Here is a 131,500-nt window from a genome sequence, read left to right on the forward strand (position 1 = left end):
TCCATGGTCACTGGAAACCATTTTTATGGACTGCCTTTGAACTGAATTATATTCTAAAAAAATGAATAAAAAAGAAACCACATTTTAATCCACACTGATCATTATATGTATTTCAAATACTCTGCTCTTGTCTAGTTAAATGTATCTTATCACCCCTGTTTTGTACTTGAGTTATGATATGACTTGACACTATCATCAGCCATCAGTGGTACTTAACTAGTGAATTTAATACAAATCTAATGTTATTGTTTCATTTTTCATAGATTTTATGCTGCACAGTTTAATGTTAAAATGGGGAAGTTGATGTGGCCCCGCCCACAAAACAGTGGACTGGAACGTCGCCCTCTCTGATTGGCTGAGAGGGGCCGAGCGACAACACCTGTTTAACTCCTTCATCCAAATTGACACCCGGGACTCTTGAGAAATATAGGCAGCATCCAGGGCAGCTCATGCAGTCACTTCGACACCGACACCGAAGCGCAGCCGCGCGGTTCCCTGCCCAGAGGTGAAGCGTCACGTATCATCCACGCACGTATCGCGCACGCTCCCCACGTACGCTGGCGGATCTTCGCAGGGAAAGGTGCAGGGACGCGATGTTTCTTAAAGTGGCCGTGGTGGTGCTGATTCTCTCGGTACTGGAGCAAGTGGTTGGCTCGGATAATAGCGACAATTACGACACCCCGTCGGAAAAGCTCGTCATCTCCAAAGGACGCCTGTCCCTGCAGAATACAGGTTAGCAATATGGAACAATTGAATGGCTGTAAAAATCTGTCTTCTATCTACTTGACAAATGATATGGAAATCATTTTAACATATTCTGGTGAACAGTTAATATTTTTTTTGTCCTTAGATTTTACTGAGCTAAGGCATGCATTTCATATAAAAAAAAGAACAGAAGATGGTACTGTATGATAGATACAGTGTATCTCACCCAAGAAAAATGCTACAAAAAAATGAAATAATAGGTTAATTATGGGCCTTCTGCCATCTAGTGGAAGTGCATTTTAATGTTTTGCATGTCAAATGTCACTAGTAAGGATGGATGGCATTTATCTGGTCTTGGTAAATACAGCTTTTTTTTTCTTTAAAAAGCAACTAGGAAAAATTTGAAAACGTCATGCATTTCCAAAGTATGGGATGAATAAAGTTTAATCTAATGTAATCCATTAATTTGTCTGCATCAGACTCTTGGTATATGGTAAACGGACACCACTGGGAATAGCTTTGCTCTTAATAAATTTCCATTCCCTCAAACATACTGGTGCATATTAAGGCTTAATTTCCTTGATAGTATTGACAAACTCACAGGCGTGTTTAATAGTGGAATACCCCCTCCCTCTCTCACACTCCTGTAACAGCAGCATGTAACTCAATGCACGCTGCGGCCAAGCTCGTACGATCCAAGCACATTCCCCTGATGCCAAAACAAGCACTGCCGTCAGCGGCTCACTTTTCCTGTGCACTGAAGTTCAACTAGGGCTCGCAAACCAAAGGGCTTGTGTGGTGGTTTTTGCATATAAAAGGCAGAGGAAAAGCAGCTTATCGGCAATTTACCCTTAATGAAGCTTCATTGGGGTCCAACTGGTATAATTTGACAGTATCAAATACAGCAGCATTTGCCTTTCATAACTAATGAGTTATGTGAGTGGCAACCAGTAGCCAATATTCACAAGGTTTGTTATTTAGTTGTTCATATATAGTCAATGCATTGTACACGTTGCCATTCCGGTAAAGCTCGGAGGAAACGCTCACATCTGCAATGCACCATCCCAATACTCAATTTAGGCTTTGCAGTTGGACTGTGCTGTATCTCTTCAGCTCTACTTGCCATTTTTCTCTCATGGGCTATAAACAAACCCACTTGTATTTGTGTAAATATTTGTTTGTGTGATGTAACCTGCAGCTTTGTCTTCTACACACTATTACCTCTTCTAATGTGTTCCTTCTATTCCAGCTGAGATCCAGCACTGTCTTGTGAGCGCTGGAGACGTCGGCTGCGGGGTGTTCGAGTGCTTCGAGAACAACTCCTGCGAGATTCGAGGGCTGCAGGAGATCTGCATGACGTTCTTACATAATGCTGGCAAATTTGACTCTCAGGTATTAGTGGACCATTTGCAATAATTGTAGAACCAGGGGGTAACATTCCTTTACACTGACTCATTGTGCTGGAGTCATCTGGGAAGAGATTTCATTATTCCTGTTGTGCTCATCTTAAAAAAAAGCTTTTTTTAAATGACAAATGATGAAATCTTAACTACACGCTCAAAGAGGCAATAAAGACCTTCTTCAATATGTAGAACTGTTTTATGCATCAGATTGAAGTGCGTTATCTCTTTTTTTTTGGATTGAAATCATGTTTGCCATTTATTTTTGGATGGAAACGGTAGGGTATGAAATGGGTATGGCGTCACACTGTGTCTTATAAGATGAGTACCTGCCCCCTCTATTCTTCCTCCTCTCCCACTAATATTAAGGGCCTGGTACTGAGAAAACTGTCTGGTGGTTGCCACTCCCTGGTTCTAAAATGTGCCAAATTAGGGTTAGGGTTAGTCAATGGCAGCCAATAAGTTAAAATGTTGCATACACACTGCCCAGTCATTCACTAGTCTTACCTTTCCTCCCTCTTGAATGCCGATTGCTGTCAATGGCAGTGAATGAGCATTTTTCAATAGGATTTCCTGCTATTTTTGTAAATAATGGTACTTGTAAAACTGCACAATGTCCATATTTATCTCCCTGAAATGATATAATACATTGGTTAACATTCTCTTTTCCCTGATTGGACACTTTTTTTTTGCCCATCCTATCATCGAATTGCCATTTGAACAGAGGATTGCCATGTCAACACAATGTGGGCCCAGAACTCCTTTTTGTCTTCTAGCTATGAAAAAGGGCTTTGTCCTAACATTGTCTTCCTGTGTGTGTTTTTTATTTTTGCAGGGGAAATCTTTCATCAAGGATGCTCTGAAGTGCATGGCCCACGGGTTTCGACACAAGTTTAGCTGTATCAGTAGGAAATGTGTTTCCATTAAGGAGATGGTGTTCCAGCTCCAGAGAGAATGTTACATAAAACATAATCTTTGCTCAGCTGCTAAGGAGAATGTAGCCGTCATGGTGGAGATGATCCATTTTCAAGATCTTTTCCCTAAAGGGTAAGGAACTGGACACTGTTTTTTCAGCAAAGCTTCTCCTCTTTAGGATATCTTTTAGACATTTAATTATTGTTTTATCAAAGCATTTGACCTTTTATTAGTCCAAATCTTGTATCATTAATCGGGCCTCTCTCTGCTTAGTCCTTATGTGGAGCTGGTGAACATTCTGCTGGGTTGCGGAGAGGAGGTGAAAGAGGCATTAACTCGTAGTGTCCGGCTTCAGTGCGAGCAGAACTGGGGAGCTTTGTGTGACAGCCTCAGCCTCTGCTCTTCACTAACGCCTTCGCCCTCTGCTATTGAACAACGCCGTCCGTCACCCTCTCACCCTCAACCAGAGCACCCTCGCCATCCACGTCATGGTGACAAATCCGGTAAGGCTGGGTTCCACGCCCACCCTCGCGGTCGCAATCAAGGACTGCGTCGCCAGAGTCCTGATACTAGAGCGGTTTTGGAGCTGGAAGACCCCGAGGCTACTGACATTAGGAGGTGAAAATGCAGGAGATTACAACACTGATAAATCCAACACCATTTAATAGCACACTTGGACATTTCGCAGTCAGCAGAAGAGAAAGAAGCCCCTTTTCTGTGTACTTTATTTTTTTCACCTTCTCCAGTCATTCCAGCAGTCCCACACATGGTAAACTTGCAGGGTAATTGTGGCATAGCATGTACTGTTATGTCTGACTTGTTTTTAATGAATAATGGGTATTATTATCATGGTGATTTTTATTTTTAGGACTCTTTTTGGCTCTAATCTAGCATTTCTCTAATCATACTTATTGTAAGATTTGACTATATTTGTATTATTTATTTTCTTTACGCAATGTTGATTTATTAAAATGTAAATAGGACAAAAAATGCTATATTTATATGAGCCTGTATAAATATAGTTCAAATATAGAACAGTGATTTAGGTGGTATACAGTGTTCTGTTGTTTTCCCCCACAATATTGCACCTATCTCACATTGTTCTGTAGATATGTAACATACACCGTCAGTTTCCAAGTGGGAATATGTCTTGTAATTAAAAAGATATACTTGATAGTGAAATACCAATTGTACAGGTTTGAAGTCCAGTTCTGGCACATATGAATTGTAGTTCATTATTATAGTCATGTCGCCAACAAAGAAATTAGGAATTAACATACAACTAAAGAAAGTTACCCCTGACATCAATCCCAACTGCAAATCTTTAGCAGGTTTATAGTGTAGATGGATATGAGTAAGGAATAAGCTACAATCTAGAAACACATTTTTAAAACAGTCACATTATTGAGTGAAGAAAACAGACATTTTGTCACGCTGTCTTACCAGCAAATGTTCCAACATTGTCTCCAATCTTTTCTCTATCTACTCATCATCACATGATTACATCTCACAAATGAACAATCACACAAAGAAAGGGGCTTTAGTATTTTACTCAAAGAACTGGGGAGATTGAATGTTCTGTTTTTATGTTGAGCCTCAAATGTCTTTGCTCTTGCACTTTTCTTTGATTTTTTTATTATATTTTGGAATGCTGAAGGTTTCAGAATGAACCATGTGACCCACCACCACCACAAATGTGCCGCTTTAGGGTATTTAATTTGACCAAGCACCAACTTCTGCATGTTTGCCCATTGTTTGACACAGTCAAATCAGTCCATTTTGTCCTCTGGAGTCACTCGCCAAGGTCAGCACAGATCAGAGGGCCTGTTTGAGCTACAGGCGATAAAGCAAGGACCCAGGAAGTGGGCTATGTCCACACATGGATTGTGTTATTATAAATGTTATATTTACAGAGGCAACGAGAGCATTCCTCTGGGCTTCAGCCAAGAGCCAGCAACTCTAAGAGGCTAGCCTATGTAGGAAGAAGCACAGAGAAAGGTTTATTTTTATGTCTCCCCTCAGGTCATCATCACAAGCTGTTGACCTTTTAAGGCCAGCCACTCTAGCAGTTGAAATTAAGTTCAGAATCATGTCTCAATCACCTCTCAAAAGCACAATGGCAAATTACAATTTACAAGTTTCAATTTCCTTTTGTTTGATGTGAAGAATGGGAAAAATGTCCCCATTCTGTTACAGAAGTTGGAGATCTAAGGAGACATAAGCTATTTTCTATTTGATGTGTAACATGACACGTTTAATGTAGTCGCTTTCATATTTGCAGAACAATAAACTAACCTTGTTACTTTTATCATCACACGAGGACTTTTTGTTTTCTCATGCCGTTCCTAATTCTAATTTGGGGATTAAAGAGGTAAAAGGTCTTGGTGATATTAAAAGGATTGTAACCTGACTTTGTAAAGAAAACTTGGTGTCTAGCTTTGCACAATTTAGTGTAACCCAGTGGAAGCAGTGCAGTTGGATCAGTGGAAACAAAGTCAGGTCAGCGGAAAATGTCTCAGGTGTGCACATGTCAAAAGACACCCGGGTCTCGTCTGACTAGCAGTCACATCTATTGGCGCTGAAATGTGGCCTCTGTTAAAAGTTTTAAAGTGTCAAGTACAGTGCTGGGAATAGCTACCAATGCCTTTATTTAAATTATTGTCAACAGGTAAAAAAAATACATTCACAGTAGTGCAGTTTTTCTCCTCCAAAACTTAAGCCAGACTTTCAAAAATACTATATATTTAAAAAAAAACGGTCAGGCTTGATGTAAAGTCACAAAACATACCGATGACTAATTTCACCTCCATTTTATTACTTAATCTGTAAAAGCATCATGGCATGGAATAATGGTGTAGTAATAGAAAATGACCGCTGGATGGTAACAAATTCAACTCGAATTAAATCTAAAATTATTTGAACAAAGTCAGCGAGTGGTATAGTATATATTTATTACTGGCTATGTTGATCATTGTAAAATAACCATCGTGTCTGCCTTCAGAATGTTTTGGAGTGTCCCCTATCCATTATCCATTTGTACTCTAATTTGATTAAGAAATGCAATTTTAGCTAGTGTAATTCAGTCAAAGGTCACAAGGTCAGTGTTATCCATACATACAGTTCTGAATCCCGCACATGTGCTGACATTAAGTCTCAAATGTGTCTTTATTTTGTCATCTGATATGTCCCTTTGTGTCTTTGCCTTTTCATTGATGACATCAAGCCACATTTCACGTGGATGAAGGGTCAACAATTATAGCCAAAGGCATAATAAAAAGGATTGCTTGTGGAATGGCCGCTTTACCAACAACATGATGATGCTCATTGGACTTGAATTTACTATACTTGCTTCGTTGACGGCAGCTGAGCTCTATCAAAATTGTGCAAAGAAAAGTGTGTTCTGAAATTAGACCTTAGATGACACGTTTTAATTCTTTGTTTGTACACTCATTGGGTCCCAATTAGCTAAATAGTTGTGTCATATGTAAGCTCTTGGAAAATTGGGCAGAAAAAGAAGTTCAAGGTAATGGCATTGAAATTTGGTAAGAACAGCAACCACCAACAACTCCTGCCGGAACTTGTGAAACGAGCTTGCTTTGGTTGAGCAGGTTAAGACTCATCATCTTAGTCCCACTGAAATAATGTATAATGCAGAGTTTCCACTGAATGCAACCTTCTCTCAGATACAAGAATGATGAGCAAGACTGGCAATAAAGCCCAACTATATGTGTTCACATTCATAGAAAAAAATATGGTTACCTTGTTTTAATTCAATTTGACATTGGATAACAAAGTAATGGCCAAACCACTCATTTACATATCCTTTTAGAAAATTCCATGATGTAATTTGCTTTAACAGATGATTCTGCAAAAGATAAAGGGGGCTAGTGCTGATGGATGAAGTGGAGTGAAGACATTTGTGTGTTCAAAATACAAATCGTTCCCTGTGCATTTGAAATGATCTACTTAAGACAACATTTAGCATCGATAAGCATCTTCCTTGGATTATGAACGTGTCCCCCCAACAACTCCTCCCATTGATTTCGATGCATCCTTATTTGGAGGACAACATGTGCCATTCATTGAATATAGGCGGTCTCTACCCCCGGGCTACACAATGAAGATCCAATCAAATGATAGAAGAGGCCGTGATTGGGCGGGACTAAAGTAGAAATCCGGACGCATATTGGCTTCCTGGTCCAACAATGGGCGGGGCTTGTAGTCGGAAGTGTCCACCGACTGGCTCAGCTGTCATCTACATGAAAGGAGAAACCATTTACACCGGCCGTGGGGAAATGCAGAAAAAGGAAAAACGCAGAAATATGGCAACATCAAAACGATAAGGTCATGACGTCCAACTAAAGGTAGTTACAACCGAGAAGCGATCTATTGACTTCCATTCTCAACGCTTCAAATCAGCGGACGATTTTGCGTTTCGTTGGTTTCGATGTGAAAATTTGATGGCTTTGCTGTGTGACATTGAACATACAGGGCACGAAATAGACGAGGTCGTTGAAAGAAGCCAGCTCCATTTCCAACTAGTCATCTCCTCGAAATTTCCACTGAGCTCTCGTCTGTAATGGCGTGGCGTACTTAGGTTGCTTTCGTTTGACATTGCGATCCGCCGAAAACGCTTTAGTAATGCTCGCCAGCTGCTTTGCAAATATGCTAGCGATCTGCTTTTGCTAGCTTAGCGGCTTCGGGAAGGGAACTACCCTACATCGAGAAGCGACGATAGACGTCATCAGCATTTTCCTGTATTTAAATGGCTACGTGTGAGGAGGTCATTGCTTAGAAAGGAAGATTTTGCGGTAGGTGTCCACGATCTTGCCCACCCCGGTGCTGACCGGGGCCGTCACAAATTAACAGTAATGCTGAGGGTGATCTAAAATAGCCTGGTGCGTCTGCATGAAGATAAGGACACATGCAAGGTGGTGGAATCGATGTTAGCTCTGCTGCTAGCTGCACGACGACCTTTGTAGGCGTCAAAGCAGGCGTTTAGCCCCTGACTATGTTGGTTCGTTTGGGTGTTTTGCCTGCTTTCCTACCACCATTATAATGCTGGCAAGACAAGTTTTCCTTTTTGTGTGTGGATGCATTGAAAACAGACATGTTGCCATGCAAGTAATCCCTCCTGATTTCATGTACTTTTCATTACCCTGACCTAATCAAGATGTACACTGAATGCATTTTAACTCATGTCAATCCACCTGTGCCTCTGTTTTTTTCAGGAATAAAAAAAAAAAAGATCGGTGAAAGCCAAAACCTACTGATTATTTACTGGCTGTCCTAAATGGGGGACTACGGGTTTGGTGTTCTGGTGAAGAACAGCAGTGGTAACAAATCAGCTTTTCCTGTAAGAATCCCTCCTCACCTCCAACCCCAGCACCCTCACCACCCTTCCAACCCCCCGAGCCCCCCTTCCTTCGTAAACAACACCTGCTCCACCAATGGGGGCAGTGCTTGGCTCTTCCCCGCAGTAGCCCAACACAGTAACATGCAAGATGAGATTCTGGAATCGGACAAGTCTAAGGCTTTAGACCTCCAAGAAATGCAGGAAAAGTCTCAGGTTCAGGCCCAGCCTCAGGCTATCTCTCCAGGCCAGCAGGAGCCCAGCGCTTCCTTAGGAGAGCTGGAGGGAGTCCTTCCCGAAGACAACATGATAGAAAAAGGTTCTCTAGAGATCAGTGGTGGGAAGGAGAAGCTTAGAATGGAGTCTCCAGTGCTCAGTGGCTTTGACTACCAGGACACCCTAGGAATGGGTACGGCTGGATGCACGCAGTCCCCCCCTTCCTCATTGACAAGCTTCAACAACTGGTCCCCTGCTGTTCCATCTACCCAGTCTCCTGTGGTAGGTGATGACGTCGGGGGCTTCTTCGGCCCAGCTGGCTCCAATGGCAGTGCACCACCATTGCTATTCCCGAGCTTCTCCCACCACGGTCCTGGCTTTGGCGCAGGTGGCAATTTCTCCCCGCAGATTGGACCAGTGTCCCAGCACCACCCACCAACACCTCACCCCCAGCCCTATCACCCTCACGGGCAGGGCATTCCCCAGCAGCACCGGCGCTCCCCGGCAAGCCCTCACCCCCCTCAGCCATCGTTCCCTCCGCACGCTCATCGGACCGGAGGCTTCCCCCAGCTGCCCCACCTCACTCCTGCCCAGAGCAAACACCCTTCACCCTGGGGAAACTACCAGAGCCCTTCCACACCTACTTCAACCACCTGGAGCCCTGGAGGTTATGGAGGCTGGGGGGGCACACATGGAGTTCGGGATTACCGACGTGGTGTAGGTGGAGGAATGACTGGTCTAAACTCCATTTCTCCATTGAAGAAGTCCTTCCCCAATAGTCAGGTAGATCCAAATCTTGAAACTCATTGAAGTTTTCTCTTTCTCAAGTACTGCAAAAACTCCAAAGTCGTCCCCTGTTTGTGGACATCAAACATAGGTCTTTATCAATAGTTCCTTTATAATAATGGTGGAACTTTAACCGCAAGTCGAGAATGAATAAAAGTTTAAAAGTGTTACTGATATCAACTCACTTTATAGACCAATGTAGGGATAACAAAATGGTGGCTGAGCAGTCAGCTAATGCCATGTCACCTTGGGGCATTTACTTTGAATGCAGTAGTTGTAGTTTTCATTTGGGTCAATTGCTATTTTTAGCAGAAAACTTTAAGCAAACACAGTCTGATTAAAATTAAGTTCATAATTAGGGCTGGGCGATTTGATATTCCGCCCATCATCATTGAACTCTTTGAAAGACCATTCAAAATTTGCCGGTTTGCTTCTGTATATGCATTAACACAGGTAATTTTCTTTTCTTTTTCCAATCTCAAAATCGCCCAGCCTTAATTTTAATGTATTTCATGATACCTGCTACCACTTGTAAAATAACAATTTTGGGCTGCTGATGAAACTTGCTGGTCTACAGGTTCCTTCCCAGAAATTTCCTCGGAATAGCTCTGGCTTCAATCACAAGGGCTGGGTGGAGGATGCAGTGAGCCGCAGTGATAGCGTCTACCCTTTTCAGGTGAGAATATAACAATATTTGCATTCATGTAGAACTTCATTTTAGCTTAGTATTTTTTTATTCCAAGTTTTGCACCACAAACCACACCAAAAAGCTACTATATCTGCTTGTTAGCATGAAATGCAACAAAAGAGCCATTCAACAAAGCAGAATCTCTTCCAGTCATATGTCGATTGTCTGTTTTTAACCCCATGGCCTTGATATTGTTCACAATTTCAAATTCTTTAATCTTTTGTTCTACAGTATCAAATTCTTGACCTTTATATGCTTTCAAACTTGCACTGTGAACATCATGCCTTTTTTGAATCGCTATTACAAATTCAAATCTTGTTTTGCATCATTTCTCTCAGAGGAACTGAAAACCTATCCCCTGTAGCGTGTCATTTTACTTGTTGTCATGAGTTTGCCCTCAGTTAGATCATCTCTAGCCAATGGCTGCTGGTGGGGAGCTGTGAAGAATCTTGTAATTGTTTTCTTTCACTCTTTTAGCAGGAGAGAACCCGCTCCTTTGATGGTTTCAACATGCACTCTCTGGAGAACTCCCTGATTGACATTATGAGGGCTGAGCAGGATTCCTTGAAAGGTTGGTTCCCAAACTAACAATAGTAGGGACGAGCTCTGTTGCCGTTGGCTGTAAATAAATACAACCTTATTTGACAGAAGTTATCAAGTTTCTCCGCTTAGCCTCAAGTTTAGTTGATTCACAATAGAGGAAGATGTCACAATATTTATTGAATTTTGTAATTTACTTGCTGTGCCTTTTATGAACAACTGAAGGAGAGGGAATTTCTCGCAAATACTATCTGGGCCACAAAAAAAATCCGTGATGGAAAGTTATTTCAGTTTCTAACGTGTTCTGAGCCTTTGCTGTTTTGTCATTTACTGTAGGACGCTTCAGCTTCCCTCATCAGGGTGGAGACGGGCCTTTGCCTATGAATGGTATGTAAATTACAATGCATAAACCTAAAAGTCCCTTACACTTGCAAAAACACGTAAAGGATTATATGTTGTTTTACATGCAGCGAGAAGCTATGGCAGAAGACGAGGTAAAACTCGCAATGTACTTAAAAATGAAAAGTTAACTTTCTGCGATCAATTCATTTTTTCTTTTAGTTTTCATTTCTGTGTAATTTTTAAAAAGATCTAAATCTGCCCAAATAACTGTATACTTTAGCTTTCCTCACCATTTCAATGATATTTATTCGATATTTTTAATAGGTCATTCCACATTGTTCCCGATGGAGGATGAGCGCTCTTTCGGCGATGATGAGACTACTGACCAGGGGCTTGGTGGACTAGGCTCGGCACACTGTTTCCCACACCTAAATGGGGAGCGTATAGAGCGCTATTCTCGCAAAGTGTTTGTTGGAGGGCTGCCCCCGGACATAGACGAAGGTACTACTCGATAACAATAGTGGTGTACAATTTCACGTACCTGCATGTTCAACTATAATTCCTTGTGTAAGTATACTATTGAACACATTGGCTGGCAATTACAACTAAATGCGTCCTATTCTTTTTAACTAGGACTGATGTAAATTCAATTTAAAAAAGATGGCTTTCAACCTTTTTTTTTAATGAAACATTTTTAAAAACTAGTTTTGCCATTTTTAAAACTGGAATTAAAAAAATAAATACTGAATCTTTGATTATTTGTCTTCCAGATGAAATCACTGCAAGTTTTCGTCGTTTTGGACACTTGTTTGTGGACTGGCCACACAAGGCAGAGAGCAAGTCCTATTTTCCTCCTAAAGGTAAGTGTTTGTTTTCATGTTTGATCTAATTTGGATGCAAAAGCGCTGTGGTCCTCATTGCTTCCATTGTATCGATAGGGTATGCCTTCCTGCTCTTTCAAGATGAGAGCTCTGTTCAGGCTCTAATCGATGCTTGTATTCAAGAAGATGGTAAACTGTACCTGTGTGTCTCCAGCCCCACCATCAAAGACAAGCCTGTGAGTGTTTTCATGCTCTATTAAGCTATTGTAGCCATTTTAGCTGTTAATGACATTTGCATGGGACACGGAACCTCATAGATAAGACTAGATTGCTGAGAGACTTGCTGCTTTTGTGGTTCCATTTGTATTGCATAAAGACGGCAGCCCAGTCAGTTAACAAACAACCCGATTGCAAGAGCTGAAAGCTGTTGATGCATGTCCTCCAAACGTGCTGTGTCATCCTCACAAATCTTTTCTCAATTTTTTTTTTTTTACATTTTTTTATATGCTAGGTCCAAATCAGGCCCTGGAATTTAAATGACAGCGACTTTGTCATGGATGGCTCTCAGCCTTTAGATCCAAGGAAGACCATTTTTGTAGGTGGTGTCCCTCGCCCGCTACGTGCAGGTATATTTGGGTCATGGACCCCCCCCCAGTGACTGTCACTGTCCCCCTCCGCACTAACCTAAGTTGTACTTTGTCCTTCCAGTTGAGCTGGCCATGATCATGGACCGTCTCTATGGTGGAGTCTGCTATGCTGGCATTGACACAGACCCTGAGCTGAAATACCCGAAGGGGGCGGGGCGAGTGGCTTTCTCTAATCAGCAAAGCTACATTGCGGCTATCAGTGCTCGATTTGTTCAACTGCAGCATGGGGAGATTGATAAAAGGGTGAGTCACTATGATGTTTGAATTGGGTCATGTATTTGTTTTCCTTAGGACAACACGCGTAGGTTCCTTTCTACTTTGTGCTAACTTTCCGGCTTGGCAGTTTGCTGTTTACAGTACCCTTTGTTAGTGAAACGTCTTATGTTGAGTTACTATTTGTAAGAAGGATACCATAGAAGTGATGTCAAGCCGATTCATCACCACAAGTCTAACAATTGAGCTGCAAAGGCATTCTAAAGCAAGCTTTTGCTGCGGTGATCTGCTGATTTTATTTGAAAATCTCAAATGCATATCCTTTTATTTTTAGCTCCTATTATAATAACATGCTGTTTTTTTAATTGTTAAATATTTCTCGTCATATTAGTCATTGTGCCATTCATAATCCCATAATGGCAGATAGGTTTTACCACAGGTGGTGTGTTCTGCATAATGAACTAATCGTAACCTGGCAAGTTCAGTTAAATGACAGGCGTTTTCATTTTTTATTTATTTTGTCTAGGTGGAAGTAAAGCCATACGTATTGGATGACCAGCTGTGTGACGAGTGCCAGGGCACTCGCTGCGGGGGGAAGTTTGCTCCTTTCTTCTGCGCTAACGTGACCTGTCTGCAGTATTACTGTGAATACTGTTGGGCGGCCATCCACTCCCGCGCCGGCCGCGAGTTCCACAAGCCCCTGGTGAAGGAAGGTGGCGACCGACCGCGGCATATCTCCTTCCGCTGGAACTAAGGCAAGGGAGATCATTTAGGATTGGGGAGGGTCTGGGAGAAAGGGGTAACTTGGGAAGGGGTATGAGATGACCTATGATATGAAAAAATATAATTGCACTTTTCTTTTAAGTTAAAAAAAAAAACCCTACTTAATTTATATTGGTTTTTTTTTTAAATTGGGCCCTCTGAACATAGTAACTAAGAAGAGAGTAAAATCCCATTTACGTTTTGACTTAGTGTGCATGAACATATGAATGCGTTTTATTTGGATTTCGATGTTTTCCTACTTGACGTAATTTTGTTTGGTGTTAGCTGGCAAAGCTGCTTACTTTTGTTTCAAGACAATTTAATTGAGGTTCATCATAATAATGGAATCAGCATCCTGATGATAGAAGCTGCATTGAAGAGAGCACGTTTTTCTTTGAGGTTTTTTTTGCGTGCAGAATTTGAGAACAACGACCATTTACCAAAGTTTGAGTTGGGTTTGGAAAAAGGAGGAATGTTTTCTTTTAGATGGCAAATCGATTAGTTCGGAAGCTGTTCTCCCCTGCGTTTGTCAGAAGGCGCGCTTGAACGTCCACGTGAGTTCTGGGCTTAAGAGGGGAGGGACACTTTGCGAACGGTAAGGGCAAACCAAAGATTGGCCTAGAACGGATATTGGAGAGCAGACGTCAACGCGGAGGAGTCTGTCAGGAGTTTTGGCTCACTATAAGGCCCAGCCCTCGTGGCTCAGGTATTGGCAGGAGTATTTGCTCGCTTTACAGTATATTGTCAGGGATCTTAGCACTGGAAGCTAACATTCTAATGTAGTTCATACTATGGGAATGCACAGTCCATTCTTCTGAGCTGTCCTCATGGTGTACCACTGCACACTCTACCTTGATTGGAGCTTCTCTCACTAGTGTTGTGGTTGGATATGGTTGTAGCTAGAATTTGCTGTCACAGAGATAAAGATATTATTTTATACATGGCCTGCTGATTTTTGTACAGTGTTTTATAGCTGATTATTTTGTCATGGACATATATACATTTATTATGCACTACTTTTCTAAATATTTTTTTCAATAGTCATTTTAGGCACATTTTTCACAGATGGGAGAACTCCTTTTGCAATACCTCATTTTTTTCACTTGGTGAAAAATAATTTTGTACCTTTGTTACTAAGAGATCTGCAATTATGGTAAACTTAATTTAAGGAAAAAAAGGATATTAATATAATTTTCAATTAGCTTTTATATATTTAAGTGCTGGTAAATTTGAACATTGTCTGGTGTAATGGTGTGATTCTGGAGCTTCAAAATAGGCTGTCATTAGCCAATCGTACATAGATTCTCCTCTGCCCTGATTAACATTATTAGGCATGGCAAGACCTTTCTAAAAGATTTTGATAGTCTTGAAATTATATATATATATTCTGGTATTTCACTCTCTTAGGTGTAGTTGATATGATTATGAGTAAAAATAAATGTTTTGGCTTCGGTCAACCTGTAATCATCCTTCTATCACCTGAGTGGATTTGAATATTTAGATTCTCGTTGGGAGACTGCCTGTAAGTTCTTCTTCTTGGCATGCATACTTATCTACTACGGAAATTACCTGGCTAGTGTCGATGCAGGACCTAATGATGTAATGCACTAGATCTCCATCCTCCCTTTCTTTGCGACTTCTCTTCGAGCTCACCCGCTCTCTTGACATGATGGAGTCTGCCTTCCTCACTCAGACATCATGTTTATGCAATTTACACTATGACAACACTTTTGTAATGTAGAGGACACTCGGTAGGACATAGGTAAGAAGACTTGATCACTTGACCCCTTTTGTGATGTGGCATGCTTTGGGACATAACCTGAATGTGATGTAATGTTGCAAGTTAACTGTGAGCCATTATGTGCAATACTTAATCCTTCTTTCCAGAAACAAGTCTTTGCAGTCAGACGTTGAATCCATAAGTCATGCAGTCACATTATACACCCCACCCCCCCACCTTTTTTTAAATTTTATTTGTTCCCTCATACTGATGAGAAATATATATTAAAAAAAAAGCTAATTTATACGAGTTTATTTTTGAACGTTTAGTTTTGTGCTTACGTACTTATTTTGCTACTACCATGCAACTGTGATTTAAAAACATTGTATATACAAGGTTAAGGTATTACATTTGCTATATTTTCAATTGAAATGTATAACTATAATTTGAATCAGATTTTTGTTATATTTTTGGGGTGATGTGTTAAACTTGATGTCTAGTTTTTCTAATTGCTGTTTTGTGCTCTGCATTTTCAGAAGAAAAAAAGAATATTGAATATGTCTCTTAGTATTACTTGATTGCAAATGTTTAATAGTTTTAATTGTATGCTGGGAAGGTTATATTTATTAACATTTTTTTTACTTCATATAATTTGGATTTTTACTAAGTAATTTCACATTCATCATTTGGATTTTTATTAAGTAATTTCACATTTATACGCAAGTTCAATTTTTTTTCTTTTTTTACCTTTTTTCTTCCTGATTTAACGCTACAATACAGAAATCCTTTTTCATACCTGGTTTGTAGAAGTGACAGAAAAACAAAGATCTAATGTCATATTCATTTGCTGCCAACCTTGTTTGTAACTGTCTGCATACATTCGAAGTATTTGTAATGTGAGATGTTGAACGAATAAAACAGCGTTGAGGAAGAATCAATTGCTGGAGTTTTTCCTCCCAAACTATGTTGACCAGCCAGAAATAGTGGAATGGTCCTGGTAATACTTTGGTTCCATTCACTTGCTCAATAGTTCAAACAAAACAATTGCAAATTTAATAGCATTTTAACACAGGAGTTTAAATTGACTAAGTTTTGTCTTTGTAGCTACTTGATAAGATCAATGATACATCTGTTTTTGTCCATATCTGTCCATTTTCTAGCCAGCTGCTAAACTGCAATCAAACTGAAGCATGGGGGATCTAGTTTCTTTCTCACTTCTGCTTTTTTTTCCAGAACTGTAGTTGTTAATGCCACAGGTCATTGTGTGCAGGATGTCAAAATGAACCTATTTGCATTGCACACATCAGCTTTTGTTCTCTTATGACAAGTGGAATATATTTCAGGTTGACTTAACAATGAAGAAAGGTTGGATTTTTCTGGCACTCATATCAGGTAAGTTTCATTTTTCCTGTTTAGTCAAAAACTTTGTATGATTTTTGTCGCAAAACCGGTTAACGTTAAATTGGTTGTATGATTTTCTTTTTTTCCACATTTATTTTATAGGTTTACTGAGTGAAGACTTTGGAGTGACATTTGAGAATCAATGTGCTTTGGAAGGGGAGACTCTGCATGTAAAATGCCAGTACCACTATCCTCTTTATCAAAAAGTCATTTCAATTCAATGGTTTAAAATTCGAAAAGTCTTTTCCAGTTTCCGGCTCGTACCCGTTTTCAACCTGGGGCACTTTGAAAATGTGGGCGACAGGATGGGGAACTGCAGTTTACGGATCAATAACATAAAACATGCTGATGAAGGAAATTACTACTTTTATTTTAAGACTGCAGTTCACCAAAAGCTGAGCAAAAATGCACTTCATTTGTCAGTAAAAGGTATCAACTCTTGTGTTTATTGGGAACAAACAAATGTATGGCAATTTACTGTAGAGGATTTTTTTCATCATTAATTTAGGATGACATTGAATCTCTTTTAATCATGACCTTTCTGGAGCAGACCTAACTGCTTCTGTGGAGCCAAACACAGTGACGGAGGGGGGAAATGTTACACTGACCTGCAGTAGCGGTTGCGACACAGTAAAGATTCTTTGGTACCGAGATGGAAACCTGGTGGGCCAAAACCATTCGGTCTTCCAGGCTGATAGAAATGATTCCGGGAGGTACCACTGTGCTGTCTTTGGACAAGATGAGATCACATCGGCTTCTGTCACTCTGAATGTTCAATGTGAGTATAATTTTTAATGACTTTTCCAAGGCAAATAGTATAACAACATTTCTTTTGAATTATTTTCATACTGTATTAAGAATATCTTTAGCAACCCACAAAGGACTCAAAGCAGCCAGGTGTAAAGAGAGTTATACTAATGTATGTAAAGTACCATATGAATGTGTATATGGATATTTATAAAATAAATAGGTTATATCTGCATATATTTCTTAACTGAAGAATGCAGGAATTTAGGTTGAGTGATGCAACAGTCATGTGGTCACTAATCCTTCACTACCAGCCCTCAGTTTAGATATATTTGAAGTAAATGAATTGTGTCATAATTCTCTGTCATGATGAATACCCCTTCCCCCTTAAATTTAGATCCTCCAAGCAACATTGAGTTTTCAATGACACCCCCTGAAGACATCAGCAATGGGAGCTCTTTGATTCTCAGCTGCAGCAGTGATGCCAACCCACAAGTTTCACAAAATGGATACAGATTGTATAAGGACAATCAACTGATAAATTCTGGGCCAAATCACATCATCTTTTTTCCTCAGCCTGGCGATAGTGGACAATATCACTGTCAGGCTTCTAACAATATTTCTACGTTGCCGGGGATCCCGTTTGTTAAATCGACTGAGTTCAACCTTAATGTGCAATGTATGTATCCTCAAATATTAACTTTATATAATGTTTACTTTTTCTTCTCACTTCTTTTTTTCATCAAAAAAAGTGAGATTTTCCTAAATGACATTATTGTTAATTATTTCACAGCAGTATGTCACATTTCTGGTTTAACAATAGACCAAGCTTGACTTTTTCTCATTGTCCATCAAACTTCTTGCATTCAACAGATATGCCAAGTGAGGTCAGTAGCGTCGACGTGATGTGCAACAGCACAGCCGACCCCGTCAACCACAGCTACATGTGGTATAAGTGGATCAGCTCCAACTCGCTGCTCTATTTGGGCTCAGGACAGATGCTTTCTCTTCCCTCCATGGAAACGCCCCTCGGTGGAATCTATCTCTGTCAGGCCCGGAGTCAGTATAAAGTTGTTAATTCAACGACAGTCCTACTTTTAATGGAGTCCCAACATTTAGGTTTGTGTTACTTTCTACCTCACTTATCTTATGTGAAACATGTTGAAATGTCCCATCAACGCACACATTTACTCATTTTTGTGTCCTCAGGTCATGTGACTGTTGGATTACTGGGTGGATTTGGAGGCGGTTTGTTTTTAATACTTCTTCTTTTTCTCTGGTGGGTCACTGAAGTAATAGTGGTAGTGCAATGTAATAATAATTTTGACATCTGCGTCTGTAAACAGTTGTGGGTACTTTAAAACTTCCTCCATATGCTTGGAAATATAGTCACATTTTGCACAACATTGAGGGTGGCTATTTCCTAACTAGTGGTGCTGTGAGAGAGGAATTTTCTTTTTCTAATATTTGATATTCTCATCTTCTGCCGTAGGAAGAAACACAGGGAGTCAAGACAAAAAGAGATAAAGGTTTGTATCTTCCATTCACATAAAACCATCATTTTATTCCACTCATCTGGTGAGACTTCACTCTCAACGGCAACCTCTACTAGTTCTACCACAAGAGGCAATCGTTCCCTGGCCAGATGTGAGGCATAAGCCTCTTTAACACAGTCAACCCCCATCACAGCTAAGCCCGTTGTTTGTTTGCACAAAAATCTGCCTATAAGGCATATTGCTGCAACTGTGGGATTTTATGCATCCTTGACCCTGATTATTCTGATGCGTAACATCAGCACGAATGGTTGGTACTAATATTAAGCGTCAGATGGTGAATGTGGGGCCTTTTTACTGCCTAGGAGTGCTCTTTACACACAATACGGACATAGAAAAAGATATAAAATGAAATGTCGTTCTCAAAGGTTGGAGATTGTTAACTTGACAGAAATCTCAAAATATTCAGATTACACTGAGAATATTTCAAGGGATCTGTACATTTAATTTCTGTTTTTTCTTGCACATATCCTAACTAATCAAGTACTGTTTTCTACTCAGCAAGTCAGCTCTGCACCAAATGAAGATCAGCCAAACAGTATATATGCCAATGTCAACATGGTTGTGCCATCTCCTCAAAGTCTGGCACGAAAATACTCACAGGAACAACACGCAAATGTGATGCACTCGTATGGACACGTGAAAACCCGACGCCAATTGTCAAATCCACAGTCACATACTAACCAACAGTCCATTTCCAATGATGATGACGTTACCTACACAGCAGTCACGAGTGAAGTAAAAAAAACTCATTTGGACTTAACAGGACCACAAGTATTAAGGTAGGTTTATGTCAAATTAAGTGGGCCTAAAGTTTTTGTCAAAAATATACATATACTTGCAAAGAATGTGATGTTCATGGTATGTTTTTTCACAAAAACATTTGTGAAATTTGGTTCTTATATGACTTTATATCATAACAGAACAAGTCCTCTTGTTCATATCCAAGTCCTAAAAAAAAGAAAAAACTTAGTATTTTTTTCTTCTATCTATACTGAAGACACTCACTGTCTGTTAAATGAATATTATAATCATGCCTACTTTTTGTTGTTGTCATCCTTAGGTTCAAAGTGGGAGAAACTGCAGATTCAGTAACCTATAGCACCTTGGCAACCTAAATAAATATAAATAAAATAAATACACTTCAAAATATGACCCGCTTTCTGCAATGACGTCTGAATCAAAATTGTAGCGTTTATCATTTTTTGTTACTATTATTAGTAATTGAATAATTTTGCATATTTAGTATAATTTGACGCATGCTCAGTAGAGCTTCAAAACACAATACGACAGGCGAATAGTGTCACTTGTTGATTATTTTAGAATACAGAACAAGGTTTATTTGTGTGCCACTGCGTTTTACACTATAGCTTTTGTGATGTCTTGTAAGAAAGCTAAGAGAGCAATTTCGGCTTGGCGTTGTAACTCAAGTCAAGAAAACAAAGACAAAAGGCATCAGAAAATTAGTCATAAAAATCGCAGGTTTAATAGCGAGAAGAAGAGAGCAGCTGACGTCCAAAATCGAGTCGTACTCAAAGTAAAATTGCCTAAAAGATACAAACTGTCTTTGTCCAAAGATGACAGCAGCCAGGAGACACCTTGTGGAAAATCGTTCACACATCCAAAAGGTAACAGTAAAACTAAAAAGATGATTAGCGATGTCCAAAATATAGCTACATTCGTTCAGTCTGTTTGTCTGTCCGATCCATGGATTTCCCCACATTTAGCCAATATTAATTTATTGCCTGCCATTAACAGATCTACAGATTGGACATCTGGCGCAGTCAATGGCAGCCAATGTCTTTAAAACACTGTGCACAATTATACTTTTATTGGGAATTGCATGACAATTCCACCACATTGTACTGCAATACATATGTCTAGCAACAATAATGAGGTACTTTTCTGTCTTTTAGATGCTGAAAGATCCTACAAACCGGTTGAAGATCCATACATCTTCACCCCAATTTCCCAAAGCAAAACACCCAACCACAAAGACAAGGTACAGTAAGCTATTTTCAGACCATGTTAGTGTCAAATAATGTTTTATGATGACCAGTTCTTTTCCAACACTTGATACATTACCCTAAATGACATTACTGCATGCATTGCAAAGCATGCAGACACTGTGTATAACATGTCAAGTTGGTTGTACAATTACGGGCAAATTACATAATCTGAACATCTGTAATGTACTATAATCATCTTTTTTTTCAATAAGTCATGTTTGATTTGCAACAGCAAGTTCCATGAGCAGGCAAAGGAAGCACTTTTTTATTGTTTGTTCTTTTGTGACAGGCAAGGCAATCTGTTCTCAGGACCATCTCCAAAATGGTGGAGGAGAACCAGCTCATCAGGAAGCGTCTGGTCTCTCTCAAACAGACTGTCTGACGGTACATTTAAAGTTAGTTGTTGAATTTCCCTCCTCACACCATTGTTCCAATACAAGTGTATTAGCTGAAGTTCTTGGAGTAGTTATGCTTGTTACAATTGATTGAATTGGCTCCCTCTTATGGTATGTTAGAGAATTCATCGACAGCAGGCAAACTAAGAATGGGGAAGTTTTTCAGCAGATACTTGGAAATTTGTGAATTTAGATGTATAAAAAGTGAATTCGTAGACTTAAACTTCCATTTGAACTTAACATATTTCAATAAATACTGTGTAATACTCAGACCAGCTTCTAACTTGTTCATTATTTGATTATTTTCTGTTTAGGCTCATTAGAATATGATGAAGTCAATTCCAATAACTATATATTCCAGCTATACAAAGGTTATAAATAGAAATAATAATAATGAGTTTAGTCCAGAAATTCTGGGTTGGTAACTTGGTAAGTTGTAAAGTTTGTATTGCAGAGTTTGCTAAAATATATATTTGAATTTATGATTCTACATTTGTGATATCTCTACATTTTGTTTGTGTCTTGAACACAGCTGATCTTCAGAACATGTAAAATGTATTTGTAATATTACATCAGCTACACTAGGTGCCGCAGCGTCCTTTCTATTCTCCCTTTATTTATGTTCTTCCCACGCTACAGTAATGTAAATTAATTGCTCATATTTTCATTCATTCATTCTTCCACCGATCCACCCTACAACACACCCACCCAACACACATCCATCCTTCCATCCTTTCATCCCTCCATCCCTCCATCTCTCCATCCCTCCATCCATCCCTCCACCCCTCCATCCCTCCATCCCTCCATCCACCCACCCATCCATCCAACGTAGCATCCCTGTGCCCATTTAAACTGGCTTCATTTTCACTAGAGAAAAAGTAATCAAAACACATTTGAAAAGTGGTCCAACAATCTGGAGTCTGATGAAAAGAAAATGGCGATGGGAGTCAGGTTGTGACTTCAAAACATTGGTGATGTAGCTAGTATGTGCTTTTATCTAGTCTTCAAAGCTTGGAACAGGTGTCTCTTCGGCAGATGATCCTTTCCCTTTCTTTCAAAGGTTAGTGCTGTCAATTTCTACACAGTTATGTTCTTTTTGAAGTTAAGAGTACAATCCCATCTGACTATGAACATGTTACACTCTGAATTAGTTGCCAGCTGATCACAGTACACATATAGACAAACAACCTTTAAGTGTCACAGTTGCATATACGGAAAATGTATATAGATTTCGACCGACATACCGAGCGTGTTTTTGTGAAGTGGGTTAGGGATTTTGAAGCAGCGAGCAAGGCATGAGTATTGAAGCCTATCATATTTTTTTTTGTCATTGTGACTGTTACCTTAGTTAAACTTTAGATTGCACTCTGATCCATTGTTGAAAATGTGTACTTCTATGCACAAAAACAGGCACAAAGCCAAATCCACCTCTAGCAGTTTTTGTCTTTTGTATATTTCTTTCAAGTTCTTTTTAAAAGAAGGCCCATGCATGGTTGACAAGACATGACCTATTTAATTCATTAAAAACACCTAAAGGCTGTGGTTTTTGAGATTGTACCAGTAGTACCTACTTTATGCACTTTTTTTCAATGTAACTTTGTAACTTTATTGTCTATTTGAAAACAGCAACAACCTTGGCACTCAAAAACTTTTAAGCTTTTTCCGGGGCCATAGCTGATAAGCTCTGGCTGGTGGCGAGGCCCCGATTTGATTGCCTTTGACCCGTGCTCGTCACGGAATTCTAACACAGTGTTTCTCGAGTTTTTCCCAATTGTGAGTAACATATTTGGAAGTTATTAAATTGTATTTTGACGTACATCTGATTAGTCCTTAGCTGCCACTCACAATTCCATCCCATTCAAAAACGTTTTTGCATTTCTTATTCAATTTAGTAGCATTTTAACTATATCTGTAACCAAATAATTTTCTTAAGTAAAGGTATGTCTGTAATTCAAATCATGTAACTTTGGTATATACAACTCAGTGGGAGCTGAAGCTTTGACCATCATTGAAGTGTCCCTTAGAGACGTTTTTGCACAGTTCAGCCACTCGTTATCCTGACTTGCTCCCACACGGCCTCTATAAAGTTAAGTAGTAGCCCCACCTCCTCTAAGAAATAATAAGTCTGTTCCACACACACTCGCAAGAGATTAAATTCCACAGATGTGCTGACCTCTCTAATTGTAGTTACAGTAAATATGAGCAAGAAGAACAGCATTAAAGCTTTCAACAGAAATCCATCACAGCTTATTTTTATTTAGTCGAGAAATAATCAACGGCTGGCCAGTTGCCTCTTTTGTTTGTTAACATCTGATGACTTTGAATTGGCCAAAGACACATTATATCATGTTTTTTTGTGAAACATATTCATCCATAAAACAGCTTGATAATATCCTTTTTGGCTCTATATTGATTTATTGATAGACAGGAGGGTTAAACAAAGGAGCAGACTTCCAGATGGGACAATTAAAGTGGATTAACATTTTACTCCGCGTAAGCAGTCATGTCCACTTCCTACCCCCAACACACACACACACACACACACACACACACACACACACACACACACACACACACACACACACACACACACACACACACACACCCTGACTCACCTCCTGAGCCCCCATTAATATTCATACCAAGCAGCTATAAACTCAATTGGGATAGATATTTTGACATATTCTGATACAATTCCTGTTAAAGACACCATAATATATTATTAGCATACTTTTAATTAACTTTATTTCACAACACCACATGTATTACAATGTGTAAAATGTACTAATGTACTCATACACTTAAAGATATACTACATATTGCACATATATATGGCTACAGTATCTTTTGTGTTATTTTTAATATTATAGTTATGGAATGTGGGATTAAAGTAGAAAGATAAACACCCAAAGACTCTCTCATAAGTAATTTTGATGACAGACTTTTTGTCTTATCCCCTCCGGGGTTGCCACAGGTATATTATATTTTGTGAACTTTGTGAAGGAATTTTTCTCCTGTGCTTATTCTAATGATCAGAAGTTAGTATTTGAAAACTTTCCTGTTATCTTGGGATTTTGGCTTTTGGCTTATTCTATGATATACATTTTTTTAACAAGTGGCATCACTGTTGGGTGCAATGAGTGTAGATAGCGATGATGAGCATTACCAGTCACAGATCTCTCGACCTTTGATTTTTGTGGTGAATCTACTGGGAGCTTTGAAACGTTTGCTGTAAGATTCGTATGACTTTGTTTTATGCGTCAAGTCTCCCAACAAGACCAAATACACTGGCTAGTTTACAGCTCCATTTACTGTCATGTTGTTGCTGGATGAGTGAATGGGACAGATGGCTGTTTGCTATTGTTTTTTATTGTTTTATTTCCTCAACCACCATGTGGAGACCTTGCAATAGATGCCAAACTTGAAGCTACAGCAGCACGGATGATCACTGCACGTGAAGCATCCAAAAGTAAAGACCTCGAAATTGCACAAAGTGATAATTAGGCCATACGGACATTGAGCAAGACAGCTAGAATGCATTCTAAACTGTTCACCAGTCAGTCATTGGGCATACACAGAGACAGACAACCATCCGCACTCATTACCATGCTGCCGTGACTAAAGAAGTCAAAGAAATCAGCCTCTACACAATTAGTGATGGATCATAAAGCAAGATAAAGTGTACTAATGCCCCAAACAGTCATGCAACAGATATGGATGCTTGTCTAATCTGACTGAGCCACAGAAGATATCCCGAATGACCAGCCCCCCACCCACCCACCCACACACACACATTCTTAATTTCTAATGGAATGATGCGTAGGCTACACTAAATTCACTTTTTTGATCAGACTTAGTGATAATGGTTGCTGTCTTATAAAAATATTCTCTCAGACACATCTTCCTGTTAGCCGGATGTTCTATTTCCACTGAGTGATTCTAAGTAGAATTTTCTCCCCCATTCCTTTCTCAAATGTTCCCACTGCCATCATAATAATTTGAAATATTATTAAAAGGATGAAACATTTAAACATTAAATTTAAATGTACAGAATTAAGAGACACAGTTAAGTAGTTTTTTTGGTGACTATGCTTTCTCTGTAGAGGAAAGAATGCCTTTATATCATTTCAGTCCCTGACTTTGAAAAAGGAAACATTACATGGACCATGATAATAAAAATAGCCAAAACCATTCGGCCATTCAGTACTACGTATAAGACTCTTGCCTCAGAATGCCACAGGCTGAGGTTTAACACTCAAATAAACAGAAAATAATATGCGGTAAAAATGTTTTTGGTTCACTGGTTGCGCTCAAGTGAAATTGTTGCTTGCAGCTTCTCTGTGTATCTCTTTGTACCGAATGGGCCCATCCTGATTTTCCTGAGGGTGTAAGATGCCTCCTGCTGCGCTCTTATTTGACATATATCCTCCCCAAAATAGAACAAATTGTGTTGACTGTCTGCTCTGCTCCTATGGAAGTGAAAAAGCGGCACAAATGCCCAGCTACACAACCATCTTCCTGCAACAATGAATGTTTGAGGTGTTTCTATTCCTGGTCCATCTGGGGACGCTGCTTCCTCCCTTTCCTCGCCTTATCTGGACCCTCCTCGCCTATCATGTCTTTACCTCTCTTCATCCGTATACCTGCCTTGATTCATGGCTTCAAATATCATTTGTCCACAACTGTAGGGAATTTGCAAATCATAAAAAAAAGCTTAAATAGAATTATACCTTTCTGTCCAACAGTCTTTAATACCCCCATAGCATTCCCTACTTTTTACAGCATAGGGATAATTAAAAGTTACCTTTTCCAGTAATATATTAATATTCTAAAAGCCTCATTGCCAGTACACCAGAGAGTATTGATGCTAAAATACACAATTTTATGCTTGACAGAGCTGGAAAGCTACTGGAGATATGCAGATGCTAACCCAATGAATACAAAGTACACCGTTTTTTTTAAAGAAAAATATAGTCTGTTTTGTTTTTTTCTAACAACAACTTAGAATAACCTTACCATGACTTTAAAATTGTATATGTTCTCTCGTTCTCCCGGGCTCGCATGGGTTTTCTCTGGGTTTCCTCCACCGATTGCACGAAAGTCAATTTGTTCTGCTTTTTATAGTTTTACTGGCTTCAGCGTACATTGACTAAAACTCTAGAGATCTAAGAGAATCTCCTAGAAGTCCACATTGTGACCCCTGTGTGACATTTGTATGCACCTCTAGATGCTTCTGTTTTTTTCCTTGGTGCACTGGCTCTCTCCCACACTCCAACAACATCCTCACTTTTGCCCATCTTAATTTACTAGAGCTCAGAACCCTAGATTTAGCCCTGTAGCCTTGGCTCCTTGTCACCTAAACCATCTGAGGGCATAAAAAACATCTGTTAAAGTTCTACTGTATATGCCGCATTTTGTCAGGACCTGTCTGTCTCACATCGTTCTGCTTTCTCGCTCTCTCATTGTCTCTCTGCTGGGGATGTTTGTTCAGCTTCACACAGCTGTGGGATGCTGAGTGCTTCAAGTCTGTTGTTCCACTTTTTATATAAACACAGCAGGACTTCTAAAATGCATCTGCAGATAATGTCATTATTTAGTTTGAAAGTGTGTTGACTGATAAACAATGAGATGTTTGGTAATAATACTGCTTTATTTTAAAAACATAACTTATTCACCACTTTTTTTTGTCTCAATTTAACACCAAAAATAATGTATTTTTGGCACACCAAAAAAACAACATAGATGTTATTCATTGTTAATATTTTTATTTATGAATGAAGATTCATCCTACGCCTATCTCTTTCTAATATATTATACTCTGTGTATTGTATATATACTGAATATTATGCACATCTATGATCAATTCATACACTTCATAACACACATGAATAATGACTCTTTTGCAAAGCTGCATAGAGGGCATCTGTTGATATGCTCTGTCAGCGACTTGAATCAAAGACTCAACAAAGTGGCTTTTTTTTTTTAATTGGGTGCAACTTGTCATGGAAACACTTGCAGGTGTTCCATTGAAAAATGAAAGTATGTCAGGGAGTTGTGCTATTCCTTTTCTGTGAGTTGCTGACATAATCAAGTGAAGGATTTCCAGAAATAGCTTTGAGCAACAATGCATCACATGTCACAAGCTTTGTTTGTCCTCTTTTACAACAATATCACTTTCCAAGTTTGTATATTTAAAATCTCTTCAGTGCTCCAAATATAGGCAGAACTCTTGATGGTTATAATTTAACTGCTTTCCAATTTCATATGTATGCATTCTATCCAGTATTTATTTATACTCATGCCTACAAGGAAGGGAGGGTGGGGCCTATCCTATGTGAGACAAAGTGGAGGAGGTTTATGAATTATTCAAATAATGTATTTTTCTGGCAAGGAATAGAAAAAATATTGAACAAACCAAGACTACACTAGAAATCAGTATATCTAATCAAAATATCAATTTTTCTGTTGCTTTTGTTTAGTGGTGGCTCTAGAGAATGATCCCTGCCAGATCTACCAATCAAAATAGATTGAATGTTTATTGCTATAAATGGCAGCCAATTAGTTAAAATATCATTCAGTCTTGCCCTCTCACACTATAGTTTTTTTTATATCCTACTAGTACATGGATATATATTACTGGTAACACAAACACTGGATGTGTTTCTCTTTTACCTAAATACCATACACCTGACAGTACTTTTACTTGATTGGACATTTTGGATACTTTATCCACCCCTGACTATATGTAAGGTCATCCTTCTTGCTGTTCATTAGCCACCATCATTCCCAATGAGGAATTTGTTACTCTGCAATGTGACTGCATCCTCTCCTCTGTCAGCTATCTCCCATTCTGTTGTCATTTTTCCTCTAAAGTCCCTTTGCCCTCGTTCCCTTGTTTCATTTCCGTTGGTGGGGTCACAGGCGCCGTCCTCTCCACTGGAGCCAGAGTGACGAATGGCGACGCGGCACTGCCAGTGGGCTGCAGTATAAACAGTAAACAGATTGGGTGGAGGAGAAAAGTAGTGTCATAAGCAAAAGCAAAGACCAAACCGCAAAGAGCACTGATGTGGCTAGCTGCAAAAGACATGCACGAAAGGTCCTGGCATCTTATTTCGAATGATATATATTCCATTCGTTGCCGTGTATCACTCTCAGCACCATAAAATCACCCAAGATGCAAAGCAAATTCATGTCTGATGCACTTTGGTTCAAGTCGCTAACATGCTCCCTCTTAATTATGATTATCCTAGGTGTTATGTGAGTTATTAATTATGCATTAGGCTCTGGCTCAATTATGATCTGCCATTTCTGAATAATACATATTTAATTGGGGGTAATACAGATATTGCAAATTGTTTGATTGCATTCGAATCCTCAGAGGATGTGTCTGCAGAGAGTGAGTGATAAGGAAATCATCAAATACATTAGCAAGCTGCTTGCATGGACAGCTGTGCCTGTCTATTGGTGAGGAGCAAGTGACTACATAAGACACTCCATGATGGATGTGACAACAGTCCGTCCTTGCTACTTGTGGGTTATGTTATATTTAAAGAGCATCCTCGCACTTCCCTTTTTCCCACTCCATGCTTCCATTGTTTGATACTTACGTAAGACTTTCTTTTCTCTCTTCCTTGCCCTGTCTCAGTAAATCATTTCCCCAGGGCGGGTCGTTAGAATCGCGCGAAGTCGCCCAACCTGACATCGCGTCTACAAAGTGCCAATCGAGGACGACAGCAGTACTTTAAGTAGCTACCAAGCTCCTCAGGAAGAAAGAAGGAGAACATTTTCTTTGGTGTACACTGTCTTGGTGTACTTTGAGATTTCTTCACTTAGTGGAGCACATATCATGAATCAATTTATAATATCAGAACTGTCAGGCACACAGTCACATATATTTTGATAGAATAGCACTGCTTGCTTTTCATACTTCAATTCCTGACTGGTACCATTCCAGGGCCTGAATATATCAAAGGATACATATTTTTGATCTAAATATACTCTAAATATACAAAGTTACTGATGCACATTAAAATCATAACTCCCATTCAAGGTCAAAACGTGTCCCACTACTGACACTATGTTGTTGATTTTTTACTTTTGAAAAGGGAACATACAAGATATTCCAATAAGTGTAAAATGGGTCTCATTTGTGTGTCATTTTTCATTAGTTTAAATAACCTCACCAGGTTAGATTGTTTAGTGCTCTGTGGAATCCATGAAATGTCCATATTAAAGTCCTGGTGGTATTTTTCCTTGCTATAATGGAAAACAAACTGACATATATAGTAGTAGGGGTTGGCCAGAAAGCAGTGACGACCGAATAAACCTGAACTTACATTATCAATAACGATGAAAAATGTCTTCTGTAAAGAAATGGTGACAGTTGTATGATCAGAGAAGTGTTTCAGTGGGCATCCCTGCTTTATTATTCCGAGTTTTTCCACCCCTCCAGCTTTAGCCTGTCACATTGCTAATGATGGCACTACATCACCGGATGCAAGTGACATAGGAGCGAGTTATTTAAGAGGGAAATTCTAGATGTGAGAAACAGCTGGTCTTGTTAGATTTTGCCCTTTGGACTAAAACGTGCTAGCTTGACGTGTGGAGGTCATTGAATTCCAACAGTACGTATATTTGAACAAATATAGTGTTTAATTAAGATCATTGTGGCGTGTCCACTTAAGCAGAAACTGGAGCACATCTGCCAATGATATATATCTAGATCTATATTTATATATATATGTACATACTATATGGAGGAATGGTGGGCAACTGTCTCATATTTCAGAGGTTGTAGATTTAAACCAATTCTTCCTTTACCGAATTAACATATTCTCCCCTTGGCTGCGTGCTTTTTCTTTGCATCCTCTTGTTTCCGCCCACCTTTCAAATGATAAATTGGCACAGACTATATAGTCCTATTTCCTTCCTATCATATCCTGAATCTCATTTTGGTTATTGTGAAGAGTAAAGTAGGACAAACAAGCTCTGTGAGACAAATGGCTTATTGCAATCCACTTTCTATTACAAAGGTCGTCTTGTTTCAATTTTCAATTTCATGTAAAGCTCATAAACTTGATTATATATGAGGAAATTGGATCATCCAGACATTATTGCAAATTTGCATGAAGCAGCGTATCAATAAGAAGATATTCTGTTTAATCTTTCATGTGATGTCGATGGAACCACACCCTAGAGACTATATAGAATAAGAGATCACAAGCAATTTAAAATCCAGAATTAGAGCAATTTTTTGATATATGCAAGTTATTAAGTCTGTTCCAACACTTCTCCAGATCACTTTTTCATATATGTTGGTAAATTTTGCAAATGATAATAAAAATTACTGTCTACAATATAAACCAACAGAATCAACAAACTGTGTACACACTATTCAATGCATTAATCAACTGAAGTTGACATTATACATTTTTGTGATAATGAGCTATGAGAGTAAAACAAATAATGATAATAATCCCAAAGTGGTGTTTATTTAACTATGAGCAATTTAAGACATAAATGGAATAATTTTGTATTCCACCACATATACAAAAACAAAAGACAAAGTAGAATTAATGTTTTCTTTCCATTTTTCTTAAAATACACACCTGAAAGACATTGTTATGACATTTTAAATAAAACACTTCAAACAGAGTAGCGGATATGACAAAGCTACAAATGGGACATGAATTATATTATTGGTTGAGAGCAAAAGGACACCTCTTGCTTAATTTTTAAAAGAAAGACCAGAATTGTTAAATTGGTGCTCAAATGTTGAATAATGTTTTCACTGACTATTTTCCCACTGTAGATGCTGGTTGCTGACATACTTACTTAATCTATGATCTCTCTTTCTCTCTCTCTCTCTTTCTCTGGCATTGTGGACATGCTGTTGTACGCTGCGTGTGTGACGGTGTGGAAGCGAGCAGTGTCTGGCCGCATTATGGTGCACGCTGCCCAGTCATGGGATTATCTACTCCACGGGTCTCTCGGTACTCTAGTGCTTCCCTGCCACAGCAGCAAAGAGTCTTAATCTCAATCCCCAAATCCCCTCCTCTCATTTAGTTTCATGCAAAGACATGAAGAAAGCGTGTTGCCTGTGACAGTCGGCCTGGAGTCGGTCCACTTGCCCAACACAAGCGGGATCCGAGTAGGGTCAGCGCCTTCAGTCACTCTAACACACACCGAGCGGCATCTTTCTTTGAAGGCAATCAGACTGGCTTTCGCAGGGGATGCTCGGGCCCCTCCGTGGATGAGTCAGTGCTGTGAGCGTGTCGTGAGTCATTTTTTGTTTAGACTAACTGTCTCCAAGTTGTGGCCTCCTGGAAATTGTTTGTGGCATCCCAGCAGGATGGAGAAGGCCTTGCGAAAATCTGCATTGAAAGCGTAGATAATGGGGTTGAGGGAGGAATTGGCCCATCCGAACCACACAAATACATCAAAAGTGGTGGGGCTGATGCAGGGGAAAGCTTTTCCTCCACTCGACTGCTCGCAGAAGGGGACCATGCAGTTCAGCACGAAGAACGGCAGCCAGCAACACACAAACACGCCCATGATCACAGACAGGGTCTTCAGAACTTTGGTTTCCCTCTTGAAGGTCATCTTGAAGGAGTTCTCCGATTCGGCGATGCTGGAACCTCCTCCCATGCTGTCGTGTCGATTCTTGGCGCTCTCGGCCGCCCGCTCCAAAGCAGATATCCTCCTGATCTGCCTCTGTGCGATGCGGTAGATTTGAGTGTAGGTGACCACCATGATGGCGACGGGGATGTAGAAGCTAATGAGCGAGGTGGAGATGGCGTAGGTCCTGTTCAGGCTGGAATCACAATTCTCTGACGTGACGTTTGATCTCAAAAGTGCGGAGGCGGGAGAAGAAAATGAGGTGAAGGACGTCGTTTCGGCCTTATGCCAGTTAAGCTGCACGGGAATGAAGGAAATCAAAAGGGACAGCGTCCACGCCACGCTAATCATCACGAACGCCACTTTGGGGGTCATTTTACGCTCGTAGCGAAAAGGGCTGGAGATGGCCCAGTAGCGGTCCAAGCTGATTACGCACAGATTGAGAATGGAAGCTGTGGAGCACATGATGTCGAAGGCCACCCAGGTGTCACAGAATGAGCCAAACGGCCAAAAACCGGCGATCTCGCTCACCGCCTTCCAAGGCATCACCAAGATGGCCACCAATAGATCCGACACTGCCAGCGAGATGACGAAAAAATTGGTGACTTTAGTGCGCAGGTGGCGGAACTTGGTGACTGCCGCACACACCAACGTGTTGCCCATCAGTGTGGTGAGGATGAGCAGTGAGAGGAAACAGCCAGTCAGGACTCGGCTTGAGGAAGCCTCGTCCTGAAGGCCACTGTCCATAACCGTTGTGTAGTTCATGTCATCCATCCCTGAAAGTCTCGGGAGTGTTCATTTAAGTCATGTTGCGGGGTAACACTTTTTTCATATCCCCTTGTTAACATGTCTTCGGCCTTATCTGCAGCTGAATGTTTTTATCTTCTGGTAAATGATAAAAAAATGCTACTGTCAAGGTTAAGCCACCTGAGCACTGAGATGTGCCCTTTGACTTGGCAAATGAGATTTGACATAGTTTGGGCTTCAGTGCTCAACAGGTTGGAGTAATTCAATTCCGCAGTGTAACTAAACCTGTGTCGTTTCCAAGATCAGCTGTCCGCTTGGTGAGGTCACCAGTAAGCCTGTTTGGGGAACAATATTAGTGACATTAGGGATGTTTCAGTTTGAAAACATTTTTGAATCAAATGACACACAAATGACATTACTCATGATTGGTATATTCCTAGGCCAAATTTAGTTCAAAGAAATAACAAGTTTTACTAAAAAACAGACAATGGTATTTTTTAGGGAAGTACTTTCGTATGTATTACTGCTGAATGTAAAGTATGAGAATCATAGCTGAGTTTATGATTCAAATGAAAAGTTCTTTCTCACATCCTACTGTTACATCGTTTATTCTATCTTAGGGAAGAAAAGTGATTTTCGTCATTTTTAGCCTTGAAAGAGTCAATATCAATTGAATTAATACTGTATGCTTTATTGTGTTTCTATTGATACTTAACATTCATGCTACACTGAATACTATTTTGAATGTGGTCACCTTTAGTTTCATTTGATGACTTTTAAAAGCACCTGACAGCCAACTTTGACACTTTGACGCGTCATTGCAATAATATACAGATACTCATTATCATATGACAATATGATATCATGTCCATTACAGTGCATTGTATGTCCCTCCAAATCCACACCGAATGGATCAAAATCACCAACAACTGTTATTTTATAAATTTCTTCACACCCTCATTCACTCATAAAATAACTATTAAAATAGGACAAAAAGTATCACCTACCATTCTGCTGCCCATGCAGTTCTAATAGTGACAATCACAATCGTCGCTGAAATCAGAGCTGTGACTGTATTCCCCCAATTCTTCCCCAAATAAATAGCGTCAAATCCACGTATTCGGCATCCAGGATCCCGAGCATCCTTTAGTCATGTTGTTCGCCTGTAAATAAGATCCACGCTCGCGTATTGAGGGCTGCTTGCCCCTGCGGCTCCGGCGCGTCTCTGCGGACGAGCGCACTGACATGTGCGCTCTTTCGCACACTTTCCTCCTCACCGGCGCGCTGTAGTCTGTCAACCGTGTCCCACTTAAAGACACGGTCAAGCCCTTCTCATCCCTTGCTTGTCTTGCCTTTCTATGAACTTTTATGCCATTCATTCATTGTGGAAAAAATTGCAATCCTTTTCGTGATTGCGAGTCACGTCTTTCTAACATCAGAAAATAAAGCTTGACTATATTGTGGGGAAGATAACACACCTGGATGTCAGTAGGTTTATTCTAACCTGAGCTTGGCTTGGAACGAGATTGAAATACAAAAATTTAGGAACATTTCTTGTTGATTTCGTATTGTTCTTGGAAGAAAATGTTTATTTATCAGGGACCTTCGACTTAAGCAGGTCTCCCTCCCTTAATGTGGTTTGTATAACTGTGATTAAATGACAAGAATCATTTGATACCAATTGCACCTCTTTTTAAAAAATGAATATGCATTGCTTTCATATATGTATTTATTTATTGACCCAGGTAATACACACCACTGAGAAGTTGAATTATATTAACAACCATGCTATAAAACGGGAATCAGGGCACCAGGCCAGACAAAGAGGGCAGTGCTCCACTGTGGCCATCTAGTGGGCTCAGTGGGTGAGCTGCATTTAGTAAAAAGACCCCCATTGTGACAGGAAAAAACATTAAAAATACCTTCTTCTTTTTTTTTAAACCCAAATACAATATTCTCCATCACCCCTTGACAACATGTTCAAAATGTCACCCCCAGGCTGAAGTCTGTTTTGATGTGTAAATCATGCATCCCTCATCTTAAAAAAAAAAACAGCAATATCTGTCTGTCTGCTGTGGTGGCTTGTTTTATTCACTCCATGCTGGCATTCTTGCATGCAGCGCATAATGGAATTCAGAACAATCGTGACATACCAGCTGTCGCCTTACATCCATGCATGCGGTGACGAGAGCCGGAACGACAGCTTTTAGCCTTTTCCCTCTCAAGCATCCACGTTATAAGCAGTTGGCAAGACTGGCCATGAGGGCATGGGGAGGGATGCAAATAACAAACTAAAATTAGAACAATAGCTCACTCTCTCTTAATTTTTCATTTATCTTTAATTGCCAATACAAATCAAAGATGGCAGCTCATTTGCATTCTATATTCTAATTTTAAACTGGAGAGTGCATGATCATGTTGCGATTTAATATTTACATTCACTAATTTGCACAGCGGCACTCCATTAATATGATCCTGCACTAATGGGAGAGGAACACTAATCTTTTAATAAGGGCCATTTTCTCTTTATACACGCATACACACACACACGTAGTCAAACACAAAGATGCTTCATTCTGTCTCAGACATTCTCTATTTTTTACTCGCTCTTCTAATTTCAGGGGGAGACACCCCAGTGTTCTCAAGCCAGCTTGTGAGTCATGCCTCATTAGTTTCAGACTCTTCTTCACCACATGTGCTTCTGGGTGCCAAAAAAAAGACAACTTTCTCTGAAGGGACCTCAGGTAAACAAATGCTTTTCATGCCATTTTTTCCCCATGAGTGGTTTAAAACATATCTGAGGAATATATTGCCCTAATTTTCTATGAATATTACAACATTGTTCAATAAGAACTGTATGTTAACTTATTGGCTGGCATTCATAGTGATAAAGGTCCAATCATGTTGTGGTGTTTATCATTAAAAGACTTCTGATTCAGTTAATGCAGTTGCATTTGAAATGAGAAGTGAATGGTTGTCAATGGTTGGAAGTTGGAGTTGGCCTAATAAGGTGTCTCGAGATTGTCCAAAATAGATGCCTTGCTCATGAAACTCACTGATAAAACTATTGTATTTTTAAATTGATGCTTTGCTGCACAACTTTTTGAGGTGACCATTGCCATCAAAGGCCTGTTGTGACTTTCAATAAGATTTGTGTCAAGCTTTGCGGGTATTTTTGGCCTTACTTTTAATGAGCAAACTGTAGCAGCTGTCCCTGTACTTTCTCCAATTTTCTCCATGTTTGTTCAATAGGATTTACATCAAAGTACATAGAAAATAGTCCAAAATTTTGTTTTGGTTTTGTTTGGCTTGTCAACATAGTCTGGCAAAATCCAGCCTCTGTTTTTGTGTGTTATTAAGCTAGTTGTGGCCATGTCTTAACCATGGGCCAAAATGTCATTTCTTCTGTTAAATTAGGTATATTAAAAGTAAATCTATGTGTTTATTGGTATGTTTCATTTTAGTGATTTGTTCAAGGATACATTTGTGACTGTGAATCAATACAATACAAAGTATTTCTTGGCATGGAAAAATGAAATTGTATGGTATAGTGATGTATAGAACCAAATTAACATTTTTTTCTTTGTAATCACATTCATACAATACAAAAAATGAATGCCACTCTTTGACTTAGCAAAACATTTTTTTCCACAAATTAGTCATTTCAAGGAGTCTCCTGCTCACTATTTTGCTATAAAAACACAACAAGGTGGACAGCAGTCTTCTAGCTTTTACAAAGATACAGATAAGTCAATAAAAATAGTATTTTAAATACAACAGCTGATATTTAGAGATTTGCATATTAACTATATGAATGTCCTTGAACTCTAGCTCAATAATAATAATAAATATGCTGCCAAATAAATAAGTCAAAATCTAAATCAAATACATTTATCATGTAATATTTCTTATTGCAATAGCCTGTTTTACATCTTTTTTAAAAAAAAGTATTTAATAACTGCATTGCAGTTGTATTTAATTCAAAAGAAAACTACCATGCCCTTGCATTAAGTTTCTTGAGGAAAGTCACGTAGGGTTTGAAAGGTGACAGACTCCCTTTGCCATTCTCCATTTTGCACTTCTCTTTCTAAAAGAAGAAAATAATTTCATGAGTATCATTTGTAGACACAATTAATCCACACAGTTAGTCAGAAGAACAACAGAAACAAAGCAAGCAAGTTTTTTTTAGGTCTCTCTCCAAGGAATTTTAAAAATTACAAGTGTTTCCTAAGGATGTACAATGTAGTGATGAACTGGATGTTATTTAAGGGCTTCAACAGAATATATTTCAAACAAACCTGTGGAACATTTGTCTTCATTTGATCGAGATTTGCTTTGAGCTCAGTGACAATGTGTACACTCTCATTTTTCAGCGACACGGTGTTAAGAAGAAGCCTCAGCTCTCGTTTGAAAACATCCATGCAGAAGAGCTGAAATAGAAGGAGGACAGGAATGAATGGGTAAGCTTTATATTTTATTATTATTATTATTATTTTTATTCTTTTTGACATCACGCACAACTTACCACATTATTATGCATCTCTATGCTTGGTATCTTTACTGTATCTGGCTAAAAGGAGAGAAAAAGTGATACTTAACTCAGAGAACATATACTATTTACTTTATGTACAGTGTTGTTAATACACTCAATTTCTTTAACCTAAACTTAACTTTTTTCCCCAAAATGTAATGCTGGATAATACAAAATAGCTTACAAACAACATCCATTATCTGATTAAGTTTAATCTGTAAACTTCAACCTTGTGAAGTCTTATTATATAAATGCTACCAATTAGTACTCTAGGTGCATGTGGAATGATATACCTGAATTATTAATCCTTGCAAGTTAAAAAAAATGCAATCAAATGTAATTAAACAAACACCCTCTAAAGTCAACAATCCATGATTACTTACAGATGTGAAATTAAGATGTTTGCCTCTGGATAGTTTGGTGAGCATGTCCAGTCTTTCAATCATCTCCACATTCAGGTTAAAGTTGATTTTGTAGCCTGCACAGGAGCAAAAATGCAGAACTAAGGCAAGAGCAAACATGCACCTCATCTTATACTTCCTCAACTCTTGTGTGTGTCCTTCTCTAAATTCTTCCGCCATGTGGTTCGAAGTATCACAAATAAGTGAGGAGACCAGCATCGGCCCATTTTATTTGATTCCTCAAGTTGCCACGGAAAAGGAAGCAAGTGATATCATCTTGTTGAACCTACACAAAATGCAAAACACCTATTAAAATTTTGAATTGCGCCACATTCCTGGACCAATCGTGTTCAACCAGATTCTCTTACATCTGATGAGATCATATCAAGTGAGTTGAGACTAGGGGTTGATTCATAAAAAAGGGGTCTTAAACTGGTCATAGTTGTATCATTTTCAGTATCTTTAAGGTATATCAAGGCCTTACTGGATCGCCCCTCTTAAAATAATCATGTCGGAAACACAGCATGTCGATGTTATCATATGGGGTCAGAAAAACGACTCAGAGTCCAGAAGTTATGAACCATAAGGGACTCTTTGGTTAATGTCCACATACATTAGATATTAGTATGTAAACACAAATTGCTCTTGAAGAGTAATAAATGTAAGATGGATCCCCTTTTGATTTTCCATTCCCTTGCCCACAGGTACTTTATGTATATTTTTTAATGTATATGAAAAACTAAATTAAAATGTATATATTTTTAAAAGCGGTACCAAAACCATCAATTTCATGAAAAAGTACAACTGATTAAAACCAGTCAATCCACTCTAAAATCTTAGTAAATGTAATTCATCTAGAGAAAGAATACTGCATACTAATTAGAATGTATAAATTAAGTATGAAGTCATTTTTTGCGCAACACAGTTGTTACATTTACGTGTTAATGTGGAAACATGGTCAATTTGTCTTAACACTATCAGCAGGCTGGGGGGGGGGGGGGGGGGGTCACGATACTGTTATCGCTTGAAAGAAGGGGAATCTTTGCACGATGTAGTGAGACATTTCCACAACTCTTAAGTCCCCTCATCATTTATGCATGTTACGTCAGTCTCATGTTATTTTGTGGTCATTCTTTTTTATTAGGAAACACACTAGAGTGTCTCAATTTTTTTTATTTAATCAGAAACCAAGAACAAACATAGGTTAAAGTAACACCAGTAAAATGGCTAACACAAGGCTAGATAGGCCTATCTATTTAGACACTGAAATATTATGTATTGTAAGTTGTAACGAAATATACATCTGGTACCTGGTTTTTTGTATTACCACTTGAATAGTATGGAAGAAAATGACTGTCTGCTTCATCATTAATTAAAATGTTCTTATAAATAGATGACAACACCATGATTGAGCTTCTAACTTAGATTTTTGGATGAAAAGTATTAGACGTTATTAGTACTAGTTAGCACCATGACCTCATCACAGGTTACACTGCCCAACTTACATGAGAAAAAAAATGTGTCATCACTTTAGGCATGTAGTGTGTGGGAGGGGTGGCCATAGAGGAAAATGTCAAACAATTTATCATTAATGGGTCATTCATAGAAGAAATGTTTTTTTTTTGGTTGCAAATTTCACACAAGTGGTTGAAACCTCCTTTATCTCTCGAGCGATTGTGTGGCGATAAACAACGAATCTTATATTTCCGTTAAAACACATTGCCAAGGCGGATAAACAATAAGCCAATTAAATATTTCTTATTCTATTTTAGATGTTTGACTTCCTGACATTTGACGTTTATGTCAAAATCAACATTATATACAAGTTTAAATAATAAACAAATGTTTCCTATGATCAACATAGACCCCAGAAGTAGAGTAGTAATATATACGTACTGTATAAAAAGTACTATTGACTCTTTAATATATCTACTACACAGTAATATTCAAACATAGTCCAAAAATATTTATAAAAAGCTTATTGGTTTCTATTTATATCCACATTTATGAGGTAAATACAATTACTTCACAGTTTACACAATATTAACTTAAAAACTTCAATTCACATGGATATTCATTGGAAACTCCTCTTTGTAACACACTATAATCACTTTTATGTTGTTATGCAATTAAAATAAGACATTCCTGTACTTCCTATTTATTAGTCACGTATTCAGCATGAACTCATTGTCAATTGCAAATGTTGACAAAAAACAGTGGAAGAATTGATGCATACAAAACTTATTTTTAGGTTACTGACAACCCCTGCTTGCCCTTTCTTGATGTGACATGTGTTTGGCTTCACTACATGGTTATGACTTCAACAACATTCTTACAAAGTTTCTGAAACAATCCTCTAATTTAAAATGCCTTTTTAGGGCAATATTTTTTGTTTTTAAACCCAAATATTTGCAGAATATTCAGCCCTTCTCTTTCAAAGCCTTCAATGTGACAACCATTCCTCCTGCATCACATAGCTGAAACTCATCCAATGAATCGTCATGCACATGAATGGAACTGTGATATTCATGTACCACATCTGTACCCTCATCCTTTTCCTCATCTTCTTCAAAATCATCGGGATATTCCACTTGTTCTCCAGCATCCTGGCAACACTGTGAAAATACTGTAAAACAGAAGGAGAATTAGTTGCCATGAAGTTTTGTCCAACAATCTTTTCAAAGTGGCAGAAGGCAAAACTTCAAGAGAAAACATTGTGAAATTGATTATTTTGGAAAATTTTAGTGCAAGGATGAAATGTATTTATTGTTAATGGATGCTGCTATAAGGGGATGTCATCTAAATTCTGTAATTATGACTGAACATTACGTCAGGGAACTTCTTTGAAAAGCACAACTTCAAAAAGGGAAGAAGAGGTCAACTTTCTTGTCAGAGACTTTGTGAGACAGTTGTGAGGAAATGATGGTTTCCTCCTGGTTGTTTTCATTTCATTCATCATATTTTTATGACAGCAGACACAACTTTTAAGTATAAAAGACTTGAGATTCACTGCTGATAATTAGCAATCAAAACAAACATAAAGGGAAAAACTATTAATATTCTCCTTATTTTAAATAAAATATAATTATATTAAAAACATTAAGTAGCCTAGTGGGGTTCAATTCCAGGTTCGTCCTCACACTGTGTAGACATGGTAGTCTCCAGGTCCTTGAGGATATATGGATAAATGAACAAATGAGTGAAAAAAATACCTAAAATAATAATTTCTGTAATTCATAAGTCCCTGCACAAATTAATTTTACAAACCACACCTTAAGCTTTACACACGTGTTGTATTGTGCATTACCAAAATACTCTGCAGAGAGTCTTCTTGCTGTTAAAGCTGAATGTTGACTTTGTTCCTCTACAGAAGATACAGAAGACAAACTCCCTTCGTCGTCTTCATCAAAGTCATCTGGGTAAAGGCAACCACTTTGATTCTGCGCCTCCATATGAGCGCCATCTTCCTCCATTAGCGTACTGCCACATCGAATGTGCCATAAGTGCTCTTGCACAAAGGCGTTGTCCACCAAACAGGAAGCACTTGGTCTGTTTGCAGGTTTGGTATTTAACATTGTCTGGATTAAAGACAACACGTTTGGGGAGTAAAGGTCAGGCACTGGATCATATTCTCCTTTGGTGATTTTATAAAAGAGACTAAGGAGATTAGAAGCAGTAAATGGAGGCTGGAGAGCACAGATCTCATAAAGCAGGCAGCCCAAGGCCCAGATGTCACACTCGGAGCTGTAAGGCACATCTTGGCAAAGTTCCGGACTGAGGTAGCAAGGAGTTCCAACACAGGTGGAGGCCAGGTCTGCTGTGCATGTCATCACTCTGGATACCCCGAAATCACCCAACTTCACCATTCCTTGTTTTGTCAGCATCACATTTGAGGTTTTAATGTCCCTGTGAAGTATTTTAGCTTTGTGGATGTACCTCACGGCCAAAGCCACCTGCACAAACCATCCCATGACCGTACTTTCTCCGAAGAAGTCTCTGGGTTGCCTCTCTTTGACTTTGTCGTCTAACGTCCCGCCATCGCAGTAGTCCATCACAATGTAAATAAAGCCGCCATCGGGGCTCACTAAGGCTTCGCTGCAATTCACAATGTGAGGCTGCTTCAGCTTGCCGATGATCTCCGCCTCTTGAAGAACGGCGCTATGCGTCCATGTGTTTCCTAGTTTGATTCTCTTCACCGCATGCAACCTCTCTGATTCAGCATTTCTCATCAAGAAAACTTCTCCAGATGCTCCCCTGCCCAAACACATCATCTTCTCGTACTTCTCCATTATTTCAAAGCAAATGTGGACCGTTGGCTCTCTGACTGCCGCACCATCAAGGGCGTTTGTGTTGCGGTTGCTATGGAGACCAAGCACTTTGAAAACTGAGATTAGGGTTCTTTGTCTTCTGTTCACCAATGTTTATGCCCTCCTGCCATTACTTCATTTTCAATTGTTTAATTACTGTTGTTGTGTTTTTTTTGATCCAGCAGTCAAGTGGCTTGCTTATTATTCATTCATTTTGTGATCCACTTATCATCACAAGGTTTTAAAAGCATTCGATGTGATTTGTCCTATTAGAAGAACCAAAGTTGCATTAAAAAATAACTATTTTTCTACAATTACCGCACATCATTTTGGTATAAAACTACTTAACACAGTAAGGAACAACCCCAACAAACTTCCAAGGCCTGAATCCGATTTACTATATTTTTAAATTCACGCATTGGCTGACATTGACGTCTGTCGCTGTCAATGGTACTGAAACGTCACCATTTGAGTTCAAGTTCAATATTGAATATTTTGTTTGTGCTAACAAAATATTGTCCACTAGATGGCAAAATCTAGTATGTCCCAACTTTTCACAGTAGAAGAAGACTGGAGGCTACAGCGCATGTCTAACTTCACAGAAGCATGAACATACACTCGAGAGTGGTGTTTACATTTTCTCCAATTTGAATTTTTAAATAACCATCATATGAAATGCCACCAAAAGGAAAAGGTGGAAAAGGGTCGAAAGGTTTGTTTTCTCCATTATGGTAAAAATCTGCTTAAATGGTCACAAATCAGGACTTGTATTATGACATTAGCTTACAATTACACCTTTATTTCAGGTGTCTGATGTGCGCTGCTTTAATGTTAATAATGCTGCTATATTGACCTCAAGTATTAAAATATGGACGTATTGTCCACATTTTTTAATTTGTTCAGGAGGTGCATCAGGAAGCGCAGAAGCTGACAAGAAGGAGAAGGCACCGAAAGGAGGCACTGCAGTAAAGGTGGCTAGAGACCCAATTTACTGTTGCTTTTCTCTGTTTTCATTTATCAGCCTAAATAGCCAAAGTACTCACTTGTACATTATGCTCAGGTTCGCCACATCCTATGTGAAAAGCATGGGAAATGCATGGAGGCAATGGAGAAACTGAAGGCTGGAGTACGTTTTAGTGAAGTGGCATCACAATACAGTGAAGACAAAGCAAGACAAGGAGTAAATACACAATTACATTTGCTGAGTTTCTCCTGTAATCATACATTTTGACTCATTTTGAATGTTTTTGACAGGGTGATCTGGGATGGATGACGCGAGGATCCATGGTCGGACCGTTTCAGGAGGCTGCGTTTAACTTAGCTATCTCTTCCATGGATAAGCCTGTTTACACAGACCCTCCTGTTAAGACCAAATTCGGTTACCACATCATTATGGTGGAAGGGAAAAAGTAATAAAATTGAAATATCCCATTTTTACCCCTGTGCTCTATTGTGGAAATTATTGTTTTAAGTTTCACTTTGTTTAAGTGCAAAAAAACCCATCTATTTCATTAAGCATTTGGTGAATTTATTCCGGATAAGAAAATGTAATTACATATTAGTGAAATACACAATTGGGCTGATGATTGTTTTCTTTTTAATTAAGTTCATGTGTTTAAAAATACAGACCTCTTTTGAGTGAATTACTTGAAATAAATTTGAACCATTTTTTAAATTAACTCATTTACATACTGATATAGTTCATAGTTGTTTCAACCATGGTTTAGTGACTTAATTATTCAAACATGGGGAACAAATTTTCTTGCGACAAAATTCTTAGACCAAATGTTAAAAATGTGGTTAAGTTGTTGAACGTCACGTCCTCCAGGCCACTAGATGTCAGCAGCGCCCTCGTCGAACTTGCCGAAACCTCGTTTTGACGTTGCTTAACTCTTGCTAGGTGATTGGCGAGCTAAGATGGCGGCGCCTGAGGAGCCAGAATTATCGCAGGCGCAGACAGAAAAACTCCTCCAATTTCAGGTAAATGCGGTCTAACACACGACTCCTCACACATAAAAATATGTGGAACCACATGATGGCATTCCTAGTCAAGTCAGAACCAGCGTTGATTGGCTGAAGCTTCAGTGTTCGAGCTTTTCCCACACAGTCAACTTCAATACTGGTCAACTTCAGAGCTAATGTTAGCTAGCATTAGCTTGAACGTCTTATGAGTCAAAAGACTTTTAAGGGGAGGAATTGATTTCAATCGCAGATGATTTAGGACGTTTCTATCATAGCCACTGATGTTATTCCCAAGTGTTATTAAGCATGGCATGATCTGTGGTGTGTCTTTTCCTGAACCCTGACTCAGTTGTCACCAAATCGCTGACGAGGAGTTCATGTATGTATCGTTACTTTAAGGTCCGATCTGTCAACTCCAGTTTAAACACGTGTCTTTAAAGTCAATTTAGCGACATTGTGTTCTGCTGATAAAAAGGATCCAACGCAAACCTTTAATCCACCTTCCGATTGGAACCTTTGTACGGAGTACTAGTTTCCTTGATGGAAAACTAGCAGCTTGGTCGTTGGGGAGTTTCCTATGTCAGTCAATGGGTTTGTCATGATAAAATGAAGTTTTTCCTAGTACCTGTTACAGTTAACTCGCTCAAAAATATTTATACTGATCTGACTAATAATACGATTTCCCCTATTCTGCAGGACCTAACTGGCTTGGAATCAATTGACCAATGCCGGCGAACATTAGAGCAGCATAACTGGAACATTGAGGTAAAAAGTCATCAAAATATTTTGCATACTCTAAGAACAAAGTGTAGTCTTTGTGGGATTCAGCTTGTTCTTCCAGGATTTGTGATGGATTTTCCCATTTGCATCTCAGTCTGCAGTCCAAGACAGACTCAACGAGCAGGAAGGAGTGCCCAGTGTTTTCAACCCGCCACCGCCAAGACCGTTACAGGTCAACACAGCAGACCACAGAGTATATAGTTATATTGTCTCCAGACCACAACCCAGGGTAGGCCTGCTGCCGTGTGTTGTACAACTGACGCTTTTAATTGCTTGCTTAAACATTTTTTTTACTTTAAGTGTGTGTCCAAACATTGATTATTTTTATTTTATATTTCAGGGCTTGCTTGGATGGAGTTATTACTTGATCTTGCTACCTTTCAGATTTACATATTACACACTTCTGGACATATTCAGGTGAGTACAATGAATTATACACCTACATATGGAAGGATAGTTCTACAGATGGACACAATTTATTTTTCTAGGTTTGCCCTGCGATTCGTGAGGCCGGACCCCCGTGGTCGTGTTACGGACCCAGTTGGGGATGTCGTTTCTTTTATTCATAGTTTTGAGGAACAGTATGGACGCTCACATCCTGTTTTTTATCAGGGAACATACAGCCAGGTGAGTTGAGAATGGAGGTTGTGGGAGTTAGTCAAGAAAAAGAAAAAAAATGATATCAGAATCACTCATTGATGACAAAAGATATCATATGCAATTTTACTGCTAGTGGCTATCAGTCATCCCAGTCTAAATGGATAGGATCACGTCATCAATGATGGCCAATGAGGGAAACATTTGACATGCTTTTTTATCCATGTTAACAGGCATTAAATGATGCTAAACGAGAGCTCCGCTACCTCTTAGTCTACCTTCATGGAGACGATCATCAAGACACCGATGAATTTTGTCGGTAGGTTTATTTAATTTTGATTGTTGTTTTACTTTCCTTCATGACCCACCAAGCTTATAATGCTATAGGGGGACACTCAGATCATTTAACATTGCTTGTCTGTCTCTTCCTGTAGCTCCACATTGTGTACAGAAGAGATAGTAGCCTTTGTCAACACCCGAATGCTGTTCTGGGCCTGCTCGACAAGCAAGCCAGAGGGCTACAGAGGTAAGCGCTGCACTGGTATATGTGTAAAAAACACAACAAACCTGCTGTTTAACAACATTAAAATTATAATTTTTTTTCTTGTCCCTTTCAGTGTCTCAAGCGTTGCGGGAAAACACGTACCCATTCCTGGCCATGATTATGTTAAAGGACCGCAAGATGACGGTCGTCGGCCGCCTCGAGGGTCTCATTCAGCCTGAGGACTTTGTCAATCAGCTCACCTTCATCATGGAGGCCAATCAAACATATTTGATGTCTGAGCGCCTTGAACGGTACTTACGATACCCCTCGATTTTTAAAGCTGAAAAGATCTGATGTTCAAGTGCATGCCTTTGCTCAAATGAAGGACTATGACTTGCATTGTCTCTCATTATCTGCTGCGATACCTGTTAGTTTTCCTTTAGTATCATAACTAAACAACTAGTCAAAGTAATAGTTAAAAAGCCCATCCAAACAAGGAAAAAAAAGTACAACTCATGATAAAGAAAACATGGTACTTGACTTTGAACTCGCTGAATCTTTACAGTGAGGAGAGAAGCCAGACCCAAGAGCTCAGACAGCAGCAAGATGAGGCGTACCAGGCGTCCCTGCGCGCCGACCAGGAGAAAGACCGAAAGAAGCGGGAGGAGGAGGAGCAACGCAGGCAAGAGGAGGAAAAAGTCCGACAGTGCGCGCTCGCCGAGGAGAGGAGACGAAGGGTGAGCACCATGACTCGCCGCAAACAGATCGTGTCTAATGGAAACGTGAGCGTATAATGCTCTGATTTCGCCACCAGACGCTAGAAGAGGAAAAGGAGAGAAAGTCCGAATGTCTCCCGCCAGAGCCGCCCGCGGACGATCCGGAAAGCGTCAAAATCGTCTTCAAGTTGCCCAATGACACGCGCGTGGAACGACGATTCCTCTTCGGGCAGTCTCTAACAGCAAGTCCACACATTGAGATGTTAAAGCTGATTACCATGAGCTTAGAAAATCAGTTGTTTTTTTCCCTCTTCCCCCTGACAGGTCATCTATGATTTCCTGTTCTCGTTGAAAGAAAGCCCGGAGAAGTTTCAAATCGTCACCAACTTCCCTCGCCGGGTACTGCCCTGTCTTCCATGCGAAGAGCATCCCTACCCTCCCACGTTGAAAGAGGCCGGACTAAGCCGCTCCGAGGTCCTTTTTGTCCAGGATCTAACGGACGATTAAACAAAACAAAAATAACAGCAAAAACAAAACTGAGACCTCATGGCTCCAATGCTCATCCCATACCTGCCCACCCTTTTCCCAGTTTTTGTTAAATGGCCACTGTGGGATCATCAAGTTGAAACCTGGGACAAGGTCAAGTTTCCCGTTCAGCGGCCATTGCCCACCTGTGTTTACGGGGTTCCCAATAGCCTGGAAAGTCTTGAATTTTATTATTATATAATATAGAGTTCTTCCTCGAGCCCTTTTCACCTGCAGGTCTCAACTTGTCCGTCAGCTGCCCGTTTGTCGCCCATAGCCACGACTGTAGTCGTCGTCTTGCAACAAGTAGCTGAGCCTCTTGACATGTGACCAAAATTTCCTTAGAGCATCTATCTATTAATCCCTCGGATACAAGGATTGTTTTTTTTTCTTCTTGGTTTTGCCTTGGTTTTGTTTTTGTAATATTTAGACTTGTTTGGCAGATTGGGCATTCTTTCCATTGCCACCATGCAAGGACTCACTCCGATGAAGGCAGATTTCTTTTGTAGATTTAAACTACGGGAACCCCGTTTTACATGGCATACACAAATTAGGTGCTTATCCATCCCCAAATTATCTGTGTCATCTGATGACCGGGTGCACTTGGACAGTAAAAAGCAGGCTGAAGTTCATGTTTCACGAGAGGCCAACTTTTTTTTTTCTTTCCATTTGGCATGCTCTGCTTGTCTGCTGTCACTCATCGTTTTGCTTGTAATATTCAAAAAAGCTCTTGTAAAGTTGTCATTTCCCCAACCATAAATTAAAACAAAAACAATTTAACCATGGTTTATTGAACATTCTTGTACTGTTAAAAAAACTCTTCAATGCTTAAATATGTGCACCCCTACTTATGTGCAACATGCGTAAAAATTAACCCAATTTAGTTTGAGTTTTCCTTCAGTCTATCTATTGAAAGCCATTATTTTTTATGACTGAACATGTAAAATATTTAAGTAGCTTGCTTCATAATAATGATCATTACTTCAGATTTTTTTTCCATACATCTAGAAGCTTCTTGATCAAAAGAGCCAAAAATATGATCTATATTCTGATCCATGTTTTGCATCAAAGCATTAAATAATGTGGTTACATCACAGTTTAAAATGAGACTAGCATATTGGTATAGATAATACATTTATTAGTGAACAACCTTCTCCAATCAGCCACAACAATTAAAAAAAAATATGATTGCACTACTTGGTAAAGCATAACTAGCAACTTTCATTTAAAAAAAGTACAAATCTTAAAAAGTTCAAACAGTATACAGATGCATATAATACACATACTAGTTCATGTTAAATGCTACAAACAATGATTCCAATGGAATGGGAATTAAAACAAGAACCATTTTCTCTATGTAATATATATATTTATATATGTGTGGAAACATATATATTTATATATGTGTGGAAACATATATATATATGCATATATATCTATATATAGATATACATATATATACATATATATACATGCGCATATATATCTATATATAGATATACATATATATATACATATATATACATATACATAGATATACATATATATATATCTATATATATATATATCTATATATATATATATATATCTATATATATATATATCTATATATATATATCTATATATATATATCTATATATATATATATATATATATATATATATATATATATATATATATATATATATATATATATATATATATATATATATATAGATATATATATATAGATATATATATATATAGATATATATATATATATAGATATATATATATATATAGATATATATATATATAGATATATATATATATAGATATATATATATATAGATATATATATATATATAGATATATATATATATAGATATATATATATATAGATAGATATATAGATAGATATATATATAGATATATATATATATATATATATATATATATATATATATATATATATATATATATATATATATATATATATATATATATATATATATATATATATATATATACCTATATACATATATATACACATGCATATATTAGTTTCCTTCCTCCTATCCCCCACAATACAAACATGGAAAAATGAGGTAACTGTAAATGTGCAAGTACCAAAGCAAAATATATCCGCCTAACACAACACGTGCCCGTGGCTCTGTTGGTGGGTGGGCTGAGGATCCCTTAAACAACTAGGGAGGGCAAGAACAGTAAACCACAATCCCACCACAGCAAAAAAAGAATCATTGGTAAACCATAAACGGCATCTACAAAGCAATCCATCATCACAAATTCAAAACAATTTGTAGCTGCTTATTGGAACACTTTTTTGCACCAGACAAGCTGTGAAATTATTGAAAGTTAACAGAAAGACTACAAGACTCTATTCTGTGTTGTCTTTTATCATAACTGCTTCAGTGGGAGATTGTTCCCCCAGCCCCTTCTAAATTAGTGGGGATAGCTGGATTATGTCAATTCAATAAGCGCTAATATCAACATGAAGTACATGTGAACAATACATTTTAAGATATTGATACACTGAGAGCAAGTGCCAGTGGCACATACAGTACTACACTGGAATATGTATGACAACACTTTTTTTTAAACCCTTAAAACTATAATTATGATTTCCACGGGGGTATTAGTATAACATGCTTTAAGAATACATGAGATCCATGACAAACTATTGCATTCACGCGAGTGAGTTTTTTTTTTTTTGTAGCTAAAGCAGAACATCTAGCACCTTGTCACTATGGCTTTTTGATAAAACTACAGTAGTCTCAGAGCAAGTTCTTTTCAGTCATTAGGGCAATAACAGTAACACAACGTATGTAAGTAATTGATAGACCAAGAGCATTTTTTCCCATAAACAAAACAAAGCGCAATAAAATCTTGTAGTCATTCAGTTCTATTAGAAATATGTGCAGTACAATGCATGGCAGTAATCAGCTGAGCGTTAAAATCCAATCCTTCCAGAAGCCAATTTAGAACTGGATGACAAGCATGCATATTGTGCACCGATAAATGCTTTCCCACCAGATGTGAAGCTTTCTACGCGTTAGCTCTTGTCATTATTCTTTTTTTTTCTTTTCTTTGTTAATCATGCAAAACACCTTCTGGAGTGATTAGGTAGGACTTTGCGCACATTGAGAAGTTGGACCACAGCAAATTGTCAAAGTGGTTGAGAAATGACTTATGTTGCCTCTTTTTCAGATTTTTAATTTTTTTTTTTTAAACATGCCTTGTTTTTAAATGTACTATTTCAGATACAAGAGGATATTATAATTGCTTACATTAGTAAATCATTTGCGGTCAGAAGAAAATGACCTAAACATAAATTCCGATACTATATGAGTTTCATGGCATCATCCTTCCCATTTGACAAACTCTTCTTGTCTTGAATCCTCATATACCGAGTGGCCCTGAGTTTTTTTTTTTTTTAAACATACAATATAGCCTGCAAATAGATATGTACACGTAGATTAATTCTCCAAGCTGTGGGTAGAACTCATTAAATGGCTTCTTTTTTTTCTCTCTCTCTTTTGAAAATGGCACACACATGTCAAAGACTCACATTCACTTAAGACACTGAAGTAAAGAAAAAGGCAAGATCCCTTTACACGTAAAAAGCAACGCTTACAACTGCCTTGTTAGTGCTTACTAATTTTTTTTTGTCCGTGTCAACACAAGCAGGAAAAAGTAGAAGTCCAACAGCGTTCCTACACTACTGAACACATTCCGTCACATTTGCGGTGCAAGACGGACGGCGTGCTGCGCAGTGCGACCAGTGACTTCTACGACATTCTTCTGTCTTCAAATCTAAAAGCATTCACGCGCAAGTTATACATACAATTGTTCTATTTTTTCTTTTTTTAATTTTTTTTTTAACCTTATACACCACCATTAAGCGGATGACCACATTACCGTAATATAAAGACAAACATTTGTTAGTGCTCCAAAACGCTTTTCCTTCAATTCTTTTTCTTTAAAGATTACGAAGCAATAAATAAACCTTTTAGAAATGGTGAAAATGAGACAGTATTTATCAGGATTATTAATAGGTTTGTGCTTGTCAAGATCGTAAGAAGGCAGGTCTAACGTGTGGAAAAAAGAAGGCTATATTTATATATTGGATTTGGCTCACAAAAAAACAAACAAACAAAACAAACGGTACGGGAAGAGTAAACAAGTCCATTCAAAAGTCGCCCCTATGCACGTATTGCTATCTGCGCAGGACGACGTCGTCTTCTCCCGTAAGCAAGCCGTTTTTTTACAATTTTTTTCCCTCTTAACTTAATTCACCACCGCTGACGGGGATACACGTCGAACTTTCGTTCATTCGTACCCTAACGATCAAAACGGATGCAACGCCCCGCCCCCCCTTGTCGCCGTCAGCGGCCAAGGTTGAATCATTTTGGTGGTTACGCTTAAGTTTTAAATATTGCTAGTCGGAATCAACAGTTCATGCAAATCCGAGCATGCCGCCCTGTATCCAGTGGTTACACAATACATTGGCTCTGTGAACAGGATCAACGCGCGCTTTTGTGCAGTTATGCGAGCTGTTCCAGGGTGCCGTGGCGGATTGGCGTCGCTCGTCTGTGGAAATGATCGAGTATTGCAGAAACGGATACGTGGACGAGTCTATTTAGCCAAACACTAACATGCATCTATGGCGCTTCAGTGCGCCATTGTGTCCAGCTTTTTTAGGTTCCTGACCTGGTGAACGCCGCCGACCCTGTGTAAACAAAAGCAGCAAATAATGCGCACGGAAGGGGGAAACTCTTTGGAATACGCCACCAGGGAGCAGAGAGAGAGGCCAGAAATAAACGCGGCCGCTGATTCCGGCACTCCGGTCAATCCGCAGCAGGGTTTGCTGTTTTTTTGTTTTGTTTTTTGTTCACAAGACTCGGGATAAATGAAGTACAGCAGAGGTGTGACGGGCTCTGGGAACCGCTTATTATTTAGGAAGTGGGTTGTTAGCTGTAGTTAGTTAGTGGCGGGTGTCCACATCTTAAGGACTAACTTTTTTTTTTCTCTTCCAACTCGAGCGAGCTCTCACTCCGCTTCTCGGTGAACGTCCGATGCGTCGGCTCGGCAGATTGGGCAAGTGCGGTTGGTCTGTGGGTTGAGGGAAAAGAGGGTCAAGCGCGAACCCCATGTGTGTTGATATGCAAAGGATTCGAGGGGACTTACCTTTAACCATTTATCTACGCATTTGGCGTGGAATTCGTGGTTGCAGGGTAACACCCGAAGTAGCTGCCTACACTCAAAGTCGCTAAAGCACACAACACACCTGAGGAAAGAAATAACAAGTAGGGTTATCCACACACTTGAATTTTTTTATATTTTTAACACAATGCTATTGTTCAAAACTAGCGATCGCCAGTTGTTTCCTCCTCCATTAAAAATACACATCCCACGTTAAGCAGAATACGTCTTAAATTCACTCTTTGGCTGATCATCTTTCTTATAAAGGTTGACCAATACATTAGTCAGCCAGTACTGCATACAGCCCAATGTAATAAATAAGTTAACGGTTATGTTCACTGTTTGGGCGATGATCAGTGGGAATAATGATTTTGCACCATCTAGTGCAGCAGAATATTACACATTGAATACAAAGTACAATGATGGTAGAAAAGAAGGCTTACAGCGTTTGCTCCGATAGATGATTTTCTGAGCTGAACCTATAAGATGGAAGTTGCTCAATATCGGCCTTGGTGAGCCCACGTGGTTTTGCTTCTCCCAGTCTCTCCGCCAAATTCAATAAAGCCTGTGGGAGAAAAACAAACAAAAAAAGAGGATTAACTCAACCTACATATTGTGAAAAATTTACTTGTAACGGCCAATGGTTACATTTCTAGAGTTACTGTATATGTATTCATAGAAATATATACATATGCATGCATACATATATTTTGTCATTTGCCATGTGCTTTTCCAGTGTATTGTTTCTTAGCCAAAACTGCATTGACTAGTGCTGTCATGCTCTAAACGAACCTCATAGTTTTCCATTTCCACATCATCCACATCAAGGTCAAGACTGATGGCTGGGCCCACTGATGTCGGAGGCACAGGAAGCATTGAACTGGACAAACAAAGAGAGAAAGACAATGAATTGCAATCCTGGTAAGAGCATTCGCCACTGACACAAGTATTGTATTTTTTGAGAGAAAAAAAAACAAAATCAAAACGGCCACACTGCAGTATAAATTACATTTTGGGGGGTTTACAAAGTACTGTAATCCAAGTTAAAATGCTAAATCGGGCTTCTGTTAACACAACAGATGAAGAGTTAAGATAAGTAAATTAGTTTGCCATTCTCTTCATCTAACTCCAATGAATAAAGATAACAAAGAAAAGTCACAGTCATAGCCAGATTAAGAAAAAAAGTGTAACTTTTGGTCCATACAGTAGGGGTGAAAATTCATCGGTGCACATCTAAGTAAGTGAGCATCCCCCACACTGTGTACTTACAGGAAGTACGGGAGAAAGCCTGGGTAGTAGGATGGAGGAGGTGGGGGAGGAGGGAGAGGCTGCTGTAGCCGGTATCTCTGCCCACTTGCTCGTCGGGGCAGCATGTGGGGATATGGCTGGAGGGAAAAACCCAGTACGGAGATTCATGTGAAACGTCTGAAATGTTTTGAGATGAAAATATATTTGCTCTTTCCTACCACTCCGAAAGGAAGCTCCTGATGCAGAGGCTCTTGAGGAAGATACTGTATGGGCAGAGAAGGAGGCAGCGCTGGTGGGTGATGTGATGGAGGGTAGGTGAAGCTTCCTAATGGGTGCTGGTCCCCTCTTAGATCAACTTCATTTTCTACCCTCTGTAGAGGCTAAGAAAAAAAAACAAGAGTTTCAAAAAAGACCACTATTTGTGTTTGTGCTGGTTTGGAAGTGCCAACAATTACTCACCATGCGTGGGTGCTGAGGCTGTAAAGGGACAAACTGGCTCAGAGGAGTAAGGTGCGGCGGCTGGTGGGGTGGTACAGATGGGGTAGGGTGCAATACAAAATGTTCGCTGGATATCAGGGGCGGGAAGGCTTGGTAAGACACCGGCAGATGCTGCATGGTACATGCCTGAATGAGCTGACAAGAGACAAAAAGCACAGGAAGAGAGCCACTTTATGCAATATTCTTTTTCATTTTCACCTGGTTGGGGGGGGGGGGGCATATTAAAGCATGCTTTAGGTAAGAATAGAGGATTTCATTGGGTAAACAGTCCCAGTTGGAACAAAAACCTTCACCCACTGCAGCCCTTTGTAGAATAGTTTGTACACCCGTGCGTTAAGCTAACAGTTCACAATACTTCACATTGCACTCGAGTTAAAAGCACGTGATAAACAAATGCGACGTGAGATATTACATAAAACCAAAGTGCTGGCAGTGTTGCCACAACACCAGGCATGTTCGGGCCACATCAAACACAGGGAAAAAAAATAGTCAACTCTGTTGTTCGTAACTCACACAGACATACACGCACACACTGTAGCTTTAACTGCACGCTTTTTTGTTGTTGTTGCACAGGCTATATGAACGCCACTGACATTTGGGCTTTTCCCACTTTCAAACTCACAGGAGGAGGAAGGCAGCAGAGCAGAGAGAGCTGTCCGCTGAACATTACCGAGCATGCTGGGAGCTGCTGAGTGTTGCACGCTGGTAAAGGCTGCCCAGTGTGGATGGGAAATCCATGTGTCGTCACCGTCGTGACAGTGTATGATATTGGAACAGATCCCTGGGGCATCTGAAATTAGAAAGAAGCAAGCACAATGGTAAATATTTGCCCCACATTACAAACAAACTCGACTTTATAAAATATGTTGTTCAACTCCTATTAAATAAAACATATGTATTTGTTTTTGTTCTTAAAAAAATGTCTTCTACACAAACAAATGATAATTTGTTACCTGCTCATGTAGATCCACCATGATGGCGTTCTGCTGGGGCAGGTGGGCCGCAGGGTGAAGCATGCGTGGTGGTGTGCTGGTGTGGCTATATCGTCTGGATTCATCTAAAGGAACCTGTTGGTGGTGATGAGCGAAAAGCAGATGGTGGAGATTCTCATCCTGGACCAGAGAAGTGTGCAGCACGGGCCTGTCTCGGAGACCCCACTGGCGTCTCACTGGTGGGCTGGCAGGTAATAAACAATGCTTTGTGATATTCCACACACACACACAGGATTCAAATTTCAAGAGCATTGAAAGTACAGTAATGAATTTTACCTTCTCCTGAGATGCACAGGGACGTTACAGGGCTCTCCAAGGAACCTCCTTGGATTCAAGGGGGCTGTTGGGGGCAGCCTATTTACTGCTACTTCCCATGGTCGCATTGGTGACGTCGTGCAGACGAGTCACTCTGTAGAAAAGGAAATTGCACAGTGGAGGGAGGAGGCACCTGTGTGTTGCCTCCGATTGTCTTAACTCTGAAAATAGACAATGCAAAACATAAAATAAACTCCAGAGACACTTTAACTCTTTCAGTTTGAGCCATTTTTTTTTCTAAAAAGGCAACTTCAGATATACCAAATGGACTTTGATTTTTCAAAGCATATGGAATGTCCTGTTCTTTTAAACATAGCAGATGTAAGAAGATTAGTTTTTTTTTTTTACTTTAATGTAATAAAAAAAAATCATTTATATGTGCTTGGTGATCAAAGTAGAAAACGTGCGTCCTGCGGCCCTATTATAAATCGATAGGAGTCGCTGTAACGCGCCTGAACAAAAATAATGGCAAGCCATGTGCTCGCGAGACAAAGCAACAACAAAAGCTCTAGCCGCGCTCGGACTCTTCTTTTCAACCATCTTGGCTTGCTTCGCTGCTTTTTCGGTGCATCGCACGAAGCTGTGCACAAAACTGCGCAAAAGGGACGATAACAACAGCCGCAATCCGCTTTGTACTGGAGATAAGTCAACGTCCCCTGTTGAAGGAGAGCAGAGCTAGCTCCATAGCGATGCTAGGCTAACGCTTTGTCCATTGGGTTTTTGCAAGGACAGATGGCGAGCATACGCGCAATTTCGGGACTTTTGGGCTCAAACCCAGAACGAAGTTCTTACAAACGAGACGCACAGAATAAACACAACAACACGCGGTCAACACAATCGTAACACGAGTCGATGCAGCTTGAGATCTTACTTTTCGGGCTAGTTTGCGATGAGCAGGTGTTCCAGCTTCCAAAATGTCAAATCGCGTCCGCTTATCCGTGTTTATGATAGGCTCAAAACGACATTTGTCCCTTGATGCAACCTCGTTTTAGTCCAAAACTATTTCTTGCCTATGATTATATATCCAAAAAGTGGTCAACAGTTCTGCTGGCTAACCTGAGATCGCTTTTCTTCCGCTCTCTTTTGGCTTCGCAATGACTGCGTCTCTCCAGGAAGTATTGGAAAAAACACCCTTTTAAATATCCTTCAAAGAGATGATAGACATAAAAGTCCGTTTTGGATCGTCAAATACAGAAAAAGATCATTGCAGCGTGCACGCTCCCGAAACTGCATTGTTATGGAGAAGCCACGCCTCCGCTTTGGATTGACCAATCAGAGTGCAGAAAACACAGACAGCAGACGTCCAGACAGCGATGGCTGCGACGTAGCAACAAAACATTTATATTCGCAAACAAAATATGATCGAGAAAAGCCAAATAGATCAACCACAACTGTTAATTTTGGCAGTGGAATATTTGAACAACCAAAGTTTTTAGGGAAAGTAAACTTACTTGTCACAAGCGCGTCACGTTATTTAAGTCGTGTATACACACAGTAGGTTGTACGATAGTCATGTGACGTGGAAACGCTATATATACTGTGAACTGTTATGCAGTTAAAATGTCCCGTAAAAGAAATCATGAAACATTTGAAGAAAGTGCTTTAAACTACAAAGGTCAAGTGTGAGTATATTCTTGTATTTGATGTAATTTTATAGTCTCTCCAAGTGGTTATTCACCTTGATGGAGCTACCGAAACCCGCTAGTTTCATGGGGGCATTCTTCGAACCCTACTTGAATGTAAGATAATAAAAAAAAAAGATTAATTTCCAAATTCCAGACACGTATATGAATTCCCAGCAGCATTGATTGACCAAACAATGTCACACAATCATCTGCAGCCAGTTTTGTTCAAGCAGGGCATGATGTTGTGAATAGACATGAGTGGATGAGTCTTAGGTTAAGAACCATTGTTAACAACCGAGCCGTCAATCATAACGCAAGTCAAGTTCAAAACACAGCAGATGACAGCAGGAGCGCTTTTCGCTCCTCGCGTAAACATGACAACATCACGCTGAAAAAAAAAAACAAGGAGGGGCAGTGGAGGCTGAGCCCAATGAGCGGTGAGCGGCGATCGCCATGATAACAACACGTCTTAATTTCCATCCTCAACATCAATCATTGAATCGATCACTCCACGCCCTCCCTTTGGCGGAACGCCCAATTACCTGATTGTTAATGTGCAAACATCCGATCGCTGATATGTCCCTTGCTACTTTCACATCTCGTCCGTGAATCCGTCACGAGCTGTATCCTTTGGTCACACGTCCCCGAGGTGAACATCCCGTGATTTCCACCACTGCTATCAAGAAAAACAAGGCGCTTTAGATCAAAAATGACGGCTGACATCTCGTAGGAGAGTTGCGTCTGCATTACCATGCGACTTAATGTCTTTGCGACGCCCAGTGTTCATTCTGCACACGCCATTTTCTCTTTTTTGGCAGTCGTAGTCCGGTAGTCCAGCCCACGGTTGTCTTCTTCCTGCACTTCCTTCCTTTAACTATTCGTTAACCTATTTAAGATATGATGTCATGCATGTTAAGTCATTAAAATGTGTTCCTAGATACGAATGATCACATAATCATAGTTGTTCAAATGTTGAAGTATCATTATTTTTAATTTATGTTTATTATTTTAACTCATTGGCTACAATTAATGCAATAAGATTCATTTACATATAACCTATGTCAACATTGTCAATTTTGAAGAAAACTAAATCATCTTGACGATAAATGTGCAATCACAGTCAAAATGGATTGGACATCTATTGCCGTCAATGGCAGCAGATGATGATCACATGCTCATTTTCATGCCTCAACTTATAAGTCAGATTTTATAGTTGAAATAATTACAAGTAACCGGTTCATAGGTGTATTTTTTTCTTTTTTTTCTTAAATATATTTTTTTCATTTATATAAGGTAAGGTTTTCAAATTCATTTCACATATAAACCCATTTTACATGCCATTTTAGGACATACTGTTTAGTGTTCTCCACGTGTATTTTGCAGTGAGGGGGACATCCTGATTTCAATTTAAATGAACACATTAGTTGAATAATAGAATATTCAGGTTGCCTCTTGATGTCACATTTAAGTGGACAGATGTATTAGTTGAGTCACAAAAATGTGTTATCAAGCCTGCCAAATATAATTGAACAAAACATTACTGTGTATAATAAGGCTTCAAAGTAGGAAGAAATAATGCTGTACTTTATTACCATCACAGCTTTCAATGTAGTCTTCTGTAGTTGTTCTTTTGCTTTAATGGGTGTGTCAGTTATGTGGACACAATTATAAGTTATAAACCAAAGTCTATTGGATAAGACTATGTGACGAATATAGAATGCCAGCCATCCATAATTTTTATTACACAAACACGTCATAAATGATGCTGTTTTGTCTTATATTATGCTTAATCAGATGTATCCATGGAACCATAAACAGGTGAATGTATCATATTGTTCACTGTAACATAGTTTGTGTAAATCTCTGTTTTTACAAGTTTTACTAATTGGAAATGACACAAAAACAAAAGAATGGTGGTATTGATAGTAATTATACTATAATTTCCATTAAAAATAGATATACAAGTCATGAATAATGGAATTACTGAACTTTCATTAAATGTACTCTTATAATGAGACACTGCTTTGTGTTTTTTTTTTGGAACCAATTAATCTTTTCTTTTTTTTAAACTCAATGCACATTTCATACACAAACACAAAATCTGATCTGGGAATTTTGAAACAATACATTGTCATAGAAAGGTGTTATTGCTGTGCTTTTGCTTCGGGACAAAGATGGTGGCTTGTGAAAGAATCTAGTGTATATCTGTAAATACTGTTTGTATGAAGCAGTTTAATTGGGGGAAGCTTGAGTGAAGGATGGAGTGTAGTTGGTGGGCTTTTTCAGCTCATTAGGGAGGTCTACTGACAAGTGCTTCACCGGAACGCCTAAATGACGAGACACAATGTAATAGACCAAGTTCCCATTGAATTTGACCAGCCTTTTTGTTGTGGGCAGAGGGAGGAGGGCACACTATGGAACTTTGCCATGCTGTCCTTCCATGATTTTTTTCCCACATAAAACACATTTTAATGTTTTATATTGCCATCGTTTTTTTTTTGTAAGGTAGACAGCTGACGTATATGACTGGTAGATGTTAATCATTTATATTTATAGTGACGATTATCACTAGGTGGGGAACGAGAGACAAAGGTCTCTTCATAACATTTCTGCCAGGACAAAGCCTTTTGCCTGTCGCTAGGTAAGTCTGCTTGGAACTTTTTAAAATTAAATGTGATATGATGGATGAAATAATACTTTTGAATGTATGCATGTAAAAATGATCAAGGTCACATCTTCAAACATGTATATATAGTATTTACAAACTAATCTCAATGACTTTACAGGAACTTTATGTATTTCTTTATCTGTTATGTTCACAGCCATGGAGTGGCTCTCGGGAGGTTTCTTACTGTTGTGTGTCTTTGGCCTGATTAATGGTATGTATTGGGTTAATAACTTATCATGAGAAATCTTCAGTACACTTAAGTCACAATATACAAATTCAATCTCATGTTTTTTTTTTTTAAAGCAAACACCAGTCCTTCAATAAGCAGCGTATCTGCCTCTCTCTGTGAAGATACGCCCATTGGTGAGTCTGCTTACTTTTGGTTCATGTTTCCAAATAAATGCATTACTACCTATCAACTCTATAAAATCTCCACAGGTGAATTTGCTTTCAAAATAAATGCAACAGATAAAGAAAATGATGTACTGACATATTCACTTCTTGGCCAAAATGCTCAATACTTCAGTGTTGACAAAATGACTGGAAATGTAAAGGTTGCCAGGACGCTAGACAGAGAGGTATGGAGTTCATTTTCAAAAATCAGAATAATCAAAAACCAAATGAACTAGAATTCTAGGAAATAATGAATTTTCCATTTATTTCCCAGGCACAAGATGTATTTAATCTTGAAGTTTCAGTTTCAGACGGTAACAAGGCTGTGAGTCAATATGATGACAATTTGTATACATTTATTTGCTGTTATGCAAAGAAATTGAATTGAAACAGTCTTGCACCACATTAATGGAGTACTCCGTTTCAGACGGTGAAAAATATAACCATATTTTTAAAGGAAGCCAACGATAACAGACCCATTTTTCAAGGATCCAATTTTGACATTCGTGTGAATGAGGTTTGTCAATTATGTTTTTCTCTTAATACATTGTTACAACTGCAGAAAATTATGTTCACCAGTCATTATAATAGAAACCACTAATAAATGTATTACTCATACTAATGAAATGTATATTTCCCCATATTTTCTCCTCTTTTTTAGAATCATGAAATAGGGAAAAGTCTCTTCCAAGTAAAGGCTACTGATGACGACATTTTACAAGGTGGTCAGATTAGTTACTATATTTCTGATGTAAGTATCATTTCTATTCTTTCTCTACAATATTATTCTAGACTTTTCCACATATTTAAGTGAATTACACTTTAATTTCCAGGCCAGCCCAATTCATGGGCTAAATCTGTTCAGTATTGGAAAAACAAGCGGTCTTGTCACATTGGCCGGTCAGCTAAATTACACTGGACTGAGCAACTATTATCGACTGAAGATTAATGCAACCGTGAGTTTTAATATCATGTATTTATTTGTAATTTTTTTTAGGTTTTTTGTCCCTTGGGGCAGAAAACTGACCATTATGTTTCCTTTCTAATAATAGAATTATTTAACTTTGAGGGGAGCATAGAGATAGTAGCATTGGGTTTGCTACTACTTTGTTTTTGCATTATTTTCTACAATTCTCTTTGCAGGATGGTGGTGGCAAATGTTTCTATGATGAGATTAATTATCACTCAAGCTTTGTATATTACTTTATTACTGTTTTGGATGTCCCGGATCTCGACCCCAAGTTCTTGAGCCTTCCCTATGTTGCGAGTGTTGAGGAAAATTCAAAATTTGTGAGTTCCTGCTAATCACACGTGTTGTTTTTGTTAAAGGATATTTCAAATTCTAATCAGATTTTTTTTTAAATTTATAGGATCATTCAGTTTTTACAGTGACAGCCATAGATCAAGATACTGAAATCAATGACAAGATAATCTACAGCATTGAAGGTGAGGTTTCAAAAGTGTCATCTTATGCTATCAATGAAAGCAATTGAGGTAGTATTCATATGTCCGATACCCTTAAATAATTGACAGATTCCTCAGAAGATAGCCTCTTTCGAATCGCGAGCGATAGTGGCATTATTTCTGTCGCGGCGGCAATTGACAGAGAAGAAATTGGTGATACCGTTACCATGACTGTCAAGGTATAAAATGTTGCATTTCTTAGTCAAATAACCAATGAATTTGCATGATAAATTGTACATAATCCATTAAATGATATGTGCACATGCTTAACGACTTTAGGCCACTGAGTCAAAGCTAAACATCCACGGAGTACACGCCAGCACTACAGCTTCAGTACTAATCAACATCATTGATATCAACGACAACAAACCAGAGTTCTTCAAGTGTGAAGGCTCAGGCGAAATGGAAACATGTAATAAAGAAAGTCAATTTAGTGTAAATATAGCCGAGCACTCTCTGGGATTTGTGCCCCTTAACATGATGGTCAAGGATGCAGATAAGGTAACAACTTTCTTCAAGACATATAGTATCATTCAAAGATTATATGATGGTCAAACAAGAATTTGTTTGTCCTCTCTTAGAGGAAGAATACTCAACTAACCTTGGGTGGAGCTGACAAGGCTGTGTTTTCTGTTGAGCCAAAATTCACCATATCTGACAGCGTCGTACAACTTGTCGTTAAAGAGCCACAAGAACTGGATTATGAAAAAACGCACCAAATGGTTGTCGAGGTAAGAAGACTACAAAAAAAGATAACGGCATTAGAGCAATTTGACTTGATATTTATTTGACCTGCAACCCATTGATAAAAAAGTAACTACAACCAAACGTCGTACAAACAAATCCAGTTAAACCTAAACCTTGTGTGCTCACAAATGAATGCATTGTGATATGAATTAACTTTCCGGTTTTGTGTTAATTGTGTCACGACACAGGTGATTGCCACCGATGCAGACGAAGACAGCTTTGTCTCCACTGCTACGGTTACTATTATGTTAGAAGACATCAATGACAACAGTCCCACATTCCCAAAGGATACATATCCAGATTTGAAAGTGCCGGAGCACTCTGATGTTGGATCTGTGGTGGCTACTATCATTGTAAGCACTTGAAACTGTATATTTTGCATTTGGAATCTTTATGAAAGTTGGACAGTATTCTACATTATAGTTAGAAGATGAACATAAAATATGTCTTTTTATTTGCAGGCAGAAGACCTTGACACAATGGACAAAGACAACATTACCTACCAGCTTCTCCCAGAAAGCATGTACGCTTGATTAACCATCTGTTATCAGAACAAAGGACAAGTTTTCCCTTGACAAATCACTGACCACATGTTATTTTTGTTTACAGACGGGCTTATTTTGATGTGGGGGAACGAACGGGTGTGATAACAGTGCAAAACAAAACGCTGGTGGATCGTGAAGTCAGATCTTTGTTCTCTGCCACTCTCCAGGCCAAAGATTCGGATGGCAAGCCGGCCAACGCTTTGCTAGAAATCACAGTGACAGATATTAATGACCAGCCTCCAGTTATTAACAAAGATTTTTATCAGGCATTTGTTGACGAGGGTTCAGAGCTTGAACTTCAAATAGAAGTAAATGACTTTCTTTAACAGGGATTCCTTTTGTTTGAGAAAAAAAAAAGCATTCTAGCATTCACAATCTGTCTATTTTTCTCCACATTGATTAGGCGACTGATGCAGATGAGCCAGGTACATTAAACAGTCAAATTGTCTTTGGCTTAATACCAAGCGAGTACAGCAGTTACTTCATCATGGAACCCAACACTGGAGTGTTGAGAAACCAGGTTGAACTGGATCGTGAGGCTTTGAATCCTGAGTTGAAAGGGAGAATTGAGCTTAATGTCACAGCTACAGATAAGGGTACGCCTCCCTTGTCTACTATGGTCCCAGTCGTCATCAATGTACAGGTATGAGTACAGCACATTGAGTTTGAATGCTGTGTAATACTGAAACTCCTAATTTTGGTATTTCTTTCCATGCGCTTCAGGATATCAATGACAACACACCAGCATTTAAAAACTCTTCATACAAATTCAGTGTCCGAGAAGGAGACGTAGGTCAGTATTTGTCAATAAATTTGAATTTGTTTATACAAGCAAATTCTAAATAGGAAAAAAAAAATACTTCAACCAGGTGCATATGTGGGGACCGTCCTGGCTGAAGATTTAGACCAAACAATAGACTTTCATCGACTATCTATTCGAATCATCGCTGGAAGTTTCGACAGTTTCGCCATCCTCACAACAGCAGAAGAGCAGATTTATATGGGAAACATCACCGTGGATCTGGGTGTTGATCTGGACTATGAAAGCGATCGGAAGAAATACACGTTGCAAGTAGAAGCTACCGATGTGGGACAGAAAAAAGCTGTAGTAGCGGTGGTGGTGGACGTGTTGGATGTCAACGATGAAAGGCCTGAGTTCTTACCTTCCAAACCAGTGAAAGTGAAGGAAAACACAACATTGACTGAGCCTATTGGGAGATTTGAGGCGTGGGATAAAGATGGAAACCACTCACTGATCTATGAGTTTGAATCCCTGAAATGTATATGCAATGGTTCTACCTCACCTTGTGACTGGTTCCTTTTAGAGCCGACAGGTGACATAGTGGTCAACCCAGAAACCGTTGTGGATTATGAGCTTTGTCACCAGGCGCTGATGGAGGCTCACGTGATTGACATTTACACCGAGAAAGGGGAGAACTACAGCCTGGTTGCAGGTCTGCTCACTTGAAATCTATGCGTATGAGAACTTTGAAGATATCATTGTTCAATTTTTTTTTTTAATTTTGTGGTGTATGGATAGGCATTTACACCATCAAGATATGTGAAGTTAAATTTACTTACCAAATCTTAACGCCATTCTGCATTTAGGACAAATGGAGATCAACATTGAAGACATCAATGACAATGCCCCACACTTCATCTCAGATTCTTATGTCCAAGGTGAGTGATCCCTCTTTTTTTGGTTATCAGCCTTGATAACTTTGACATACATTTTGTTTGTAAATAGACACAAGGCATGGACGGAAAAGAATCAATGTAGTAGTCCATCTTTGCACACTTAACAAGGATAAGTAATGTTGAAAATGAATGAGTGACTGCACATAAAATGAATACTTATTTTAACCTAGTAATCTTCTTGATTCAAAAACTTTACTTAAAGTAATGTCTTCCTTTTTCAGTTGTGGTATCAGAGACTGCAAGCAAGGGGACCTCAGTTGCTAGAGTCACTGTGAGTATGAATGAAAGTATACTGTTTATAAGAAGTTATTTAACACATTAACTGCCATGGAAGACTTTCCCAGTTATCTCATTCAATGCAAGCCAAACTACTGTACATGAATAATATTCAAATAGTAGCTGCTGTGGCTCTTAATAAAAGAATACAAGTTATATATATATTTTTTGAATACCATTGACGGCAATAGACGTCACACAACCATTTGCTGTTCTCAGGCAACGGATCGTGACACAGGAATTAACGCGCAGCTCGACTTTAAAGTAAGCGACGTGAAATTTGAGGACATCTTCAATCAAACAAGTGACAGGCTGATGCTTTTTGAAGTTGTTACCACTCAGCAAAAGGATATTTACGTTGGGATTATTCAGTGAGTTGAAACACATAGGATTTTCTGCAATACTGTGGAAAATCTTCTCACATATTTGACTGACTTTTGGTTTATCCTGAATCCAGAAACACAGAAGGACTTGATGTCACACTGAAAGGGAAATATTTACTAACGGTGACTGCAACTGATACTGGAGGCCTTTCCACTAACACTACTCTTGAGGTCAGTCACTGGGTCTTGAATCTAAGACAGGGGCATCAAACTCACATTGGTTGCATCCTTCAGAGGGTTTGTTACAGTGAACAATCCATATACATATTTATGCAATTGACATGACTATATAAAGCTGACATTGATACACATGATTGGCTTTTATGACAGTTTGACACCCCTGTATTTAAATCAATCAGAAGGTATCTTGACTAAACACCTTTTTTTTTGACACCACAGATTTTTTCAGTTGACGAATCTTACAGAGTTGGACTTCAATTCACTAAACCCCCAGCTGAGGTGGAAGCAAATAAGCCTGCCATCATCAGGTGTGTGAAGATGAACAATGTACTTTAAGATTGCTAAACAAAAAGGGGCAACATAGCATGAACTATCGACATTTAAATCTGAATCAACTATGGCTGAGAACCTTTGTCAATTTGTTTTAAATTAGGCTTACATATTTCTTTCCTATATTTCAGGGAACTTACATCTGCCACCAAAGCGCTGGTTCAAATTGTTTCCATAAAGGAAGACACCTCTGAACAAACCAGGTGAAGTATTGTCCAATTTTTTTATTATTTTTTTAATACGTAAGTGGACTGTAAAATTAATCTAGTTTATTCAAGCATGTGCTGTATTATCATCACTAATCTTATTTTTACAGGGCTTCAATTCGCACAATGATGGTGACATATTTTCTCTTTTCCAATGGGACTGCACTCACGTCAATAGAAGTGAAGGAGATGGTGTCTGTTGCTCAGCATTTTGCAGTGCTGGAACAGTTAGGCCTCTTGTACGTTGTAAGTATTACATTTGCTTAACTTTCCTTGAATTTTTCAGGTTGAGTTAATGAGGCCAACATTTTGTTGTGTGTATTTAAATACATTTTATTCAGCTTGTCCTGCAAATGTTGAAAGATTGGAACATGCCATCACATGTCTAAGCCAAGAGATGGCAGTGTGAGCCCGATAAAGTGATGATAAGAAGAAAAAAAAGAATGATTTAAAAAAAAAGTGCACAAATTTGATGAATCAAAATTCCCTTTACCTTTCTTAAATAGTTATTTAGATTCAAATTGTTAAGAAAAACACATATTTTTAGTGTTTGACCTATTCATACATGTTCAAAATGATTAATAAAAAGTCAGTTTAACTCTCCAAAATCACCAAATAATTCAAAGCAAATCATATGTTGTTATATTTTTTAGCTGTTGAATGTCCCTTGAAACAAAAACACTGCAAAATTTCAATTATAATTCATCCTAAATTAGTATTTTTCCTAGGGGAAAAGAAACAGAATTCATTTATAAAAAAATTAAAAAAAAAACTTGCTTCCCTGTAGGTTTACTTCATGGTTCCAAATGCATGTTTTTGGAATAAACGAGAGAATAATGCATCTCATTGATTACCCTCAACTAAAGTGAGAATTCTCTACTTTGTTTCAGGATGGCCCTTATGAGGAAAAACCAGAGTCAGACACTGTAAAATTTATTCTGTATGGTGTCGTGGCAGGTCTGCTCATTGTACTTGTTATCCTCATCACTTCACTGGTTTGCACTCGCCAAAAGTAAGTACTTTGAAAGACTAAATGGATATATTAAATTAACTATTGAGCAGCCAGTAGTAGTCTTCAACTTGTTCAACCTTCTTCACACTCCAGTTATGGGAGAAAGCTGAAAGCCGCGCACGCCATGAATTCTGCAAACATGCTGGCATCTGACAATCTGAAAAGTGGCCCAGTGGTGCCAGGGACCAACAAGTACACCATGGAAGGGTTAGAAGACAATCCCATTATTCTTTCTCAGCTATGATCAGCAAATGGTCAATAGTATTGCCTTATTCTTGACCCCTCATTTTATACTGTTAGGGCAAATCCTGTTCTCAACCTTAACATTGACGCAGCTATGGATTTGGACCTAAATGGAGACAGTTCAGATGTTGACAAAGTCAGGTAAACTGAAGATTGTTTCCACACATTTGAATGAAATGAAAAATGAATGAATGTAGCATGTCATTTCCTCTGTCATTTGGCAGCCTTGACTCCCTGACTTACAGTGATGATGCCGACTCCTTTGAGAAGGATGGAAAAGCCACTATGGTAAGCAACACATTTGTGTATGTTTAGCAATGTAGAGGCTTAATCCTACCTACATCTGCTCCTTATCAGCACAAAATCCAGGAAGAGGAAGAAGAAGAAGAGGAGGATGGCAGCCCCCCCGGATACACTGAACCACTGGGTATGGCTTTGGCTCAATGGGGCCCCAAAAAAAATGAACACAATCACAGTAATGGTGTGACAAACCCTACGTTCAACACAACAGACATTTGATGTGAAGGTGAAACTCGACCATATGTGACTTAATTTATGAGAAAACCAAATTGCAAGTCCAACACAATCTTGGCAGTGTGTTGGATTATCAACTAAAATTTTCCAAAACATTTTTTTCATGAGGTTCTTGTATGAGATGTCAAAACTTGAATGTTGGATTATGGTGAGTATTCTTATTCAGCAAAACCAAAATTGATACCATTATACAAACTAATACTTTGGCCTATACTATATGATGATCTTTTATATCTTCTGGAAAACCTTTTAAATTTAGGCTGAAATTGTTTATATACTTTAACATGTTAAAATAAACTGTACATTAAATTTATCGATTGCACCACAATAGTGATTCACACGAGGTTTTTTTTTGTGGATTGTGGACTCAACATTTTTTTTATCATCATTTTAATTAATATTCATTTTTAAACTAACACTTATTTCTGACTTTATACAAAGAAAAATCCTACCTAGGTGTTGTAACACATTAAAGGACAGAAACTATTAATTTTTTTTGCATGTGCAGATAGTCATTTTTATTTGGGCCAAAGTTATGTTAACAATATTTTGACAAGTGTATCACGTTTAAATCAACTTTGTCATCAGAGCAACACCAAATTAAACTCTTTTCTAGCCTTTGACAGAACAAACTTTGCATTTGCATTGTCTGATTGAACGACACAATATTGTTTTTTATCCGATAAAATGTTTTGATACAATTTTTTAGGTGGTGTTTACATTTATTTTGTGTGACAATTGTTGCTGTGAATGATTGTCTACAAGCAATATCTCAGACTATCATCGCTGAAACCAAAGTACATCAAAGATATGAGAGAAAGAGATAGCATGGCTTTATTTCTAATAACAATTAAATATAAATGGCAAACAGGGCGGTAAGAACGACATATGGCTGAAGTCAGAACTTCTGATCATGATTGCGTTCTTGTGCTCTGATTTTTATCCACATTTTCACAAAGCAAGTAAAAAAAGCACTGGCGCGATTAAAAAGCACACTACAAGACACTACACACTATATTAAGGACTCCTCTCACGCAACGTTTAGATTCAGAATTCATATCCCACACAAAATTTGCCCTTATTTAACAGCACAAAACTCACTAGTTTGTTGAAGAATTGGTAAAACTTGCTGCCATGTTCATGCACAAAGTGATTTAGGAATAAAATCAGTTATACAAAGGGAGAGTAGAAAGTAAAGGGTGGTTTTAACATTTAAAGAAAATCGTAATAGCAATAATGAGTTTAAAATACAGTGGAAACAAGTAAAGTAAACATGGATAAAGTGTAACATTTTGGATTTAGAATTCGCTTGGCAAGACCAAGTGTTGAGTCTTGCTATTCACTAAATTATCTAAAGAAAGTAAATCATATATATATTTTTACTGAGGAGATACTAAATCAACTACCATGCATGCAGAAAACATAACAGTTAATAATGATTTGCATTAAAAAAAAACAGCAACCTGTAAACAATAAACAGCATCTTTTACTGCACTGAAGACATTATTTCAAAGTTCACCACCAACAAATTAGCATACATTACTTCTTAGAACATATCAATCAAGTAACCATAGATCTCAAAATGTTCTGCATCGACTGCCTGCTGTCAGACGCCATTCATCCATCACAGTTGAGGGACGCTTGAGGGTCTCCCAGAAGTTTACGGATGAAAGTTGGACTGTGATTGCCGCCAATACTATACACAAACACTTCCTCATATTGTCAATATGATCTAAAACTAAGAGACGTTGTGCTATTGACCCTTTTAAAAATGTCCAATGATACATTCACCATTTAAGACACCATATAAAATAAGGTTGTCTTTCACATTAGAACCTGAAATTCTCACCAAATCACGTTTCGGACCACATTCTAATTTTGGACGTTCCACTTGATCGGCTGAAGGAAAGTCTACAGAATGCACAGCCGAGGCTACCCGCGTGCGCCTCGGTCACCTAAGACAGGCTAAAGGCCATTTAGTAAATCATTGAAATTCTTACTTCTCATCTCCTACTATAAAATTACTCCGTAGTATGTGCTTTGGCGCAACAATGAGGCTGCTGCATGTTCTCCATCAGAAGTCGAAATGGATTTCTTCTATTGTGGCCCACTTTGTCATCCCGCTCCCTCCTCTTTCCTGCCCGGCACCTACCGGAGCCTCCCTGCATGGCGTCGTAGACCAGCGGTGTGGCCGAGGGGTTGAGCGGCGGAGGGGGAGGCAACGAGGGCGGGCTTTTTTGCTTCTTCACCTGTTTCTCCAGGTGTTTCTGAATGGCCGAACCCAGCACTGCCACTTCCACCACTGCCCCATACACCTCCCAAGTCATTCCCTTCTCGTCCCAACTCACCTCCTGCACCACCTCCTCGATCTTCTCCTCGTCATCTTCACCTTCTTCCTCCTCATTACCCTCACTTTCTTCTTCTTCTTCTTCTTCTTCTTTTTTATTATCGCTTTCCTTTTCTTCCATGTTCTCCTCTGTGATGGCTTCTTTTCCAATTTCGGGAAAAGTCGTAGCTACGGGCGTTCTCGGTGTCATTGGTGCCGTAGCAATAGAACGGTACTGCACTTGCTGACTCATTGTAGTCTCTGCTTCGGTTCCTTCGCCGCAACTCGGAAAGCGGAAGGCCTGGTCGCCATCGGGAGGAGTCATAGGACTAGTGGCCACAGAGTGGCACTGCACCACTTCTAGACTCACCTGAGTGCGGATATTGTGATATCCATCAGGAGCGGGAGACTCAGGAATAGGCGGCCGAGAAACATCTTTCTTCTCATGAAGAACGTCTTCAATTTCTCGTTGTGTCTCGACCTTGTTGTCATTTTCTTTATCTTCATCAATCTTGATAACCTCTTGCTCTTTTTGTTTCACCTCGTCGTTATCATAGTGAGTGACTAAGATGGTAATGTCTTGTTCCATGCTACCCATCCGTTGTTGCTTATTTTGGCGATTGTGATCCTCCCCCTTTGAGTTCGATTCAACTCGTGCTGGGGGATTCGTTTGCGACCTGTTCCCGTCTCTTTCTGCCAATGCCGGGAAAGCTGAGGTGGAGGGTGTCTTGGGGGTCATGGGAGATGTGGCCACTGAACAAAACTCCACTTGCTCACCCATCTGCATTCCAACATTAGCTCCAAAAATCCCGAAGGAGCTTGGGAAGATAAATGAATGAGCCCCCTCAGGCGGGGTCATGGGGCTGGTGGCAGCCGATTGACACTGGACCACTTCCAGGCTCACCTGTGTGCGCATATGTTGTTGGCCGAAAGGTGCGGGGGAATTTGGGCCGAAGGGGTCCGCACTTGACGATAGAGGAAACGAGACTGTGTCCTCTGCTGTGTTGTCTGTGTTTTGAATGGTCTCATCCATGGCTGTGTCTTTGTCACTTTCTGATTGTTGTGTTAAAAGGACATTCTGCTCACTGTCACAATCATTTTGAAGACCAGACTGCGAGCTACCGTCAGGACCCTTGTCTGAGTTTGCTTCTTTTGTATTCTCCGCAAAGCTGTGCTCATCATCATTATCACAGGGCTGTTCTATCCGACTGCCTCCTCGACCCATTGAGTCTTGATTGGTGTTCGTAAGCGGACCTTCAAGCACACTGTCGGCATTAGAGTCTTTACGGAAACCTTTTGTTTCATCCTTAAGACTTCCCATTTTGTCTTGCGTAAGATTTTTCTGCAGGGGGGGAAAAGCTGTGCTGATCGATATTGTTTACACGAACCAGCACATCATATAATATAAGCAAAATCTTCTCTAATGATTTCTTCATTTGCATTTCTTTTAAAAATTGTTTTTATTTCTATACTATTTGAATTACATGGATACATTTTTCCAACACTGTGTCTCATTTGCTATGCTTTAGTTTTCATAGTACATTTTAAATGAATGTTATGAAGAAATTGCATATAAGGAGCATTGTGGAGTTAATCAAAATACACATCAACACGTACAATCGTGATATGATAAAAGAAAAAGCTTGCAATGTACCTGAGCAGTCGATTCAGAGCAAAGAAGTCTTCACGAGACAATCTGGCACATTTAGGTCAAACATGGTTGGAACTTCATGTTGAGGGATCCTCAATGTACGGTGTTCTCCTCTTGACTGCTGTGGATACAGGTTTGTCTGTTGAAGAATCTGTCTGAGCCAATCGTCACTCTTTGAATCTGTGGCTGCTGTGCCTGTTGAAAAGCTTCACATTTCCAGTTTCCCTGGAAACCACGCTTGGGTTCTTGTGGTGAGTGGTGAGGACAAAAATCTATGTTCGGCTCTCATCGGCAATTCATAGTAATTAATGTCTCTTTCTGGGGGTCAACAATGGGATGTGCAACATTGGACTAAACGGATTTGGACAAACAGTTCATGCAAGATGTGAATGAATTCCACAAATTGACAGCGACAAGCTTTAAATATGAATATTTTTCATTGATTACACAGTAACTTTGGCTTGTTACCATTTAAAATAAAAAACATAAACACATGCTGTCCATATACATAGACATCCCATTTTGGGCCATAAAGGTTAACAGCAACCATACTAGTGGTGCCAAAACAAAATAGCTCTAAAAGTTTCAGTTGTATCGACTTTAATGTTATTTAGTGCTATTGACGTCACTCTATCAACATCATTAGCGATAAATACTATTTTTTATTGGATTTACTTCATCCATACTGGTAAAAAAAATCTTTGTTGCACCAAAAAAGAGATTAGAGCCTGAAGGAGTCTGAATGGAGCCACCCACTCATAAACACTTGTGCACGACCATGTCTTTTATACAACATCCCTGCTTTTATATTGAAGACGTTCAAAGCCCCATACTGAATGTATCAATTTAATGTTTGTATTCAACTAATTCATATTGTTTCTTTTTCCTGATAGGCAAGAATAGTATGTTGCATCTTGGCTAGAACACAGTGTGCTGCCTGAACTGAAGTATTCTTACCACTAATTCAAAGGCCTCCACCATTCTCTGGCCCCCACAGAGTTCTGTTGCCTAGCAACCGCGTAGTGTGATGGAAGGAGGTGTGTTGCCGAGAGCCAAGGTAAACGAACGTGCTCTCATGAGCCTGCCAAAGGTTGTTCATAATAGACTATCAGTGAGCAACCAAAACTGTCTTTGCAACATATAGATAAGGAAAGAGAAATGTTTTATTTGGCAAAGTAGTCACACATACAAAATACAGAAGGGTTAGACAAGAGTGAAAGGGGAGAATGCCATTTTTGGAATGTTAGTTTAGAGTTTGTTGATACGATCCCATTCCAGTGCCGAGAACCTGTCGAGGATTCTGATGCTGCTCCCCATGGCGAGTTGGCTTCGAGTTTAGCAAGATGGTCGAAGGGATCACTTGGTCTCCTGTTTCTGTCCGAGCTCCTTGATTGTGTCTGTAGTCTTGTCGGTAGCTTTATCTATGGCTGTTTGGCACTGTTTGCTTGCCTCTTGAGCTACTGCATACATTTAGGGAATAATAGAAAACAGCATCTTAAAAAAAAATCTTAATATAACAAGATTCAGGCTAATCTAAAAGAAGGTAATTGGTAATTTTCAGAAAATTCAAGTTTAAATTTGACTATAGGGGAGAAAAAAAAACCCCAAGATTCACCTAGTATACTCAGTTTTCTTTTAAATATCACCAAATACTATTTAATCTAACAATCAATCTATTATTACATAAATGCTTCTGCCTGTTGGTCATTACCTTAAAAAACATCAAACATTTTTATAGATCCATCAAATATACAAATGCTTATTTCAAAATATTTTGGTTCTTGTGTAAACCTGAGGATTGAAGTATATAGTGATATAGTATAGAAATATTTTTTTTAACATGTACATTACCCGCATTGGCTGTTTCTTTGGATGAGTCTGCCACCTGCTGCACAGCTTCTTGAGCTGCCTGCACTGAAAACATGTAACATTACTTGGTAAACATATTTAAAACATCCATGATCAACGACTAAAAGTATATTTACCTGCAGTTTCTTTGACCCCTTTGACTGCGGAGTGAGTACTGCCTTTTAGGCCCTCAAATGACTTCTTCAACGAGGCCATGGTTCCTCTCTTGGTCCCTGTGGGTTCCACTGCATGGGCTTGATCAGACTGTACACTGCAATCTGGGCGGCTGGTTTAATATCCTCGGTTTGAGGCAGACACTGGTGAGCCTGCACGTTCCAGTTGGATTAACCAGGACAAAACCGTCTCTCAGAGGGTCCGGTCAGACTGGCATCCTGGCAGCTTTGCCAGGAGCTTTCGCAGCAAATTTTCAACGTCCTGACCCGGATGCCAAAAAAGAATAAAACACTTAAACGCACACACACACACACACACACACACACACACACACACACACACACACACACACACACACACACACACACACACACACACACACACACACACACACACACAATTCATCAAATTCAAAGGTTATCAACTATTATGACACAACATTAATTTTTTCATTTTTTATTTACAGAGGATTTGCATGTCTGGCTTAACACAAACCTTTTTTATTGACAAGTCCTGCATTTTAAAGCACATTTTTGATATGACAACCATTATGATTTCAAGACATAATATAGTAACTTTAGGTTGTTAAAATCGTCAGTACACACAAACACACCCACACACACAAACATGTATACTTTCCATCTCCAACAGATAGTTTACTGGAATGATTTCACAAGCAACTAGAAAGATACAAAGTAAAAAAGAAACAACAGAAATACTTCAAAACATTAAAAAAATCCCATAGTAAACAACCAGGCATCGTCAACACTTAAAAGAGGATTTTGTATTAATATTTCCTTGCAATTTAGACTTTTTTTTTGCTCCCAATGTTCTCATTGGAAGTTGATGAACATCTATTACACATTTCTAAATATACATATACACACAAAGTACACATTCACAAGCCCCACTTCTGGTCTCATTTCATTGGGAGGGAATCAAGGAAATGAGACAGTGAAGGACAATCCTACAGCTCAATAATTACCGACACCCAACACATTACATTGAGAACATTTACAATATATAATCATAAAAGATTTCTTTTTGTTGAAGGAAGAACATTTTTTCTGTGGGGATTCTTGTCGTTTTTGTAGTTTTCTTTTTTGGAACAGGAGAATAATTGGAATAGTATTTGTCCTTTATTATTATAAATAATGTTGTGCTGCTGGTTGAATGGTGGCTCGCACTGATGCTTTTATGCCTCTGGCTCGTAGTCTTGACTCTCCTGTTGGGTGAACAATCATTAATGTTATGACATGAAGACCCCAAATAACATTTCTTGATGGCATATTCTAAAGCTGTTGTTTTTTAGACAACTAGAATTTGTGTTCATTAATAAATCCTTGGCAAATTTGCTGTCACCTCATATAAAACTAACCGAACAAGCTATATTTGGATTTTTTAATATAATTTTTTAGCTCAGGGGTGTCCTAACTTTTTCTTCCAAGCTTCAATTAAAAAAAAATCTAAAAATGTCAGTGCCAACTTGTAATGCTTCTACTTTTATTTGTTAAAGTAGTACCAGAAATAGATATTCCCTCAACCATATAATATATTATAATTAAATATAAGATAAAAAAGAAAAATCTATTAAAATATTCATAAAAAAAATATTAATCAAGTATTAGTGAACCAGATTCAATGCAATTTGAGGTCATTTCTTTTTATTGTTATGGCAAACATGATTTCTAATGATAAATAATTTAAATGCATGACAATGAATGATTATATTTGTAAAGACTATTTGCAACAACTGCTGTGGCCTAGCATCTAAATCTGTAGGATGACGTCAACACACCAGTTGTACTTGGTTCAATGTGGCTGCACTGCCTCTAGAAGGAAGCAGAGGGCTATACAAGAGCGTCAAGGACAAGTAGTGGTGGTCTCATCCTCAGCCTCAGCATCTTGTCACCACACGCCTCCTCACATTATGAAATCATTGAATTCACAGTTTCTACAAAACCTGTCATACATTTGTTTTCACCCAATCAAAATAGGCATGCTTCCATAAGTCAACGCAGAGAGAGATGTGAATGGAAATGGACCCGCTTCAGAATTCACATTTACAGCAATGCAGGGAGACCTAGACGTTACCCACAATGCACTAAGGCTGCAGACGTCATCACCACACCCATTCTGACCATGAGCGTGTAGGGATGGGGGAGGGGAAGGAGATGCAGGCGTGTAAATAGAAGAACATGGATGGGATGAGCTGATGCCTGGCACAAATGAGATTGATGAGAATATATTTTTTCCTCTGATATTAATGGGGGACAAGAAGAGGAAGGTAACGGAAATTAAAAAGCTACATATGAGATTGAATCATTTTTGGAGTACACATCAAACTCAATAGCTGTCATTGATATACAATCCGCCCTCCCAGTCAAAATGGATTGGACCTCTAATGCATTCAATGGCATTGAAATATGCACATTCACAGCCAATCCTGCCAGTTAATAATAATAATTGCAAAAACAAACACCGAAGAGTATTAATGTTTTAAAAAATAATTGTATTAATAATTGAAATTGTATTTATTTTTATTTAATAACATTTCATTATGTTTTAATGGTCTTCATTAATTAAAAATACGTTGACTTCGGTGTGGGCAAGCGTGGGCTCGATTCCCGCTGGTGGTGGTATGATTGGGAGTCCGGATGGTCGTTTCTCTCTCTGTGTGCTCTACGACAGACTGCCGACCAATCTAGGGATTAGTCTACCTTTCGCATGAAGACAGCTGGGTTAGGCTCCAGTAACCCCCGCAACCATTTCGAGGATGGTTGTTATGGAAGATGAATAAAGAAATATTTCGCCGTTTTCAGAATTTACGGATAGTTGTTTGCCTCATCAGATTTGCCATTTATGTCTCACGAAACATTGTTGTTCTACTCTAAATGGACTCATCCCAGATTGTAAAACAAAATGTTTTTGTGTTTCGAAAAGCATGTGAACATAACAACATGGGACATCAGACGTGTGTGTGAACGTGTGGTGAAAACGGATCACCTGCTGGGTGTCATCATATGTCTCTCCTTCTGGATCCAGCATTCCCTCTGACTGGCCCTCCATGGCCTCCTGCCCATATTCCTCAGGCTGAGAGCACACAGATACAAGACAAATAGGTAGGTTGACAATTACTCAACTTAGTGTCTATGTAAACAGACCTATATGTAGCTTTCTATGTATATATACAGTGTGTATGCATGTGTATGTATTAAAATGAATTGGACGTTAATACTGAAAAAATTAAATGAATACATTTAAACCAAATTCACTTTTTTTACCCAATTTTAATGTTTGTGTATGTATGTCATCGCGTAGCATCGACTATTTCCTTACTCGAAGGTTTGCTCATCCCTAATAGGCAACAATGAAACCTAAAAACAAAGCTTGTGGGTCATCACTCTTATTTTTAAACCTCCACTAATCAAGTCAATTAGGTCAGAGAACAGACCATAATCCTATGGGCTCAGTCTTACTGCAAGGGAAACCACCCCAGGCAGACACTACCTCCCCTCTATTTGGCACAACAGTAGATACTAATGAGCTCTGGAAGACTCACCTCATGGTCTGTGACTAACAGACACAAATGATGCCAATGAAGATTATTAGCAACCTTTGGTCAGAGTTTAGAAGTAAACAGTAGTGTTGCCCTGAAAGATTTATCTACACATCAATAAGATTGAGTATCTCAGGAAAGCATTGGATAGAGTCCAACTGTGAGGATGAAGGCTTAGAAAATGATGTGGAGCTCTTTTCCAATCACATTCTACCAGAATTAGACAGCATATCAACATTAGACAGCCAATATGCATGAAAAAGTTTGTTTTTACAGTGAATGGCACAATTTTGAACATGAAATTATTTTTTTTGTATGTGTTAAAAATGGGTAAAATGTGCACGACCCCTTTGGAATGTTCAATAATGCAAAATTCCACCTGAATGTTGGATATTCTTGCATCTACGAGAACATTTTTGTTAAAGTTTTTGTTGCCAGAGAAGTTTCAATCTGTTGTAAAAATCGATTCAGCTTGGATAGCCGCCAGCAAATTCACACATTTTAAAAAGAAATAGAAAATAATAAGATAGAAATGAAAAGCATATTGTATAGGGAAATAACCATGCAGAAGCTGTGGGTGTTTATTTACTCAGTCGTCTATGCTACATAAAGGTTTATCGATGTTTTTTTCCTACATTAAATAAATAAGCTCTAAAAGTTTTGCGGACAAATTCTCATTTTCTCTACAGAGAATCTATCTTTCTTATCATTATTTCTTTTTGTTAAGGTAATTAGCTGTTATGGTGCAATGCTCACCACTTTGTCTTTCAACTACAGGCTGTCATCTTAAAATGTTATGTCTGCCGTGCCTGTAAATTTGATTAATCATTAACTGTAGCATATTGTAGACACAGTAAAATAACAACTAAGTAACCATATCACCTGAGAAGAATAAAGGAAGCATCTATTTAAGTTGGCTAATTAATTCAAGCGGACAATGCAGCAGACAACTAATTGGTGCAGTTAAAATACTTTTCTGCTGAGTGATCAGTTTAAGCAAGAGCACACTACACTACAGTACTAAAAGACTTGATAAGGCACTTTCAAGGTTTCGATTAATATTTCAAAATAAAAAATGCAATAGAATATATTGATTAGATATATATATGACTGAATTTCTTATGTTTCTTATGATTTTGGCTCTGAACTCATAAAATTTGGATCCATACGTTAATGTCAGATGGGAATTCATCCTTCTTCAGTAGGCCAGTAGCTGCAGCAATATTCCCCATCGCTCCAGTGGTCTTCTCAGCCACTACAAACAGTCACATAGACAATATTTCATCAGAAACCTTTTTCAGATTAAAATTGTCACAACCTTAAAAACAATAATATAATTTGGCAAGATTAACTCAAATGGCTCCAATTGGAATAACATTAGGAAAAATAACTCACCTGTTCCAACACTGTCTTTGGCCTTGCTACCTAGATAGAAAAAAAATCCAAAGATTTACAACAAAAATATTGGTAACATTTAAAACAAGCATTAAAATTATGTTTTAATGATCATATTTGGAACAGATTTACAATATCTTAACCTGCAATTGCAGTGGTGGGAAAATGTGTTGCTAAATGTCACAGTAAGGTGTCATTGTTAGAGGCAATTAAACTCTACATTGCAATGTAAAAAAATGTCTTACCAGATGTGTGAAAAGCTTGCTTGGTTTATGACATGTTCCCATTTGCAAAATTAGCAGAGCACTTTCACTCTCAATGTCCCAGAGAAAATTGGCTGACTATAAAATTGGGACAGAATGTGTTGGGTCGTATAAAGTGATATATTGCCTAATTCTTTTGTCCAAAAATGACATCAGCCCCCTAAAACCAGACAGTCATCTCCTAATGTATGATGAAGTCAATCTAGCAATAACTAGCTCGGACACTATGTGCAATATTCTACATTTTCTTGCATTGTGATTACTTTCCATAAGCATCCACATTATCGGATCTGTAAAGGCATACATTCAAGTTTATTCAGTTAATTTTAAATACATGAGTATGATTTATAAAAGTGATATCATTCATGAGCAATAGATAGTAGTTCTTAAAGTATCACAGTAAGCCAATAAATCCTTGTTACAACTACAGCAGTAGTTTAGGATTGTATTCTTTGCAATCATGCGAAAGTAATAGTAATAATTTATGATGATTGTTAGGACTGTTTTAGGGCTGGACCACAAAGCTCACATCTAAAACTGGCCACAGCTTTGATGGCACCAGGGAGCAATTTTTCTATGAAAAGTAAACACAGTTGCTTAAAATACCACCACAGTATTTATAATTGTTCGACCTTTTGACAGCTCTCATCCATCTACACTTTTATTTACTGTGCACTCAGTGCTCCTGAATTTGATCTCACATCTACATGCATTATTGCTCCCCAAAGACTATTAAAGAGAAAATGATGAAGCTTTCTACAAACAACGGCTTCAGAGTAAACGTAAATCAAGGAAATGCATCCAAGGGGAAAACAACAAAGTAGTGGACAACCCTGAAAAAAAAACACCTTAAAAAGGTCCACAAATGATGACTATCGCTACAGAAGGAAAGCTCTTACATGTTTAATAATTTATAGGTTGCCTGGAAAACATAAACCAAGTAAAGAGCAGGTTGACCTGTTTCTAATTAGTATTTTACTAGCCCAAGATTGTTTAAAAAAAGCTGTCACTATGAAGCATTGCTGTTTTAGACAGTTGTAGTCATAAACATTAGTTAAAAACAAACCAAACATTTTGTTTTAATTGTGTGGGTAGCTGTAACTGCAATAAAACTTGAGATAAGCACAGTCTGCTCCCACCCACACATTCTCATCTATGAGGAGAACATGGCGGCACCCAGAGATTGCAATATTGGGACACGCTTATGTATGTCAGATAAATAACTTAATGTGTAGATTATGGCTGTGCGGCATTAGAAAGAGAAACATTAAGCTCCCTATTTTCTGAAGTGCTTGGATTTTGTAAAAAAAAATGACCTATATGTGCTACTGTTGATTGAGCAAGAATGCAAAAAGGTAGAATGTATTTTTTACATGGTGAAAAAAGGAAGTGTATTCATTCATTTGGCAGATTCACTCTATGTAATCATAAAATGCAGTATTTTGTGGGCCTTGAAAGATCACTCAAAGTCCTCTGAAATCCTTTAGGGTCACAACACATGCAGCAGAGTGAATCTTGTCAGTTCTCTAAGATGACATATGAGGGCACCTTTGGGCTTTTCTTAATGCCACGACATTAACTACTAAGATGGATGTGACGGAAAAAAACTGAAGAACTGCAGTCAAATCATCAAAGCAAGGTAAGGGACCAAAAATATTTTTTGGGGTTTTTGTGTGCCATATTGGTTCATTGTACTATAACACAGTACAAATCTGCGGGTATAAAGTAACATGTTTTTTTTCTGTTTTCAATACATCAAGGCATCCAGGTATTTTTCATTCTGGGGCATGGATGGAGAAGCGTAGATGTGCCACACGTATGCGGTGTCTCAAACCGCAAGCACAGATGGAGAATGCAAAAAAATGAACCTCCATGCATTTTGCCAACGACATCACTGGTTTGATCCTCATAATGAGTGACAAGCACATAGTAATTGGATTTCAGCTAAGATCTCATTGCAGGTACATCTGACAACTTGTATTATGTCAACTAGAAATGCAACTGAATGTGTAAGACCACATTGGTAGTGACAAACATCAGGATTTCACACAGATCCTATAAAATGGCACTTGGGGGCCTTTAAACAGGAAGATACATTAGAAAAACTGCAGTACTGAAAAATCCTGTTGGGATTTGACAAATATTTAGAGGTTAGAGTAATTTCCCAAGTTACCCCGCAATCTAATGATCCAACTACAGTTATACTACATCACACCTTGATAGGACATGCCAAGGACTAAAGTAGCACCTTAAGAATGAACTCTAGAAGAGGTTTACATTTCCTTTGGGATTTTCAAAGAAATGACACCAAAATAGCATCTCACAAATCTCGCTGTCCTTTTTCAACTGTGTCAATATTACATGGACAGCCAGTTTCATGATAATGTCCCTCACATTACGACTGTAATGATGAAATATTTCAAAGTGAAAGATTTCATAAAATATAGGCAAAATCCTAAAATTCCCTTGCTCATTGGCTTTGTCTGCAATCAAGTGCGCAGACATTTGGCACATACTGCCCAACCCCAACCCCCACCCCAACTCCTCTTCTAGCTCTATCAAGTGATGCAAAAGCCAACAGGAACATTCCAACCACCGAATCATCTTCACTACCAACACATTTCCCCACACTGCACTGATTTACAATTTCAGAGATTGATGTTATTTTGTAGCCGGTTGTTAAAACGGTCTCCATAATTAATGACACAGTTCATCGACCTGAATAAATTAAACACATGCATTGATCATTCATCTGTCGGAATGAATAACAGAATTAATGCTGAGGTGAGAACATATTTTTAAAGAGTGCAACCATATTTTACATAACTATAGAAACACTAATTAAATGAATAGAATATTTAGTGTGACTGTTTGTCCTTGGTCACACAGTACAGGGAGATATCATATTTCTTACCTACGAACATAACTCCTTCTTTAGTCTTCTCAGCAGCCACGGCAACACCTTCCTTGGTCTTTTCTGCAGCCACTGCCACACCCTCCTTGGCTTTGGACAAACCCTTCATTAACACGTCCATCTTGGTGGAGCAACTACCGGTAAGGAAACACATGCCAACTCAATAAACATGCATAACACACAAGGTGTTTCATGCCAAAAAAATGTCACTGTATGTTACATAATACTGAATTACCATAAAGCATATTAATAAAAAGCAATGTGACCATCAGGGTTTGTTAAAATGAGAATTCCAGCGACCCCTATGGTGAATTCTGATAGCTGCAGTCCGGTACACAGGCTGGCAGGAGGAAGAAAAAAACCCACAGTACTGTTCACTCATGCATTCAAGCCAGGTCCTTTTCAACATCCTCCTCCATGCATAAAATATTCAAAGGTGAAAAGATTTCAATGAAATGGTTAATTGTGTAGGGGTTCATTAATTATTGCTCACATGTAATGCTACGCTCACTATGTGGGAGGATGCCTGCCTAGGAAAAAAAAAACGTTTTTTTCTTTTTAATGTGGGGACTGCACAGTACTATATTAATGGAGGGGGCTTTTATTGCTGGGGGATGGTAACACTGACATATCTACATGCATCACGGTATTAAAACATTTGTTCTAAATATTAATAAGAAATCAATTTAAACCGCAGTGGATGGCGTGTATTAATTTGCAGATTGGTTCATTTTGTTATAGCATTTATTGGAAAACGACAGAAATGAAGGAATCAGCCTATTGCAAGCGTTTGGTACAAACCTTGCACACGATGTCCTCAAATGATTGCAACTACACGCGTCAAGAAATAACACGTTTAAGGTAATTCACCAGTATGAAATGTGTTCTTACCTATTTACAGGTAGCCTCGACTTGTCCCCTTGGTAATGATGTCGTGCGATCGGGAGCAAGTACCGATTTTAAGAGCAGATAGCTTGCAATGATCACTTCGGTGGGCCTTCCTCACGATGATCTCCACCAACAGTGCGGCTGAGACCGTCACGTATCCCTTCCTTCCTCCCCTCCCCGACCCTCCCCTGCACGCCTCCACCCCATCACCAGCCTCCACGATATACTATTGATCACCCCCGAGCTCGATTTCACCACTACAATATACCCCTACCATCCCCACATTATTATTTGAAAACATTTGTTAATATATATTAGTTACCTTGAAGGAAGATGCTTCTAGGTTTGGGGAATATATTTGGTCATTGAAAACTAAATAAATCTTTATAAAGAAAACCCTATCGTTGGACATTATATTTTGTTCCAGTAGGCCACGAAATACCATATAGTAGTACAATACTAGATTATACTTATAGGTCACACTGGCTTACATGACCCAAAATGTGATATGTGATGTACTCATGTGTGATCACCAGGTCTTAAATCTATGTTGATATATAAAATATAGTCACTGCCTTCCAATTTATACTTAAACTGGGAGGATGCTACACATCAAATCCATTTAGACTGGGAGAGGTGACACTGATTATTCGCTGTTCAACGCTAGTGATAGTAGAAATACTCTACTATACTACTATCTTATTTTATCCCACCCCCTCTCGTCTCTGACGTGGGTAGAATGACGCAGTCCTCCGTGTGACGGGCGAACATTCACGATTTCCCCCCTCGAACTCCCCCCAGGTGCAAGGAAACCCCAGCTATCTTAAACTATCAGCCTCTCTTCTCCCCTAGAAGACCACAATAGGAAAATGGGAAAGGTGCGCCCGCCATATTGGCCTACATTCTGGGAATGTCGTCAAATGACAGTGTGAAGTGAAACACTCATTTCTCATGGAGGCCATCTACGTCGCCTTGTCTTCATTTTTCAATGTGCAGTCTCCGGTCAATGCGAGTTATTTAGCAGTGGACAGTGACGCTGTCTACGGTGATGAAAGAACTCTGTCCATGGTGCTGAAATGCAGTCCATAACCCGCGGCACAAAAATGTAGCAAAAGAAAGACATGGATACCCTGAAGAACACAAGTTTCGTACAATAAAAAGCCATAGAGTTGACAAATAAACGTGTCAGTGTAAGAAATTATAATTTATTAATGTTTTAAAAGCAAAGTTTGAGCCGAGGTTGCCCTCTTGTGGACATTTCAGATATTGCTAGTTTTGCATAAAGACCAAGGGTCCACCTACCGAGAGACTGCAATTTGGATTATGATTATTTAACGACAAAATACACGGGGGTGTAAATTTATTTTATATTTAAAAACAAAAACAGGCTCTTTATGTTTTTTAACATTGATGAAGCAAATAAAAGGAAGTTGAGTCATTAAAAGTCAACAGCAGTTGAGATTTTGATTAATTCCTTGAAATCTAAGGGGACTGAGAAAAGTGAAATGAAAACAAAAAAATACCAACATTGACGAGACTTGCTAGCAATGACTGCTTCTTTCTTTGTCAAACCGATCAGACAGTGTGGCAGAGACTATTGATTTTTAAGTCAAAATTGTAGTTGTGCTCCAAAGAAAGCTTGCCTTCCAGATCAATAGAAATAATAAAAATGTTGATAACATCTACCTAACAGATAAGAGCATTGAGAGTTACAAAACACCAAAAGTTTCTTTTAGAGGTCCTCTAAGTTCAAATAAAAATGAATACATTGTTGTATTGGGCAAAAGTATAGACAGTTTTTAACAACTTGGCCAAGTTTGCAATTTACAAAAAGAAGAAGAAAATGACTTTAAAGCACCTGTAAGTAAACACATTTGCAGTCAAATGCTATTGTTTTCTATATATTGACATCATAGTGTTCAGAATTATACTGTTTTCAATTTTACCATGGCTTTTAATTTTAGGGTAACCTGGTTTGTATGGTCTATTCCACATATAGACAAACTCCAGCTCACCCGCATTCATAACCGAACCCCAAAATGGATTTTAATGAACACTTCTTCATAAGAGCTTTTCCCAGTAGGCTTTTTCTTCGACTCAGGAGTTTGTCCGTCGCCCCAAATAAGTGCCTAGCCACTGAGGACACCTTCAAATTTGGTGGTCCATTTAACAAAGACCTACTTTACCACACTACATTAACTTGAACAACACTTTTGATGGTAATGACTATTGCAATGTGCTGCATGTGAAATCAAAATGCTGGGTAATGGAATCATTTCGGGTCTTTAGAAATGAACTTTTGCAGCTAATGCATTCCACAGATCATTGCAAACTGATGTCCAGTTGTTTAAGTGCATATGGGCCCATTACAGTGCACAGAGTTCAAGGAAAACAATATAGTGGAAATCAGGTCACCCTGAAATGTGATGACATAAACAACCAAGCACAAAAAGCCATTCACACCACCTCAACTATTCTAAACCTACACATTTCACACAATTCTTGGAAACTGTGAACAATGATAAAGATGATTATCAGCACTCAGTAAGCCAAAGGAGATAAATCTTAATGTATCTGACATTTTTTTCTATTGTAAAACAGATTTATCGTGACATTCATTCATGCATTTTATATACCACAAATCCTCGATAGGGTTGCGGGGGGTTGCTGGTGCGTAACCCAGCTGTCTACGGGTAAAAGTCAGACTACAGCACCACCCACAATTCCAATCATACTGCCAATCATACATCGAGACCACGCCTGCCTACACGGAAGTAAGGTGAGTCAACCTCTGCACCACAAAGCTACTCTTCAATATGAAATAAACAACCAAAATATTTCTGGAAACAGCCATCTTAGTTTTGAGTTGTAACTTTAACCCTGTCTAAAACGGAATCCCCCATGAATTGTAAAATCAAATGTCCTGACATGTCCTAACCACCGCAATTGGTTGTACGTTCTGATTTCACTGCTGCACTAGGGAGCCTCTTCTCTCCACTTCCAATGAATCGGCCTTTATACTTCGTGGCGCTTTTTACGACCTGTTCTCCCACAGGAAACTTCCCTTTTACAGATTCATTTAGTGGAGTCAGACAGTCATCGTCGTGATTATATAATCCCAATCAATCTGAGTTATAAAACCTTGACACAGACCCAGTCTGCACTACCACGTTGATTTACACCCACACTTGTGAAAGTCATATCCATACTATGAGGTGTACATATGAGTCTAATGTGGGGATGGGACCTTGAATTGATCGTCGATCACAATGTCACTTTATGGTATTATCATAGAATCCTAGAATGTATTTTAAAGGAAAAAGAGGACACTTACCATATATCATCTAGAGTTTCTGCCTTAAGATGGCAGCAGAGACTGCATTTTCCCCATAGGTAATTACTATTCGCCTCACATCATCACCATGCTACTATATACTTGTGTATACCCAGGACACCAATACATAGATTGGAATTAATGTACGCGCACACACAGTTCTACAGATTGAACTATTTACTCGTATAGGGCTCTTCTCTAAAGATGTCTTGGAGGTTTAATTACATCTCACCTTGAAAAGCATGTTTTAACATGAGATGGCCACAACATCCAACATCAGGAGCATCACTATAGGCCCACATTATCGCATCTCTTTGATGATGCTTCCCTTCCTCTCTGTTTTGTTTATGGCATGTTTGCTTTTCCCTTCCGTCTTGTTAGAACACAGCCGCACTTAAGATAATAGATTTTAATTTATGTAACATATGTTGTCAATGTACTTATTTTCATAATCCAAAGCATCTATTAGAGTTATCACATACGCACTTGTCTATAGTCTCTAGATCAAAATATCCGTTGGGTTGGATAATAAAAGATGAATCCAAATGAAGGGAATTATGCAGATAGTACACATAAAGTGCCTACAGGCATTTTCCATCTTCTTTATGCATGCAGGATTAATTCAATGAATCTATGGGAGTGCATTTTCCCCAATGATTGACCTCCATACAAAGTACACAATTGTAAACCAAGCTATAGAAATGAAAAAAGTGACATGTGGGAAACAGTATTACAATTATGTCAGAGCAATTTGTTAAACTCAGTACATGAACACAACCATAAGTTATGGTATATTGTGTCCCGGCGATTTTTTGCACTCCGCAAGGAAAGGGAGTGACCGTAATTCTTTGATTTGTCAATTTTTGGCAGTTACATAAGGCCATCCCATCTGGCTCCTTGCCGGCACAATCGCTGGCTGTTAATGCTGATGTCTAATTACATTACATAATATGTTGTCCTGTCTTTAGAAGAAGTCAAACATCTGCCTTGGAATTAAGCAATCTCCTTTATCCAAGCAAACAAAAAAAGCCTGCATCATAAATAGACGCTGTTTCAGGTATCTGTCAACAGCGAGTCGTATTAATGATGCTTTGGTAACTGCTGCTGCACTCCAATATATTTGGTCAGCTAATTAGAAGACTTTAAGTCCAAGGAGATTTGATTCATTTAGAGGCTTTTATCACACTGCTGCTAATTTAAACCCAGCAGTTATACAATGTCATCAGTGACAGACAGATAAATCAGTCTGGGGAAGCAAAGGGAAGGAGGGAGGGCAAGAAAGCCCCTTGAACATTTGCCATGACTGAGTCTGCCCGCGGCTTCCCCGCCAGATGGTAGTGCAGCATCGCAATGGAGCTGTTTTTTAAGGCGGAAGAAATGGTGCAGGAGGGTGAGGTGTCTGAAAAGGAAAGCAACACATCCTGACGTGGCCACCTTAATGGGATAATAGGCTCATACCTTACCTCTTCCATTATTGCACGAGCCAGCACATTTATTTTCCCTTTCAAAAGAGAGAATGGCAAATGACAGCAATATATCTTTCAACATCACCCATATGGTCTACCCAGGGGGATGATTCAAAGTGGGGCACGCTGACTAGTATCTACAGTATGTGGGCATGGCTGCACTTTTGTATGCACTCACTCATGACGGTGAATCCATCATGGAGAAGAGGAATCAGCGTCCTCAAGCTTCAAGTTGCAATCTGGAGACAGACAGCAGAGAATTTATGCCTTGTCCAAATTGTCTTTGATTGGAATCCTCTACAAAATGAAGAAATCTTGTGGAAATGGGATATTCTCAAAGCTGCACAATCAAATGAGTTTGCAATAAAAGACAAGTACAAGCTGGATGAGAATTCTGCTTGAGAAAATTAGTAATGCTCAGCTTGGAGTCACAATGTCTAAGAAGTGTTAACCCTCAAGAGTAACATTGAAGGAACGATAACAGTTATGGTATGAATAACATTTGTGTGAATGACGGTTGCTCAGAGTATTTAAGTGTGCAAATTTGGCACCTCTTAGGCCTCTTCTCGTTGTAAGAGTAATATTTGAACACAAAACAAAGTGTTTTAATAGCTTTCCACAAGCCTCTTGAAGTGGAGGAATATGTAAAGATTTTTCAGCTGTTTTGAAAGTTTATATATTGATGTCATTGTGTTGTGGAGAAAAATGTAGAAATGTTTGGCTCGGTAAATTTCAAAACCGGATCCTTCTGCTTTATCATTGTGCTGTGGACACAATGTCAATTATTCTGTCTAGACTGAACTGTGTGCCTTTTGGGAATATTCTGTAATAGCTACAGTATGCTATATTCAATGTCCTGGATGAATAGCGTGAATACAGAAAAAAAATACTTTTAAAAACTACATAATGCAGTATTCTCTCTGTGCTTTGGTCCAAAAATGGAAAAGAACAATATACCATGCGTGCGCTAGTGATTGAATAGCAACAATTGTGTACTACATAGAAGAGAATTTGCACATCACCTATATTTTAATCAAATATGTCATCTCAACGTCTGATGTTGTAGTAGTGAATCCTTTGAAGTAACACAAAAATCCATCGGACAAGAGCCCTGCAGACCGAGCAACCCAGCGAATCAAAAAGTGATGTGATCGGAAACCTGGTAGGCTAATGAGTTTGTGCTTTTATCTTCCCAATTTCTGCAGGCTTTTGTGTTAAGGGCCTTTGAGGCATCACTCTGCCAACTCCCCTAATCATGTTCTCATTGTGGGTCAGTAAAGCTGACGAGTATTTTTTCTATCTTTGGAGGTGAAACTTGGGGGAATCCATCCAGCAGCTTTTCCCCACAAAGGCGACAACGAGATCATGAAAACAGCTCTGAATTATAGATTTGGTTCCAGGGAAATTAGGACAACAAAGCAAATGGCAGTGCTAGAAAGAATGTTGCAAAAGACTGCAACAGACCATAAGCATATTTTTTAGTACAATCTTTGCTGCATTGCACAGCTTGAGTTAAAGACTTATGAAACTGCTGCTCATTTCTCTCCCACCCTTCCCACTCATTCAACCATAAACATCAGTGCCTATTAGCTCGGTACCCCTTAAATAAGTCATATTATGTATACATGACATTTCTAAAATGTGACTTGTAGGTCTACCAGTGAAATCATCCAGGGTGGGCTGAGACGATGTCATCTTTTTCCCGTCTACCGCTCTCTTCTCTCCTGTGCCCCGTGTTTGGCATGCAAAGAAAGAGAGGCTTTACACTTGGGAGTTAGTCAAATTATTGGAGGGGGAGTGACCGCAGTGCTTATTTGAGCTTAAGATGCTGGTTGTTGAGATTTGCTGGCAGCAAATCTAGAGGCTGGTCGCGTCTTCAGGCATGTCCAATACGATCCATTCAACCATTAATGCCCAAGAGTAGACTAGAGGAAGCATTACAGCCCTTAAAGAGACCAGGGTCCCTTTCCTCTATTTCCATACTCACTGATTCCTGAGCTGGGCCTCTATATACATTCTTACACATGACAAGACAGTAGAGTACAGTACGCCAACCTAGTTTTTCCCTTTTCTTCTCTTCCCAAGGCAAAGTAGCTTGATTGATATGGCACATTTAATTCACAAGGTCATGCAAAACCATTTGAGAACAAAGCACAAAATTACTAAAAGAACATGTAGTGCAGTTAAAAGGATTATCATGAAAAAAGAACACAGAAATGATACAAAATTAAGAAAACTGAATTTGGCTTTGCATTCCTCAAGCATAAAGTTGTGAAAAACAGCTTTGAGATGTAATATCATATCTGCAAGATTAGTTTTATGATAATCACAATTGTGAGTTGAAATTATATACTGATATATATATGTATATTTTGTCAGGTGTGCAAGTAGAGGTTTGGAATGGAATTTCATCTGATTGCTGATCTGGGCACAGTCTATAAATGGCGCATGAGAGCGACATCAGTCCCTGATTACAATGGGTGGGAGGTGAGTCGAATGCCTTCCGGTTATTCAATTATTCGACAGAATAATTGATTGGAAAATTGGGTCTAAAAATAATTGATAGTGACAACCCTAATTCCATTTTTGTGCAGCATTTCAACTAATGTAAATGCTGCTTGATTATGTCTGATTTGATTTTTGGGCAATTTGTAGAATTGAAGATCTGAACCATCCACTGCAGAATTTAAGGTGATGAAATGTGTGGTCTATGCTCTATTTTGGTCATTTTTTGAAGTTATTTGAGTGCACCACAAAAACAACAACATTAATATGATGATTTTTTTTGGGTTGCCACTTGATTGACAGAATGATTTTCCGTCTGTACATTCCCTTATGATTGACTGCTAATCAATTCACGGGTGTGGTCTGCATTATGCCCAACATCCTCTGCAACCCTCACAGAATGTGTCGAAAAAAGGACGATTGAATAAATCACCAGGACCTCAGCTGGTTGCAGCTTATCAGTGCTCTCCTCTTCCTCCTAACTTGCTTCGATACATAATTCATGCAAATTTGTAATGCTATCAATGGCTCAACTCATTAGGCAAACATCCTCATCCCTGTTACATCATTTTTACCGTCATTTGTTCATCAATACTTTACACTGGCTAGAAGAAACTAAAGTAATACCTTTTCAAGTATAAATTCCTGTGGTGAGCTGTACAGTGAAAATACCAAGAGACCACCTACCTTTCGGTATAATTCACACAGGCACATTACACACATAAACACACGGTGATTCTATGAAGCTCAAGGTTGTCGTGCTTATAGAATATATCAACCTAACCACCGATGTCATTGATCAAAAAGCCAATTCCAGTTCTATTATTGCGTTAGAGGTTAAAACAATTGCCAAATGACTTTGTCAAGTGCACTCACTTGGTAAACAAATCTGAGACCCATTAAAAACCTTAAAGATTATCAAGACCCGGTCCCACAATTTGTGGAGATTGCTCTATACACCTTGCCGGTGACCTTGCTCTTACGTGGATGAAAGTCAATGAGAGAGACGGCATGCAACCCACAAGCGCCCCTCTTCGCACTTTAATTACACTGCAGCCCAACGGTCGACTTCTTCCTCCCCTTCCCTTCTTAAAAACCCTGCTTATCAATACCTTAGACTTACTCCAATGGTCTACACGTGCCCGGGGCTTAATAGCCGCCACCACCCGAGTAGCTGTATTTAATCGAGATATCTTCACTGGGTACTAGATACGGCATCGCCTGAACTGCAGTCTCATCAATATTAATGTCTGGAGGGTGACCCATGCGGTGCATTGTGCTTTCACTGTAGCTTTTTCTCCTCAGTGAGGGCAGTTCATGTTTACCAATCTTGTCATAACTGCTGCTCACATGGCTAAATATACATGTGAAGATCAATGAAAATTTGAACAGGTTTGGGAAAGACTTTTAACAAAGAGCAATGTTTGTGTAGATTAAACGTTTATAGAGCAAATCAACATTTTTGGTCATTAAAAAAAAATCCCTCCACATACATGCTCAATATTGAATTGAATTAAATGCCTTTATTGTCAGTATATGTAGTACACGTATAACCTACATGACTCCAAATGTGATGTCTACATATTTATGTACAAATTATAAAAATATTTAAAAGAAAAAAAACAAAAGTAAAATGAACAAAAACATAAAGACTGTGCTCATAAACCAAATTATAGTCCAAATAGACTTAATGAATAGATAAAATAAAGAAGTGAATCGTTATTATTAAGATATTGCTTACCATTTACCATGATAGATTTAATTGAACTAAAAGACCACTATAATCTAAATTAATTTGGCTCAGAGGAGAGGAACATGATAAATACTGCTGTAATTAAAAGAGAAGTGATGATGAGTGATGGCAATGTGTCTATTTTTTTCTCTCCCTGAGTATCAAGTTATTGTTTATACTTTGCTTTTTGATGTAAGGTCATATGGAGTGCCATATTTTTAGCTCTTCTTTATTCCACCGTGTAGTTCACCGTGATTATAACCTTAGCTTTCTGATGTTGACTTTCTGAAGAGGAAACATCTTATGCATGAATACATGCAGTAAATAATTGAATAATGAAAGGCAATGCAGAAAACCTTTCAAAACTTTTATACAAGTTTTGAATGTTTTCACTTTCACCGTCAGCAAATACATTATGTAACAAAATATACAGCTGCACTTCTCAACGGAAAGTATCAAATTAAAATGATTGTAGTGAGTTCCAAATTCTAAATCTTCTGAACATTTAGGAGCATGGAAAATGGAACGTATTCATAATTGACAAATCTCTTTTTGGGTTATGACCACTTGCACAAGATTGTTTATATTTCAAAATCAAGTGATAGTTATTCCACTTTCAATTGGAATTTCTTTACTTTCCTTTGCATGGAATTTTTATGATCTTCTATTGTAACATCTTTAAAAAAGGGTCAAAAAAATATAACCTTTTAGAGGCAAGAGATTTAATATTATTAATGATTAAATTTTAATTATTAGTATCTATCATACTCATTGGTTTACCCCACCTCTGTTGATTTTGGGTCAAGTACTATTTTAATATAAAGTAAAATATTTTTGAAACAATTCTAAATGCTATAGCTTTGTATTTGTATCACATCCATTATTGTCCAGATATTAATACAGATGCAGAGCACAATAGCTCAATTATCTGACTTTTATTCATGCAGTGAGTAGCTGTCTTAAAATAGAGTGTATTTTGTATGTCGTTCGTCTGAAGCTTATCACCATTTTGCACGTGGCCTAGAAAATGTATACATTCATAATACAGGAATTTCATACCGCAACCTTATTTTTGACAGATCAATGGACAGTTTGAAGCAGACATTTTAGCTTCCCACAGGAATGATATCAGCTGTGACTGTCATGTTTTTAATTCCACATTTGTGGCCCATTAATTTTAAAGGGACAGGAATGGGACAGATGGCATCAAGCTGTTACTGTGCTTACTAAGAGATCTGAAATTTAGAGAAGTTACTTTAGAGCTGCGCCTAATGAAGACACGTATGGTGTACGGCTTCTGTGACCATGACCATTCTAGAGTGTAGTCTACCTTTTGCCCAAAGTCAGCTGGGACAAGCTCCAACCTGATGTGAATGTGAATAGGCTACGTGGAATGGGAATGGGATGGATGGATGCAGGCCCGGTTTTGGGCATGGGCAATGTAGGCGGCCCCCCAGAGCCCAATCTAATTGGGGGGCGCATGAGAACCATCCCTCCATTTTTATCAATTGTTTTACCAGTTGTCAATACCATAATATTAACATTTTAAAACTCATACATGGCACAAGAGACGCTCAAGTATGGAGATCAGAGCCAATGGCACTTTGCACCTCAGGGTTGCCAGGTTTACAGTCTCCAAAATATTACCCACACACTTTGGCGGGTTCCATCTCATGTGTCAATACTGCTGCCTGCACATGCATGCACACACTCTCACATTGGCTCTTTATATAATAAACATGGCGGGAATGCACTGTGGCCTGGTGCATTGCTGCCGGAGTTGATCGTGGTTGACGGGAAGTTTTGCTTGGCATTGCTATTTTTACTGAATTCAGATTATGTTAATGATTTTTTAATTATTTTTTTATTTAAATTCTATTTTTTGTGGTTCTAGGTTTGCATATTTTACATTAGAGTACATCTATTGTATATATCTACTCTTGTATTTGGTCTATTAGTTTTTTGCTAAAATAACACTATATGAAAGAATAGCTATGTTTTTATTCAAATGTTCAATCGTTAAACATAAATAAGTATAATATATTCTTGAGTTTCGATGATGTCTGTGTGGGTGGGTTTGGATTGGTCCACATTTGTCAAGGACCGCCTATGGATGGATGTTTGGATGAATAAATGAAGACAGCCTGTACAATTATAGCATTGATAAAATAGAGTGGCCTGATTTTGCATAGCACTACATTATCTGAGCTATAATTACTGTGACTATTTCATAATTTAAAATGGAGACATACTTTTCTCAATAAATTTCTTATCATAAAAATCAACAATCTCAAATTTAAAAAAAATCAACAGAACCCCGGTAGAAAATAAAAGCTACTCTATCTATTCTGTATAAAAATGGTTTGACACGATTTCTGATCCTAGATTATGAAGCTGATGCGCTAACCACTCATCCGCTGGGCTGCCATATTTCCATGCAACACTAAATATTTGAAAATACCATTATCGTATGTAATTATAGTTATTTTATGTTCAGTACTGCGGCTTCTATATTTATATTAGCTATAAAGACCAAACCGACACAGCAAGATAAGAACTATCCATAGACTTGAATGTCAGCAGACACCATAAGATATGAAGTATATTCTTGGAGATTGCACCAACTTACATGAAGAGAAAAATCCTCTTCAGCAATATCTATTGCAGAACACCTGATATTGTAAGTAAACATTGCAAGCCCAGAGAAAGCTTAAAGTGAACACAATACAAAATAACTAAAGCAAAATTCTGCCCAACATATAACACCTTATTTCATCAGTCAAGATAGGACCCACAAAGTGAAAATATGAAAAAAATAATTTAATTACTGGCTCCGGGGAGCAGACTGAGTTGAGGTTACAATAGTAGTACCGAGCTAAAAATTTGAGCCGATAGATTATCTCTCACATTAGATGGGCTCATGCTGCATGAAAGCACTCTTTTCATTAAGAGATGACAAGCAGTGAATAAATGTGGGTCCTGATTGTAAGCGCAAATGTTTCAGATTTTATTTGAAAAGCTGCCACCCTTTTTTTCCTGTCCAAAGATACCTGCACATCTGTCAACCTCTCTCATAGTGAAAAGAAACGCTTCATTTTCCGTCAGTTTTCGACGGAAGGTCTGACCTTTGAACAGAGGGAAATCTATAGCTCCGTTTTTAGAAGAGCCTAATTGACGTGTGACTGACAGGCACATGTCAGGATATTTGTCAGTGTCGTCAATGGCGGTCCGCAATCACACCAATCCAACAGATGGCAACGTTGCTCCTTCGTCATCACAGCACATTTGGCTGTATGCCAGTGAGCTACCAACGTTTCATCAAACCCTCCAAAGTAAAAAAAAAAAAAAAAACAGTCATCAAATGCATGTGTGGGCGATGATGATGTGACTAATTGTTGCCATAGTGATCTGGTCTTTGAGATAAGGTCTGACGGTGAAAGACTCTTGGGGAGGAACCAGAGAGGGAAGGGGAGGACAAAAAGGAGGAGGAAAGCAGCCACTAATGCCTCACGTGGGAGAAGAGAAATGAGTGAAGTGACCCTTTAATGTAAGGTCAATTCAATGTCCCGCAGTCAATTCAGCGATGTAAATACCTTTCCATTCATTTAGTCAAGAACTGGCCTTTGTCCTTTGAGACTATCAGTTTTCATTCTACAATTACTAGTGTTCAAAATGGATTTAAAGCGAGCAAAGAGCAGCATCTTCAAGGTCACAGCCATTCATACACTATGTTGCATTGTTCTACAGCTTTTTCTAGAGGTTAAAGAGGTCATAGATAAATGGCTTCTTTTTTAAATCAGGCACTTGGCTAGTTTTAGTTGGAAAAACTAACAAACAAACAAGCATTAAGCCCTTTGAGCCCTATTGATGGTGCTGTAATCATTGATTATTCTCAAAATGGAGTATTTTCAAAATTTGTCAAGATTTTAATCTATCAGATCCCCTATTATGAAATCATTCAATGGATTAACCGATCAAATTCCTTGATTCATTGTTCAGTTCTTCCACTGTTTAATCTATCTTTGGTCATTTAGAGACAGGCTCTGGATGTCTATTGCTGTCAATAGCCGCTAGTGAGTTAAATGAGTGCCTTATGGCGTGGTACGTAAGAAAAATAGTACTTGTAAAACTTACATATGGAGGTAACGAGATTGCTGATGATTGCGCGTTTGGTTGTTTGTTTGGGTGCGGAGTTAGTATTTGCAGTGTTTACGTCGTGCTGGCGGACGCCTGGCTACAGACGGGTGCATCATCCCTTCCTTTTGTTTAACAGGACAATGAACAGTGCCAGTAAAAACAAGACATTGAGAGCGAGGGAGGGGAAAAAAGAGAAAGAGGCCTAGTGAGGACATAAAATGCAAGAGGCTCTTCATTTCAACAGCATAACATCATCCAACCTCTTTGTTGAAAATCAGTCTAATCCAGTTTCCCCCATTGGTCAAGGTCAGCTCTTTAATAAGTCAGATACAGATCACCAAAAGGTTCATATATCCCCCTGGTGCTATCTATGAGCCCCCAGGTACTGTCGTGTTATGTATTATTACTTAGAAGCTGCCAGTGGTATGGCAAACTCTGCCGAGCTGCGTCTTGTCACGGCGCTGTGTGTCATATGACAACCTGCCTCCTCGCAATACTTTCCACTGGGGCTGGGTGATAAGAAAGGAACGCTAGATAAGATGTCTCCTATTCTAGAAGTGCCAGGAGCACATGCCATTTACAAGGCAGGAGATGTTCATTTTTAAAACAACGTCAAGGGCTGCCATGAATTTGCCTCACCGCACGAGCACATTTGTTTTTTTTTGCGCAGCAGGAGAAGCTTTAATGTCAGCACCTTTTTATTGTATTTTCTTTCACATGACAGATGGTGAACAGCAGTGGGCACTGGATCGCGACCAGTCAGCCTCTGACTATAGTGTACCCGATAATAACACCAACATGTGCATTGGTCTTCACTCCCACACAGGCTGCTGTTAAATGACAGTCAAGTGTTGACGATGGGGACATGATATGTCGTCGTCTGAACAAAATTTGTCACTGTGACACCTGTCATGGTACTCCTGTTACTACTCACTATACCTGTCACAAGAGAAGTGAACTTCTCATTCCCTGAAACCTTTTTGTTAAGGTATTGAATTGAATTGAAGGCCTATATTATCATTTTAAAAGTACAATGAGATTTAAAGCTTCACCATAAAGCGCATACCTAAATAAGTAGTCCTTAATGGATTTATACATATTAAAAAAAATGACTAAAGTTACTAGCAACATATGCAGTAGTCATGGTATAGTATATACAAGTTAATGCAAAGAATGATCAAACATGCATATACTGTATTTACACCCATTGTTGGTACCCCATCGACTTTTAATCTCTATTTTCTTTTGGCAGAACTGCTGCAATTTCACGTGACTAAGTTGCCATTTGATTTATTGATTCAAACTAAAATCTAATAAAAGTGTGGTAAACAACTGTGCATTTTTCAATCAGTTTGGCATAGCTTGGGATTCTATTTTAATGCCCTAAAACCCTAATGTTATTGGTGTGGTATCCAGTGATGAGCTTTATGACCTGATCATTGTGCTTTTCTTTTTAATTAATGTTGTAGGAAATAACTCTTTAGCGGTTTTTAACTTTTTTTTGTATTCATTTTAAGGGAATAGTTAGGTTTTGGAGGAAGACTAAGAGCTCTTGTGAATGACGTTTTGCACTTGGGCTTTTGATAAAATGTGTGAGAATAATAATTATTTTAATAGTTGGACAAAAAAACTGCAAATGAAAGACTGAATACCAGCAAGTTGAATTTTTTTCTTTTATATTGTCTTAATCACTTGCCCACAAGCAATTATGTCCCTTTCAAACTGAATAGGCATTTTGGGATGTAATTGTCTAAATGAGTGAAAGCAACTGAAGGAAAAATCATGACTGCTCAGATTTCTATTGTGTAGCAGTCATCCTTTCGGTGGAAAACATTTTGCCTGGGACGATACTCAATTGACGATTTTCGGGGGGGAATTTTGTGCTTGTTTACAGTCATATAATAAAAGAGAACCACTAACCTAAGGTTTATATAATAATAAAGATATTCAATATATAATCTTGAATGAACTGCTCACAGTGTACAAATAATTATAGAATTCTGCCATTTTTGTCCATGGGAGAATATAAAATTATGTGAGGGTTTTAAATTATGTCTTGGGGAAGGTACAGACATTTCTGTTTTGTTATGTAGAGAATGGCTGCTACATTCTATTCATATATTGCTTAAAATGAAAAGATGATTTGATGTGGGTAAGAAAAGTTGGAAGCACAGTCATAACAAAAATTCACAATGATTTCCACCTATATACATAATTAGACACAGTTGTGTTGGTGATGATTATAGTTTGCAATAGCAGGTCACTTATAGATTAACAACCATTTATAACTATGTGCACATGCAGAACGTGCCTTTTGGGATTTTGGTAAAAAGTGCGTGGGAGCTTGAGGAGGAGGAAAAAAAACACAGACACGAACTGCTTTATAATGACATATGTTCGTAAAACACCAACACATTTAGTACTTTAGTGTCTTTAAGCAAGTATTAATTAAGACTTGGCCGGCAACCAATTCAGGGTATCCCTCTTCTACTCCCCATGGTTGGGTGGGATAGGCTCCAGCACCCCATGTGTGGAGAAAAAAATTGCTCCTCGTTAAAAGATCATCGATTAGGTTGTCGGAATTAGCTAGAAAGGGAATGTCTGTTTTTAAATCTCCATTGTGCAGGTGAAAATAGGCTATCCCCGTTATTTGTTTTGTGTGGGAGGACATCACTGTTTCAGAAGGAATGTAAAAAGTAGCCTGTTAGAAATATTGTGCAGCTGCCACGGTTTCCATTCTATTCTTCTGATATTTGGTTACCTGTCTCTCCATTTTACTTGAGTATGTTGTGTGTAGGCGGATTCAGCATATTCATGAAGAGAACACATAAATCACACAGAGCAAAGCCGCCAAAAGTTTGCAGGAAACTTATTGATTGTTGACACTTTGCGCTATGTTAGGTGTGCCGAATCTATGACACGCACATAATTACCACATTGATTTTTCATACTTGCATAATCTAACTGCTGGGTCATCATGTGTCTTCACTATAGTACTGAATGAAACTTTTCCCCGTGAAGAACTAGAATGCAAATTGAATACAAATGTTACCTAATAACAATCTACCAAGAACAAATTGGAAAAATCATGTTTTTATTAAGGTAATTATCTGAATGATTCCCATGACGAGCCCTTCTACTATTGGCCTATTCATCTCTTGTTCAGTTTCATATCCTGTTTCATTTTTGCTTTGCAAAGCATCTTGGAATACATTTTTGAATCAATAAAAATGTTATAGAAAAATCAACAAAAGGTCCTTTACAATTCACAAGAAGTATACAAATCCTGATTGTCATTGTACACACCAGAGAAGAATATGAGAAGTAGAGTAGCATGGTGTCATGATAGCCAGGCCTTCCCTTTTATTAGGTCTTTTTTTGTGTTGTTGTTGTTGTTGTTGTTGTTGGTATTGTTAATATAGGCCTTATGATTGGCTGACGACTATATTAGGGTGTATCCGATCTCTCGCCTTAGGTCAAATGAGATAGGCTCATTTTCTAAAACTGCCTCTCTTGCTCAGGATTGCTGGGGGCTAACTTCGGGCAAAAGGCAGACAGCACTCCTGACAACTCACCAGTCAATCACAGAATACATACTTACATACACTTGAATTCTTGCCATCATCGTGTCGAAATGGAACTCGAGTAGGAAAAATATAGTAAAGAAATTACATATTCATCTCTAAGGATGTGACTAACGCCACTGTCAAGCTGTTGTCAAACTGTGCAGTCAAAATATCAGTTTCAGATTACTTTCGCCACCTCCGCTTTAAAACCTTAAAACCTATTAAAATGTTTTGGCATGCTTAAATGTGAGATTCACACATTGTTTGATACCCCCTATCAGTAAATGAAATAACAGAACCATGGTTTCTGACAAAAACAGGATTGTACTCAAGTTATTATTCGAGTGGGCATTTTCTTTTCCTTTTTCCCCTTCCACTACTTTTTAATTGGAATTTGATTCAGTTACACCCAGTAACCTCCCTTTGACAGAGCCCACAAACAAGTGAATCAGAAGTTGATTTATTACATTCGAGACAGTTCTTAATGACTTCACTTCAACGCTGTACTTGAAATGAGGACTCATGAAGAACCCTTCGGTGAATGGCGGGGCGAGTGCAAGCTAGTGAGACGGCAGAGTACTCAATAAGTAATAAGATGAGTACTGTCTGTCACTGTATATTGATTAATAAATTATTAACATTTAAATGAGTCGGAATCAGATGTGTTGTGCATGATATGGCCAATACATTGTCCCACATGTGCAGATGGGAATAAGTGACGCAGTTATCTCTTTCTAAGGAACTGTTAGACTCATTGGAAGCCATTGATGGCAGTAGATCTACAATCCATTTTGACTGGAAGCATTGGCAGTGAGAGATAGGTATTTGCAAACAGTCTGCCTAGATTAAATGAAGTATAGTTGTCAAAAGATAAAAGTCTATGGGCAATATAAAATTCTTGCTCTAAATTCTAACAAATAAATCTTGTTTAAACACATTTGCTTCGAGTAGCTCACAATCATGTTCTTCCAAAGAGTAAGCCACCAAGCTGGCAAATAACGGTACACACATACAGAGTTTATCCCTGGTGTAAAGCTCAGTAGCGGTGAGACGGATGAAGAAGAACCTTTGTCTCACAGGGTTGAAAGCTGTTGAGAACAAAAATCTTTCCACGGCAACTGAAGTTGCTTTGCTTTCACTGCTTGGTATTTTTATATTTTTTACACCAAGCAAGGACAACATCTTTTTTGTGAGGGATGGATTTGATACACTTGTAATTCATGTTTTACCATTTACCATGCTGCTGGTATGCCCAAAGCGTGACTGCTGAATTTATTACCCAGGATTCAGTTCTGTCGGCTGTCTTTTTTAGACTGAGATGCTGTCATGGTGGACCAAATAAACACTATGTTTTCCATCCTAGCTGTCACTCTTTGCATTATACTGCCCCAAACAAAGTCACATTACTTTCACATTACTGCACATGACAAACCATATGAGTGTTTTGTAATTGCCCTTTTAAATCCAAACGTCTACAAATAGAAAAAAAACTTCAGGATAAAGATAAGGCTAAGGGTTACAAGCAAGACAGGAGGGGAAAAAATCATTATGAATGAGTCACTTAATGTGTTTTTTTTTTTGTATAAAACGTTTTTTTTTGTGTAAAAAATTTCTAATTCAAACTTTAAACCAAAAGAGTGTTACTAACTACTAGTACTAGCATGTTGCCTGAGTGGAAAAATGGAAAACCAAGTATTAAAATATCCAAAAATGAAGTAATCTGCACTCTCAATTTACTAGTTTGCACCTTTAATTTTACCCATCTGTATATTACATTTTTAATCTGTGCCCACAGGTTAGTGTTTTGGACCGTCTGTAGCCTTAATTTGGTAACTAAATTAAACCGCAACACAAGAAACATGTTTAAAATTAACATAATTGGAAAAATAAAGGGCTCCTCTGGTGAATGGGTTCCATGATACAATAAGTGATTATATCCACTTGGTGCTGTGAAAAGTGATGATTGTATTCTAACCTCTGTTGTAGTATTTAAGATATCAAGTGCTTGGGAATTACAAAGTCCATAAAGATGAACAAATTTGGTTAATAGGCAGGTAGATTATGAGGACAGGCCTCATAAATAAACAGTAAACAATGTTGCTTTCAGTGCCAGGGAGGTCATGCTGACATTCTGGGAGAGTTGACAGTGATGGCTCATAAACCCATCACACGTGATAAATTCAATAGCAGAATGATAAACGGTATCAGGTGGTTTTAATGTAGAAGGGAAGCAAGGATATACCTAAATAACCTCACTATGGTCCAGGCATATGGTAAATGTGTTGCTCGTAATTTCTTATTCCTACAGTATGGAGGAGAACAATATGTATTTTTCTCAACGACTAGCACCAAAAATGTTTCGGACGGGTTCTAATGTTTTTTTTAAAATGAGGTTTAAAAGCAATTGTCATCCATCCCTAGATGCCCTCTAAACTTTGGTCACAGTGGTGATGTGACAAGCTTTTATTGATATGCAGATCATTTGACTCATTTAAGAGAGACTTTATCTATAAATGAGACTTATTATTTAAAGATAATGCAATATGACCATCCTTTTATTGAAAATACATTTTTTAAGTGCAACATTCTCAACTGTTCTCAAAACTTGGGGAAGGAAAGATTGCTCTTTTTGATCAATGACACTAAATGTAGTTCATTTTCATTAATTGGGAACAGTGCTTTTAGAAGCCATAACCATTTAAATTCATATAGAGATAACATAGAGTAGCTCAACATCTTTTTTGAATATGTCATCATATGTTTGAATTATTAAAGAGTTATTGCAAAAGCCCGCCTCGAGAAAAAACGGTACTCTTGACAAAGAAGCGAAGGAAGCATTCTCAAGCAGTCTTAAGCTCCTTGTTTTTAAACATCAACTTTGATTCTCAAAAAACTTGACGCTTAAAAACAATAGTTTTCAAGTGCTTTAAAGAGAAGAGTTACTTTCGGCTGCTGTTTTTCTTACTCTCTAAACTAAGCACAAGGGAAAAACTCCAAATTCCAAGCCTTGTTCTTCCACTGTTTGGCCGAAACTGGCATTGCCACATCATTGTATGTGGATGGTTGTGGGTGGGTCGGCTGCAGTCGTTAAAAAGTGAAAAACTGTTGGCTTGGACCAGAAGGATAAAAGTTGGCGAATGGATCACGGGGAAAGCTTCAGACATGGGAGTAATTGGTTTCTTTGGGATATCTGGCAGGGTGGCAACTGAAAGGTTACATTGGGCCAACGGGCTTGGCTCGCTTTAGACCACGACACCAATGACAACTGTTAAGGACATCACATTGATCTATTCATCAATATCCTCTGAGAAATGACTCCCTGCGGTTCATGCACATGGGAAAACAACAGAGTGCTTTCTCTTTGACGATTTCTATTTCATATCATTGAGCTCAGCATTAAAGGGATCAAAAGAAAACAGCTGCAAGAACTGGAGGCAGAGGCCAGTAGATGAAAAAAATAAAGCAATAACCTGAATGTAATAAAGGATACACATCTTAAAAGAGCTTGCATGCTTATTTGTTGGCTTGTGCCTTGGGTCTGTCTATATGCAAGTGCATAAGGCTGTTTTTTAGTTGCATCGACTTTCATCGATGGACTAACAACGATGAAAGACATACTATAGAAGTGTGACAATGTCTGTGTTTAAATGCTTCACATAATTTCCTTTTTCAGGGTGAGGGAGCCAGATTGCGACTTTGTTAGTCTGTCAGTCATCTCCAAATCCCAGAGGGGAACAGTCGTGTTCATCCATCCACGCTTCTCCTTTTGTTTCAGGCTCTATAGTGAGATCATGAAAAGAGCCCTGCATGTCATGTTTCCTACGCCCACTTTAATCCTTTTTTTATTTATTCTTGCACGACTTGATTGAGTTGAAACCAATGAAACTCTTCTACTTCTAACATAGCAATTTCAAAACATATAGGAAATACATCCAGTATGGATATAAACATAAACAAACTACACCTAGGGCGGCGACAGGTGCTCTCATTTCTTATCAACCTTGTAAAAAATAAAATCAATCAACGGTCACATTCACTTTGAGAGTGCTCTTATCAAAATGAAGCAATCTCAGCTCAGTGTGATAAAAATATATGTTTATATACTGGAAGGGAACTTCAAAGTCAAGTGCTATCATTTGCTCATCCATTTTGTTTTGCAAACAGAAATTTGAAGGTCATGTATGGCATTTTGTGAGAGGCAGTTCTCTCAAGACTCGGTGGACGTTTAAATGATTGCCTCCGCTGTCTTTTATTGTTTTAGGATTAGGCTCAAATCCTAATAGTACTCTTGTATAACACATTTCAGTTCCATCTAAAATTTGTATTTGAATTCACAAGGCAAGGAAAAATATTGATTCCCATTGCTGTTAGTTTAGTTGAAAATGTGTTTTATCATAAAAGCTTTTAAACTTAAAATACCGTTTAATGACATTTAATAAGGTGAGATTAACCATAACACACACTATCCAATAATGAATTCAACAACAGCACACCTTTATTTTAAATGTACTTCCATCTTAAAGAAATACTAATTCTTATTAATTCATGTGTGCTGAGATTTGTACCATTTTAAATTACTTCAGCATTAACTTCCCCAAACATAATGACCATACATAATAAACTGCTTTTTCCACATTGTGATACATAGCCTGAACACACACTGCACTACGTAGGATGTTAGAACAACTCAAAACTCAACCAGGTAAGATTGCGTTATACTTCCTACTGTACACCCACGTACAGTATGTGTGCTTGCACTAAGACAGTGGGAGCTACGAACAGTGTCTGCTCCCACAGTACTTAGCCAGAGGAGCTGTCTGCCGCTTGAATAAGGGTAGTCAGTCAGCGGCACTAAATAGAACATTCATCAAGCACTTTCCCAGCTTACACCTGCCACCGCTAGCTAAGACAGTCACGACGGCATGGCCTCGGAGCCACACAATCATAGCTCTCTCTCCCCCAAGTGTACCCCAGGGGCCGCCGGCGTGCAACCATCGGCGCATTAGCTCCCTGCGATGACCATCCCAATTTGGAGATAGATAAAGCGAAGCAGGCCGCGGGCAGGAAAACAGCGTGCAAACGAGGACGCCGTTGTTAAATAAGGCAGTGGTCTTAAATCAGCAATTTACCTGCATCTCAGAAGCAGCGGTGCGTGTTAAACAACACCACAGCGTTTTGAACCCTTGTGGCCAATGAACGGTATGCTTGGGTTCACCAAGGGAGAAGTGACCTCACACTATGCGATGTAGTTTGATGGAGTTGTTGCAGCCTGCTGCTCAGCCTTCTTAAAACGAGGGATGGTGCTGCTTAATTTCCTTCTAATATGACAGCTGTGTTGTTATCATGATGAAGAGCAGCCTGCGGCTTTACCTTGGTCCTCAAAGCTGGGCTCCGCTCTCAGCTACACAACATGCTTTATTGTCAAGTTGTGTTGTGCCATGGCCTCTCGTGGCCTCCAATCACTTCACATTTTAAGGAGGTGTTTACGTGTGACATTATTAGGATGATGAGAGCATATGAGTCACTTCAGCAGGAGATTTTTTGGACCAGTAAGGCGCCAGTGCTTTCGATACTCGGAGAGCTTTTCTGGTATCCGATTCAGGACACATTCAGAGCCTTATCGATTTCCTCTTTAAATTGAACTGGAACAAAACAAGAAGGAAGACTGTGGGCTTTAATATTTCCCAACTCCTAACAACACCTGGTCCGGAGGTTGCTAGGTAACACGAGGCACAGCAGCATTTGATGTGTGTTCTTCTTACCAAATAGCTTTGATCCTTGGCACAGTGTTCGTTCTCCTAGTGTATTTGAACATAGATCCTACTATAGAGAAGAAAGAGCATCTAAAAAGCTCCCAAGTCAGATGGATTATAGTACTCGCCTTTCTAAGCCTAGTAGAAAGGGAAACTATAAGAAAGTTAGCATTTGATAAATCTTGTATAACACAGGGAAGTTAGAGTCATATGATGAAAAATTGCTTTCTTGTTATCTACCGAGCATGGTAGAAGCAATGTGTACTGTTGTTGTCACAAAAGTGTAACTTAAAAGATAAGCTTTTAAGATGATTCTTACACAAAATGTATGAAGAAATAGAAGTGCTTTGTCATTTAGGCAGAATGTCAAATGACCAGCCAAGAGTTTATGAGTTTAAATTTTGATTTCAGCCTCCCATATGTTTTTCCATGTTTATGTAGTATGGTTTACTTAAGACTCTATATTGCCCCCAGATGCCTATGTGAGTTGGTCGCAATATACCACAGAGGTTACTGGCAGCAAGGTTAGTTCATTCATTTGTTAATTTTTTGATCCACTTATCCTCACAATAAGTTTAGCCTATGCCAGCCAACTACAGGCATCAGGCAAGGAACACCCTGAATTGGATGCGAGCCAATTGCAGGTTTATTTATCATATATACATACTTTATTTAAGTTGGTGAGATTGAGCGCAGCTGGTTATTTAAAATGCCGATCTGGGTGTACCTCCCTTTTCATCCAAAGTCAAGAAGCACATCCTCCATTTTTACGACACAGTTTATGTGGAGTTTTATGTAATTATATTTATTTACCATAAAATGTTTTCGAGGACATTTTCCTTTTCACTGTATAACAACGAGCTGCACCTTGTTTACCTTCGCAATTGAATCATGTATGAAATGTATATAGAGCATAATTATAAATACAATTATGCCCATTTCTTCTATGACTCGGTAAGTCTGGTTATTTAACAGTGTTAATTATTTGTATTTTAAAATGTAATATTACTGCATTCCATTATCCTGAATCTATTATTCTATTATTTTCTATTCTTTCTTCAGATTATTGATAGAGAAAATAAATGAATATATGAAAATAAAATTATGTTCATTTTCAGACAATCCTAAAATAAATTCAAGTAAATGGAAAAGTGTAGTTTACAAATAAAACTTAAAGCTATACACGGTCCAGGCATTTGCTCTAACCTTGGAAATGCATTTCGAAGGCTGACACATTTTAAGTTGGCATGCCAGTGTGAAATAAATGGTGGCTGCTTTTCCATTTGATGCAACAGTCTGGATGACCCTGAGGTTGACCAAAGAGAGCATAATCGCTCACCCACACAACCCACCTCCACTCACACCTGACACATCTCCGCCCCGACACACACAGTATACAGGTGGATGTGCAGTTATTACAGGTTTGATTATGGAGTTCCATGGGGCAATTGGCTGAAATGAAGGCTGACAGTTTTGGAGGGCAGCAAACAGCTGGAGTGCTCTTCTCTGCCAGCATCCATATTAAGGCAGTTTCAATCCCAGGTGCAGCCGCTGCTATGATGTGTGATTAGGGTGTTAGTAATGAAGAGCTGAAGAAAGTAATCAGGGTACAGAAACATCATCATTTCTGTGGCTGAATAATAACATTATGTCGAATTATTACGCTCTCTGGGAAGATAGACAGGCTTAAAATCCCATTTTCACAAATTTACAAAAAATGAGTATTCAAAAATGAACTATCAAGACCTCATAGTTATTGAAATTGCACAGAAAAAAAGTGGAATCTTGTGGATCAGCGGTTCTAGAAAAGGTTAACTATAGGACTAGTGGACAATCATGCTGTTTTTTATTGATTATATACTGAAAATGTCCTTAAGACTTCATTTGTGACTCTTGTTGAAGGTTGTAACCTTTTTTTTAAGTGTTATCATTGTGGTCGGCTAAAATTGGGCCCTGATGGTCAGTGTTTTAATGGATGGTAAACAGACAAGAATTTTAAGCAATGCATATCTAGTTTGGTGACCATTTCTGAAGGCAACTTGGGTTGACTAATTTAGATAAGCTATAATTCTTGTTTTAGCCCCTATTAAGTAGTGTACAATAATTGTTTGTCCATTCAGTGTCCCACAAGATACAAATCCCTGGAGCTACTGTTTCCACACCTGTTACATCTGTTGCTTAGCATCAATGACACGCTATACGCACCAAACAGGACGGTTCCACTTGGTGAAAACATGTTCTCATGTAAGACGCTGTATATCAGCACTTAAATGGTCCCCTGAACTCAAAAGAATTCATAGCAAGTGAACCAATCCGTGGATTTTTCAGCTGGTATCTGGCCAACATCCATGTGGATTCATTTTAGAATGTTATACTCACTGTGAAATGACATCAAAGCCTAACGGAAATGAATCGACATAATCTCTCTTTAGTACAATATGTATGAGCTACCTCTCACTGTGGAGAAAGAAGATTTGGCCGGTTGTTATGCACAACGTGGGTGTTCAGACGCCTGAGCAACTTTTAATTGCATTTTATAAGGTTGTGTCTTATTCCTCACAGTTTTCTTTTCGCAGTAGGAGCAATAACAAACATGTCCAAGACAACTGTGAGACTTTATCATACGCTCCCACGTGGACTTTAATAAGCTAGATAAACGACTACATTTCATATTTTTTTCATTTGTGTGTTATTTGAGGAGCTGGTGGGACTCATGAATGACAAATTTAATCAGGTGACAACTGCTGTGACTAAAACTATCTGGTACGTTAAGTGCACTATATCAGTAAAATCTTTGGGAAAATTATTTTACTTCTTTCGTGGCATAACGACTTATTTGGCAACAAGGGAAACATAAGAGGGAAAATAAAGTCAAAATATCTATTGCTAAAACTTGTTTTTCCTTTTTTTTTCCACTTCTTAGGTTTGTGGGACTTTTCCAAATATGAACTTCTATTATGTACTCACCATTTTAGATCCCTTACAATATAATTGTATTATTTGTGTGTATCCAGAGCAAATTTATGGTCACACATGAAGTTTTTAGTAATTCCTATACTTAACAACAGTCGCCAGCTACATAACCTCATTATCTTCCATCTATTGATATCAAAACACAACACCAACCTATAGAATAGACAAGCAACCCAATAGAAAAGTGTGCATATCTGTAAATCTGTCACAAAATGTGGAAAAGCAATTTCTTGTCCTGTCCATAAAACCTAGTGATGCCTCTGGCGGACATACATTTTGCTCATGCTGCAAACTGCAACTGGGTGTAATTCTTAAAGTTCATCCGTTGGTGGGGAAGGAAAAAAAAAAGATAGCACTTAGAAAAAAATGTGTTGTGGTGAAGCCAAATGTGTGTCAGCTCAGAATTTAAGCCTAGTTTGGCTTCATACTCATATCCGACAATATAATAAATTGAGGGTCTTATACAATTCTGTCAGTTTTCTTGTCATAGTATAGCGCACATTTTTCTTTTTCTTGTAAGATTAGAACTTTCTCACTATTGAATGGCTGTGTCCAGTATGCCTTTTCTTCTTGGAATGTTATAATTAGGTTCTCATGAGGCCTTGATACTGATTAGTACTTCCTCACATGCTATAACATTCAGTAGTAAGGGAAGAAGATTTTCACCATAGGGGTGTGTTTCTGTGTCATTAAATTGAGAGGACTCAGTGAGCTGACATTTTTTGGATCAAAAGTGGTAACAACGGAAAACAGGCTTGATTGTGGTGGATTTAAAAAATGTCTTGTTGCCTCATGATAACTTTTCGTCGCATGTTGCCCTGAGAAGCCGACACTGTGGCCTGACAGTTGGGCGTTAATTTAAACGAAACAATTACAGCTCCTTGTTGCGACTGAGTTGTAAGGGCTCATCAATCAGGCTTAGTGCTACTTGAAGCAGTACTTTGTTTCTTGCACTGTAATAAGGAAACGTACATTAAGTGGACAGAAGCATTATTCTTTCTTGGCATCTGTTTTTTTTGTTCTAAACTATTTCTTGAAATGCTGCAGTCTTGCATTGCCCCAGTTTGTTGCAATACAGATTGTTCTATTATAATTTAGATCATCGACAAGTAATCAATGTTTGTGAACGCGTGTAATTTAATTCAAAAGCCAAGTCAGTCTTGTGGAAAGATGAACTGCAGCAGTTGCACCATTTGTATGCAAATGAAGCATCCGTTATTGACACCTTTAGTTCATTTTGCATCCTTGCATGATGACTCTTGATATCTTGTACACAAATATCCACAATTTGTCTATTTGTCAGTCAATATTTCACATCTATACTGAATTATAAGAAGCTTTTTTAATGGGAGAGTAAAAGATCTTAGGTAAAGCAAAAATGGTTCAATTAAACTGAGTTTTGTTTATATTTCCAATGTATACTTTTTCTCAGAATGTTCTCCTGTTTAAAAATGGCAAAACCTTCTCTATTTTTCAGTGTAAAAAATGTGAATTGATATTATCATCTCTGCTTAAATTTTATTTTTCTTGTCAAAGGGGTCTAAGAGGATTATCCTTGTATTAAATTGCAATGACATGCAGAAATATATTTTGAAACCCTACTGGGATCAATTTCATTTCAATGGGATTTTAATTCAACATCTATTTTTCCACTCACACATGTGCATATGAAGTGATAAATTGAAGTGCAAGAAGTTCATTAACTATCCATTTGCAATTTCCTGGACTTGTGCAGATAGTCTGAGCATTACATATTTAGTTGAGTCGGCTCAGGTACATGACAAAAATTAAAATTTCAAACCAACTGAAGTGTTGTAGCCCAATTCAAGCGGCATATTGTAATAACCCATATTTCTAGTGGTTACAGAAACTCATTTGATTGCGATTCCGGTAAAATTATCTTTCTTACTTTCATACATTTGAAACAACAAGCATACTTTCATTAAAGCTTAACATTTTAACAGCCTGAAAACTATGGAGACATCCTCCTTATGGGGACTGGAGTCATTAAAATGCATATTTTTAAAAACTCTTCCCTTCAACTACTGTGCACTACTCAGCATAATTTATCTATATTTCACAAGTGGAGTCATGATGCAAATACTTGTGTAAGTAGTGTTAAAGAAAGTGGAAAACCATCATTTTCAATCTTAAGAGAGCTTTTTATAAACTTTGCAAAGCTAAAATAATAACATAACATTCACCTTTCATTCAGTAAAAGGGCATACGACAAACTCTTCAGCAAGAAGATGGAAGCAGGCCTGAAAAACAATTTCCAATATTCCTTGCACATGTCATCATTTGCATTTCAAAGGAAATATTTATTTAGAGATGGAACAGTAAACAGTGTCAGCAGCGGTAAACACAGGGAGGCTCAGTTAAACCTTATATGAATCCTGTATATATTATGACAGTAAGCAATGCATGATGTTACACTGGAATATTACATGTGTTTTTTCAATAGAATCTCCATTAGAGAACATACAGAGTAAAACAGATTGCATAAACATAATTGTCAAAAAGTGTATGTGAAAGGAAGGGGGAAAAATGCTGCAATTATCCTGACTCCGGTGGGAAAGCCATTTAATTCATTTGCACAGCTCAGAACGCCAAGGACTAACGTAGTGATGATTCCCAAAGTGTTAGATTGATAGGATTGGGCCAGGAGCGAAACACACCATTTGTAACAGGCAGAGTGCAGAATGTCCCTGACAACACAAATTCACCTAATAATCCTTGAAGCCTAGGACAACCTGCCCACTGCTATTTGACGCTCCATAAAGTCTCAGGAATCTGCCACAAAACCGCATCGGGTTTTGCTTTATTTTCCTTCATCGACTTGATTTCACAGAAATAATTTGGCATGAAATGTTAACCCGCGGAGGGATTTTTTTTTCTCTCTCTGGTACCTCAATATAAGGCATTAGCTTATTTTGCACTTGTCAGTATGGTTTTATTTAAATGTGAGAAGGGCTGCTAAATACAATGTTGTTCAGGGATAGACCTGTCATGAATTACCATTACATTTAGAAACTCATTACATGCCACTGATGGCGATGGACATCCAAATCATTTAAACTGGAAAGACTGTATGAGAATATTTATGTTTCAATGCCATTCACGGTGGTAGATGTCCTATCCATTTTGAATTGGAGCAAGGATGTAGAAGGTCAACTTTTGTTGCACACCTGTTACAGTGACAGCAAGGCGAACACTAGGCCCCAATTTAAAAAAAAAGCTTTAAGTCTGACAGCTGTTTCAATCAATTTGGGGTGCAGAATCAAAATGTATCTAAATTGTTCTCCATCAGTTTAAGTTATATCGCCACAGTTTATCTTCCGGACTGAAAATAATAAACATTTATGGGGCCTTCTGTACTTCATTTGGAAGCCAAACAGTTTGTGGAGAACATTAAAACATTAAAATGTCTCAATATGGCTATATTGTAAGATATCAGCAGCAAGAAAATTGAGATTTCAAAATTCAAACTAAAAAATTGGTCTGCGACCACTTAAAAAAAAATTAAAAAACAAGAAATGGAGCACATGGTAGTGTAAAAATATTTTAAAAAATACATTAAGTGAAATTGTATTAATAAATATTAAACTTCTTAACCATTTAGCATCACTGGTGAACAGTACTGTACGAGACTGATCCCTAAGGGGACTCTTGAAACATGTAACATGCCACAGAATTAATAATGTGGTCAAGCGAGCAGAATGCAGAATGGTAAACGAGATGTACACCGTGAATATGAGAGAGGTGTATTGCTGCAGTGAAGATGCAAAAGGGGGAGGAAGATGTCTGCGTCAAGGGCGACAGTGCGTAACATGGACTTTGGAAGGCAGTGCAGCTAGTGTGACGGCGCATGAAAGTCAAATATCATTATGGAAAAGCAAAGAGACAAGATCAGGGCAGGTTAGGATAACACTGGCCTAGTAGCTTCAGGTGAATGGTGCACCTCATAATAAAGTACATCACAGCATATTCATGAAGTCTGATGCAGATTGACTTTTGGTAGATTTTGCACACTGGTTGAACCTTGATAATAGTACTAAAGTTGGTTTCAGGTACTATTTGAAAGAAAGTAAATAATAGAAAAAGTCAGAACATATTTTTGAAGAATTCAGCGTATATAAAAACTGCACACATTTGCAAAGGTATTTCAACCTACTGAGCACTACAAACTGTTAAAGACTTTCTGCAGATTATCTCCAATATTTTATATTATTATGAATCCTAGAGTCCTTGAAGGTGCATGTTAAACTTGTGGACATTTTTGGTGTTATGTTAGAGGGAGGAGGAATTTTTTTTATAACTAACTAGAACAACTTATCACTGATGTGGAAGTTTATGAGTGATTTGGTGGAGAGTGATGATGCAAGAGGTGGAAGTGAGCAAATTCTATGCTTACTGGTGCGCAAGACACGACAGCAGACTTAGCTATTCTGGCTGGGGGAACTAACACCTCTGCATGTGGCACAACAGTACCACACTTTAAGCTGCAACACAAATACTGCTTTCTTGTAGGGAAAGACATTCTGTAGCCAAATTTACAACGGAAAGAGAATGCCTTTTCGTGTTTCCAATTGGAAGGCTCATGTTTTAAAAATCGCTAGGTAACTGCGCTAATTATAAAAGACAATCTTTTGAACTAACAATTAGCTGGACTTTGAATGCAGAGGTAGTCATGTTTATTGCACAAAGTCAATTATCCTTATTTGTCGATGCTTTCCTTACGATCCTCTCAACAAAGAATGTGGCTGTTACAGCTGTCAGCCTGGACACACACACTATGTATTAAGATGTGTTGTTTCTTTTCATCTGCAGGTACATGAAGCTGTGGATCCACCCTTGTGGCAAAACCCTGCCCAGGCTAATACATCTGTGACGACTTCCCCATCATCCCTCTTCCAATCAAGATTCACTTCCTGTCCTGATTTAAACCTTTTATTTGTCAGTTCACTCTTGATTCTTGACTTTGACTCCCTTGACTGCCTGATTGTAAATGCTGACCCAGCTTCACATGATAGGGTGAGTACTTTATTCCTTGTTATATTGAGTATTTATGTTGACAAAGTTAATGATTTTGGGTTGCGTAGGAGGGCTTGAGATAATTTTAGACACCCTGGGGTATACATGTAGTTCGTTGCATTTATACACAGAGTTATTTACCCTGTCTAGACTTTAATTACATCAGTTCTGACAGTGGCACCCTTCGTATATCTTACCATCAGGGGGAGTCGTAACAGTGGCCAACTGCAACCAATCACCAAAACATGCCTGGAATCACCCGAAATAAATAAATCGGGCTCAAAGATTAGTATGTATCTATTTCCTCAAATATACCCCCAAAAGATGCATTCTATTCTATGAGCAATGGAGGAAAAGCCATTTTAGTTAGAGCAGCTTCCTCACCAAGCAGAAAAACAAAGTGAGTCTTATGGGCAGTCTAAGCAAACCTTGGGGGCTTCTTGAGGCGCAAAGCTGAAATCCATCTCCGAAAAAATGAGGTACACAAAAGCAGAGGCGACATACAAAACCACAAGCAAGGCAATAATTAACTCTCACAGAAAAGACTTGCATCTACGTACCCAGAATAAATGACTCAATGCCTGCAATCAGCATCTTCCTTTTGTGTTATTTCCATCCATTTCTATGGGTAGCATTGAGCCCGTGGTTCTCTCATAACCATTTAATGGACAGAAGAGTGAACCACCCAGGATGTAGCAATGCTGAATCTCACAACTGGAACAGTGCAGAATACTGACTGAAAATAGCCAAACATTGCACACTGCACTAAATCACATCAAAATGTACTTCTTAGTGAATTTTTCAAGTCAAGAAAGGTTAAAGCACTGGTTCAGGGGGGCCATTTTGTCATCTGATTTAAGATGAGACGGAGCTGTTTGAGTGGAGCCTGGCCTGCAAAGAAGCTGTGTTGGTCAAAAAGGTGAGACTTGTCCAACATTTCCCCCCAGGTGGAATTAGCTGTGCATCCCTCTCTCACCCGTCTGATCCACAGAAAGCTAGTCGCTTTAGAAATGTATCAAAGCACTGCTTTTTTTTAGGCAGGGAGTGAAAGGAGGGGTTACAGTTGCCCTCAGCTTGTTGGACATTTGCCGAACTGACAAGAAGCCAACAGAGTGAGTGTTTTCCCGATGTGGTGGTTGAAATAACAACATCAGTACGAGAACCCTAAAATTTCAAGTGCTGCTGGCCTGGCGACTCATAGAAAATGACATAGCTGTCTTGCGGCAAACATTCTCCAGCATAGCTGAGCACCTGCAGCAGCACAGGTCAGAAAAAGGCTGGAATTTTCCTTAAACATAGAGTGGAAAAGTAGCTGAAGATCTGTAATGTGCAGTTTAATTGAATTAAATCACTTCTGAAGCACTATGTTAAGTGGTCCTGGATATATAGGAATCCCGTAATGTCAGAAAAAGACTTTTGTTTTTCCACTTTAGTGGAGTCTTTCCTGTGATTTGCCTTGGAGGAATATGCTTTTTATATCCTTTGCGCACATGCATGTATGTATGACGTCTTGTGGCTTGGAGAAATGCCTCTCATATGACCTGGATTATAAGGATGATGTGTTTTGCTTGAAGAACAGGTTGTGCCACAAGTGAGAGATATAACCTTTGGATGTTGTCAACTGTGCTTCCAAAAGGCTTAATGTACATTTAGCAGCTTTCTTCTTTAATACACTGTAGGCTGTGTATTGAAGTGAGAATAAGATATTACAAGATGGAGGAAGGGGGAAAAATGGGAGGAATTTCCCTTGAGGACATTTTGAGGGGATTCATTATCTTATTCTTTGACTGCATTTTTCTAAAGTATAGTAAATAAGATGAGCTGACAGATCAAAGAGAATTATAGAAAGCGAAATTGAGCTCTCTATGTGCCCCTCTCTGACCTGACGCATTGATGAAAGTTTTAGAGAGGTAATTTATGCCACTTTGTGACCCATCAGACTGCAATATAACACACCACTGAAATTACTCTTTCACCACAATTTCATTCCATTAAATCGCATTATGTACTTGCATATATTTTTTTTGCTGGGGAATGAATGGAAAATAATGCCCTTAGGTGACTCCATTTTGACACATAGATATAGCAAATGGAAATTAATTGGTGTATGTGTGTGCATTTTCAGAAATATGGTTTAATAGTGAAGACAAACAACCTGCTCGAATAAATAAAAATGAAATAAAACTTGACAAAATTGTTCATATACATCAAAATGGTCTTGAAAGATCACGTGATGATGCAATCAATCTCCTTCCTTAACACTTTTAACTCTTCAAAGGTCACCAGGACAAAATGGGTTGTACAAGTTGTACTCCAGTTTTATCGATCTGCTCCATTCAAGAGCCATGACTAGAGGAGCCAAAATCATCAGAAGTCTAGCAAAGGGAGAAAGTGGAAAGCACTAAGACAGCACACAAGTGTCACTGCAATATTGTGTTGAAAGCAATTGTTGCTGTTCCAGACACTTATCACTTATCTGAATGTGCGAAATGAATGTGCAAACCTATGATGCACTAAGTGTGCTGGATTCAAATGTCCAGTGCATTCTGTACTTAGTTTTTATTAACTTTAAAATGTAAACCCTATGCACTGGCAAACTGCTAAAAGACGTTATTCACATATATATAGTATATGTAGCATGTGTATATGTTAGTTGGGTTTTGTGACATCATGCTGACTTTTTCAATTGCAGTTATCATTGTGAAGGCAGTATTTTCACTGCAGCTCTGTATGGGGCTCATTTAATTATGTGTCTGGACTTAATGAAATCTTCACAGTGTGAAGGCTCAGCGAGAAAGTCAAGTGAGGATTTAAAAAATAAAATGTGGAGGAACAACTGTTTAGGCCTTTAGAAACTTCTCTTTGGACAAACTCATTTAATCGCTGGTAACCAGTTTTGTTATGTAGATGTGCTGCATACATTTCTTTGTGGATCTCGAAAAAGCTAATGCAATAAGCGAGGCAGGGTGTCAGAAGACATTTAGCCAGATCCATCTTACTAAATTACAATGGGCAGATGGGTGGTCTTTTGCATTCATTTTTTTCTTGCACATTTCCCTTTTATTTCCTGTGCTTGTGTGACTCACTGAATGATTTGTTTGAGTAATAACAGCAGGCAAACAGTTCCTGGCAGTCTTCTGCTATGTACGTAGATGGCTGCTATGTATCCATGTCTTAAGAATAATGGCGCAAATTTGTCATAATTCCTCAGCACTTTAATTCAAATTACCCTGACCCATCACATCATGTTTCTTCAACCTGTTGCCTTTTATCTCCTGGCTCCCAACTCATCACTCTTCTCTCTGCTGCTTTATTCCCTGAGCTGCGTCACTCCCCTATTCTCTATTATTTTTTTCTCTTTCCAGATTTCTCTTGTGTCCGCATTAACGACACAGCAGCTTCATTTTCCGCCTCCAGACCATACGAGCCTCCCTCCAAGAGGGCACCCTGGCAGCCTTGGTGCTCTTAAAGGCATCCTTCCTTCTTTCCTTCCATCCTTCTTCCTTCTTTCCAAGAGATATCCTTCCTCACTGACCTCTGTGCTTGCTGGCTACCTGCCATCTCCGCTCAATGGACTCATCAATTCATCTTGCTTCTTGGATGGCCTTGATTTTATTGTCTCCTACAGTCCTCTGACATTCTGCTCATCTCTCATCCTTAATGTCATCCTTTCATATTTTAACATCTCTGCATTTTCTCAGTGCACGCTGTTTGATTACACTGAGCTGCAGAGGCTCAGTCCAGGTGGGCTATTGTTGTGAAGTACTCGCTGTTTGAGTGCCATCTCTACAGTATTAATCCTTGGTTTGTGAAGAAGTGGCTACTCTGGAAAAACTCCATTTATGATCCCTCATATAGTTACAAAGCATTTTAATGGATTTTTCCTACATGAAACAATTATGCATTACTCTAGCCCTGTATAGGACACCCATTTAACTCATTGGCGCTAAATGTCCTTATCCATCAACAACAACAGTTGCATTTCTTCATTGCCGCTTACAGTTAGCAGAAAAAAAAGCTGGCGAAAGTTGAATCTCACAAGCATGGTAGTCTTGTTACGTGATGAAAATACTAAAGTATTAATCAACATCCACATTCATAATGCAACAAAATGTGAATAACATACTTCTCATGACAGTTTACCTGGCAAAATAGTCTCTCTTATTACAGCTGTGGCTGACTAGGGTCAACTGACGTATGAATAAATGCATGACCATTTAGGTGCTGTTCTTTATTTGCTGAGCAATGCTTTGAAAAGGCGATTGCAGATCAATATGTGGCTCGGGGACAAGTTCAGCCCAACCGGACAGGTTCAACCCACAGACCTTTTCTAGTGATTGTCTGTTTGGTCTGTAGTAATTATTTATCGGAAACCAATCAATTTTACGATGTCATCATTACACCCATGTCTGCTTCGGCTTCAAGATTTTTGCAAACTTTAGGACTTTTCCTAATGGATGAAAACTAATAGTTTACCCTGGGATTGTAATGTGGTGGTTTGTATATTTAATATAACTAAAGGATTCCCCGTGGAAATGAATGTGGTTTGGTTTTTTAAATTTTATTATTTAAAAATAAGACTTTCAATGCAAGATCAAATCAGTGTTCAAATTAGAAACAGTCCAAAGGACTGTATTTGCACAACAATATAAGTCCGTAGACTTGATTTTGACTTCAGTGTCATTGTTATATTATGTCATATGGTGTTATTTAGGAGCAAATTGTGGATATTTTGCCTGTGTTTCTAATGGTCAACCTGTCTTTATTGGATGTGTTACATGAAATATACAAGGAAATAGTTTTATAGATCCTAGGCATTAAATTTGAATTTCAGCTGCAGTGGTAATCCAGTTATGGCTCAAAATCACACAAGAGGATTGAAAATACGTGTAAGACGTTGTTAGCAAATCCACTCATCCATCCCTTTGCTATACTGCTTACCCTGCTTCTTGTCGGGAAAAAGCTGCAGCCTATCCAGCTGACTGAGTGAAAAGTGGATGACACCCTGGACTATTGAATGTAAAAAATTAAGTGAATTAACAAAAAAACTTTAAAAAGTTGCTTATCTAAAACGTATGTGTATTCCTTCTCAAAATATACATTATAGATGTTCTCAATTGGGTCACTAACACTTACTAAAACAAGGTAAACATTTAATCAGTACTGCGAACTGCTAAAATCTCAACATGGGAGACGAAAATACATTTTACAGTAACTGCAGTCTAGAATACAGTCTCCGGAGACTGAAATCTCATGTGATAGAACATGAACTAAAAAAAAAAAAAAACAATAGAAAAGCCTGTTACAAGAGCCAACATCCAAGATGATACACTAGAGGAGCCAAAAATCATACAATGGCAGTATGCCCCAGCTGATTATACGCAAGAGGAAAAACCTTGATTGCTTGTCGAGTCAATCACAGTGTACAAATAAAGATAGACGACATCTCACACTCCATTCCTGCTAATGGAAAGGGAATGAAAAAGACAATGCTTGAAGGAAAGTCATGCAAGTAAACCTCAAAAGAGCCATACATTAGTTGCAAGTTGAGGTCTGAAGCCTTTGAGTTGAAATGTGTTAATGAAACGAGGCAGTTGGTGCTGTTAGCCTTTGCAATTGCTATTTCGTACTCACTCCTTGGATGATTTAATATCTTTTAGTGGCCTTTAGACTTTCCATCTACCATGTTCTTGTGAAAATGAAATATACAAAATGTGACAACAGGTCAAACACGTATTCAAAAGTTTAGGATGAAAAAAAATCTATAACAAGTCGACATGTAATGAAATTAGAATCTCATGCAGAAGCTCTGTAATCATCTTATCACTGTTTTTCCTTCAGCTGACAATGGGGAAATTGCATTTAATTGATATTGCACATGTACATCTGTGTGACTCTGAATATAAATGAGGCCGCTTGCACTCTTGTTCTCATGGTAACACAAGCAGGAAGTGATGCGCTTATTGACCTTGGGGCTGTGGAACTTGCACATTCACATGCTTTTGCATTAAGGAACATTCAAGACGGATCTCTATCCCTATGATCACACTATCAGATGCTCCTCTCCAAGTTGCCTTATCATTTCCAATGGTTTCATTCGTACTTGAACCTGCAGCGTGATTAGTGAATGCAGTGAGAAAACAAGTCCATCTGAAAATGAATGGCACCCATTCCATTCACTGCATTTGGTCTATTAGGGGCATTCAGGTGATGCTGTTGCAATGTTTTCATTTTCGCAGGCAATGCGCAACACTGCTGCAAGGGGATAACATTGCCGCTGTGTTTCTACCTGTATTAGCCTGTGGGGGGCGCCCTAGCACTTTGGCCGTCACCATGCGCACTCCTCCCTGGAGCTCCACTTTTCCTCTCAGCCCACCCTTCCCATTTCCAGTTTTCCTTTTGTTCTGTGACTCCACTGCACCTCCTTCTTCCTCCCTTTCGTTCTCACACTAATACTCTCTCATCACTGCCATCTCTCTCTCTCTCTCTCTCTCTCTCTCTCTCTCTCTGAGGCTCTCCCTCTGTCTGTCTCTCTCACACACACACACACACACACACACACACACACTCACACACACACCCACACACCGACACCTACACGCACACTTCAAGTTCATCCCCCTCTCTTTCCACTATTTGACTTGCGGTAGGCACCAATTTTGTCTCCCTCCTCGCTTCCCCATCCCTCATGCTCAGCCTTTGTTATCTGACTGGCACTTTTTCTTCTGGATTGCCATTCGATACCAATCTTTCCACACCCCTACTTGCAGCCACGGTGTCAATGTACACAAACTGTATTTGCAACAAGCCTAGACACACATTCTCTTTTTTTGTTTCCATATGGCATCAAGGCATGATTAGCATAATTATACACACAAGCTATAAGAGTGGTGAGACCTCTTATCTCTATTCTGAACCGCTTTATCCTCAATAGGGTCACAGGGGGTGCTGGAACTAATCCCAGCTGACTTCAGGGCAGAGGTGGGGGACACCCTGAACTGGTGGCCAGCCAATCGCAGGGCATGAAGAGACAGACAACCATTTACCCTTACTCCAAACTCCACACAAGTGGACTGACCTGGATTTGAACCCAGGACCCTAGAACTGTGAGGCCGATGTGCTAACCACTCAATCCGCCGGTCCGCCTGGCTTTTGATGAGGTAATATTTTAAGCATATTTCTAGTAATAAAAAAAACGTAACCTATAAAAACTAGGCGTCCAAATGAATGTCCCATTTTAGGTCAGGTATGATCGGTCGGGGAAAACATGCAAACTCCACAGAGTTAGGGCAAGCCAGGGATCGAACCTTTGACCCCAGAACTTGTTGAATGGGCCGCATGGCTTATATGCATTTCCTTCAAGTGTTTCATTTTGCATTTGATCTGAGTACAGATCATTTTTTTGCTGTGAGGCATGGCAATTCTGGACACATCCATAGCGGCCTTGTCAGAGGTTGATCAGTTATGTTCTGGTGCTTTATCACTTTTTCAAAAGAGAAATTGGATTGAAAGCCAACATCAAATAATGAGTAATTACTGTGCAGCCGTTGCCTGCATTAATTCAGATGGGAGGGAAAAAGTCTCCTTTCACCACTTGCTAGAACCAATTTTTAAATCAGGGTGAAAAGACGGAGCATTTGTCAAGGAGGAAAAGCCTTTTGTGGAATTCAGTGCTTCGCAGTAAGAATTGAAACGGTTTCTTTTTCTGATAAACCTTCCTCATGAATGAAGAGCATGTTGACTGGGCATCAAATCTCATCCCTCTATTTGCTTGCCAAGCACCTCTCTTTTTTACATACCCTCATGTTTCACCTAATGGGACTTCAAATTAAAATTATCATACATTGAAGTCAATAAACAACAGTGCAATAGTGGTAAAATAATGTGTTGAAAAGTGAATGAATGAATTCAATGTGTTTTCAAGTTTTCAAGCACCAGGAGTGGGATACTCTGAATTGGTGGCCAGCCATTGGCAGGCCATAAGGAGACAAAAGACCAGTATTTTTCGCTCATACTCATACTTAAAGGCAATTTTAAGTGTTCTAGCAGCATATGTTTAATTCTTTTTTTTAAGGGGGCGCAACAGAAAATAATTGAGAAGAACTGACTTAAGGCAATTTTGCTACTTTGCATGAACTTTTGGGTAAAATATAAAGATCATGCAAAGTAGAAAAAAGTATATATAATTATTGTGTGTGCATGTTCATGTGTGCTAGGATTGTGCAATATAGAGGGTAACCAAAATAAATTGCAACTTTTGAAATACATATTGGCAGATATGACCAAGTGACAGCATTGCAAGACAGCGACCTTGAGAAAGTTAACACGGTGCTATACTAAGCATGGTCAATTCCGGATGAAATTCACAGTGTCCCAGCTGTGATGTTGCAGCATTGCTCCCATGTGCTGTCAAAGTTGTTGACAATTGAGATGAAGGCCTTGAAAAACGTAGTAAAGGAAACATGAGAAGAAAGTCAAGAATTTCTTTATTCCTCATGACACAAGTGGAACAAAATTTCCTTTCAGGTTCTTTCCAGAAAATAATAATAATATACAACAACAACAACAACAACAACAAACAAACAAAAAAACTTTAATACGGAATGCCTAGATGCAGGTATGATTGCACTAGGCAATACTGAGCATTATTATCTTTGGAAGGCAGAATTGTATTAGATTTCATTAGATAGTGCAGTGTGGGTTGTGAACAGGGAGTGGAGATTCAACCTGTCAGATAAAGCAAAAAAGCGTGAGCTTTCTTCTGTTTGCTTGAAAATGAAGAGGATCTGCAGATCTGCATATGTAATCTTTCCTGTTTCAAATTATTTGCAGGCTCTTGAACAATTGCATGGCTATTTAATCTTGTTTCAACTCTAGCCTTAAAAATGTCATCTCCAGTGCAATGATATTTGATTTAAAAAAAAAAATGTCAGTGTGCCAAGTGTAGGGCTTCATGCTAGAACTCGTAATCAAAGTGACAACATTTGCACTCCAGGGATTACATGAAAGAAGAGCCGCTAACATGGATTGGACAACTTTTATTTCAATAACTCGGCCTGTGGAAACAAAATATAGCCATTCTGCAATTCGAAATGATTTTATGATTAGTACACCTACACAACTCTTGTTTATTCCATTTAAAACATTATTGATTCGTCCTTTGTCAGACATTATTATAAAAAGGAAGTCATGTCAAGTGGTGGTAATTCACGATTGCCCCTCCATATATATTACTTAGACTGGAAATGAGTGATGGCTGCTTGATGGCTCACGGCCATGACCTTGACTTGGAAAATTACCGCTAAGGGGGCACACCAAGGAGATAGGTTGCATGAAGCAGCCATTTCTTAATGACTAAATTATATCATATCACTTTCATAGCTGATGGCTTCATGCCCCTATAACACACAGATAATTAATTTTAAACCACTTCTCCAAGTTCAACAGCAGCCAGCTACATTGCTAATGTCTACATTTCTTTTTCCAGCGTTACATTCGAAAAGGGGAATAGTTTAGCTCGCTACAATCTCGGCTCCATTTACAAGGATCATTTTTAATGTGTAAAATAGTTCATGTAATTGAGAACCAATTAAGCCATTTAGAATGGGATTTTACAACGTAATTGTGTTAATCTAATTGTGTGAAGGCTGTTTCATTCACACTCAGGCTTTTATGCTGCATTTGTTCTTCTACACTTACCCAAATTGTAGTGAGGACAAAGAGTTGTGTACTTCTGTTTCTCTAATACGGCGTTGCTATAAATCCCAGTTGTGATTACATGGTCGTAATCTCAATTTTCCTTTTCTTATCCGTTTTACACAATTATGTAAACTCGTATGCTGGATAAAAAAACGGAGGGATGCGTTTGAACACTTTTTTTAGACACTCTTTTAGCTCATTTTATAAAAACAAACAAACAAACAAAAAACAGTTAAGATGTTATTTTGGGGCCATAATCAGTGTATTTCTGTTTTCATCCATTTTACTTGTAGTAATTTAGTCCCTATTAAATGATAGGGATAGATGTTGTTTGGAAGAGATACAGGAAATTGAGCTCTATTAAAAAAAATACACAATTTTATTATAGGGATGTTTTAAAACTTTGGGCAGTAGGCGTGGAACAACATTAATTGGTTGTCAGCCAGCCAATCACAGGACACAGATGGTGTTTATGAAAAAAAGTAAAGAATATAAGTCAGGTATCAGTCAAAGTGTGATTATATATAATAACTTAAAGGTTATCACTGTATAACAAATTCTTACAATACACATTTACTTTGGATTTCATGTTTTTTTTTCTAGGGTAAATAAACTGGAAAGAAAGACCTGAGCCTCAATAGCTTTTATTTTATGGTTAAATACATTTTTATTGATTGATGTACGTGGCTCCATCACAGAGGGAGAGCTTCTCCAGTAATTGACATTTTTGTTCGGTGGTGCACTATAAGATTCAAATGGAAATTATATGCTTGGCTCAATAACATTTGGGGTAAAAAATGGGTCCACAAGTTCCAACGTTTTTTTTTTTATTTGTCAGTCAATTCATATGATAACCCGATTGTTGGTGAATGTTGACAACAATCAACAATAATCTATCACATGCTTGTATTCATGAAGCATACACTCGACTGGTTTCAATGAAAATGTCACACATGTTTAGAACAGATGGTTAAAGGGTGCTTTAGACACTGCAGCCATGAAGTATGTGCTTTGGCAGCCTTGCCAAAAGGAGGCTCTCATACAAAAATAACATTCATTTAGAACTTGGATGGCCAGCCAGCCAGAGACTAAGAGGCACATTTTTTACTGAACTACTGCAAAGAACACATAATAGTCATACCCAAATGGTCACATAACTATCCCCACCACTTCCTCTAACTCTTACATTCAGGCTTACCTCTGCTCTACCATATTCCCCTTAAATTCTAAAATGTTATAAAGTGATGCACACACTTGGTATCTTGCTTAACAGATGTTCTCTATTCCCTTGACACATTCGTTTTGAAGACTGCTTGTTAATTGTTATATATTTTCCCGTTAGGTGTTTGGAAATTGCCCATTTTCGGGTTTCCAGTGTATTCCCATATGTTTGCTTTTTTGTGAGGTTGCCTGGCAACCAGGTGTTCAAGGTGGCTAATTGGGGTCAAAAGAGGTAACCAACACCCCTAGTGCAGTACTTTAAAAATAATCATAACAAAAAACATAAAGATAAAAAATATGTGCAGTATTCCATGTGTTGATTTTTCATTGTGGCTTTTCCTACAGGAATAAAACAGTTTGGTGATGTCATAAAACTAAAGAACTTCCACTTTTAAACTCTAATGTCAAATTCATATAGCTTGATTGACAGACAAAAATGTGAAATCTCTCATTCTGACACCCTGAATGGTAAATTAGCCACTTGAGGCATTTCCTACATTTTCCTTTAAAAAACATCATGCAGCAAAATCTGTATTTTGTTTTTTTTAATCCTAAAGTCAATGAGAGCTCTTTCTGTGAATTCCAGTCACGTTTCTGTGTTTGCATTTTGCCTTCACAAGCTCTTCTTAATCCTTCTTTGTGCTCGTAATAGGAACAAGAAACCCATTAACAATTAGCGGCCTCTGTTGTGACAAATTTGAATAATGTTGCAAAAGAACACGTTCCTTCCCTGTCCTATCTTTACACACGTATGCTGTGTAAAAAAAAACAAACATTTTTACTGTTATTTAGACAATCCACAAGCTGCTGCTTTTTAAATCAGGGGGCGATTTAGTCTTTTCTGTTTGCTATTTGAGAGGATATGGTTCCATTGTTGTTCTATAACCGCATATTTGCCGAATGATTATTCGAGAAATGAACATAAGACACACAAAAAGAACACCGTGCGCACATGGAAACAAAAAAGTTTCACGTTCATTTCTCTGAAATGACCCTCTTTGAGTTCACCCCATCTGTCACAAAGGGCCCCCAACACGACCCGGTTATAAAATGTTTGACAGCCCTTGCCTTCAGTAAGATTACAGCAGCTACACTGTTGTGTCATTTGTAGCTTGCACTGACAGAAAAAGCCTTCTGGCTAACATTGTTTGAATGGCCCGAGCTCAAAACAAGACTGTGAAAACCAACAGAACTATGTGATCAACACTCGAAAATTCAGTCTATCTTTCTGGACTCCCATTGACAATCTCTTTGAAAGAAATTCACACACTTGTTTCCGTGTGTGTTGTAAAATCAGCATGTGTGCTTTTACACTTCTCTCGTTTAGCTTGTTAACTAAGCTTTCAGTGCCAGACAAAGCTTGAGATAAGAGAACATGCCAAGAATCAACGTCAGGAGCAGCCAAAGTGACTTAGCTTAAAAAAAAAGGGATGAGGTATGTGTGTTCACACTGTGATTGTTGGACAGCGTACGCATGTAGGCTTTTTGCCTCAGGCTGGACTGGAAAATATAGTGAAAAATGTACTCATGCAAAATAAAAAAGAAAAGCAACTTTTGTCCAACAGTGTGCTTGAAAAAAAATTCTTATTCACAGTCTGGCTGAATAGTTTGACAGTTTAAAGAGCAAACAATTGTTAACTATCGGGGTGTGGTATCTTTACGATAAAATTCCAGGGGATTTTTTTAATAAAACTTGCTCAAATCAAGCATACGCCATAGTTTATGAGTTACATTTTAATCATTTCGACTCCTTGATCTTTTTTCACCTCCGCTTCAGGAATATGGTTTGCTTATGAATGCTAAGGAGTTAAACCAAGAACTACGAAAGAGTTTGAGGATGTTTGGTTTGTTGAAAAGTGTCGGTTTTAGAAATGTGAACATTTCAGTCTACCGGTAGCTTTATGTAAATGAACTCAGGTTGTTGAAATGTCAATGAAGGAAGGCACCAACGTGAGTGACTGTACTTCCAATCTTAATACATACCTTTGAATTAGTGCCTATAACTCAGCTATTTATAGCTAGCGACCCAGATCCAATAAACTATGCATACATCTATCTGTTTAACACTAGAAATAATCCAGGCTTTTGCAACATCAGATTGAGCCAGGAATCCACATAATGACATTTCCTGTGTATCTTCACACAAAAGACAAAGGTAAACATCGGGCATCATACTGTTTTGTTTTCCAAGACATACCTTTCCCCAAAAATCAACCTAAAAAAATCCATAGTACGTACAAATGTCGTATGCAGTGATTGAATGTGATGGTTGAAAGAAGGCCGCTCAGGCACCCTCTGTAAGGACATTTCTTTTGGAGAATATAATTTATTTGAAATGAGAGGTATTCTAATTAAACAGGCAACAAATCTTGACACATCCAATGTTCTGAAGCTTTTGATGAAAATGTATTCTAGTCATGTGTGTTTTTTTTTTTTTTTTGTCCCAATTTGTGACCGCTCATAATTTTTGGGGAGATTGACTTGAAACCCAATGAGTAAATTACCAACGGAACAATGTTAAAGCAGAAAATGTTTGAGAATTTAAGCTAATAAACACTTGATTTTTTTTAAAAAACAACATTGCCAGATAGGAAGTGTGTGACCTATAGCTCTCTCTCTGGACAATAACAAGGGCCTTTTGTGCTGCCCAAGTTGAAGAGCGATGGGTAGCCTTTATTCTGGGTCTCATTATCAAATTGGCTCCTTCTTCCTCATCTCTCCCCTGAGTGAGCATGCAGAGACATTCTGTGTTCTCTGTATGATCCCAAATGTCATTGAAAATGAGAAATGATCCTGTGGGTGATGCTGCATCGATCTTATCCTCCTCTTTGGCCACATGCATGCTTGACTAATACTAACACAATTTACTGAGAGTGTTTTTGTTCCCAACCAAGAATCTATGACTCACACAAAATAAGCTGCGCAGAGTCCAGACGGTATCCTAGGAGCTACCTTTTAGATCCTGGCAACACTCATAAGGGGATCAGATTAGCTCCATCTTCTAACTATGGGCTCTATTTTTGTAGTATATGCGCAGAAGAAAATGAAAAAACTTATAAACAGATATTTTATTGCCAGTGCAGTACACTCCCCATGTGTTTTGAAATTTTATAGCTCTCTGCCAAAGTGCCCATACCAGCAAAGCAAGGGTGTGACCTTGGTCCACTGATGCAAATAACTTTGAAGTAATTTAGAAGAAGGTGGTAATAATACTTTCACAAATCCCCCCCCAAATCATTTTAGATATATATATATATATATATATATATATATATATATATATATATATATGTGTATATATATATATATATATATATATATATATATATATATATATATATATATATATATATATATATATATATATATATATATATATATATATATATATATATATATATATATATATATATATATATATATATATATATATATATATATATATATATATATATATATATATATATATATATATATATATATATATATATATATATATATATATATATATATATATATATATATATATATATATATATATATATATATATATATATATATATATATATATATATATATATATATATATATATATATATATATATATATATATATATATATATATATATATATATATATATATATATATATATATATATATATATATATATATATATATATATATATATATATATATATATATATATATATATATATATATATATATATATATATATATATATATATATATATATATATATATATATATATATATATATATATATATATATATATATATATATATATATATATATATATATATATATATATATATATATATATATATATATATATATATATATATATATATATATATATATATATATATATATATATATATATATATATATATATATATATATATATATATATATATATATATATATATATATATATATATATATATATATATATATATATATATATATATATATATATATATATATATATATATATATATATATATATATATATATATATATATATATATATATATATATATATATATATATATATATATATATATATATATATATATATATATATATATATATATATATATATATATATATATATATATATATATATATATATATATATATATATATATATATATATATATATATATATATATATATATATATATATATATATATATATATATATATATATATATATATATATATATATATATATATATATATATATATATATATATATATATATATATATATATATATATATATATATATATATATATATATATATATATATATATATATATATATATATATATATATACTCATAGCAGCGGAGTGTAATCATCTCAACAAGAAGACATACAAATAGGTCTTCAAAGGGACAGCAACAACAAGTTCATTGCAACCCTTGTAGGCCCTTGAAACAAATTGATTCGTCTTGATAATATATTGGTTTTCTCATAGTTCTTCTTTACTATGGAACGTACAATTTGATCCTAGGGGACACACTTTAGCTTTCTGCATCTATTTTCTATCTTCGACTGTTATTGATAATCATTTTGAAAAATGCCTTAACCCTATACAGGACCTCCGTTTGACTTACAGGCTGCCATTAACAGTGCTAAATAGCTAGTAGATATAGGTTGGCAATGAATGATTGATCCAATGTTAAGCATTCAACCCGAGTTTTTCCTAGTATGAATAAATACATTCATTGCTCTCAATTGCAAGTAATGAGCTAAATCAACCAAAGTGTGTGATCTTGGAGGCCATAACCACAGTGTATTTCTGTTTTTATCAATTTAATCTGTGGTAAGGATGAAATTCAACACCCAACAAACGCAATTTCATGACATACAACACAGAGGAAGCTTGCTTCAACGTAACTGCACAGTCTAGTATACAAATGCAACTGGAGTGGTTCAAACTGTTGCTTCCAATTCTCAGCTCATAGATCGAATAACATAAGAGGGGGACTCAGGAGACACACATATCAGCATGATTTATGGTTGACCATAACAAATCAACAAGTTTAACTTTAATTGTTTTCTTTGCGATGAGAGGTAGGCTAGTTAATGCAAAGTGGTGATTGATGGCACAGGGCACTGCGTCTGGCTCGGCACTTTGTCTTTCGCAGTGCCGCCCAGGAATTGAACCAGTTGATTGAACCAATTAATTTCAAGATTCCCCCACCCCCTTTTTTTTAAAGATATATCTTGTGACGCTCATTTGTACCTTACTCCTTTCTCTTTGTTCCTCCTATTTTGGATGAATACAGTTGCCCGTATTTCTAATTACAGGTCATTTCATTGTTTGTGCAGGTTCTCATCTTAGATTGACATTTCATATGGTTTAATACAGTTGAGCTGTGTTCAAGGTACATTAGTCCGCTAAGTAATTGAGACAACCATTTAATTAAATGCTTTGCTGATGATGCCTTGCTTGGAATTGCGACCGTTAACCATTAATCAGCAGTGCACACCTAATTTACGGGGACAACAGCGAAGGAATGGGCCAGCACGGGAGAGGAAATGGTCATGTTGTTACATTAAATCACCATTAGTAATTAGTGAAGCTTGTGGCACCAGTAGCACTGAGGGTATTTGTGATGACACTAAATCACTGGTTAAAAAAAACATCTACAGTGGTCATCATGGCTGACGGATCAGAGCACGGCGCAGTGATCATGCCCCTATGATCATTGCAGCCAAACTGCGGTGCCGCTGGGTGCTTCATTCAGCGCACACCTTATGCCAGCAACTTGATATGCGCCAGAGAAGCTCTATTTGCTTTTTGTATTTGTTCCAGGCGACTGGCAAGTGATGTGTTAGTGTGTTGATGATTTATTTTTCCTGATTCCCCAATCAACGAACAAGAAAAAAATGGGAAAGCTGTTTGACTTTGGATTAAACATAGCAGGAAAGTATTCCTTCCTCAGTTAGTTCTTGAAAAGAAAGCCCAAATAAAGTTATGTAATATCTGACAAGCAACTTGAAAGTAGGGAAGGGATTTTATACTTCTGTAATTTGTAACACGGACTGGATCAACTAATTGGTAAGTAAGCAGTAGATTAATACAATGCTCCCCAATAATTACTGATTTAATAGATCCGTTTAAGAAATGTCATGTTAAATCCAAATAGAAACACATTGGAATAATAATCTTAACCCATTTTGCACATAAATGTACATACCTTATTCTTATAACACCAGGTAGAGAATTTACTTAGTTTGCTGGAATTAAAAAAAATACATAGTGCAATTATATAATTTTCAGCAGCATCACAGCTCATAATATTGTAGGAGACAAACTGGTTAAGAATTATAATTTTTGATCATTCAATGAAGGAAGTAAGAATCGATTACGTATTTGTTTGCATCCAGCAATGGCGCTGTTTTGATGAATATAAAATTGGGCTGAAGACCTTGCTTTTCTTTGAATTAACACAGAAAAATCCAAATCACTTTCACACTTAACTAACAACTTGGATGCAAATTAAATAACAATAACAATTTGCTAGTTAACGGCTCATTATTTTAATAGTCTATGAGGTAGATTCAGCCTAACGCCCACTCTTAATTTTAACATTGGAAGTTTGGCGGGATATCTATGATAACAAAGACTGCTCATACCCCCTGAATGAATTTGCAAAATGAACTTTGTCTTACTACAATTGCTGCATGGTGAATTCCAACAACAATAAATCCAGCGTAGTTGTAATTCCGTCGTAAAGCGTTTTTGCCAGTATCAATCAAATTTATTACAAATTAGAGGGCTGCTGCGAATGTTTATGACACTCTTCTATCTTCAAGACAACAACCCAATTATATTGTAAATTTCATTAAGTGTACGTAATGATGAGAGGTCAATGTTCTTTAACTATAATTTCATCAAACTCACAATAACTAAAATCAATGGGGCTGAGATGATCAACAATTAGTGTAAATAATTTCGAGAACAATTTTCCTTTTCACTTTTACCTCTAATGTTTACTATTCCCACGACCCTGATAAGAATGATTGATGTTTTGAAAATGAATACACCACAAGTGATAGGTCGCTTCCAAAATCTGGTTAGATTAACCGTTCAAACATAATGTCACAATAATGGGAAGCAATCCCCCTTTATTTCAGTCTGCAATAGAATTAAAGGCATCAACCATTCTTTTTTTTTTCTCATAATTACATTTTTTTACAAACTTTTTTCAAAGGCTGGTTGATTTTATTTCCTGGCACAAGATGCAAATAAACCATTATTTATATTCAAATGAATAATGTATTCATTATTTTTTGCTCCAATGAACACCACAGGTGGCTTTTCTCATTTGATCATTCATCTCTTTTTGACATTTCCTCTTGCGTTCAGGAGTCACGGAAGCTTCTTACTTTGTGAGCATTTAATGATGTATGCAAAGTGAAAAAAGAAAACAATGAAAAAGAAGAGCTTTGGACCTCTTTGATCATTGGCACTGAAATCGGGAAGGAATGAATGAACAAGAGTTTCCTCCATTCTTTAGAGAGAATAATATTTAACCCCAGGTTGTAAAATATTCATAGATAAAATCATTACTGCAGTGGAAGGA

General features: G+C 38.2%; 12 protein-coding genes and 2 long non-coding RNA genes across 26 annotated transcripts; 8 read left to right on the forward strand and 6 right to left on the reverse strand.

Moving 5' to 3' along the window:
• Window positions 1-391: 391 nt before the first annotated feature.
• On the forward strand, window positions 392-5,336 carry stc2a (stanniocalcin 2a). Its single transcript, XM_077733388.1, has 4 exons — window positions 392-732; window positions 1,955-2,097; window positions 2,941-3,152; window positions 3,294-5,336. Exons 1-4 carry the CDS (start codon window positions 594-596, stop codon window positions 3,640-3,642), a joined length of 843 nt encoding a protein of 280 aa, XP_077589514.1. The 5' UTR covers window positions 392-593; the 3' UTR covers window positions 3,643-5,336.
• Window positions 5,337-7,230: 1,894 nt separating this feature from the next.
• On the forward strand, window positions 7,231-16,046 carry LOC144207382 (cytoplasmic polyadenylation element-binding protein 4-like). Of its 4 annotated transcripts, none has more exons than XM_077732832.1 (12): window positions 7,231-7,384; window positions 8,252-9,372; window positions 9,953-10,051; window positions 10,544-10,634; window positions 10,940-10,990; window positions 11,074-11,097; window positions 11,270-11,446; window positions 11,716-11,805; window positions 11,884-12,002; window positions 12,278-12,392; window positions 12,475-12,656; window positions 13,153-16,046. In XM_077732832.1, exons 2-12 carry the CDS (start codon window positions 8,314-8,316, stop codon window positions 13,378-13,380), a joined length of 2,235 nt encoding a protein of 744 aa, XP_077588958.1. In that variant the 5' UTR covers window positions 7,231-7,384; window positions 8,252-8,313; the 3' UTR covers window positions 13,381-16,046. The 4 variants fall into 4 exon arrangements, with proteins under 4 accessions (XP_077588958.1, XP_077588956.1, XP_077588960.1 ...); XM_077732830.1 differs by having other exon boundaries at window positions 7,232-7,384; window positions 10,541-10,634; XM_077732831.1 differs by lacking the exon at window positions 7,231-7,384 and adding an exon at window positions 7,424-7,831 and having other exon boundaries at window positions 10,541-10,634.
• Window positions 16,047-16,359: 313 nt separating this feature from the next.
• Window positions 16,360-21,483, forward strand: LOC144207470 (B-cell receptor CD22-like). The gene is made up of 11 exons (XM_077732959.1): window positions 16,360-16,500; window positions 16,612-16,938; window positions 17,060-17,287; window positions 17,654-17,935; window positions 18,130-18,375; window positions 18,466-18,535; window positions 18,749-18,785; window positions 19,311-19,591; window positions 19,873-20,437; window positions 20,726-20,811; window positions 21,108-21,483. The coding sequence occupies exons 1-9, from the start codon at window positions 16,464-16,466 to the stop codon at window positions 19,925-19,927; spliced, it is 1,563 nt and encodes a 520-aa protein (XP_077589085.1). The 5' UTR covers window positions 16,360-16,463; the 3' UTR covers window positions 19,928-20,437; window positions 20,726-20,811; window positions 21,108-21,483.
• Window positions 21,484-22,125: 642 nt separating this feature from the next.
• Window positions 22,126-37,037, forward strand: LOC144207971 (uncharacterized). Its single transcript, XR_013328813.1, has 3 exons — window positions 22,126-22,273; window positions 35,199-35,321; window positions 36,951-37,037. It is a non-coding gene; the product is annotated as an uncharacterized LOC144207971 (long non-coding RNA).
• LOC144207858 (D(1) dopamine receptor-like) lies at window positions 29,987-34,060 on the reverse strand. Its single transcript, XM_077733524.1, has 2 exons — window positions 33,585-34,060; window positions 29,987-32,912 (listed from the first exon to the last, which is right to left on the reverse strand). Exon 2 carries the CDS (start codon window positions 32,602-32,604, stop codon window positions 31,495-31,497), a length of 1,110 nt encoding a protein of 369 aa, XP_077589650.1. The 5' UTR covers window positions 32,605-32,912; window positions 33,585-34,060; the 3' UTR covers window positions 29,987-31,494.
• A 1,687-nt stretch (window positions 37,038-38,724) lies between the features above and the next one.
• Window positions 38,725-41,868, reverse strand: nek12 (NIMA-related kinase 12). The gene is made up of 2 exons (XM_077733677.1): window positions 40,817-41,868; window positions 38,725-40,135 (listed from the first exon to the last, which is right to left on the reverse strand). Exons 1-2 carry the CDS (start codon window positions 41,796-41,798, stop codon window positions 39,930-39,932), a joined length of 1,188 nt encoding a protein of 395 aa, XP_077589803.1. The 5' UTR covers window positions 41,799-41,868; the 3' UTR covers window positions 38,725-39,929.
• Window positions 41,869-42,362: 494 nt separating this feature from the next.
• On the forward strand, window positions 42,363-43,253 carry pin4 (protein (peptidylprolyl cis/trans isomerase) NIMA-interacting, 4 (parvulin)). The gene is made up of 4 exons (XM_077733291.1): window positions 42,363-42,528; window positions 42,720-42,787; window positions 42,877-42,996; window positions 43,071-43,253. Exons 1-4 carry the CDS (start codon window positions 42,492-42,494, stop codon window positions 43,227-43,229), a joined length of 384 nt encoding a protein of 127 aa, XP_077589417.1. The 5' UTR covers window positions 42,363-42,491; the 3' UTR covers window positions 43,230-43,253.
• Window positions 43,254-43,647: 394 nt separating this feature from the next.
• On the forward strand, window positions 43,648-47,660 carry faf2 (Fas associated factor family member 2). The gene is made up of 11 exons (XM_077733290.1): window positions 43,648-43,796; window positions 44,475-44,543; window positions 44,653-44,787; window positions 44,899-44,975; window positions 45,047-45,185; window positions 45,389-45,474; window positions 45,590-45,681; window positions 45,773-45,950; window positions 46,205-46,376; window positions 46,454-46,597; window positions 46,680-47,660. The coding sequence occupies exons 1-11, from the start codon at window positions 43,734-43,736 to the stop codon at window positions 46,860-46,862; spliced, it is 1,338 nt and encodes a 445-aa protein (XP_077589416.1). The 5' UTR covers window positions 43,648-43,733; the 3' UTR covers window positions 46,863-47,660.
• A 1,237-nt stretch (window positions 47,661-48,897) lies between these two features.
• rnf44 (ring finger protein 44) lies at window positions 48,898-57,621 on the reverse strand. Of its 7 annotated transcripts, none has more exons than XM_077733663.1 (12): window positions 57,511-57,621; window positions 57,303-57,436; window positions 55,097-55,296; window positions 54,782-55,004; window positions 54,451-54,618; window positions 53,790-53,963; window positions 53,549-53,710; window positions 53,352-53,467; window positions 52,875-52,962; window positions 52,526-52,647; window positions 52,068-52,167; window positions 48,898-51,992 (listed from the first exon to the last, which is right to left on the reverse strand). In XM_077733663.1, exons 3-12 carry the CDS (start codon window positions 55,201-55,203, stop codon window positions 51,930-51,932), a joined length of 1,323 nt encoding a protein of 440 aa, XP_077589789.1. In that variant the 5' UTR covers window positions 55,204-55,296; window positions 57,303-57,436; window positions 57,511-57,621; the 3' UTR covers window positions 48,898-51,929. The 7 variants fall into 7 exon arrangements, with proteins under 7 accessions (XP_077589789.1, XP_077589792.1, XP_077589794.1 ...); XM_077733666.1 differs by having other exon boundaries at window positions 55,097-55,229; window positions 57,303-57,433; window positions 57,511-57,619; XM_077733668.1 differs by having other exon boundaries at window positions 54,499-54,618; window positions 57,303-57,433; window positions 57,511-57,619.
• cdhr2 (cadherin related family member 2) lies at window positions 55,570-68,088 on the forward strand. 3 transcript variants are annotated; one of them, XM_077733658.1, is made up of 31 exons: window positions 55,570-57,409; window positions 59,583-59,639; window positions 59,732-59,791; window positions 59,867-60,006; window positions 60,096-60,146; window positions 60,249-60,338; window positions 60,483-60,572; window positions 60,655-60,777; window positions 60,965-61,111; window positions 61,192-61,267; window positions 61,355-61,464; window positions 61,565-61,786; window positions 61,867-62,016; window positions 62,221-62,385; window positions 62,494-62,555; window positions 62,642-62,885; window positions 62,981-63,220; window positions 63,301-63,370; window positions 63,447-64,031; window positions 64,186-64,257; window positions 64,497-64,546; window positions 64,771-64,922; window positions 65,009-65,105; window positions 65,334-65,422; window positions 65,576-65,647; window positions 65,761-65,896; window positions 66,541-66,662; window positions 66,756-66,869; window positions 66,963-67,046; window positions 67,130-67,193; window positions 67,263-68,088. In XM_077733658.1, exons 2-31 carry the CDS (start codon window positions 59,585-59,587, stop codon window positions 67,422-67,424), a joined length of 3,894 nt encoding a protein of 1,297 aa, XP_077589784.1. In that variant the 5' UTR covers window positions 55,570-57,409; window positions 59,583-59,584; the 3' UTR covers window positions 67,425-68,088. The 3 variants fall into 3 exon arrangements, with proteins under 3 accessions (XP_077589784.1, XP_077589786.1, XP_077589785.1); XM_077733660.1 differs by having other exon boundaries at window positions 55,570-56,757; XM_077733659.1 differs by lacking the exon at window positions 55,570-57,409 and adding an exon at window positions 59,158-59,401.
• A 162-nt stretch (window positions 68,089-68,250) lies between these two features.
• gprin1 (G protein regulated inducer of neurite outgrowth 1) lies at window positions 68,251-71,711 on the reverse strand. The gene is made up of 2 exons (XM_077733661.1): window positions 71,420-71,711; window positions 68,251-71,107 (listed from the first exon to the last, which is right to left on the reverse strand). Exon 2 carries the CDS (start codon window positions 71,084-71,086, stop codon window positions 69,461-69,463), a length of 1,626 nt encoding a protein of 541 aa, XP_077589787.1. The 5' UTR covers window positions 71,087-71,107; window positions 71,420-71,711; the 3' UTR covers window positions 68,251-69,460.
• An 850-nt stretch (window positions 71,712-72,561) lies between these two features.
• Window positions 72,562-73,575, reverse strand: adirf (adipogenesis regulatory factor). Of its 2 annotated transcripts, none has more exons than XM_077733672.1 (3): window positions 73,402-73,575; window positions 73,268-73,330; window positions 72,562-72,873 (listed from the first exon to the last, which is right to left on the reverse strand). In XM_077733672.1, exons 1-3 carry the CDS (start codon window positions 73,478-73,480, stop codon window positions 72,773-72,775), a joined length of 243 nt encoding a protein of 80 aa, XP_077589798.1. In that variant the 5' UTR covers window positions 73,481-73,575; the 3' UTR covers window positions 72,562-72,772. The 2 variants fall into 2 exon arrangements, with proteins under 2 accessions (XP_077589798.1, XP_077589797.1); XM_077733671.1 differs by having other exon boundaries at window positions 72,562-72,876; window positions 73,402-73,569.
• A 341-nt stretch (window positions 73,576-73,916) lies between these two features.
• Window positions 73,917-82,629, reverse strand: sncb (synuclein, beta). The gene is made up of 6 exons (XM_077733670.1): window positions 82,461-82,629; window positions 81,570-81,703; window positions 78,393-78,422; window positions 78,167-78,252; window positions 76,445-76,531; window positions 73,917-74,663 (listed from the first exon to the last, which is right to left on the reverse strand). Exons 2-6 carry the CDS (start codon window positions 81,688-81,690, stop codon window positions 74,634-74,636), a joined length of 354 nt encoding a protein of 117 aa, XP_077589796.1. The 5' UTR covers window positions 81,691-81,703; window positions 82,461-82,629; the 3' UTR covers window positions 73,917-74,633.
• Window positions 82,630-85,158: 2,529 nt separating this feature from the next.
• Window positions 85,159-112,943, forward strand: LOC144207746 (uncharacterized). The gene is made up of 3 exons (XR_013328780.1): window positions 85,159-85,236; window positions 89,637-89,744; window positions 112,754-112,943. It is a non-coding gene; the product is annotated as an uncharacterized LOC144207746 (long non-coding RNA).
• The last annotated feature ends 18,557 nt before the right edge of the window (window positions 112,944-131,500 follow it).

The sequence above is a fragment of the Stigmatopora nigra genome, chromosome 14 (genome assembly GCF_051989575.1).
Source record: "Stigmatopora nigra isolate UIUO_SnigA chromosome 14, RoL_Snig_1.1, whole genome shotgun sequence".
Classification (NCBI taxonomy): Eukaryota; Metazoa; Chordata; class Actinopteri; order Syngnathiformes; family Syngnathidae; genus Stigmatopora; species Stigmatopora nigra.

What these genes read in the sequence shown, in the direction of transcription:
- adirf (XM_077733671.1), bottom strand. Translation starts at nt 73,480, where the DNA reads ATGGCCTCGTTGAAGAAGTCATTTGAGGGCCTAAAAGGCAGTACTCAC. An exon ending in AGGGGTCAAAGAAACTGCAG is followed by an intron (nt 73,331 to 73,401) that starts GTAAATATACTT and finishes ACATGTTTTCAG; the next exon opens with TGCAGGCAGCTCAAGAAGCT. An exon ending in CAAAGAAACAGCCAATGCGG is followed by an intron (nt 72,877 to 73,267) that starts GTAATGTACATG and finishes AAATGTATGCAG; the next exon opens with TAGCTCAAGAGGCAAGCAAA.
- faf2 (XM_077733290.1), top strand. Translation starts at nt 43,734, where the DNA reads ATGGCGGCGCCTGAGGAGCCAGAATTATCGCAGGCGCAGACAGAAAAA. An exon ending in CAAGCCAGAGGGCTACAGAG is followed by an intron (nt 45,682 to 45,772) that starts GTAAGCGCTGCA and finishes TGTCCCTTTCAG; the next exon opens with TGTCTCAAGCGTTGCGGGAA. An exon ending in ATGTCTGAGCGCCTTGAACG is followed by an intron (nt 45,951 to 46,204) that starts GTACTTACGATA and finishes GAATCTTTACAG; the next exon opens with TGAGGAGAGAAGCCAGACCC.
- pin4 (XM_077733291.1), top strand. Translation starts at nt 42,492, where the DNA reads ATGCCACCAAAAGGAAAAGGTGGAAAAGGGTCGAAAG. An exon ending in AGGTGGAAAAGGGTCGAAAG is followed by an intron (nt 42,529 to 42,719) that starts GTTTGTTTTCTC and finishes TAATTTGTTCAG; the next exon opens with GAGGTGCATCAGGAAGCGCA. An exon ending in AAGACAAAGCAAGACAAGGA is followed by an intron (nt 42,997 to 43,070) that starts GTAAATACACAA and finishes TGTTTTTGACAG; the next exon opens with GGTGATCTGGGATGGATGAC.
- sncb (XM_077733670.1), bottom strand. Translation starts at nt 81,690, where the DNA reads ATGGACGTGTTAATGAAGGGTTTGTCCAAAGCCAAGGAGGGTGTGGCA. An exon ending in CAAAGACAGTGTTGGAACAG is followed by an intron (nt 78,253 to 78,392) that starts GTGAGTTATTTT and finishes GACTGTTTGTAG; the next exon opens with TGGCTGAGAAGACCACTGGA. An exon ending in AATTCCCATCTGACATTAAC is followed by an intron (nt 76,532 to 78,166) that starts GTATGGATCCAA and finishes GTGTGCTCTCAG; the next exon opens with CCTGAGGAATATGGGCAGGA.
- LOC144207470 (XM_077732959.1), top strand. Translation starts at nt 16,464, where the DNA reads ATGAAGAAAGGTTGGATTTTTCTGGCACTCATATCAG. An exon ending in AATGGAGTCCCAACATTTAG is followed by an intron (nt 18,376 to 18,465) that starts GTTTGTGTTACT and finishes TTGTGTCCTCAG; the next exon opens with GTCATGTGACTGTTGGATTA. An exon ending in CAAGACAAAAAGAGATAAAG is followed by an intron (nt 18,786 to 19,310) that starts GTTTGTATCTTC and finishes TTTTCTACTCAG; the next exon opens with CAAGTCAGCTCTGCACCAAA.
- stc2a (XM_077733388.1), top strand. Translation starts at nt 594, where the DNA reads ATGTTTCTTAAAGTGGCCGTGGTGGTGCTGATTCTCTCGGTACTGGAG. An exon ending in CCTGTCCCTGCAGAATACAG is followed by an intron (nt 733 to 1,954) that starts GTTAGCAATATG and finishes CTTCTATTCCAG; the next exon opens with CTGAGATCCAGCACTGTCTT. An exon ending in CAAGATCTTTTCCCTAAAGG is followed by an intron (nt 3,153 to 3,293) that starts GTAAGGAACTGG and finishes CTCTCTGCTTAG; the next exon opens with TCCTTATGTGGAGCTGGTGA.
- gprin1 (XM_077733661.1), bottom strand. Translation starts at nt 71,086, where the DNA reads ATGGGAAGTCTTAAGGATGAAACAAAAGGTTTCCGTAAAGACTCTAAT.
- rnf44 (XM_077733663.1), bottom strand. Translation starts at nt 55,203, where the DNA reads ATGCGACCATGGGAAGTAGCAGTAAATAGGCTGCCCCCAACAGCCCCC. An exon ending in CCTGTGCATCTCAGGAGAAG is followed by an intron (nt 55,005 to 55,096) that starts GTAAAATTCATT and finishes ATTACCTGCCAG; the next exon opens with CCCACCAGTGAGACGCCAGT. An exon ending in TCTGCTGCCTTCCTCCTCCT is followed by an intron (nt 53,964 to 54,450) that starts GTGAGTTTGAAA and finishes GTCTCTTGTCAG; the next exon opens with CTCATTCAGGCATGTACCAT.
- LOC144207858 (XM_077733524.1), bottom strand. Translation starts at nt 32,604, where the DNA reads ATGGATGACATGAACTACACAACGGTTATGGACAGTGGCCTTCAGGAC.
- nek12 (XM_077733677.1), bottom strand. Translation starts at nt 41,798, where the DNA reads ATGGAGAAGTACGAGAAGATGATGTGTTTGGGCAGGGGAGCATCTGGA. An exon ending in ACTCTCTGCAGAGTATTTTG is followed by an intron (nt 40,136 to 40,816) that starts GTAATGCACAAT and finishes TCTGTTTTACAG; the next exon opens with TATTTTCACAGTGTTGCCAG.
- cdhr2 (XM_077733658.1), top strand. Translation starts at nt 59,585, where the DNA reads ATGGAGTGGCTCTCGGGAGGTTTCTTACTGTTGTGTGTCTTTGGCCTG. An exon ending in CAGTCGTCATCAATGTACAG is followed by an intron (nt 63,221 to 63,300) that starts GTATGAGTACAG and finishes CATGCGCTTCAG; the next exon opens with GATATCAATGACAACACACC. An exon ending in CCTCAGTTGCTAGAGTCACT is followed by an intron (nt 64,547 to 64,770) that starts GTGAGTATGAAT and finishes TGCTGTTCTCAG; the next exon opens with GCAACGGATCGTGACACAGG.
- LOC144207382 (XM_077732830.1), top strand. Translation starts at nt 8,314, where the DNA reads ATGGGGGACTACGGGTTTGGTGTTCTGGTGAAGAACAGCAGTGGTAAC. An exon ending in AGTCCTTCCCCAATAGTCAG is followed by an intron (nt 9,373 to 9,952) that starts GTAGATCCAAAT and finishes GCTGGTCTACAG; the next exon opens with GTTCCTTCCCAGAAATTTCC. An exon ending in AAGCTATGGCAGAAGACGAG is followed by an intron (nt 11,098 to 11,269) that starts GTAAAACTCGCA and finishes TATTTTTAATAG; the next exon opens with GTCATTCCACATTGTTCCCG.